The 143,878-nt window shown below is 44.2% G+C and overlaps 2 protein-coding genes across 5 annotated transcripts; both read left to right on the top strand.

The window, feature by feature from the left end:
* Positions 1-25,034: 25,034 nt before the first annotated feature.
* On the top strand, positions 25,035-71,542 carry TARS3 (threonyl-tRNA synthetase 3). Of its 3 annotated transcripts, none has more exons than XM_040257381.1 (19): positions 25,035-25,337; positions 27,139-27,198; positions 28,381-28,577; positions 35,574-35,697; positions 37,211-37,332; positions 38,512-38,629; positions 41,366-41,430; positions 44,374-44,452; positions 45,324-45,470; positions 46,283-46,381; positions 49,937-50,103; positions 51,736-51,898; positions 58,082-58,219; positions 59,972-60,049; positions 60,129-60,229; positions 66,631-66,735; positions 68,900-68,972; positions 69,588-69,702; positions 71,033-71,542. In XM_040257381.1, exons 1-19 carry the CDS (start codon positions 25,035-25,037, stop codon positions 71,179-71,181), a joined length of 2,403 nt encoding a protein of 800 aa, XP_040113315.1. In that variant the 3' UTR covers positions 71,182-71,542. The 3 variants fall into 3 exon arrangements, 1 of the variants encoding a protein (XP_040113315.1); XR_005723981.1 differs by lacking the exon at positions 25,035-25,337 and adding an exon at positions 67,108-67,286 and having other exon boundaries at positions 27,068-27,198; XR_005723982.1 differs by lacking the exons at positions 25,035-25,337; positions 27,139-27,198; positions 28,381-28,577; ... (3 more) ...; positions 41,366-41,430; positions 51,736-51,898 and having other exon boundaries at positions 42,913-44,452.
* Positions 71,543-73,727: 2,185 nt separating this feature from the next.
* TM2D3 (TM2 domain containing 3) lies at positions 73,728-86,034 on the top strand. 2 transcript variants are annotated; one of them, XM_040257379.1, is made up of 6 exons: positions 73,737-73,849; positions 74,194-74,286; positions 76,760-76,917; positions 81,485-81,659; positions 83,099-83,174; positions 85,282-86,034. In XM_040257379.1, exons 1-6 carry the CDS (start codon positions 73,759-73,761, stop codon positions 85,445-85,447), a joined length of 759 nt encoding a protein of 252 aa, XP_040113313.1. In that variant the 5' UTR covers positions 73,737-73,758; the 3' UTR covers positions 85,448-86,034. The 2 variants fall into 2 exon arrangements, with proteins under 2 accessions (XP_040113314.1, XP_040113313.1); XM_040257380.1 differs by lacking the exon at positions 74,194-74,286 and having other exon boundaries at positions 73,728-73,849.
* The last annotated feature ends 57,844 nt before the right edge of the window (positions 86,035-143,878 follow it).

Below are 143,878 nucleotides of genomic sequence, written 5' to 3'. Positions count from 1 at the left end.
ATTTTTTTCTTTTTGTCAGAGTACTCTTTATTTCTATTTTACTGAAGTATCTATTGTGCAGCAAAATGATTCAGTTATACATACATATATATATTTTTTCATTGTGGTGTATCTAGAATATAGAGTATAGCTCCCTGTGCTCTGTAGTAGGTCCTTGTTGTTTATCCATCCTGTATATAATAGTTTGCATCTGCTAATCCCAAACTCCCAGTCCGTCCCTCCCCACACCCTCCCCCTTGGCAACCGCAAGTCTGTTCTCTGTGTCTGGGAGTCTGTTTCTGTTTCATAGATAAGTTCATTTGTGTCGTATTTCAGATTCCACATACAGGTGGTATTTGTATTTCCTTGCCGTCCTTCGCTTAGTATGATAATCTCTGGATCCATCCATGTTGCTGCAGATGGCATTATTTCACTCCTTTTTATGGCTGAGGAGTATTCCATTGAAGATAGGTACCGCATGAGATGGCACATTTTCTGTTACATACATTTTAACCACAATAAAAATCTGAAAACAAAAGAAAACAAAAGCCCTATACTGCTCTGAAGTATTTTTATTTATTTATTTTTTTTTTCCTATTTCTTTATTTTTTTTTTCCACTGAAGCACTATTTATTTATTTATTTTTTTTAAATTTATTTTTATTTTTTTAAATTTATTTATTTATTTTTAATTTTTACTTTACAATTCTGTATTGGTTTTGGCATAGATTGACATGAATCCACCACAGGTGTACATTCTCCTCTTGACTTTCAGAGGAGCCCTTAGAGACTCTTCCTTTCTCCACAGTCACCAGGGCCTAGCGCTCAGGTCCCTCCAGTCACCACCGCAGCTGGGCTCTGGGGACCGTGGGATCCAGGAAGATAGCGCCCTGGGCATGGTGGGCTGGGGCCATGGTGGGGGCTGCCGGTTAGATAAGCCTAGGGCATCCCGCCCCACGTGCCTGCCCTTGGCCTCACTTCCCTGCTCTTCCCACATCAGAAATGTCTGTGGGCTGAATGCCTTCTCCGTACATGAGGTCACATCATAGAACCCTTGTAAGAAAGGCACAGTAAAACAAGGAGCAGGCGACAAACGCTGAGGTTCACTCACTTCCCTTTCAAAGCAGCCCCCACTGCAGATGAGGAAACGGGTGCACAGAGGTGGTGGAGATCCTTGCAGGGGACCATGCTTCACCCCAGCTCTGTCTGACTTGAAACTGTGAATTACATCTTAATAACTTCTGAAAGAAAGGGTTAGAGAACCGCTGATGGAAAACGCCCACCTTGACCGGGCAGAAGGATAACCACTTGCCTGAAGTGTCTCACAATAGGACATCCGGATAAAGAACGCTCGATGCTGCCACGAAAACTAACCTAGAAGAATTTGGGAGGGGCTGAAAGGAGGAGGACACGCTAGCCCAAAATATATCCTACCAACCTCCCAGAATCTTTTGTGCTTGAATTTATCTTGGCGGAGAGAGACGTGCACCACCAGGAAGGACCCTGAGTCACCAAGTACGGACCAAGCAAGATGACTGGCCGAGACAACCCAAAATCTAACCCATCAGCATGAAACCTGAGACTGCAAGCCTCGTGGCAGAGTGGTTGTCCTGGGTTCCCTGACCTGCTGCCCTCCTCCCAGGCGCCCCTTCCCAATAAAGCCTCTTACTCCATCAGCATGTGTGTCTCCTCGGACAATTCATTTCCGAGTATTAGGGGAGAGCCCACTCTTGGGCCCTGGAAGTGGTCCCCCTTCTGCAACAAAAGAGTTGATCCTCAAATTTACAAAAAAATTTAACAAGCCACCCAAAGGACTTGTTTGGGGGATTTAGTGAAATGACTACACAAGAAGCTTTCCATCAAAGGCAGCCTCGTTGAACGCTTAAATTATGTTTTAACGTAAACGGTTATTACATTGCTTAAAGATGTTTTAGGGCTGAATGGATTAATTCTATATGATGCATTCCTAATGAAAGGAAACATGGACTATTATTATTCATTATAAAGTGTAAAATAGGAGATTTCACAAACCAGAGTTTCGAACCGGGTCCTCCTGCACTTTCCCCCCCTACATGTGGGTCACAGGCATCCCCTTCTGCAGGTTTCTGTTGGTCTCTGAGCACCCTGGACCACCAGCTACACGGTGCTGCCTGCCTGATCCAGCCAGGAACACCCCTGGGGGAGAGGCATTATCTTCCATGGAGCTTCCAAAACCCTGAGGCTTGTTGCCATGCCTGGCCTCACTTACTCTAAAGATTTATCAAGTCAACAAAAATACAGTAGAATCTCAGTGCTTGGCTTGGGGTTTGAAGATCAATGGCGACTACTATTGGAATGACCTTTGGGCTTTCCAACTGACTGATGGACTGACTGATTGTGGTATGGATGCCCAAGAGTCCTCAACTTGGCCCAGCTCTCTCTCTCTCTGTTGCTAATTCCACCCCCAGACTCTCGGCTGCCTCCCTGGTCCTTGCTTCTCCATTCACACCATCTGGGACCTGAAGCTTGTCTGTCCCGCAGCCCCAGGACCTTGGCTTGGTAGCCTTCCCATTGTCTCCTAGGAAGGTCTGGCTGCCTTTTCTGGGTCAGGGCTGCACAAGGAACCACACAAAGTTGCCAGTTTTGTTGGCTACTTTTGTCCTACAAAGAGGACAGTGTCACATCCTTCAGTTTCATACTTCTGGAGGAATAAATGACCTGCTTTTGTTGCCCAATTCAGGGAAGGGAATGGCAACCACTCCAGTAGTCTTCCCTGGGAAATCCCATGGAGAGCAGAGCCTGGTGGACTCCAGTCCAAGAGCTCACAGAGTCGGACATGACTGTGTGACTAACACACAATAATCATGGAACAGATAGTTTCTGCCTCAAAGACTTTTTCTGAGCCAAACCACCCTTGTTTGGTGCCTGTTTCCTCTGCAATCCCATGGGTGGCACCATCACAGGAGGCCTGGATTCCCTCCTGCTTCCTAGAGAGCTCATTGCCCTTTGCCTGACAAGTATCCTTCTTAGGATGGCTCCACTGTGATCGTCTTCTGAGGGTGCAGTGACAGGAAGAACATGAAATACTGATCCTGTTCCCTTAAGTAATAAATTACAGTTTCTTCCACGTTCTCTTTGGCTGGAAGCTTTACCCAACTTTAGATGTTTTTCTCTACTATGTAAAGAGCAAAGAGGATGTGACAGATCCATCCAAATTAGCCTGCTTCGAGCTGGAAACATCAGTGACCCCTCTGTTTACCGTCTTAGAAGGCTTAGTAGCTGATAAATGTTTCTTCTTCAAATGAACTGGAACACATGCGATCCCACAAAACCTGGGCCTGAGCTCATCATCTGGGAATGTGGAACTTCTCCATGTGTGGTGCTGGCCTGTCTCATAGAAGCTCAGAGTCAGGGGTGGGGTGGCAGGGAAAGGCCCAGCCAGGGTGGCTGGTTCCAGGAGAGGACCCTTGTCAGCTCCATATGTGACATCTCACTGCCAGAAGGGAGCTGGGGGTGCATTAGAGGAGTGCATACATACAGCAAGATCAAAATACAATGAGCAAAGAAATGGAGACAGAGGAGGATGAAGGTAAAAGTTAAGATGAAGCCACATTTTCCTGTTTGCCTCTTCATATTTTGAGTTTTCTCTTTCCTTATTGGCCTGAAGGAGTTTCTTGTATATTCCAGGTCTGTGCTGCCCAGTGGGGTCGTCACAGGTCCTGTGCTCCTGTTAGAATGACAATTAATTAAAGTACAGCTGCTCAGGCACACTGGCCTCATTTCAAGTGCTCAGTAGCCGTTTGTGGCTCTCAGCCAGAGCAAACCTGGAACATTCTCAATGCATGGAAAATCCTCTCGGATAGAGTCGTTCTGTCTATGAACCCCTTGTCAATCTTATTCATTTCAAATCTTCTTCCAGATTCTTGTTTTCTGCTAACTTTGACTAAGATGCTTTCACAGAGTCACATATAGAGTTTTTATGTGTCTTATCCATCCTGCTTTGCCCTTTACTTTGGTAAATTGAGGATCTTATATGATCAGTCTTCTGATCATACAAGAGGATCAGTCTTCTCCCTGAGATCTCCAAGACATTTCCTTTGACCTTTTCGCATCTACTTAATGGTTTTACTTTTTGCTGTCTTTAACAAAAAATTTATTGGCATATAGTTGACTTATAATGTAGTGGTAGATTCAGGTGTACAGCAAAGTGAATCAGTTATACATATATACATATACATATATAGTGGAGGACAGGGGAGCTTGGTGTGCTGCAGCCCATGGGATTGCAGAGTTGGACATGACTTAGCTCAACTGAACAACAGCATAGGTATATCTATTCTTTTTTTAAAATTCTTTCCCATATAGGTCATTACAGAGTATTGAGTAGAGTTCCATGTGGTATACAGCAGGTCCTTGTTGTTTATCGATTTTAAATGTAATGTTTGTCTGTCAATCCCAATCTCCCAATTTATCCCTCCCTCCCTTCCCCTCTGGTAATCATTAAATTTGTTTTCTACATCTGCAACTCTATTTTTGTTTTATAGATAAGTTCATTTGACCCTTTTTTTAGATTCTACATTTAAGTGATATCATATGATATTTGTCTTTCTCTGTCTGACTTACTTCACTCAGTATGACAATCTCTAGGATAATTCACACTTTTCCTGTTTAGGGATTGGCTCTAACAGGACATTGCCTACTTTGAGAGGGGTGCGTAGGAAGGAATCCATTTACTGAGATGGGTGTCGCAGTCGCTGCTGCTAACACATAGGCTTCTCCCCACTGGTCTGGAGGGCTGCTGCTCTCCCAAGCTCATCCCAAGCCTTTGTGTGGCTTGTGGGTCCATGGCTCTCTCATCGGCTACATTCACCTCTTTGTTTTTCCAGAGCACACTGCCTTCTTGCTACGCCTCTATAGTGTAACTTCATGTGGGGAGTGTGCCCTACAACCCCTAGCTCTTCTTTTGCCAAAGTATCATAGCTATTCAGGGACCCTACCCATCCACCCATGCACTTTAAAATTCATTTTTTAGGTTCCTCAAATATATTTATGTGCATACACACTCAGTTGTGTCTGATTCTTTGTGACCCCATGGACTGTAGCTCACCAGGATCCTCTGTCCATAAGATTCTCCAGGCAAGAGTACTGGAGTGGGTTGCCATTTCCTACTCCAGGGGGATCTTCCCGACTCAGGGATCGAACCAGAGTCTCCTGTAGCACCTGCACTGGCAGGCAGATTCTTTATCACAAGCCACCTGGGAGGCCCTCAAATATATATGTGTATAATATTACATATAAAAAACCAGCATCCACTAGTGAAATGCTCTCCTTTGATTTTCAGAGTGTATGTATGGGGCAAGCTCTGAGATTTCCTTCTGAACCTCAGAACGAAGCTGCAAGTGTCAACAGTGATTCAAAGTCCACCCTTGGAGTCTCGGTAGCCCTGGTGTACCTCGTTTCCAGAGCACTCTGCCTTTGGAGGCTCCTGATGCAGGCAGTGTGTCGCCATGGTAACGGTTACTTTTAGTTAGTACTTTTTATAGATTAAAGGGTTACACCCTGGAGTCTATGCCTGCAAAGGAATAAATCCTAAGGCTGTGTGGTACTTCATCTAATGTAGATATTTACCAGCACAGAGGTGACCTAACTGACCAGCAATGGGAAATTTCAACCTTTGTATTTGATGCGGATATACACCGTTACCAGGACTACAACATGTTCTTCAAACTTTTTTTTTTTAACAAAATACAAGTTAATCTTTTTTTATCCAATGAAATATATCCATATTTAATAAGTTGTGGCAGAAATACATGTGTGTCAGGAGTTTGCCCAGATGGCTGTTTTCTACCTGAGGCAGAATCCCCAGTTACTGGGGGAAATCTGAAGACATGAAGAAGAGTGAATCCTGACCTGATTGGGGGACCTCAGGGTTGCCAGGGGGAGAAGGGAGCACGTGGGCCTGGGTCTGGACACAGCTCAGCCCTTTACTGCCTGTGTAGGGTTGAGCTTCAGAAGACGGGGTTTCCCTATCTACAATGCATAGAGACATAATGCCTCAAAGAAATCCATGTCAAAGTTACATGATATTTATATGAGGAATCTGAAAATACAACAAAGTAGTGAACACAACAACAAAAAAAGAAGAATCACAGACACACAGAACAAACTAATGGTTCCCGGGGTGGTGGGGAAGAGGGAGGGGGGAGGGGCAATTCAAGGGTAGGGCGTTAGCAGGTACAAACTTTCAGATATAAAATAATCTACAAGAATGTATTGTACAACATGGGGAATACGGCCAATATTTTAATAACTATAAGTAGAATGTGATCTTTATAAGAACTCTAAAATTGTGAATGACTATATGATACATCCGGAACATATAATATTGTATAGCTATATGGGCTTCCCTCGTGGCTCAGATGGTAAAGAGTCTGTTTACAATATTGCTTCTGTTGAACGTTTTGGTGTTTTGGCCCCTGGCATTTGGAATCTTAGCTCCCATAAAAGTGACAAAACCCACACTGCTTGCATTGGAAAGTGAAGTCTTAACCACTGGACCACCAGGGAAGTCCCCTCAAAACGAATTTATGAACCTTATCTCACTTGGCTCCCGGAAGAACTTTGTGAGCTAGAATCAGCAGGCATTAGTTACATCCTTGTCTAAAATCAGAAAAGACCCTTTCCAGAAAAGTTACAATCACAGTAAAGGTGAAACAATTTTTAGGCCTTATTCTGTCTCAAAAAAAAAAAAAAAAGAAAAGAAAGAAAAGAAAGTGGCTTCTTTTGGCTCTGTGGTTCCACAACACCGCCAAGGTCAGGCTTATGTTGGTTCTCTGGGAATCAGGAGGAAATCGCTGATAAACACATTCCCAGGAAGGGTCTCTTAGACCTCTCAAGGACAATTGTGATTGTCTAGAATACAGATCAGTTTACTCTGCAATGAGATGAACATGTCCTGGGCATGGTCAAAACAGGGTACTTCCCAATCTATGAGCTCTCCCAGGCCTCAGATGGGCATGGGTTGAGGGACACCTACCATGAATACAGCTCAGCCCATCATCTAGATCTTCCCTGGTGCCTCAGACATTAAAGAATCTGCCTGACAATGCAGGAGACCTGGGTTTGATGCCTGGCTTGGGAAGATACCCTGAAGAAGGGAGTGGCAACCCACTCTAGTATTTTTGCCTGGAAAATCCCATGGACAGAGGAGCCTGGCAGGCTACAGCCCAGGGGGTCACAAAGAGTCAGACACGACTGAGCAACTAAACAACATCATCATCTGGGTCCCCGTGATCTCCATCTCAACTGTCCTATTGTGGCCCATGGTATTTCCACTCTTCGAGTCCCCTAGGGAGGAAGAGCTTCCCAAATGGCCCTCAACAATCCCCACCTCCTGGTATTCATGACTTTGTGTGTATGGGCTGGACCACTGACTTAACTTTAACGAACAAAATACAGCAGAGGGGATGGGTTATCACTTTTGAGAAGAGGCTATAAAAGACTTCCCTCTTTTTCATATACTCTGTCTTTCTGAGTCTCTTCAAGTGTTTGCTCTGATAGAGTAAGAGGAAAATCCACATAGTGAGAAACTCTGGGCTGCTTCCCACTGTGTTGGTCACTTAGTTGTGTCCGACTCTTTGCGACCCTGTGGACTGCAGCCCACCAGGCTCCTCTGTCCATGGGATTCTCCAGGTAAAAATACTGGAGTAATTGCCATTCCCTTCTTCAGGGAAACTTCCTGACCCAGAGATCAAACCCAGGTCTTCTGCATTGCGGGCAGATTCTTTACCATCTGAAGCTTCCAACTTCCTGCCAGTAAAGATTCAAGAGCTTGGTCCTAACATCTCAGAGGGAGCTGAATCCTGCCAACAACCATGGGAGGGAGCCTGGAAGTGGGTCCTTCTCCCACGAAGCCTTCAGATGAGACCCCACCCTAATTGCGATGGCCTGTGAGAACCCCTGAGCTGGGTAAACCAGCTAAATTGTGCTGGGATTCCTGACCCACAGAAATGATAAGATGATAACTGTGGGATTTTCTGCTTTTGTTTTTGTCTTCTTGGCATGTAGGGATCTTAGTTCCCTGACTAGGAATTGAACATGCGCCTCCTACCATGGAAGTGTAGCGTCTTAACCACTGGATCACCAGGAAAGTCCCTCAAAACTGTGTTTTTTAAGCTACACATACTGGGGTGATTTGAGGATAATTTATTATTTAGCAAGCAATAATTAACACACCCAGATTCCAACACCTGGGGCTATCTTTGCTCCTATTGATTATGACAAGGCACCTTGAAGTTCTCTTGCCCTTTTCTCAAGGCCTTTAAATTTACACTTCTTTAGGAAGGAAAGAGGGAGAAGGCAATGGCACCCCACTCCAGTACTATTGCCTGGAAAATCCCATGGATGGAGGAGCCTGGAAGGCTGCAGTCCATGGGGTCACTGAGGGTCAGACACAACTGAGCAACTTCACTTTCACTTTTCACTTTCATGCATTGGAGGAGGAAATGGCAACCCACTCCAGTGTTCTTGCCTGGAGAATCCCAGGGACGGGGGAGCCTGGTGGGCTGCCGTCTCTGGGGTCGCACAGAGTCGGACACGACTAAAGTGACTTAGCAGCAGCAGCAGCAGGAAGGAAAGATCTCCAGTATCAGCCTCCTGGCACCCCTTCTGCTGGACAACACCTCTCCAGCTTCTTGTCAGAAAACAACACCTTCCTCACCTTGGACTCGCTGAGTCCCAATGCTTAGCTTGAGTCCAGACTGTCTTATTCTTCCCTGATGGATTCCAATCCCAGAGGCCGATGCTGGAGTTCTGAGCCTGACCAAGTCAGCAGACCTTTTATCACTGCTGTGTTTGATGGTTGGTCTGCAGCATTCTTGGCCCCATATGACACCCACTCAGATCAAACCGTCTTGCAGCCTTGCCGGGTGGCCCAAGTCCCTCCTTGACCAGTACGCAGCCAGGTTCCCAATTGGATCCTTGTGGCCAGCCCTGGCTGTGGCTCCCCAGCTGCTCTGCTCAGGCTCTTCATGTCACTGACCTTCCCAACACTACCCCTGAGAAGGCACACACCATCTCTCAAAGGCCTGTGCCAGATTCTGAGCTCCTTCTGCTATCTTTCCAGGGGACAGGGTTTGGAGGGGAGGAGGGGACTTGTGGATGGGCCAGTTCTTCAGGGGAGATGTGAGCACAGTGGGTCCAAGAAGAGTTTGGCACCAGAACCCCCCTCAGTGGCTCCACAGTGACTCAAGGCAGTGAGGGATGGAACATGGGTCAGAACCAACTCTCAGGCCCTTTCAGCAAGGATGAAGCAGACTGTTGACTTGGAGCTAGGAAAAAAGAGTAAAAGTCCCTTTCTCTGGCTTCCAGGGAAAGTCACAGACAGACACTAACCCACTCATCCAATCTGTCCTCATCTCAAGCTCTCTGCTCCCACCACTTTCTACTCCAGAATTCTTTACTTTAAAAAATATTTATTGAATGGATGAACCCCTCACATGTTATGTGAAGCAAAAGAATCTGGATGCAAAAGAGTTAATTCTGTGTACCTCCTTTAGATAGCTTTTTAGCATAGACAGAGCTCAGCTAATGTGAAAAAAAGAAAAAATCCTACTAGTCACCTCTGGTTGGTGAGGGATTGCCTGACAAGAGATGAGGAACTTTCTGGACTAATGGAGACATTCTCTGTCCTGAGTGTATATATTTGCTAAAATGATCAGCCAACTCTGTGGTTTTGTCACTATGCCATTTTCACATATGTAAATTTTATCTCCAATAAAACAAAAATAAATAAATAAATAAACCAGGGGGAGGGAGTGGATGAGGTTACAGAAGACGCAGAAATGGCAGAAGATAATGAAGGTGTGCGGATAAGTGTTTTTGAGGGGAGGAACCACCTTTTACTTCTTTGCATTCCTCCCAAAACTTAGCCCTATGGTGCTTAGTAAACATTTGTTCAAAGTATTTATTTTGAAAGTAAGTATCTCCTTATAAAACTTGCCTGTATTATATATGTACTTATAGTCTGAATGCTTGGGTCTACTCCTGTGTTTAGTTGTTCAGTCATGTCTGACTCTGCGACCTCACGGACTGTAGCCTGTCAGGCTCCTCTGTCCATTGGATTCTCCAGGCAAGAATACTGCAGTTGGTTGCCATTTCCTACTCCAGGAGATCTTCCTGACGCAGTGATGGAACTTGAGTCTCTCGTGTCTCCTGCACAGGCAGGTACTCTTTACCGCTAGCACCACCTAGGAAGCCCCCCCGCCTGCCCCCCGCACTCCAAATTCTATGTTTAGATTGTAACCTGCAATATTGAGGGTGTCAGGAGTCGTCTTTGGAAGGTGGTTAGGTCATGGGGTGGAGGGTGGAGCCCTCACAGGTAGGAATAATGCCCTTATAAAAGGGGCCCCAGAGAGCCCCCTTGTTTCTTCTGCCAGGTGAGAAAACAGAGAGAAAGCAGCCATCTATGAATCAAGAAGCTCTCGCCAGACACTGAATCTGCCAGCACCTTGATCTTGGATGTCCCAGGATCCAGAACTGTGAGAAATAAATATTTGTCTTTAAATGCCACCTAGTTGAAGCTATTTTGTTGTAACAACTCAAATGCATAAAGATACATGCAGATTTATAAATATATCAAGAATTCTTTCTCAAAATATTGAACTAAATGATTGTTACTGGGACATACTCTTTTATGAAAGGAAATATTAAAATACGTAAAATTTGAACATAACTTTTCAGTTATTTAATTTTGTGACATGCCAATTCAGTGTATTTCCTGTTTGACAAATTCTGTCTGTATTATTTTTGGTATCTGTCCTCATGCAAACCATCCATATGCTGAGTTGGTTGTAGGGGAAACATTTGTTCTAACAGAGTTCTTGGGACTTGAGCTGAACCTGAACCCACTCAGGCATTTGGAGAACCATCATTTTTAGGAGCTGACCACAAATAAGAGGAACTACATGTATCTATTGGGCTTGTCAGGTGGCTCAGTGGTAAAGAATCCACCTGCCAATGCAGGAGGCATGGGTCCAATCCTTGGGTCAGGGAGAGACCCTGGAAAAGGAAATGGCAACCCACTCTAGTATTCTTACCTGGGAAATTCCACAGACAGAGGAGCCTGGCAGGCTACATTCCAGGAACTTGCAAAGAGCTGGCCACAACTGAGCACACAAAGAAGCATTAGAACACATTTTAGGAGGATCAATACATGATTCTTAACCTCCACTGAGATGTTAGAATTTTACCACTGAAATGCAGAGTTACCTGGGAGGCTCTGAAAGTGCAGAGTTGGGGCTCCAACAAAGAACAAAACCCAATTACAGATGAACTTACTTCCAAGGCATAGAGACACAAATTTAGAGAAAGGACTTGTGGACGCAGGAGGGGAAGGAGAAGGTAGGATGAACTGAGAGAGTAGCACTGACATATATACACCACCACGTGTAAAACAGCACAGGAAGCTCAGCTCAGTGCTCTGTGATGATCTAGAGGGGTGGGATGGGGCAGGGATGGGGAGGAGGCTCAAGAGGGAAGGGATATATTTTATATATACATATATATACACATATATATACATATATATATGATTCACTTTGTTGTACAGCACAAATCGACACAACATTGTAAAGCAGTTATCCTCCAATTTAAAGGAAGAACAAAACTGCAGGAAAGTCGGGAGTGTGCTCCCACAGTATCAAGGGCCTACGATAACTGTGCTTTCCAAGAACTGTTCTTTCTGTACTATGAAACAACCCAAGAAGCCACACAGCGACCTAGGTATGTCCTCAGAAATATGGGCATCAGCATGACAATTTGTAAAGGGCTTCCCCAGGGGCTCAGCAGTAAAGAATCTGTCTACCAGCAGGAGGCACAGGAGACCTAGGTTTGATCCATGGGTTGGGAAGATGCCCTGGAGAAGGGAATGGCAACCCATTCCAGTATTCTTGCCTGAAGAATCCCATGGACAAAGGAACCTGGCAGGCTACAGCCCATGGGGTTGCAAAGAGTCAGACACGACTGAGGACACAAGATGATTTCTAAAGGCCCAGGGGTCAGGGTGGAATCAGATCTACACAGGAGGAAGAAATCTAAAAAGGAAAAGGCAGGACTTTTGAAAGGCTGCAAACACACTGGGAATGTCAACATACTTGTTAAATAATTGAAGACTTTCCAGATTCTCCGGCTCAAGGGCTCTGTGAAGTTTTTCAGGCTGAGCTCCAGCCTTTGCCTTCTGCTCTGCAGCAGCTGAGTCTTGCAGGGCCCCGCGGGTCCTCTCTGAGTCAGAACAGAACCAGGAGTCAAAGTCTGGTGAGACTCTGGCTCACCTGTTGCTGCCCACTTCCCTTCCCTTAAGTCATCTGTCGCTGGAGACGTGGCCATTTAAATGGCACACAAAAGGACAAAAAGGATTCGGGCCAGATTTTGCTGACTAGACACCTGTTAGTTCACTGAAACATGATTCATGCTTAGTCCTTCAAAAGAAACAGTGTCTCACCTGCTGGGGCTGGGAAGAGATGGGTTGGCTTTCAGAGGCGCGTGTTGCTCTCTTTCTGGGTACAGAACTCTGGAGTCAGTATTTACATTCCCTATGATATGGAATGTTTGTTTCGTGGAAACAGGGACAGAAAAAGAAGTGGAAGGAGGAACAGGAATCCCTTTCTCAGGTGGCTTCCTGCGAGCCGCTGACCCAGGACAGGTACCGCCTGGTGGGGTTGGGAGGCACAGTCACGTGAGCTTCACCAGGGAAGCTCGTCTTCTCCCTCTCCAGGGCCTGGTTCAAATCATTACGTCTGATCAAACCATCTGAGACTTTGTTTTTGGCCAGCGTCTTTGTCCCACCTCCCATCTGTCATAACAGGCCACCTTCCCAGGCAAAGAGCTGATGGCACCCAATTAAACCTTCAGGGGGGCCCTTCAGCATCCGAGGCTACTCGCCAACCTCTCTGCCCACCCCTGCTTGCCCTGGCCCTCGCTCACGTGCCCCTCCCCCACCCTCCCAGCACTGGTCTCAAACCTGCCAGGTGCTGATGAGTTATGGTCTGTGCGGCCACAGAGAACCCCATCGTCCTGGAAGAGCTCCCTCAGGAGCTGGGCTGAGGGAGAGGCTGGCTCCGCTCACACTTAAGTGGTCTTTTCAGCTCTAGGGCCTGCCTCTCTGGCCTGTGCACAAGAATGGGAACAGGAGAAATGGGGAGGCCACCTTAAGGGGCCATAGGGATGAGTCTCTAGCCCTATGTGAGGGCTTCTCTCCTTTAATTAAGGGTGTCAGGAACTCTTCATTTCTATGGGCACAAATGACTGCTACAACAAGAAGTCCTTCTGCAAAAAACATTACAATGTGGACATAGGACTTCCCTGGTGGCACAGTGGATAAGAACCTGCCTGCCAATCCAGGGGACATGGGTTTGATCCCTGGTCCAGGAAGGTTCCACATGCCACGGAGCAACTAAGCCCATGCGTCACAGCTACTGAGCCTGTGCTCTGGAGCCTGTGCTCTGCAACAAGGAAAGCCACCACATTGAGACTTCTGCGCACAGCAACAAAGAGTAGCCCCCACTCACTGCAACTAGAGAAAGCCCATGCACAGCAATGAAGATCCAGCACAGCCAAAAATAAATGAATAAAAATTATTTTTTAAATGTGGGCATAAAACACCATCATGCTCTTGGGCCCCACATCGCACTAGCTGCTAATACAGAGCAAAATACAATAACTTCTTGCCTTCACCTTTATACCAATTAAGTCATTTTTCCTTTGCATTTGCTCTGAAGCATAACTACTGATTGGGATGCTTTTTTGCGTGGTCACGTTGGGACATGTCTGTTTATAGTATGTATGTCTAATGATGGTAGCTGGCCCTGTGTATATAAGAAGAATGAAAAGGCCTCCTAGGCGTTTGCACAAGCTCATTCTACTCTCACCTGGGGAGACCAGTTACTTCTGAAGGGAGATGTCATGATGGGCCATCATAAAGCAGCTCCTTCTGGGGACCCACAGAGGGTGAGCCCCACCATTGGGTCACCCCATACTGGAAGAAAGCAAACCTCTGTAAAGAACTTGCAGAAGAGCTTGAAATTGTTACCTAGGGAACAAGCTACAGAGGTTACTTTAAAACTCTTAAATCCTGACCATCCATATGAAATTCAGTTAGCAAAAGACATTGAACATTTTAGAATGTGATTTTTGAAAAATAATCCCTCTTGATAATGTATTGCTTTGTTTATATGTATATATATATACACACACACAGATTTTAATTTTCGAGGAGTTTTGGGCTCATATAGAAGTTGAAAAAATAATACAGACAGCTCCCATGTATCTTTCACTCTACTTCCTCCAATATATTGTTTTGCATAATCCTAGTTATGATATCAAACAGTCAGTCAACCACCTAAACCAGAAAGCTGATATTGGCACTGTGCTAATCCACAGATGTTATTCAGATTGTACTGGTTTTTACATGCACTCTTCTTTGTGTGTTTTTGGTTTTTTGCTTTTTGTGGTTGTTGTGTAGTTCTGTGGCTTCTCTGGTGGCACTAGTGGTAAAGAAGCTGCCTGCCACTGCAGGAGACAGAAGAGATAGCAGTTTGATCCCTGGGTCAGGAAGATCCCATGGAGAAGGAAATGGCCACCCACTCCAGTATTCTTGCCTGGAGATCCCAGGGACAGAGGAGCCTGGTGGGCTAGTGTCCATGGGGTTGCAGTGACTTAGCACACAAACAGGCATATAGTTCTATAAAATGTTATCACTGATACAGATTTGCCTAACCACAGTGACTCCTATTCCCTTTACTTGCAGCCCTGGACAACCACAAATCTATTTTCTGTCTCTATGGATTTATCTCTTTTGGACCTTTCATACGACTGGAATCATACAATATGTGGCATTTTGTAACTGGCTTATTTCTTTTAGCATAAAGTTTTTAAGGTCCATCCATGTTGCAGCATCTTTTAGGCCTTCATTACTTTTTATGTCACAGTAATATTTCATTGTACGAGTATACCATATTTTGCTTATTCACTCATCACTTGATGGTCATTTGGATCATTGCTTCTTGGCTATCATGAATAATGCTGTTGTGAACATTCTCACACAGGTTTTTTTCTGTGGACATATGTTTTTACTTCTCATGGGAATATACCAAGCAGTAGAATCCTGGTCATATGGTAACTCTTACATTTTGAGGAACCATTGCAACTTGTGTGCCTTCACGTGTAGAATGACAGCTCAGGCCAACTTCCATGAACAGAACCTTAATCTACTAATGTTTTGGTGGTAGTTTAGTCACTAAGTCATGTCTGACACGTGATCCTCATGGACTGCAGCCTGCCAGGTTCCTCTGTCCATGGGATTTCCCAGGCAAGAATACTGGAGTGAGTTGCCATTTCCTTCTCCAGAGGATCTTCCCCACCCAGGGATTAAACCCACATCTCCTGCACTGCAGGCGGATTCTTTTCTGATTGAGCCACCAGAGAAGTCCAATGAATATTTTATGCTTTGCAATTAAAAGTCCTCATTAAAATCAGAAAGGCAAAAATCATTCTATCAGACAACCGAAATCAGCCTCTAGGCTGTGTCGTGTAAGGTTTTATGTGATGCCACAGACATTTATTTCTGTGTCATCAGTACTGGAAAGGAGTACTGAAAGAAGTTCTGGATCTTTTTATTAAAATAAAAATCAATACTGTCTTGAAGCTCCTTTTTTTTTTTTTTTTGGCCGTGCAGTAGGGCATGTGGGATCTAGTTCCCTGCCTGACAAGGGATCTAACACACGTCCCTTGCAGTGGAAGCAGAGTGTCTTCAACACTGGAGCACCAGGAAAGTCCCTGAAACTCATTCTTAAAGAAGGTGGTTGTGGTACCAGATATTTTGATTAGACTATCATTCATCCTTCTTACCTTTTCTCAGAGCAAAGCGTGTTCTTACCTTGGAAGTAAAGAAAAAAGCAGATGAGCAGGTAAGGGCAGAATTCCTCCAGATGAGAGCAAAAAGCACAGAACGCCTCCGGCCCTTTGGAGCCCAGCTTCAGGAAGAAAGCGTCCACTCTCTGCTGAGAGCCAGCCCGGGAGAGGATCTGGGTGCCCTCCTGCAGGGAGAACAGGCCATCGTACACCAGATGTGGAAGCACCGAGCCCACGTCCAGGGCCCGCAGCGCCCTCTCTCGGTAACTCCCGGGGATCTCCGCGAGCAGCTGGGCCCGCCTCTCCCTTTCTCTCCGCGCCCTCGGCTCGCAGTGATAGAACCAAGAGTCGACGCCTCTCTCTGCTGCCCTGGCACGCGGAGGGCCCGGGAAACCGCTCCCCCCGGGGCCTGGCGGGTCCTCGGCCTCCGCGGGCACCGTCCACACCGCTCGGGCATCTGCAGGCCCACTCATCCCGCCGTCTGGAGAGACTGCAGGTCTGCGGGGAGGGCTGGGATTAAACCTGCAGTGCTGGCGGTCGTGCCCTAAGAGGATTGCGCTGCACCCCTTGTTGGGGTGAACATGGAAAGATGAGCCAGAGGCAGCCTGACTGAATCCCCTCGCGCTGAAATCCTCCCCCGGTTCCCAGGTGAGCACTCTCACCCCATCCCAGGTGACCCCTACATCATCCTCCCACCCCCACCATAACACATTTACAAGTGACTTGGAAAATACAGAAAGAAGCTGCATACAGTTCCACTATTGTTGTTCATTGCTCAGTCGTTTCAGGCTCTCTGCGACACCACGGACTGCAGTTCACCAGGCTTCCATGTCCTCCACTATCTCCGGGAGTTTACTCCAATTCATGTCCACTGAGTTGGTAATGCTATCTAACCATTTCATCTTCCGCCGCCCCCTTCTCCTGCCCTCAATCTTTCCTAGCATCAGGGTCTTTTCCAATGAGTCAGCTCTTCACATCAGGTGGTGACCAAAGTATTGTAGCTTAAGCTTTAGCATCAGTCCTTCCAATAAATACCCAGGGTTGATTTCCTTTAGGATTGACTTGTTTGATCTCCTTGCTGCCTTCTCCAATACCATAGGTTGAAAGCATCAGTTCTTCAGCACTCAGCCTTCTTTATGGTTCTTGTTTATGGTCTCTCACATCCTCACATGGCTACTGGAAAAGCCATAGCTTTGACTACATACATCTTTGTTGGCAAAGTGATGTCTCTGCTTTTTAGTCTTGTCATAGCTTTTCTTCCAAGGAGCAAGCATCTTTTAATTTCTTTTCATTTCCTGGCTGCAGCCACCAATTTGCCTTGATTCATGGACCTAACATTCCAGGTTCCTATGCAATACTGTTCTTTACAGGATCTATAAAGTTCTTTACAGGACTTTACCTCCATCACCAGTCACATCCACAACTGGGTATTTTTATATTGTCACCCTGCTTATCCAACATATGCAGAGTACATCATGCGAAATGCCAGGCTGGATGAAGCACAAGCTGGAATCAAGATTGCCAGGAGAAATATCAATAACCTCAGATAAGTAGATGACACCACCCTTATGGCAGAAACTGAAGAACTAAAGAGCCTCTTGATGAAAGAGGAGAGTGAAAAAGTTGGCTTAAAACTCAACATTCAGAAAACTAAGATCATGGCATCTGGTCTCATCACTTCATGGCAAATAGATGGGGAAATAATGGAAAGAATGAGAGACTATTTTTTTAGACTCCAAAATCACTGCAGATGACGACTGCAGCCATAAAACTAAAAGATGCTTTCTCCTTGGAAGAAAAGTTATGACCAACCTATACAGCATATTCAAAAGCAGATACGTTACTTTGCCAACAAAAGTCCGTCTAGTCAAAGGTATGGTTTTTCCAGTAGTCATGTATATATGTGAGAGTTGGACTATATAGAAAGCTGAGCACTGAAGAATTGTTGCTTTTGAACTGTGGTGTTGGAGAAGACTCTTGCAAGTCCCTTGGATTGCAAGGAGATCCAACCAGTCCATCCTAAAGGAAATCAGTCCTGAGTATTCATTGGAAGGACTGATGCTGAAGCTGAAACTCCAATACTTTGGCCACCTGATGCAAAGAACTGACTCATTGGAAAAGACCCTGATGCTGGGAATGATTGAAGGTGGGAGGAGAAGGGGGCAACAGAGGATGACATGGTTGGATGGCATCACCGAGCCAATGGACATGAGTTTGAGCAAGCTTCGGGAGTTGGTGATGGAGAGGAAGGCCTGGCATGCTGCAGTCCATGGGGCTGCAAAGACTAGGAAACGACTGAGCAACTGAACTGAACTATAGTCACCATCCACAGTAATTTTGGAGCCCAAGAAAATAAAATCTGCCACTATTTCCATTTTTTCCCGATCTGTTTGTCATGAAGTGATGGGACTTGATGCCATGATCATAATTCCACTATATATTACAACTATTTTTTAGATAGATAAATTAAGATTTTTAGTTGGAGTTTCAATATCAAACCCTCAAAAATTAATATAATGAGTAGACAGAAAAGTAGAAGGATATAGCAGAATTGGAAAGCATTGTGAACCAATTCATCATAATATAGATGTATACAATTTTCACACAACAGTAGGATACAAATTCTATTCAAGTTCCCATATACTATAAACCAGGAGGTACTGGTACATATCCAGGGACATAAAAGAAGGTGCAAAAATTTCATGGTCTAAAGGTATTGAAAGCATACAGAGGCTGTTCTCTTATCACTGTGGAATTATGTTAGAAATTAATATCAAAAGATATCTGAAAATAACCCACACATTTACAACTGCAATGTGACATTTACCAAGAGAGATCTTTGACTTAGCCATTGAAAACCTCAATAACGTTAAAGACTGAAAAAACACAGATGGTTATTGTGAGAAGAAAGAATTTAAATGAGAAACTAATATCAAAGATACTTTAAAAACCCAAGTCCAGATAATTATTTTGAACATCACAAATGTAACAGCCTCACAGTCTGTACTGAAGGGTCTCCCTGTGACACTGGAAGCTGTGTCAGGACCTGGGCACTGATCTCTCTGGCCTTCTCTGTGCCCTTGTGTGGGGTTGGACGCAGCCTGCCAACCAGCCTACCTGCAGACAGTGCGGAACTTGGCTGAAGCCAGATTTTGGACAGAGCAGCATCCCAAACTGTTCGCTGAGTGCTGTTTCTTAGTACATGGTTTCTTTTCTTTCAGAAATTGGGACACCTCATTTGTACCAACATGGATGGACCCAGAGATTGTCATACTGAGTGAAGTAAGACAGAGAAGGAGAAATATCATATGACATCCCTTATATGTGGGATCTAAAAAGAAATGATACAGATAAACTTACTTACAAAACAGAAAGAGACTCGCAGACTTCGAGGACGAACTTATGGCTGCCGAGGGGAAGGGATAGTTAGGGAGTTTAGGATGGACATGTGGTGGTTTAGTCGCTCAGTCGTGTCCGACTCTTTGCGACCCCATGGACGGTAGTCTGCCAGGCTCCTCTGTCCTTGGGATTCTCCAGGCAGGAATACTGGACTGGGTTTCCATTTCCAACTCCAGGGAGGATGGACATGTACACACTGCTATATTTTAAATGGATAACAAACAAGGACCTCCTGTATACCATAGGGAACTCTGCTCAATGTTATGTGGCAGCCTGGATGACAGGGAAGTTTGGGGGAGAATCCCGAAGAAAGGCAATGCCAAAGAATGCTCAAACTACCACACAATTGCACTCATCTCACACACTAGTAAAGTGATGCTTAAAATTCTCCAAGCCAGGCTTCAGCAATACGTGAACCGTGAACTTCCAGATGTTCAAGCTGGTTTTAGAAAAGGCAGAGGAACCAGAGATCAAATTGCCAACATCCGCTGGATCATCGAAAAAGCAAGAGAGTTCCAGAAAAATATCTATTTCTGCTTTATTGACTATGCCAAAGCCTTTGACTACATGGATCACAATAAACTGTGGAAAATTCTGAAAGAACTGGGAATACCAGACCACCTGACCTGCCTCTTGAGTAACCTGTATGCAGGTCAGGAAGCAACAGTTAGAACTGGATATGGAACAACAGACTGGTTCCAAATAGGAAAAGGAGTTCATCAAGGCTGTATATTGTCACTCTGCTTATTTAACTTATATGCAGAGTATATCATGAGAAACACTGGGCTGGAGGAAGCACAAGCTGGAATCAAGATTGCCAGGAGAAATATCAATAACCTCAGATATGCAGATGACACCACCTTTATGGCAGAAAGTGAAGAACTAAAGAGCCTCTCGATAAAAGTGAAAGAGGAGAGTGAAAAAGTTGGCTTAAAGTTCAACATTCAGAAAACTAAAATTGTGGCATCTGGTCCCATCACTTCATGGGAAATAGATGGGGAAACAGTGGAAACAGTGGCTGACTTTATTTTTGTGGGCTCCGAAATCACTGCAGATGTTGATTGCAGCCATGAAACTAAAGGACGCTTACTCCTTAGAAGGGAAGTTATGACCAACCTAGACAGCATATTAAAAAGCAGAGACATTACTTTGCCAAGAAAGGTCCATCTAATCAAGGCTATAGTTTTTCCAGTGGTCATGTATGGATGTGAGAGTTAGACTATAAAGAAAGCTGAGCACCAAAGAACTGATGCTTTTGAACTGTGGTGTTGGAGCAGACTCTTGAGAGTCCCTTGGACTACAAGGAGATCCAATCAGTCCATCCTGAAGGAGCTCAGTCCTGCGTGTTCATTGGAAGGACTGATGTTGAAGCTGAAACTCCAATACTTTGGCCACCTGATGCAAAGAGCTGACTCATTGGAAAGGACCCTGATGCTCGGAGGGATTGAGGGCAGGAGGAGAAGGGGACGACAGAGGATGAGATGGTTAGATGGCATCACGGACTCAATGAACATGGGTTTGGGTGGACTCTGGGAATTGGTGATGGACAGGGAGGTCTGGCGTGGTGCAGTTCGTGGGGTCGCAAAGAGTCAGACAGGACTGAGCGACTGAACTGAACTGAATACGTTGTATATGTATAGCTGATTCCCTTCACCATTCACCTGAAACTATCACAACATTGTTAATCTAGTATAACCCAATACAAAATAAAAAGTTCAAAAGAAAAAGAAATTGGGACACTTCTGTGTGATGACTGGTTAAATGATCCGGTCTCATAGATTATCCCCCCCGCTCTGATCCAGCCCTGGTGTTCAATTAATGGATCAGATTAGAAGGGATTATTGCCGGGTTGGGAGAGTGCATGGCCACAGGCCATGCCTCATTGAGGATCGTATAATATGATTACTCCACCTGCTGGAGCCCCCAGGCCCTAGTGACCTCAGGATGCTCCCTGGTTGCGTCTGAAGGGGACCTGTTCTTCTCTGTCCTATCCCTCTTCCTTTGCCTGTGAGACGAAGTATGGCCTCAGGGCCCTTCTCCAGCTCACATCACCCATCTTTTCTCTAAAAGTCACTCTAAGATCATTCACCCAGGAAGAACCTACTCATAGCACAGGGAACTCTACTCAATACTCTGTAATAACAATACTCTGTAATAACCTGCACAGGAAAAGCATCTGAAAAAGAGTGGATGCACGTATATGCATAACTGAATCGCTTTGCTGCACACCTGAAACTAATGCAACATTGTAAATCAACTATACTCCAATACATTTCTTTTTTTAACAAAGCAGATCATTTCCAGGTGAAGAGAAAAGATTTAAAGAAGCCTGATTTTCTAAAACTTCTTTTTCCGGTTAGGAAATTGATAAAAAAAAAAGTTCTGCTATTCTCTAATATCCCTGCCAGTTCTGTTTATAGAAGCAAATAGATATTTTTCTACAATATCTGTGTGGAAGAGTTACTTTTCATAAATCCAAACACCCTTATGGTTGTCTGGTGATAGTGTCACAGAAAAGATTTCCTGGCTTTGCTTCTGACCTCATGTGTGACCTTGAGAAAATAATTCTGTGTCATCATGTTAACCATGTTTTCCTGATGTTTTGCTATCTTGGGGCCTCCTTCCCCCTGAAGGCTGGCCAGGTCCTAGAGACAGAAGAGGACTTGCCTGCAAGCATGCCTTTCATAGGCAAGTTACCAATCTAGAAGCTACACCCCCACACACCTGCGATCCTGACACCTGGGGCCACACTCCACCTGCCCCAATCACTGCAGGGCCAGAAAACTAGGGACAGACCGTCTGCCGCACAGGCTGCCAATGTATTCAAACTAGCCCATAGTAACCCTGGTTACTCCCCCTCACCCATTCCTCCCTGCAGAAGCCACATTAAGGCTCTTATCCACATCTGCTTCCTGCTCCTCCAGTCTCCTGATGGACCCCATGATTCCCCACGTGGCCCTGCCTGGAACAGAGCACCCTCTCCTCTTGGGAACTGTAGGTGACAGACTATGGCAGGTGTCTCCTGATCTGTTGGCCTCACCCTGCCTGAGTAACAGTAAACTCCATATTTTAAAACATCTATTGAAAGTACAAAGCTGGGTCTGAATTGTGACTACTGTAAAGCATTTTGAGTGTCCTTAGAACAGGACCAGATGACATAGAATGACTACTTTGTTCAGCATCAGCAGCGAAGGTCATGTTCCCCACGCTGAAACGTCTAAGGGAACCAGTGCCATCTTGTGGTATTTGGTAGTCTCTCAGGCGATTTCTTTTCCTTCACACAGCGGTCCCCAATCTTTTTGGCACCAGGAACAGGTTTCATAGGGCTACCCTGGTGGCTCAGATGGTAAAGAATCTGCATGCAATGCAGGTGACCCGGGTTCGATCCCTGGGTCGGGAAGATTCCCTGGAGAAAGGAAAGGCAACTCCTTCCAGGATTCTTGCCTGGAGAATCCCATGGACAGAGGAGCCTGGGGGGCTACAGCCCATGGGGTTGCGAAGAGTTGGATATAACTGAACGACTTTCACCGGTTTCACGGAAGACAATTTTTCCACTGACCAGAGAGTGGGGCTGGTTTTTGGATAATTCAAGTGCATCACATTTATTGTGCACTTTGTTTTTATTATGATTACATTGTGATATAGAATGAAATAATTGTACCACTCACCATAGTGTGGAATCAATGAGAGCCCTGAGCTTGTTTCTTGCAACTGGAGGGTCCCATCTAGGGGTGATGGGAGACAGTGACACCCCGAGTGTGTTGCTTATGTCCAGTCTACTCTGGAATCTCGTGTTGGTTGCTGTCACTGCAGAAAACTGTGCTTCACAAAGATGGGATATTGGAAATGGAAGTGGGCTTTTCAGTACTTTTGTGGTAATCTCAGGATATTCTGCCTTGACTTTAATCTAGAATGTATGAAGATTTGAAGCTATCTCAAACATGTGTGTTGCCTGCTGAGTCGCTTCAGTCATATCCGACTCTTTGTGACCCCATGGACTGTAGCCTGCCAGGCCCTTCTGTCCATGAGATTCTACAGGCAAGAATACTAGAATGTGTTGCCATGCCCTCCACAAGGGGATCTTCCCTGATCCAGGGATTGAACCTATGTCTCCTGTGGCTCCTGCATTGCAGGCGGATACTTTACTGCTGAGTCATCAGGGAAGCCCCATTTCAAACATACCCTGACCTTAACCCTAACTCTGACCTGCTGTGCAGCCTGGTTCCTAACAGGCCACGGGGACCCCTGTCTTAACAGACCTTATTTTTTAGAGCAGTTCTAGGTTCACAGCAAAGTTGAACAGAAAGTACAGAGCATCCCCATGTACCTGCTGCCCCCACCACAGCCTCCCCCTCGCCCATTATCAACATCCCCCACCAGAGGGGTACTTTGGTTACAAGGATGACTCTACATTGACATGTAATTATCACCCAGAGTGCGCATAGTTCACTCTTGGTGTTGCAGATCCTGTGGGTTTGGAAAATGCATAATATCATGTGTCCGTCATTACAGGATCAGATGGAGCTTCATCGCCCTAACATCCTGCTCATTCCTCCCTCCACTCTTGATCATGTAACCTCTCTTTGCTTCAGTTTCTCCACCTATAAATGGCTGTGTCTCTCAATATGAGTATCTATTAAAGGAGTTCATACTTGTGTAAAAGACCTTAGAACAAGGTTTGCCACATCCCAAGCCATAAAAATGTTAACAAAAATCAATTTGTGTTGCTTCTATGGGAGGGTGTGTGCTCATGGTTATGAGGGATACAAAGACCTATGTGGCATTAGTTCTACCCTCAAGGTGCTAGCAATTTTATGCCATCAGATGTAAATCTTTGTAGCGATCTGAGTGCCCTGGTGCCGTGGCCTCTGCACTTGGCCAGCCTTGGCATGAGGCCAAAGAAGGTCAGTTCTCAATGGCCACTTTTTAGAATCTGGGGGTAAGTTAAAAGAATGGTGACTGCCAGCATTTGAGAGGGGAAAGCCAAGAACCATTCTGGGAAGGGAGATGTTCCCAAGGTTTTGGATAATTTGCATTTTGGCAACATACTGGCGTGCTGCAGTCCAAAGAGTCAGACACGACTAAGTGACTGAACCGAACTGAACATACTGGTAGCTCTGAAGGTACCTTCAGGGCCAACGCCGCTGTACAGGCCAGTCTGCCGGTACCTGGTGATCTCCAGTCCAAGAGTGCCCAACCTGGGTCCACCTGGCCCGCCCCTCCCTGGCTCCGGGCCCCTGGCCCCTGGCCCTTCTCCACCGCCTGCCCCTCGCTCCATAGCCCCGCCCCGTAGTTTACAACCGGCCCCACCCCTCCCATTGCCCCGCCTTCCTTACTGTACCTTTCGCTCCACCTCTTCTCTTCGCCCCGCCCCCTACAGGTCTTATGGCACCGCCTCTCCAGCGCCTATCCTCCCACCCCGGCTGTGCACAGTCGGCCCCACCTTTCCACATGGCCCCGCCCCTACAATTCCTAGAGACCCGCCTCATATCTCCGCCCCCCTCAGCTACTATCGCCACGCTCCTGTGCTGCACGGCCGGCCCCACCCTTCCACATCGCCCCGCCCCTACAGGTCCTATAGCCCCGCCCAGTATCTGCCTCCCTGTCAGCTTCTATCGCCCCGCCCCTGCAGTGTACAACCAGCCCCACCCTGCCCTGGCGCCCCGCCCCCCCGTCTATATACCGCCAGCCGCGCCCCGCCCCGCAGTGCGCCCCTCTACTGCCGGCTGTCCACGCGTGGCGTCGGTGCGTGTGGGAGGCGAGCTTGCCGCCATGGCGGCTGAGGCCCTTGCGGCTGAGGCGGTGGCGTCGCGCCTGGCGCGGCAGGAGGAAGACATCCGCTGGCTGTGGGCGGAGGTCCACCGTCTGAGGGACGAGCAGCTGAACGCGCCGGACCGCTGCCAGGCCGAGGGGCCGTGCCTCACGCGCGAGGTGGCGCAGCTGCGGGCAGAGAACCGCGAGCTGCGCCACCGCCTGTACCTTCTGCGGCTGTGCCTTGCGGAGGAACTGAGCCACCAAGCGCGGCTGGAGAGCGCGGCGCGGGCGGAGGCGGGGCGCGCGGCCGCAGGCGCGCAGGTACGGAGGAGGGGGCTATCTGCTAGGCGGGGCGGCAGGTGGGGATGCGCTGAGGACCGATGGGCGGCAGAAAGCTGCTGAGACCGGACCTCCTCCCCGTTCCCCCCACGACCCCGCTCGGGCCCGGAGCCCACCGCAGGCCAGACACCCCAGGGCCGCTGCGTTTGCAGTGAAGTCTCAGCTTTTCTAAATTGTCCGCTACTCATTTTCTTCAGTGGCAGAAATGGGGTTCTTCTTTCTTTGAAAAAAATGTTGCGGTGTTTAAAACTCAGTGTTCGTTGCTTGCGCGGAAGACCAGCAGCTCCCTATAGAAACCCTTCCCTTCGTTCTGATGAATGGCTGGTCTGACCTGTTGACGACAGGTGGCTAGGGGTGTTTGGTCCTTGCCTGGTTTCCGGGGCGGTGTGGGGGGAAGTCTGTTTTGAGATTTGTGTATTTAACCTTGTCACTTAATAGTGTTCTGAAAGATTGAGGGCACGAGGAGAAGGGGGCGACAGAGGATGAGATGATTGGATGACATCATCGACTCAATGGACATAAGATTGAGTGAGCTCCAGGAGATGGTGAAGGACAGGGAAGCTTGGCTTGCTGCAGTCCTTGGGGTCGCAAAGAGTCAGACATGACTGAGCGACTGAGCACGCATGCATGTTATTGTTTTGATTCACTTACCGTCCAGTGATATAGGGTATTTTAAGTTCTTGCTGTGGCTCAGACTGTGGATGCTCCTCACTTTTTTGCCAGGGGACTGTGGTGTTCCTGGGTAACACCTTCCTGAAACAGTGCATTTAAAGTCGCTGGTGACAGCTCTGCAACTGACTTCCAGGGACATTAAGATTTAGGGTGGGGGGATCATTAAAGAGCAAAATATATTAAGTACACAGAAGAAGTTGGCTTAAAGCTCAACATTCAGAAAACGAAGATCGTGGCATCCGGTCCCATCATTCCATGGGAAATAGATGGAGAAACAGTGGAAACAGTGTCAGACTTTATTTTTGGGGGCTCCAAAATCACTGCAGATGGTGATTGCAGCCGTGAAATTAAAAGACGCTTACTCCTTGGAAGAAAAGTTATGACCAACCTAGATAGCATATTCAAAAGCAGAGACATTACTTTGCCGACTAAGGTCTGTCTTGTCAAGGCTATGGTTTTTCCAGTAGTCATGTATGGATGTGAGAGTTGGACTGTGAAGAAAGCTGAGCACCAAAGAATTGATGCTTTTGAACTGTGGTGTTGCAGAAGACTCTTGAGAGTCCCTTCGACTGCAAGGAGATCCAACCAGTCCATTCTGAAGGAGATCAACCCTGGGATTTCTTTGGAAGGAATGATGCCAAAGCTGAAACTCCAGTACTTTGGACACCCCATGCGAAGAGTTGACTGATTGGAAAAGACTCTGATGCTGGGAGGGATTGGGGGCAGGATGAGAAGGGGATGACAGAGGATGAGATGGCTGGATGGCATCACGGACTCGATGGACGTGAGTCTGAGTGAACTCCGGGAGTTGGTGATGGACGGGGGGCTTGGCCTGCTGCGATTCATGGGGTCGCAAAGAGTTGGACACGACTGAGCGACTGAACTGAACTGAACTGAACTGAATACTTAGCAAGAATTTGTGAAAGTGCACAGTCAGGAAGGACTGAACTCCAGAAAACCACTTACCTGTTGCGGGTTGAAGGTGGTGGTCAGGAGAGCCTCTCATATGGGATGCCTGCTGCCTGCCCCTGTCCCTGTTCCTTAGGCTTCAAACCTGTTGCTCTTTGTGGTCATTGGTATGAGTTGTTTATTATTTCCGTTTGTTTGTCAGCCTCCTCCTAGTCAAAGCCCAGAAGAAGACGTTAAAAAGGAGATCGACCCTGACAATGAGGTAAGTCATTGCTGTGGAAATAATATGTAATTTTATTGTGTATATAATAATAATAAATAATACAAATATAAATAAATATAAATAATAAAATATTATGTAATATTATATGTGGAAATAACCTGTAATATTATATGTGGAAATAACCTGTAATTTAAATACGCTTATATAGTTAATTGCCCAGGGGTGTGTGTGTGTGTGTGTATTTGTGCTCAGTCGTGTCCAACTCTTTGTGACTCCATGAACTGTAGCTCTAGAGCCTGGGAGCCACAACTACTGAGGCTGCACAGCTATAGCCCATGCTCCACAACAAGAGAAGCCACTGTAATGAGAAACCCATGCACCTCTAATAGAGAGTAACCCCCACTCACCAAAACTAGAGAAAAGCCTGTGCAGCAAAAAAGAGACAGCACAGCCAAAAATAAAGATTAAAAAAAAAAAAAAACTACCTTGGCTTAGAGATGAGACAGCCACACAGCCATAAAGCACTGCTTTAAGTTGAGACAACAGAGCTTTTCTTTTGTGTTAAGGAAACTGGCTTTGTTGCTTTTTTAATATAAGTCATTACAGCAACTGGAGAGAACTGATAAAGTACATCAACATTTGGTAACAGCAGAGGAGGAGTACTTGGCCTCACAGAGATCCAGGAGTTCAGACAAATAGGAGAAACAACTAGAGAACAAAGTCAGATAGTGTATCAGTTAAGGGCTGAGTTGTGTGGCTCTGTGCACAGGCTTGCTAAGTGTGCAGAGAAGGGTGATGCCAGTTGGAAGAAGAAGGGTTTGCATGGCTCAGTAAGACCTGGGCTTCCCTGGTGGCTCAGTGGTAAAGAACCTGCCTGCCAATGCAGCAGCCTCAGCTTCAATCCCTGGATTGGGAAGATCCCCTGGAAAAGGAAATCCAGTATTCTTGCCCAGAGAATCCCAGGGGCAGAGGAGCCTGGTGGGCTACAGGCCATGGAGTCGCAGAGTCAGACAGGAGCATGCAGGCACTTAGTTGGGAAGGGGTCAGCCCTGTAGAGGGGAGTCTCTAGAAAGTGGGAGTTAAAGCAGAGCCTAGGGGCTGGTTCAGGGGGATGCCCTGGGCCTGCTGAGGAGGGTGGGGCTTATTTAGAGCTGAGCAGTTAGGAAAAAAGTGAGCTGTGTGTGTTAACCTTACCATATTCTGCATTCTGATGGCTTTCAGGTGAAGAATCCACCAAATTTTATGAAGGAAAGATTGAAGTTTTTTGAAATATTGAAGAAAGATCATCAGCTCTTACTTGCCATTTCTGAAAAGAAGGGAGATTCAAGCGATGTGATCACAGTAAGAGTGGCCGATGGGAGAATAGTGAAAGGGGAAGCCTGGAAAACAACGCCTTACCAGGTGGCTGCCGAAATAAGGTAAACTGTAGTGTGGAGCTTATAGTGTTAAGTGCTGCACCAGAGCTTGGTGACAGTGTGTTCTTGGGGCTGCTGAAGTATTTTTTCCTTAGTTTAATAAATTAAATGTAATCAGTTTATTTATTCCCTCTTGGCTTCTAAAGAGGCCATTTAATAAGTAATTGAATATCAGAACACAGTCTCTTCCGCTTTAAAGTGTCCAACTTTTAGAGTTCTAATAAAAGTACATAGTAGAGAAAAGTGCCTATAATCCTTGACAGGCGACATGATATTGACTTGGTTTATCATCAAGATACTTCTATGAGACTTTACAGGTCTTTTGTCGGACTTGACTCCAAGCTATTCTTCTGCCGGTAGATAAACATGGGTGAGTCTTTGGACCAGTGTGGGCAGATCCCTCCAGCTGTCCAAGCCTGTTTTCTTATACCTTAAGTGGAAATGATAATACTTTCATCATTTACCTTATAAGGTTGTAAATATTAAATGAAATAATGTATATGGAAGATACTCTGAAAATTAAAACCTCTCTACTGCTGCTGCTAAGTCGCTTCAGTTGTGTCTGACTCTGTGCAACCCCAGAGACCGCAGCCCACCAGGCTCCCCCGTCCCTGGGATTCTTCAGGCAAGAACACTGGAGTGGGTTGCCATTTCCTTCTCCAATGCATGAAAGTGAAAAGTGAAAGTGAAGTTGCCCAGTTGTGTCTGACTCCTAGCGACCTCATGGACTTCAGCCTACCAGGCTTCTCCATCCATGGGATTTTCCAGGCAAGAGTACTGGAGTGGGTTGCCATTAGCTTCTCTGTAAAACCTCTCTAGAAATGTACAAAGACGGCTTACTAATTATAAATTGAAGATGTATGTGTTAGAGCTATGATCAGCCCTAGAATAGGTGCTTTGATCTTCCTAGAATTTAGACACTTCAGTGAAGTTTTGTTGTTCTGACTAATGTTAATTCCTGGCATTAAAGAAAATTCTGTGGAAGCTGTAGCTCAGAACTGCCATGTAAATAAACTTATTATATAAAAAGCAAACTTTTCAACAATTCAAATCCTCAGATTCCTTTGAAAACTGTGGTTAAGATTGTTTTTTTATCCTATTACATCATATACTCTAGAGGGCCCTCCCATCTGTTCCTGTGCTTTCCAGGAGAGATGGATAGATGCACTGGGAAAATGGGCTTTGAGGCAAAAGTAAACTTCTGTCTCTTCGTGGAGAGTCACATGCATGTTGGTGGATTGAAGCCTGAGCTGCCCTGCACTGAAGAGATGGTCCAAGCTCGGGAAACAAGGTCATTTTATCCTAGGCCGTGTTCTTCGTTGCCGTCAGTGACATTCATTTCCACAGGCACCAGGTTAAAACCACCCTCAAGTTTGATGACAGAAGGGTTGCAGGAGTTATCTACAAAGTAAAATTGTCCAGCGCTAAAGGATGAGTTGGTGATGGACAGGGAGGCCTGGCGTGCTGCAATTCATGGGGTCGCAAAGAGACACGACTGAGCGACTGGACTGACTGACTGACTGAAAGGATGGGCCTAACCACATCAGACATACGTGATGAAAGCAAAGGTCATGATATTACCTTCAGGTGGCAGAACTCAGGGATACAGTCATCGAGTGGGAGACTGGGGCTTATTTTTAAAATAGAAGAACAGTGTAATCCTCAACTTTTCACACCCCTTTATGAGTTATATAATGTAGCATCACACCAGAAATGCAAAATTATAAGAACTGAAGAGTAGCAGGCTTTAATATACCTGTCTCAGTTCTTGATCAAATAGGCCAAAGTTAAGATGACATGGTCTGAATGGTAACATTTAAGGTGGGCTTCATGGCTACTCCCCGGTCTCCGCGCTGTGGCCCACATGGTGCCTTCTTTCTTGGGACGTGTGGTTGTGCTTTCGGCTCCTCAGAATAAGATACAGAAACACACAGTTAGCATTCTGTGAATGAAATGAAATCCATTGTGAACTCAGTAAACATTAAATGGCAACAAGACAGAACAAAACTAGGAAATTAAAAACTTCAAGATACTCAGGTGAAGGGAAATAAAAACAAGTATTCTTAGTAATAGAAAGGAATATTCTTAGAAAATACTTGTTTTTAAAAAACTATTTATTTATTTGACTGTGACGTGTCTTGGTGGCAAACGAACTCTCAGTTGCAGCATGTGGGATCTAGCTTCCTGACCAGAGATCAAACCCTCTGCACTGGGAACTCAGAGTCTTAACCACTGGACCACCAAGGAAGTCTCAGAAAATTTATAGGAGAATACATGTCAACATCTGTGGAATAAATCTGAAGTGGTGATCAGAAACAGATTTGTATTGCTTGAAGGCTTTTATTATTAAATAAGAAAAAATGAAATGACTGAGAATTCAACTCAGGCAGTTAGGGCAATTAAACAAGGAGGACACTCTAAAAATGTGACTTAGAGAAGTAACTGAAAAACTCTTGGTAAGGGTGCAGTGAGGTGGCTGGATACATAAATAAAGTTAAAAATAATAGTTTTATTAAGTTGTTCTGCCTGTTGCCTTGGTTTCCTGAGAGTAGATTGCATAGATGATTCTTCCTGCTCTGAAGGAGTGTAGTAGGCCTCCAAAGTGCAGTGCATAAGGTCCAGATCATTCAGGCAAGGATGGGAAGATTTGAAATCATTTTGAAGAAATAGTTGTGCATAACAATGACACCACAGAAAGGGAAATGACAGATGTGAGAAAAATGCACCATATAAAACAAATGATTGCTCCTTAAATAGTTTTTCACATTAATAGGAAAAAGATGAAAACTTCAGAAGAAAAAAATAGTCTTAAGAATGCAAAATAATTGTGTATTATAATATCTATTGGTCTATCAAAGGTTTATTAATATCAGTTAATATTGATAGTGTTTGAGGGGAGTGGCCTTGCTAGAGGGGGGGGACGCAGAGATGCTGTGTCTTTCTTAAATGTTTGAACCCCAGCCCTGACCCAGTCATCCTTTACATAGCCAATTATCCTCAGAAAACACCCCCACAGAAAAAAATGGGCAAAGGACACTTGACAGCTCAGTGATGAGTAGCTCTTGGCTTGTGGTCCCCAGACCAGCATCACTGGCGTCACCTGGGAGCTCGATAGAAGAGCAGCGCTCCGGGCCCCTCGGGAGTCAGTCAGTCACCTGTGCTCCCAGTGCCCTTGGGGCTCCTAACTAAACTGCTGCCAGAAGAAGCCCCTCAGAGACCGCAGCTTAGAGAAGACAGATGCCACATTCTCCCCTTACAGTGTGGCAGAGGCCTGCTGGCGGGTGTCTCTGGGCCAGGCCGTTATTCATGGACCCTGGTCCCCCCTTCACCATCTTGTCACTCAGCTGTCCCTTAGGTGGGGTTTGTCTGCGTCTGGGGCGCAGGCTGGGTGTCACCCATGGACCAGCTCTCAGGCCAGGGGAGGACAGCTGAAGAATGAGGGTGCTTTGAGTCCAAGACCCCAGAATGGTACACTTTAATCCCCTATGGGTTGTGAGCTCATATGGAGTCACAGGCCCTGCCAAGCTGTGGGAGAATGGAGACACAGCTCCTACTGACCCAACGCATTTCCAATCCAGGTACTCTTGCCATGGGAGAGAAGACTCTTGGCATTAGTGACAGTGTCTCCCAGCCGTGTCCCTAGATGTCTAGACCCCTGTCACTAGCCCCCTGCCTCATGCCCCACCGTCCCTCCTCTCTCCCCTGTGAGTCAACTCCAGGCACCCCCAGCGGCAGCAGAAAGCCCTGGACTGACTTTAGGTGAACCACACAACCGTCCTCCCACCTCCACCCATCAGCCAGCTGCAAGCAAACTAACAGATAATGGGTTACAGTGAGGGATCAATGCAGTCACGGTCATTTGGGACAGAGAGGAGCAGTGTGGCTGGCACCGAGGCAGTGTTCAGGAGCCCTCGGGTCCTGTTGGCTTGGGTTGGCCTGTCTGGCCACCCTTTGTTCTCCAAGAGTAGCCTCAGTCGCCCACTGTCCTCTGTTGGGCCTGGTTTTGCAGTTTGGAAGGTCCGTCGTCATCCCTTGCCCTCACCTGCCACGACTCAAGTGCGGACAGCCACTGGGTGTGGAGGCTGCGTGTTTGGTGCTGCTCCCCTGGTGTACATGGTGAAGCTGGGGGTGGGGGTCTCAGGGCTCCTCTGAGGGTCAGTCACAGGTGTCTGTGAGTGGGGCTTATGGTTTATTCTCCAAAACAGTTCCCTCAAGCAATTAACTGAAATAGGCCTCTCACCAGATGCTTCTAATCAGTCTCACACAAGAGTAATCTTCCTAAAGAGTTCTCCTAGACCGGGACTTCTCACCCTCTTATTCCCTGGCTTTGTGCTTGACTCGTTTGTCTCTTCCTCTATTTAATGGACCAAGATTAGACATACTGTAGGCCGGGGGAGAGTGGCTCCCTTACTCTGACCTGTGCAGTTGGACGGGCCCATCTTGTCTGTCCCTGCATGGACTCTGAGAAGGGCTGTCAATGCCTGTCCCCTTGCCACCTCTGCTTGCAAGCAGAACAGGTCTCACCTGAGTATCCCTTGGTCTGGTGTGTGCATACTCAGTTGCTTCAGTCATGTCTGACTCTTTGTGACGCCATGGACTCCCACCAGGCTCCTCTGTCCATGGGATTCTCCAGGCAGGAATACTGGAGTGGGCTGCCATGCCCTCCTTCGGGGATTTTTCTGACCCAGGGATCAAACTCACATCTCTTAAGTCTCCCGCATTGGCAGGCGGGTTCTTTACCATTAGCACCACCTGGGAAGCCCTCTTGGTCTGGTTGTCGTTGTTGTTTAGTCGCTCAGTTGTATCCCTCTCTTTGTGTCCCCATGGACTGCAGCACTCCAGGCTTCCCTGTCCTTACTTATCTTCCGGAGTATTACTCAAACTCATGTCCATTGAGTTGATGATGCCATCCAGCCATCTCATCCTCTGTAGTTTTTTGCTCAAAGTCACAGGAGTTCCCTGGCATATCCCAATATTCTGCCTTTTCATACCTGTTTGCTCATGTGCTACAGGCGTTGTGAGCAGATCTTTTGCCTGCAAGTCTTACAAGATACTTTATTGTGCTGTAACGAGGGTTGTTAGCTCTGTGCACCGTAGTGTCTCCTGTAACCGCTGCCCATCTGCTAAGCCAGTGCCATATAATTTGCCTTGTTACTTCCAGGTCCTTGTTTCTGTGTTAGTTAAGACACAGGCTAAACTGCTGCAGTGGAGGCCACAGAAAACTCCATGGCTTGAATGTGGTCAGCATCTCTCTGAGAGCAATCGGGGGGTGTAAGGTCCAGGCTGGGAGGCAGTGCTTCTCCATACCCTCATTTGGGGACCTGAAGTCCTTCCGTGTGGCTGTTGGGTGGTCTTGTACAGTGCTGCCTTGTCTGTGTGGTCCAAAGGTGGTAGCTCACTTGTGTTCCATCCACAGAGGGCCGGGAGGGGGTGGCTTGGTGCCCTGCATAGTCTAAAGGCAGAGATGCAATAGTGTTTCTGCCCATCTCCTCCACCGTAGCCACATAGCCCCCTCCTGCTGCAGGGCCAGCCACACGCTGACTGTAGACGATGGAGATGATGGACTGGAGGGGCCTGAGCTGCCTGGCCTGGCCAACAGAGAGGAAAATGAGATTCTACTTCTTTGACAGTAATACTGAACATTTATTAAGTTCTGATGATGAGTACACCTTATTTTTGTTGTTGTGTAGTTGCTCAGTTGCGTCTGAATCTTTGCGACCCTGTGGACTCTAGTCCTCCGGGGCCCCTCTGTCCATGGAATTCTCCAGGCAACAATATTGGAGTGGGTTGCCATTTCTTTCTCTAGGGGATCTTTCCAATCCTGGGATCAAACCCCTGTCTCCTTCCATCTCCTGCATTGTAGGCAGTCTTGACCACTGAGCCTTCTGGGAAGCCCACACCTTATTTTATCCTCAGAATACATATATGAAGAAGGTCCTATAATTCCCATATTACTGATAAAGAAAGCAAAGCTTAGAAAAACTGAGTAAATTGCTCAGGGTTCAGCCTGAGGTTGGCCTGACTCCAGAGTATGTGCTCTTAACCATAGGGCTGTGCCCAGCTCAGGGTATTCACAGAAATATAAATGAAAACATTACATTGCCAAGAAGACATAATTTTGTACTCCCTGAGAGCACAGAGAAAGGTATTCTTGGCCCTCTCCTGGTAGGAAAATTTGGCAATGTAGTCCAGTTAAGCTGTTAAAAGTTTAAATCCCAGGTTTACTTCTAGAATCTTCCTGAGAAAATAGGAACTAAGATATTCAATATTCAATGAATATTCAAGTATATTCACTGCAGCATTATTTGTCACTGCCAAAATAAAACAAGAAAAGCAAACCCCTCAGATTATAACCGAGATGCCCAGCAATAGTGGGTGCATTCGGCAGATCGTAGTTCCACTGCGGCTGTCAGGGAGCATGTTTTACATGTCTGTCTGCTGTTGGAGAAAATGTCGTGGTTTACTGTCAAGTTTAAAAAGTGAGTGCAATCACTCAGTCGTGTCCAACTCTCTTGCGACTGTATGGTCCATGGAACTCTCCAGGCCAGAATACTGGAGTGGGTAGCCTTTCCCTTCTCCAGGAGATCTTCCCAACCCATGGATTGAACCCAGGTCTCCCACATTGCAGGTGGATTCTTAATCAGCTGAGCTACCAGGGAAGCCAAAGTTTAAAAGTAGGTTATCAGATAACATAAGCAGAGTAATATTTTCAAAGTTTTTATGTTGATGTATAAATGTTGTGAGTACTTATCTCTGGGTAGTAAGATGTATGTGATTTTGTTTCTGTGCATTCTGTTTTCTGAATTTTTACAGCGAACAAATTATATTCCTTTTGTATTTAAATGTCACAAAAATTAAAAAAAAATCTATCCTATTAGTTTACATTTGTACTTTCCACTTAAGAAAGAAACAAACCCTGGAAGTTAATTTCATGTTTTGTTTTAAGGAATAGCTTTAGTCTGTGATGGGTTAACCCCCACATGACTGTCCTTTCCCCAGTCAGGAGCTAGCAGAAACCACCGTGGTGGCCAAAGTGAATGGGGAGCTGTGGGACCTGGACCGCCCGCTGGAAGGGGATGCCACTGTGGAGCTCCTCACCTTCGAGGATGAGGAGGCCCAGGCCGTAAGTGTCTGAAAACCAGCCAACCACACTTTGGGTGTTTATGTTGTCAGATATACCATGTACAAAGTCACACACTAAAGGGTAGAACAGTAGGTTTTGTGATCTTCTAAGTTTGGTGTTTAATAAATCTAACATTCATGACACTGTATTTAAAAGTGATTCATAAAGAGCATGAACAAAATATGTAATGAAATACATAGCTTGCATATGTGTGTTAGTTTTTCTCACTTAAGGACTAACCCTAAGAACAGACACCTAGCTTCATACCAGATGCCACCCTGAAACTTGTAAACCTGTGTTGATTTCTTCAGTCAGCTGACCAGCATCCAAGGTGCTGGGTGCATGTGCTGATCCTATGGGTGGCAGAGTTCATGACAGGTGGAAGGGATAGTTAGTAAGCAAATCAAACAGCTAGATACTTTCAGGTTGTGTTAGCCTCTGGAGAAGGTCAAGTAGGAGCCAGTCCAGAGCAGCTGTGGTGGCTGGCCTGGCAGGTGGTTTTAACCTTTTCCTGAGGTCAGAATCCTGCTGAGACCTGAGCACTTTCCCACACGGGTGGGCTCTTGGTTGACCTGCAGACATGGTTCTTTAACAGTGGGCTGCTATGTGCCTTCAGTCTGTCAGGAATATGGGTGGTGGGGACAGGGGACCACCACACTTAATGTTCCACAGAGGGGTCAGCCTCCTTGACGTTCTTTCCCCCTGTGTTCAGTGACATCATGAAAAATAAAGCATTTATCATATTATCACGGGAAGTCTTCCTAGAGTGCCTGATCAGTCCACCCCTGGCACCTGGTGTCATGTTGTAGGGCTTCCAGAATAGTTGTGGTTGCTCGTGAAAATGAGTTACCTTCCAGGCTCCAGCCCTGGTGTACATTATCTAGGTGAGACCCAGTGACATTGTCACAAAGGTACCATGTTAATAGTATGCAGAGCTCAGATGATTCAGTAAACTTTTTCTTCCAAGAGACTCCTCTGCCTTCCTGAGTCCTCTTTCAAACTTCCACAGCCATGTGCTGTTTAGCGTGTGAAGACTGCTGTGTAGACGCAAAATCTTATTAATGTGACTGATGTCAGGAACAGCCACTGTGGCTGCATCTCTGACTCAGAAAGGCTAGCCAGAGGAGGAGGACGGGGGCCAGTGCTCACACTCACAGGCGGCCCTCTGCACTGGGCCTGAACCAGCTCTGGGTGGCTGCTCTGCTCATGGTCCAGCTCTCTTCTGCTCATGGTTGAGGCCCAGAAGGAAATGGTTTAGGAGCTGGGCTTAGCGCTGCTCAGAGTAAAGCTGCAGGAGAAGCACACAGCTGGCTTGTGGGGCATGGGTGGAGTGGGGGCACAGTGGGCTTGAAGGAGGGCTCAGAAACAGGTGGGTCTCAGCAGTCTGCAGAGACAACACTGCCTGTGTCCTGGGGTCTGTCACCTAGTGCTGTACCCACATGCTCACTTATCCCTGCGTCCACCTGATGACTTCCCATGATGTAGCTGTTACCTGGCCTCTGTCCCACTGCAGGTATACTGGCACTCCAGTGCCCACATACTCGGGGAAGCCCTGGAGCTCCACTACGGGGGTCTCCTGTGCTGCAGCCCGCCCAGCGACGGCGGCTTTCACTACGATGTGTACCTGGAAGACAGGTAACCCTGAGAGCCTACTTGTCAGTGCATTGAGTATCTGATACAGGACATGATTACAGATGGGGTAACCATTTTTGAAAATTATTATTTATGAGTGTAGATTTGAGGGTAACTTCTCAAGTGGTGTTCTTTCTTTCCACAAGAAAGACATGACACACTATTTATCTAATCTGAGGCTTGTTAGGGCAGACTACTGATTCGGACCAGAGTGGTCAGGTTAATCCCCAGAGAGCAGGTAGTCCTCGTCGTGATGGTCAAGGGTGATGTGCCCCCCAGCCACGTATCTCGTGGCTGGTGCCAGAAGGGCCACTCTCTGGAGGTTTCACATTCCCTAGGTCTGTGCATGAACTCCCGAGCCATAGGCCCTACCTCAGCCCTCCTTACCTCTCACGACTCTATATGGAAACCTTCCCAGCTGTCAAACTGAAACCCAAGGGTCCTCTCTACCCCACCCTGGCCCTCATCCCCAGCCCTGTCACTCCATCCAGTTCTGCCCGTTTTGTCCCCTCAGTAGTTCTACTTGACCCCCCTTCTTGCTCCTTCTGCCTTAGTGTAGACCCCTGGCGCCTGTAGCCTGGTTGCCTGTGGTTCATTCTACCTCCAGCTGTTACCTCCACGCTGCCCGAACACCCAGTGCTCTGTAGCCCCTAGCCCAGCCAGCTCGTCCCCTGTGAGCACCCCTCCCCACCAGAGTCATCTCAGCATGTGTAGGTGCCTCCTGTGTGCTGGGCTTGGTGCTGCTGACTCCCCGGTAGAGACCAGCCTGTCCTCATAGGCTCAGCCATCCAGTCGGGGGAGACAGACAGAAACAGACACAGCACCGTTTGCTGTGGGAGGTGACAGAGCTGTGGGACAAGCAGGTGGGCACTCAGCTGAGAGCTCAGTGACCTGGAAGTAGGGTGGGATGGGGGATGGTAGGGAGCTGTCCCAGAGCATCCCAGGCCTCTGTGGGGAAGCCTTGGGCCTGGCGGTTGGGGGGTGCGGCCCATGAGACTGGAGGGACCTGAGCACAGATGGTGGAGGAGGGAAGGAGTGGGGTTTGGGGGACATGTTGAGTCTCTGAAGTCCTGGACCGTAGAGGACCACGTTTCTCTGGGGAGAAAGTTGATCTGCTGATGACTAGGGCATCAGGTCACAGGTTCCGTCCCAGTAGTCTGTGGCGACTGTTCTTCCCTGCAGGGCCGTGTCCAGTGCAGAGCTGCTGGTGCTGGAGAGCATGTGCCAGGCCATCATCAAAGAGCAGCAGCCATTTGAGAGACTGGAAGTCAGCACGGAGGTCCTCCTAGACCTATTCAAGGTGATTACGGGGGGACTTGAGCAGTGATAGCATACCACTGCTTTAAACAAATGGTCAGTCCCTGGTCACCACATTGTTCCTAACACTTGGTTCAAATTTGTAATGCAGATATAAGTAGGTAAAGGGCCGGGAGAATAGTGTTCATTTGTGTGTTTTATAAATCTGATTAATCCTGAGTGTTGTTAGTACTCCAGCTATTGAATTCAACAATGTTAATAATACCGTATAAAATTCTGTCTTTTCCTCTTTTCGTTGGGGTTTTCTGCTAATTTTTAAAATAGGTTCTAGCCTGGAGTAACCCGTGTAAAACTTCAACTTTCTCTTTTTTTGTTCAAAATAATTTACTTAAATATCTTCTAAATTTTATTTTTAAAATCATAAATATCAAAGAAAACATAATTTGAGAGTACGTGCAATATTGTTAGTTTTGTGGGCTTGAATTAAAAAGTAGATTTGGATTTGGTAAAAGTTGCAGCTGCTTTTTTTCTGTGTGTGGTTCAGTTCAGTTCAGTTCAGTCGCTCAGTCGTGTCCGACTCTTTGCAACCCCATGAATCGCAGCACGCCAGGCCTCCCTGTCCATCACCAACTCTCGGAGTTCACTCAGACTCACGTCCATCGAGTCCGTGATGCCATCCAGCCATCTCATCCTGGGTCATCCCCTTTTCCTCCTGCCCCCAATCTCTCCCAGCATCAGAGTGTTTTCCAATGAGTCAAGTCTTCGCATGAGGTGTCCAAAGTACTGGAGCTTCAGCTTTAGCATCATTCCTTCCAAACAAATCCCAGGGTTGATCTCGTTCAGAATGGACTGGTTGGATCTCCTTGCAGTCCAAGGGACTCTCAAGAGTCTCCTCCAACACCACAGTTCAAACGCATCAATTCTTTGGCGCTCAGCCTTCTTCACAGTCCAACTCTCACATCCACACATGACCACAGGAAAAACCATAGCCTTGACTAGACAGACCTTAGTCGGTAAAGTAATGTCTCTGCTGTGTGTGGTAAACTATCCAAAATATGAAAATTACTGTTTGAATCACGTTCTAAGTGAACAGTTCTGTGGCGTTAATACTCGCACACTGTTGTGCAGCCACTGTCAGCGCCCATCTCCAGAGCTCTGCACCTCCCAGCAGTTACGCCGAATCCCCTTTGCCCCACCCCTTCTGTCTCCTTGAGAGTGATGCTCTAGGGCCTCATCAGGTGGAATCCCACGGTAATTGTCCTTCTGAGTGGCCTGTCTCAGTGTTGTTTGCTCAAGGTTCATCCATGTTGTAGCAAGTGTCAGAATTGCCTTCCTCTTTTGAGGCTGAATAATATTCATTCCCCTGTATGGATGGACTGACTACCTTTTATTTATTCACTCTTTGCCAACAGACATCTCTTGACTACTAAGAAAAATGTTACTACATGGGCGTACTCGTATCTGTTCAGGTCCCCACTTTCAGTTCTTCAGTGTATACCCGGAAGTGGAGTTGCTGAATTATATGGAAATCTTACATTTAATTTTTTGAGCAACTGTCATGCTGTTTGCCACAGTGGTTGTACTGTTTTACATTCCTACCAGCATGAGCATTCCAGCTTCTCTGTATTCTTGACTATTTGACTTTTTCGTTCTCTCCCTTCCTTTTCCTTCAAAAAAAATAAAATAACCATTCCAGTGGGTGTGAGGGAGGTACCCCGTTCTGGTCTTTATTTGTATTCTCTAATGGCTGGTGAGAGCATCTTTCCACATGCCTGTTGCTATTTGTAGATCTTTGGAGAAATGTCTGTTCAGTCCTTTGCCCACTTTTGAATTGGGTTGTTTGTTTTTTGGTGTTGAACTGTAGGAGTTCTTGATATATTCTAGATATTAATCTCAGATATGTGATTTGCAGTTATTTTCTCACATTTTTTGGGTTGAGAACTAAATTCCATCAAAACTTTGTGAAGAAAAATGACTTAATTTTAGTAAGTACACAACAGTTAAATCATACAAATCTATTTTTTTCTCCCAATAATTACCTCCTTTAAGTAGTTATTTAATACAAAGTATCTGGCACACTAGTAATAATGATGAAAGCAGAAAAGTGTCTGCTAAGTTTTTTAATGTAATAATATCATTTACTATAGACTTTGTTTTAATTTTCTGTACAAATTCATAATGTAGCTGTGTCTTCAGAATTTTATTTATTTCGTGTAGTTAAAGCTGAAGTCTTCTAGAACAGTCCAGTCTAATAACACCATTCCCAAAGCTGAGCCATGTATGTCATCTGAAATTTTCTGGTAACCACATTTAAAAAGTAAAAGGTGAAATTAATCTTTATAACATTTTATTTAACCCAGTAAATCAAAAAATATTACTTCAACATGTAACCAACATAAAAAGTGATTTTATATTCTTTTTTTTCCACATTGTGCTTCTGGAATCCAGTGTGTTTTGGCCTGGTGGTGCCCCTCAGTTCAGATCAGTTACGTGTCAAATGCTCAGGGCCTACACAGGCTCTGGGCACCCATCCTGGATGGCACAGAACCAGGCGCTGAGCTCCGTGTGTCCCCAGTTACGTGTCAAATGCTCAGGGCCCACACAGGCTCTGGGCACCCATCCTGGATGGCACAGAACCAGGCGCTGAGCTCCGTGTGTCCCCAGGGTCTCAGCACCTAGAACATAGCAGATGCCCATTCAGTGTTTGTTGGAAAAAGGGAACATTTTTTCCCACTTAAACGTTTTATGTGATACTATTTGGATGTATTTTTCTTTGTAGTACAATAAATTTAAATGCCGCATCCTGAAGGAGAAGGTGGCCACGCCAACGACCACAGTTTACAGGTAACGTGTGTGTGTAAATTGTAAACTCTGCTCAATGATGCATCTGAAGGCGTTAGCAGATGCAAGTGTGTCTTTGAGTGGGAGGCCTGATTGTAAGTTTGCATGGTTGACAGAGTACTCCTTTGTGTGGGGACTCTGAAATGTCACCACAAAGGGAGGTAATGATTTTCTCATTTATATTTATCAGGATGGTACTAAAAAACCACAGGATGCCCTGGTGGCTCAGGGGTAAAGAACCCTCCTCCCAAAGCAGGACACATGGGTTTGATCCTGCTTTGGAAAGATGCCCTGGAGGAGGAAATAGCAACCCACTCCAGTATTCTTGCCTGGAGAATTCCATGGACAGAGGAGCCTGGTGGGCTACAGGTCTATGGGTCAGACACAAAGAGTCAGATACAACTTAGCAACTAAACAATAACAAACCCACATTCTGTTTTGGGGATGTTAGCTGTAGAGTGCCTCTCTCCCTGCAAGTGAGACTGTGTTCTCAGGGCCTCATGTTTTCGGGGGCTGTTCAGGAAAGGAATTCTGTTTATCTTCCCATGTTCGTATTGGGGGGCAATGGAGCTGTAGTGGGCCATCTCCTCGGGTATGATTCTCTGCCTCTCACCACACTCTCCACTGTGTGGGGGCCAAGAGCATCACCCTCTATGCATCAGTAAGGCAGAATAGAAGTGGTGGATAGCAATGACCATGGGAGCCCAGACCCAAAGCCTTAGTTCTGCTACATGTCAGGCTCCCAGCCCCCTTACTGTCCACTTGTTCAACTGCCTTATGGGTACTGCTTGTCCCCACTCCTGGTGTCCCCTTCTTTGGCTGCCTGTGACCTTCTCAGTCCCATCAGAGAAGACTTGTCCCTGTAATAAGTATGACCACAGATGTCCTGCACAGGGCACTTCCTTTCCACACTCAAGTGCTGTGGTTCTGTGACTTAGCTGTACTGTGAGTAAAGTCACACCCCCTTCACGCACAGCTGTGCACAGTGCATTTCCTGAAGGGTCATGTGAACATGTGGCCACTTTATGCTGCAGGTGGATACCATGCTTGTTTTTACCAGTCTCCAGTGATCTGATAAGATTTTATTATTTATTACCTGTAATACAAAGAAATGTTAGCATACCATTTCAGAGTTTAAAAACAAATGAGGAAATTAACAATATATGGTGAGTTTTAAATTTCTGACTTTTAATACTTGATCTTCTGCAGTTTTTAAATATAATTTTATTTATTTATGGCTGTGCTGGGTTGTCATTGATGTGTGAGGGCTTTGTCTAGTTGTGGAGAGTGGGGGCTACTCTTTGTTGCAGGCCCTAGAGCACCCAGATTTCAGTAGTTGTGGCACACGGACTTGGTTGCTCTGCAGCATGTGGAATCTTCCCTGACCAGGGCTTGAACCCATGTCCTCTGCATTGGCAGGGGGATTCTTATCCACTGCACCACCTGGTGACTCCCTTTTGCTTTTTTTTAAAAACATTTCTTAGGTCAGCATTAACAATTATTTTATCAATTGGAATGGCTTGTGTTTAATTTTTTGAACATAAAGGACTTTTTTCCCTATGGGGTTATTTAAAGATTGGCTTATTTAAGTCTTTCTTACTAATCAGGTATTTCTTTTCCATTTCTCTTGAGCATTAACTTACAATCTCCTTTTTGGACAGAGAACAGTACGTAAATCCTGGTAATTCAAAGAAATGGTGTTTTCATGTTCAAAACTTCATTCTACTTGGAATAATCCAGTCCCTTTATGTGTTCATTATAATTTTTAACTTTTTAACTAGTGAACTTTAAAAATATTTAAAATTGGTTGGAATAGTTAAGGAACAACTTTCCTTCTTTACTAAATTTCTCTTGAATTGGTTGATGTTAAATCACCTTTTCTCTGACCTGCATTTTTGCTATCTTAGCTTTGTTCATGTTTCTGTACTTGGAGAAGAGTCTACTCTCATTAGGGTTTTTATGACCCCTTGTTCATTACAGGTGCAGGCAAATGCTTTATAGTGGTTTCATCTCTGATCTAAACTTTTGCATCATCTAATAAACCAAAATACAAGTAGGCATTTTGTTATAAAACCAAAGGGCCTGAAAACAAGCAAAGAAAACCCTTGAATTTATATATTTATTTAATAGAGTTTATTTTTTAGAGCAGTTTTAGGTTTGCCACATAATTTAGAGGGCAGACAGCAAGTTGCTATACACCCCTGCCCCTGTGTGCATGTGGCTTCCCCATGGTCAAGATCCCCCCCATCCAGAATGTGACATGAGTTATAGTCCATCTACACTGCCATATCTCTGTCACCTGAATCCAGCATTTACATAGGCTTCAAGCTTGGTGTGTGCATTCTGTATGTCTGGTAAGTTTATTTTTGACTTAAATTATCAAGTGAATGTGTTTTTTATATCTTTCATGTAATTTTGGTTTTGAAAATTAGTGTAGAGCGGGAAAGTGGATTTTTGATTTTCCAGTAGTGAAGATTTAAGTGCCTTGTGTGTGTCCAACTGTTTGTGACTCTGTGGACTAAAGCCCTCCAGTCACCTCTGTTCCTGGAATTTCCCAGGTAAGAATACTGGAATGGGTTGCCATGTTCTCCTCCAGCGGATCTTCTAATCCAGGGATTGAACCCAAGTCTCTTGCATCTCCTGCATTAGCAGGCAGGTTCTCTACTGCTGAGCAATCTGGGAAGCCCTTTAAAAGAGCCTCGGGATGTGTGTCTGTCTGCAAAGTTTCTTTTCCAAAGATTCTGTGGCTTCTGTATGCGACCTGAAGGGGGAAGATTGGGATCTAAGACTGGGTGACTCACCTCTTCCTGCACCCTAAATTAAAGATGGATTCACACTAAGTTGTTCCTGAATTATACATTGCCCCAGAACATAGAATATGGTTTCCAACCAATAGTCCCCAAAGCTGTAACTATGTCTGGACATGTTTTAAATATTTCACCACAGGTGCGGTCCACTAGTTGAACTTTGTAAAGGCCCTCACATAAGACACACTGGAAATATTAAGGTCATAAAAATTTTCAAGGTAAGGATTGATTTTTTTTTCTGATATAGTAAACTTTAAGTGAACTAGATAAGAGTAGTTCAATAATATCTTGTATAATATGAACACTGTGCCATTTTCAAACACCACATGTGTATTTGACTTTTGTATAGGCCTCTAAAAATAATACAGTGTTTTAGGATTGATAATTAGAACATTTTACATAGCCTTTGATTGTCTGTCATTTAACCTTACTGTAAGTTTCACAGTACATTTCATTTCTATTTGTGAAAATATTCTGCATACTCTTGTTTTCTTGAGTTTTTTAATGTGAACAAGAGTGTTTATCTGCCATGAGAATAATATAATGTAGGAAAAGGAGGGAAAACAGAGATGGAGTGGTATGATGCCGAAAACACGATGTGGAAGCAAGAGGCCTGGGACTGATGGAGCTGTCCTGACCTGCCTTGGTTTTCTCAAGGCGGGAGGAGGCGGGTGGAGGAGGGGGCCGGCTACCACACCCCTTTCTCCTTTACTCCCCTCTTCTGGGTAATGCACGTGGTGCTTGCCTTCCCTCATTTTCACGCTTTCTCACTTTTCACTCCTAGAACCCACAGCAGACTGACTATGTAATTTACTGATTAATGATGTAATTTGGAGTGGGAAGGTTTAGTTAGAAACAATCTAAGATTCTAAGTCTACAAGAAGTCCCCTGTGAGTCAGCTGTGCTGATGTTTGGGTAGGAAGTTGTGTATAGTCCCTCATCCCTTGGTGTCCAAGATGCCTGGCTTATATCCAAGTCCACGGCAGTTCAGGCCCCTGGTATGAACCACTTGCACATATTAGTATTTCACAGCGGTTTACTGCTCACCAAGAGTTTGACATGTTTACCTGAATCTTGTCTGATGTCTAGAATTCCTTGGCATACTGGGCAGACAACCCTGAGATGGAAATGCTGCAGAGGGTCTACGGGGTGTCCTTTCCTGATGAGCAGCAGATGGCTGCCTGGGAGGAGCTCCAGGAGGAAGCCAGGGCCCGGGACCACAGGATGATCGGGAAGGTGCGCCCGCCAAGCGCTGCTGCGCTGCTCTGTGACCAAGGCTCAGAACCTGGCTGTCTTAATGCTGACATTTCTTCTCCCCTCCTGTCTTCTGTTTCCCTGGCACTCATGGTTTGCTGCTGAGTTCTTTCACACTCCTACCCCCAGTGTCTGCTAACTTTTTTCCTTCTTGTATTTCCATTAGATTTTAAAAATTGCACTTCTATCTTGTTTTTATAATGATACAAAAATTTTTAAAGAAAAAAGAGTGTATACCTGATAGTATACTTTATATCTGGGAAGCGGAGCAAGAACAAGGCTTGCAGGCAGGTGGACCTGGTTTAACTCTCAGTCCTCCACGTGGGAGCTGTGATGTGAGGGGCCGGCTCTCACTGTGGAGCTCCATGTCCTTGGCTCTGCTGGGTGGTGTGTGGGGTGGCAGGAGGACAGACACTGGAGGGTGGTGGCCACCTGGGCAGGCTCTCAGCATGACGGCTATGCAGAGGTCACTGCCACTCCGAGCCCACCTCCAGCAGTGAACTTTCCTGACCTTTTTGCTGTGTCATCTCCTCATGAGATCCATACCCCAAGGTGCCAAGTAAGAAATCAGCAGTAAATCCCAGGTGAATAAGAGTTAAGTTCAGAGCTGAGTAATCATAAATATGAGTTGTAACTTCACATGCACTGTTTCATAAGTCAGATTCAAGTATTTGGAACGTCAGCTATTAGAACTTGGAAATAACTGAGTGTATGTTTTATTCTAGCATATCATATGTGTACAGTAAATATGCAACAGCAGTGGAATTTGAGACGCAATTACTTTTTCAACCTAGGAACAGGAACTTTTCTTTTTCCATGATCTGAGCCCAGGAAGCTGTTTCTTTCTTCCTAGAGGAGCCTTCATTTATAACACACTGATAGACTTCATACGAGTAAGTAATTTTTAAACTAGTCTATGCTTATTCAACTCTACTTTGTGTTTTACCATTTTCTCTCATCATAACATAGCCAAGCATTTCCATTGATTTAATTTAATAATACTCAGAATTTTGAACCTCAAAGAGAAATGCTGCATTATGCCTTCAACTAAAAATATTGAGACAATTTGTATTTTCCTTGGATTTCATTAAATGTGCTTCTTGTCCGTTTGAGTTTCTAGAGCACATATGATACAAAGATAAACCTTAGACCAACTGTGGAACTCCCTGTGAGAGAAGAAGGAGGAAATGTTCTGTGTGACACATTACCATCTGAGATTGCAAATGATGGTGGCCTTAAGAGTATGTTTGACACAACTCCAGATCTCCATACGTTTCAGATTAAGGTTGAGGTGGAATATCCTGAGATTGCCACAAAAGCACTGAAAAGCCTGCTTCCATTTCCAGTATCCCATCTTTGTGAAGCAGGGTTTTTCGCAGTGAAAGTGAAAGGCATTCAGTCATGTCCAACTCTTTGCAACCCCATGGACACTACAGTCCATGGAAATCTCCAGGCCAGAATACTGGAGTGGGTAGCCTTTCCCTTCTCCAAGGGATCTTCCCAACCCAGGGATGATCAAACCCGGGTCTCCTGCATTGCAGGCAGATTCTTTACCAGCTAAGCCACAAAAGAAGCCCAAGAATGCTGGAGTGGGTAGCCTATCCCTTCTCCAGTGGATCCTCCTGAACCAGAAATCAAACGAGGATCTCCTACATTGCAGGTGGCTTCTGCAGTGACGGCAGCCAAAACGGGATTATGGAGTAAGCTGGCCATATGCAACACACTCCAGGTGTCACTGTTTTCCAGCGCCTCTAGATGGAACCATCCAGGTGCAGGAAAACAGGCTCAGGGCTCCCACTGATTCTGCATTATGGTCAGTTGTATAATCATTTCATTATATCTGACAGTGTAATAGCAATGGAAACAAAGTGCACAATAAATGTGGGCTTCCCAGGTGGGACTATTGGTGAAGAACCCACCTGCCAATGTAGGAGACCTGAGTTTGATCCCTGGGTTGGGAACATCCCCTGGAGGAGGGCATGGCAACCCACTCTAGTATTCTTGCCTGGAGAATCCCATGGGCAGAGGAGCCTGGTGGGCTAGAGTCCATCCGTGGGGTCCCAAAGAGTTGGACACGACTGAAGCAACTTCACACACATGGACACAGACAATAAATGTAATACACTTCAATCATCCCAACCTCCCCCACTGTTGGGGTCCAGCCCTGGTGGATCCAGGGTAATTTGAAGCAGGGATGGTGTGGCGAGGAAAAACTTATTTATTTAGAAATATAAAGAGAGATTAGGAAGAAATAGTGTAGTAGGAAAATTTAGTGGAGAAAAGAGGCTGAATAACTTGGTCTAAGTGGAAAACCAATAAAGTTCCAGACAAGGAACTTGCACCATCTACGTTAGGTCACCAGCGCCCACTTGAATAGCGGAGGGTGCCCCGCCTTGGTCTCCCTCTCACGTGGGTCTTAGAAGCCAGGGCAAGTAAGTAGACTCGGAGAGCCTCCATGCCCCAGATGGGAATTCAGCCTGAAAAGGAGAGGGAGAAAAGACCACATGGGGGAAACCAGTCTTTCCAGTGACTGCCCCATCCTCTATTGTCCGGAAAGGCCTTTTATACTTTTGATTGTACATAGAGATCAATGGATAATACAAAATTATGCAGTGTCAGCAGCCCTGACTCTTATCGAGACCAGGCTTTCTCTCTGCATACCTAGTTGTATACACAAGTCTTAGGTGATTTACATCATCTTCTGGCCAGAAGGCCAGTTAACATTTTACGACCCTTTTCTGATAAGGGTCTGTCAACCAGAGAACTTATTTGTGGTGTTCTTCCCAAAGTCTGGTGCCACTCTCAGAAAGCACTAAATAAAGTTACATTCTTACATAGCAAGGACACAACAATTTATAACAAACAAAGAAAGAGGAGTACAGTGATTTATAATAAAGAGAAAATTCACTAACTCAAAAGTCTAGTGTTGCTAACATCAAAACTACTATATTCCTATTTCTGCATCCTGATTACATTGATTAATATCCTCCCAGGTGCCTAAAAAATAAAGGATATGGAGGCCTGGCGGCAAACATTAACTCAACAAACTCTTCAGTTCGGTTCAGTTCAGTCGCTCAGTCGTGTCCGACTCTTTGTGACCCCATGAATCGCAGCACGCCAGGCCTCCCTGTCCATCACCAACTCCCGGAGTTCTCTCAGACTCACGTCCATCGAGTCCGTGATGCCATCCAACCATCTCATCCTCAGTCGTCCCCTTCTCCTCCTGCCCCCAATCCCTCCCAGCATCAGAGTCTTTTCCAATGAGTCAACTCTTCTCATTAGGTGGCCAAAGTACTGGAGTTTCAGCTTTGGCATCATTCCTTCCAAAGAAATCCCAGGGCTGATCTCCTTCAGAGTGGACTGGTTGGATCTCCTTGCAGTCCAAGGGACTCTCAAGAGTCTTCTCCAACACCACAGTTCAAAAGCATCAATTCTTTGGCGCTCAGCCTTTTTCACAGTCCAACTCTCACATCCATACATGACCACAGGAAAAACTATAGCCTTGACGAGACGGACCTTAGTCGGCAAAGTAATGTCTCTGCTTTTGAATATGCTATCTAGGTTGGTCATAACTTTTCTTCCAAAGAGTAAGCATCTTTTAATTTCATGGCTGCACCAAACTAATTTTTAACTCTATATCTTTAAGAAGTTTTAAGCTTTGTGTCTCTCGCGGCTGGGGTCCTGTGAACAATTCACAAGTTGTAAAAGTCTGAGCAGACCGGTCAGGTAAGTTAGAAAGCCATCAAAGGGGTTTAAACCGAGACATTCTTTTTATATGCAGGAGACTGTTAACTGGAGCTTTGAGTTAACTCTTTTCAGAGAAAGGTGGTAATGTCAGAAGAGTATAGTATAGCAGACAGTAAACATACAGATTTTGGTTTCGGGGTAGATTGACTCAGGCAGAGGACCCCTTGAGACCTGACTTGCCTTGCTCATTAGGTCTCTCCGCATGACCTTGTCATGGGTGGGATCTCCTGTGCTGGCTCCTGGCATCCCACCCCTGCTGCCAGTCAGTGGAAAAGTTGTCTGCCCCCAGACTGGTTCTGGTGCCAAAAATGTTGGGGACTCCTGTTATATACTATGTACCATTATATTATGAAATGAATATGTGTGTGTATGCTTGCATGCTAAGTCGCTTCAGTTGTGCCCAACTCTTTGCGGCTATGGACTGCAGCCTACCAGGTTCCTCTCTCCATGGGATTCTCCAGGCAAGGATACTGGAGTGGGTTGCTATATAAAATGAATATATTTAATGTGAAAAGTATATTGAGCATATATGAATCTTTCTTTTATGATCCATAAGGTACCATGCTTAAAACCAAGGGCTTATTAGCTGTGAACTGATGTAAGGCATGATCCTGAATTTAGCAGTCCTTGTCTGGGTGTCTCTTGCCTGCAGTTATGCCCTGCCCCAGCAGATTTCAGCTCTGCACACCTGTCTCCTTTAGGAGCAGCACCACCAGCGCAACTTCACAGAGGTCCTGTCCCCCAACATGTACAGCTGCAAGCTCTGGGAGGCTTCTGGACACTGGCAGCATTACAGTGAGAACATGTTCACCTTTGACATCGACAAGGACACTTTTGCCCTTAAGCCCATGAATTGCCCAGGACACTGGTGAGTATGAAAAATGAAGCAGATCTGTACCTAGCAGGTACTTCACTACAGTTAGTTTTTAATGTTATTTTGCTTTTTGGAGTTAAGAGGATCCTTTAACATGAAGAGCGGTGTTTCGAAATCATCTTTACCAAGTTGTTTCATTCTGAAGGATGAATTTACTTTTAAAATATGTTTGCTCTTTGCCAGATGTGGGCTGTTGGCTGGAAAACATTTAGTATTTTGTGCTTCTCAGAGGATAATATTACCCATCAATTTTATAAATTATTACATTTCTCTTCCCAGTGGTAATATACTTCAGATATACATATTTGCAGAACATTTAGTTCTTACATGCTATTTGGGTTGATTATAACAAGACCAGTGAGCTCACAATCAGTGACTGGATTTCACTGATTCTAAGATGCATTCCCCCTCGTATTTCAACATCCCTGAAATTGAGACGTGTCTTATAGTTGGTATCTTAGCATTATGCCATAATTTAATTCACGGTTGTTTTCTTTCTTGGTTGTACATAATGTAATGGTCCATCTTAAAGTCAAGGTTGTCTTAGAGTCTATGAAAGAATGTAATTATCATAAAGCTGCATAGGATGTGAATGCAACCTTGTCAGAGAAGTAGATTTTACAACTAGAAGTGAGCAAAAAATTTTTCCACCAAAAAATATTTTCCACCAAAAAATATCTCACCTATTGTAGCTTCATATCAACATACACATTTTCAGTAAATTGACTTTAGAAGGTAACTACTTGAAAGAAACCTCTGAATACTGAAGAAAATTTTTTGCCCTTTTCAGTAAAGACTAAAGGAAGTTCAACTCTGTGGGAACTGCATACAAAAGATATGTATTTATCTTTAATTTTATGAAAACTGATATGTAAATATTATATAGCCTCTTTTTTTTAAACAAAGGTGGAGGCTAAAACCTAGTGCTTTGCATTCTCCAAAACACCTGTATTAACTACTTCTTAACTCAGTTTCCCATTGGGTACCAGCTGAAGCTGTGATTTCAGTATTATTACAAGAAAGCTGAACACAGCAGAGAGTGTAATTTTGTATTTTCTTATATCAGAACAAGGAATCAGGACCACAGTGGCTTAGTGGTGATGGGGTGTGTGAGCAAGGGTTGCTTCCTGCAGAAGAGAGGCCTTTCATGCAGAGAGAATATTAGCAGGGTGCTTTAGACACAACCATTTCCTCCTGGAGCTCATGAGCAGAGTGGAGAAGGAACAAATACACAGCCAGTCAGTTATTGAAGAAGTAAGACCAGTGTCAAAACTGCGGCAATTCTGGTTGTTCTTGGAGCCTGAGGCTCGACTGACCAGCCCTTCTGGAGAGTGCCCAGGGCTGCCTCACTTAGGAAGTAGCCCTTGAAATGGATTGTAGGTGGTTGAGAATAGGGAGCAGTATTTCTGGAGGAGATGATTGGGTTCTTCCTCAGAGTGTGCAGTTATGTAAATACAGCATTCAGTAATTCATGGGAGAAGAAACTTCTTTTAATTGGTGATCTAAGAACCAGAATCAGGTGTTTACAAATCCTGAGTCATTTAACTGGTAACTTACTAACATTCAGATGGTTACTGCATCTCTTCTGCAGTAAGGAAACATTGTGTGCCCCTGTGTCTTTTCTAGTCTGATGTTTGCCCATCGTCCACGATCTTGGAGGGAAATGCCGATCAGACTTGCTGACTTCGGGGTTCTTCACAGGAATGAGCCATCAGGAGCTCTGGGTGGCTTGACCTGCGTCAGGCGCTTCCAGCAGGATGACGCTCACATCTTCTGCACAGTGGGGCAGGTAGATGGGAACTCAGGGAGGCATGGTCAGCACAGGTCCACGGTGGAGTAGGTAAACGGGGACTAAGGGAGGCATGGTCAGCATGGGTCCATGTTAGGGCAGGTAAGCAGGGACTCGGAGGCGTGGTCAGCATGGGTCCAGTGTGGCTGCCTTAGACGCATTGCTGGGTCTTTCAGAGTTGCTGTGAACTGAGTTGTTCAGTCTAGTCTCTGAGGTCCCATCAGTTCCAACACATTCTTTTGTATTGTTTTTTTAGATTCCACATATAAATGATCTCATATGAATTTTGTCTTTTTCTGTCTGACTTACTGCACTTAGTATGATGATCTCTAGGTTTATCCACGATTGCTACAAATGGCATCATTTCTTTCTTTTTATGGCTGAGTAATATTCCATTGTAGATATGTACCATATCTTCTTTATCTGTTCCTCTGTCAGTGGTCATTTAGTTTGCCTCCATGCATTGGCTATTGTGAATAGTGCTGCGGTGAACATTGGGGTGCATGTTTCTTTTCAAATTAGAGTTTTCATCTGGATATATGTCTAGGAGTGGAATCGCCGGACCATATGACAACTCTTACTTTTAGCTTTTTAAGGATGTTCCATACTGTTCTTCATAGTGACTGTATCAATTTATATTCCAGCAACAGTATAGGAGGGTTCCCTTTTCTCCACACCCTCTCCAGCACTTATTATTTTATAGACATTTTGATGATGGCCATTCTGACTAGTATGAGGTGATACTTCATTGTAGTTTTCATTTGCATTTCTCTAATAATTATTGATGTTGAGCATTTTTTCATGTGCCTATTGGCCATTTTTACATCTTCTTTGGAGAAATGTCTGTTTAGGTCTTCTGCCCATTTTTTGATTGGGTTGGTTGTTTTTCTTGACATGAAGTCTATTTTTTTTTCTTTTAAGCTTCTTCCAACTTTATTAACATTAATTATTAAGTAACATTATTTTAAGGGTATTGGTGAAATTTTGGATGTGTTTGTTTTTCAGTTTTACCTGGAAGTTACAATTTACTTTTTCAGGTTTTTATCTTAATTCAAATTCAAATTGCCAGGCAAAGGGCCACTATTAAATGGTTTGACCTAATAGACAGTTATAGACCCCTCCAGTCAATAACAATGGAGTACACATTTTTTGAAAGTGCCCACGGGACATTTCCCAAAATAGACCATATTCTGGGCCATAAAATGAGTCTCAGTAAATTTAAAGGGATTCAGTTCATGCAGAATATGTTCTCTGGGGCTTCCCTGGTGGCTCAGTGGTAAAGAACCTGCATGCCAATGCAGGAGACATGGGTTTGATCCCTGGTCTGAGAACTAAGATCCCACATGCTGTAGGCATCTAACCTTTTGTGCCACAGCTAGAGCTTGTGCTCTGAAGCCTGTAAGCCCCAACTACTGAGTCCATACACCATAGAGCCCATGCTCCACAAAAGAAGTGACCGCAATGAGAAGCCCGTGCACTGCAACTAGAGAGTGGGCCCTGCTCACCACTAGGGAAAAAGCCTGTGCAGTGATGAAGACCCAGCACAGGCAAAAAAAAAATTTTAATAAACGAATAGTTTTTTAAAAGTTCTCTGGCTGCTTTGAAATTGAGGTAGAATTCAATAACAGAAAACTATCTGGAAAATCCCCAAGTATTTGGAAAGTGAGTCATACACTTCTAAATAACCATGTGTCAAATAGAAAATCAAAAGGAAATTAGAAAATATTGTACACTAGCTTGTGCACAACATGAGTTTGAACTGCCCCTGTCTATTTCTACGCAGCAGTTTTTATGAATACATACAACACTGCTCCGTGAGTCACAGTTAGCTAAATCTGCAGGTGTACAACTGCAAACTGAGGGCCAACTGTACAGTAGTTATGCATGGGTTTTTCATTGTGTGAGGGGCCAGTACTCCGTGTTCAAGGGTTAGCTCTATACCAAATGAAATGTAAAAGAAACACAATTTATCAGGATTTGTGGGATGCCATTAAAATGGTACTTTAGAGGAACACCCATATTAGAAAAGAAGAATGTTTTCAAAGAGGTAGCCTCAACTTCTACTTAATAGACTAGAAAAAGGAGAGCAAATTACATTAGAGATGAGCAGAAAAAAGAAAATAATAGCAGAAAAGAAATCAGTGAAATAGAAAAAAGAAAAACAATATGCAATTTCAACCCAGAGGCTGGGTCTTCTGGATCAATAAAGTTCATAAACCTTTAGTTTTGTCAGAGAGAAAACTAATTAAAAATACCAAGACTGGAAAATTCCCTGGCAGTCTAGTGGTTAGATCTCCATGCTCTTACTGCCTGGGGCCTGGGTTTGATCCCTGGTTGGGGAACCAAGATCCCCCAATCAACAATGTACAGCAAAAAAAGAAACAAAAACTTAGGACTCAGAGATGTGACATTCCTGCAGATTCCACAGATATTGAAAAGATAGTAAGGTAATAGTATGAACGTGCGTACACCAGTAAATTTGACAAATTAAATTAAATGAACAAATTCTTTGAAAAACACAAGCTACCAAATTTTACTCAAGAAGAGATAGATAATCTGAGTAGTCCTTTGTTTATGAAAGAAGTTGAGTTGGTAGTCAGCAACCCTTCCACAAAGGAAACTCCAGGCCCAGAAGGAATCACTTCTGGATCTTGCTAAATAGGAATCTAGTAGGGTGGAAGTGAAGAAGTACTCAAAAGAGGTAATGGCTGAAAACTGGCCAAATTTAGCAAAAGCCATAAGCTTACAGATTCAAGTAGCTGAGAAAGTCCAAGGAGGATAAACCCAGACCAGGTGGTGCAGTGGTAAAGAACCCACCTGCCAATGCAGTAGACATGGATTCGATCCCTGGGTCAGGAAGATCCCCTGGAGAAGACAATGGCTATGCACTCCAGTATTCTTGCCTGGGAAATCCCATGGACAGAGGAGGAGCCTGGCAGGCTACAGTCCGTGTGGTCACCAAAGGTCAGACATGACTTAGTGACTAAACAACAACAAAGAAACATTAGACACATTAGAGCCAAACTTACAAAAACTGTAAAGAAAAAAATGAAAACAGAAGTGATACCTTCAAGAAAAAAATTAAAAATGAAATAACAGCAGATTTCTCATCAAAATGAAGTATAACCTATTGTACAGCATGGGGCACTCAACGCTGTGTGGTGGCAAAGAGGGGATATATACACGCATGTTACTGAATCACTTTGCTGTAGATCAGAAACTAACACAACACTGTAAAGCAGCTATATTCCAATAAAAATTTAAAAAAATTCAGAGGCCAGAAGGAAGAGTCACAGCATTTTCCAAGTGCTGATATAACTGTTAAACCAGAATTCTATACCCCCCCCCAAAAAATCTTGCAGTGATGAAGGTAAAATCAAGGCATTAGATCTACCTTAAAAGATTGCTATAGGAATTTCTCTAAAGAGAAAGAAAATTATAAAAGAAAGTCTCAACGTTTAGAACGAAGAAAGAACTGTAAAAATAAAACATGGTAAGTACAATTTGTTGCTGTTGTTCAGTTGCTTAGTTGTGTCCGACTCTTGCAGCTGCATGGACTGTAGCCCACCAGGCTCCTCTGTCCATGGGATTTCCCAGGCAAGAATATTGGAGTGGGTTTCTTCTCTAGAGGATCTTTCTGGACCAGGAATTGAACTCACGTCTCCTGCATTGGCAGGCAGAGTTCTTTACTGCTGAGCCACCAGGGAAGCTCAGTTAACTACAATAAATATTGCTTTTCCTTTTTCTTTTGAGTTTTCTGTGTTATATCTGATGATTAAAGCAAAAATTATATCATCATTGGGGACACTGAGTAAATGGCTCAAGGATCCCTGTCTTATTTCTTGCAACTGCATGTGAACCTCAAAATAAAAAGTTTAACTTTAAAAAATGGGCAAAAAGATGTGACCTTTCAGTTTACCTAAGAATATGTACAAGAGAAGGTACACATCTAAGGAACTAAGCAGATGGCAAAGAAGCACGTGAAGGAAGTGTTAAGGATCATTGGTTATTGAGGAAATGGAGACTGATGCCCTATGAGCTGCCTCTGCACCTACAGAATGGCTGACATTTCAGAGACAGACTCTGACATGTATTGAGTGTGAGGAGGCACTAGATCTCCCTCTCACCAGTTGTGGAGGTTGAAGATGGTACAGTTCTGAGAAATAGTTTGGCAGTTTCTTAAAGTGAAACATGCTCCTACCGTATGTCCCAGCCATCTTACTCCTTTTCTTTTCCCAAGAGAAAAACAAAGCACATGTCCATACAAAGACCTGTACACACGTGTTCAGAGCAGCTTTATTTGAAGTCGTCGAAATGTAGAAACAGCCCAATGACTGCTGAGTGGTGCATCCACAGAGTGGACGGCTGCTCAGCAGGAAAAAGAGTGATCTGCTGCTGACGCTGCAGGATGGATGGATCTCGAAATAATCGTTTACTATTAGTTTCAGTCGCTCAGTCGTGTCCGACTCTTTGCTACCCCATGGACTATAGCACACCAGGCTCCTCTGTCCATGGAATTTCTCCAGGCAAGAACACTGCAGTGAGTTGCCATTTCCTTCTCCAGGGGATCTTCCTGAGGATCAAACCATGTCTCTTTTGTCTGCTGCATTGGCAGGTGGATTCTTTACCACTAGTGCCACCTAGGAAGCCCTTGAAATAAATGCTATGTGTGCGAAGTCACTTCAGTCATGTCTGACTCTGTGACCCCATGGACTGTGGCCCACCAGGCTCCTCTGTCCATGGGATTCTCCAGGCAAGAATACTGGAGTGGGTTGTCATTTCCTTCTCCAGGGGATCTTCCAAACCCAGAGATCATACCACATCTCTTCTGTATCCTGCATTGGCAGGCAGCTTCTTTACCACTAGCATCACCTGGGAAGCACTGAGTGTAAAAACTGAAAGAAAATAGCATGGTTCCACATGTGGTTCCACTGATGAAAATCTGCAAACCTAATCCACAGTGACAGGACAGAAGCAGACCCTTGCTGGTACCCTTTGTCTGCGTCTATGTTTTTGCTGCCCCATTTCACTTACACCTAGTGCTCGTCTTCCTCCTCTTTGGCCTCTCAGCTCACCCCTGCTCTCCTCACCTTGCACTCACTCTCTCTCTTCAGTCCCTCCGCTAACCTCAGCTACGTGTCTCAGCTCTCCCTGTGAGCTCCAGACCCCAGCCCTCCAGGGGACGTGTCTGCTTGGCCATCACACGCACCCTCACGTAGGCCAGGTCCAGTGCCGGCCCTTCTTCTGCCTCTCTCCCCACGTCCTCTCCTTTCAGTGACACACCAGCACCCTCTCCACAGCCCTGGCCAGGAACCCAGGCCGGGTTTTCAAGTCTCATGTCCAGTTTATCACAAGCCCTGTCGATTGCTCTTCTTAAGCATGTTATTCCTGAATAATTTCATTCATTCCTCATTTCTCTGCATCCAGCACAGTGCTGACTCTGCAGGCAATCACTGTCTCTTAGTGAACAAGGACAGGTGTCCTGCAGATGCAGCCCACCCCTGTTTCAGCCACTTGTTTCCAGCACCAGCCTTCTGCTCCAGAAGGATCCCAGCAACTCCCAGATGGGCTGCTCTTCTCATCTTGCTGGTCAGTCTCCCAGAGTCAAGCAATCATGGTGAGCTGTGTTGTTCCTCTGCACCACTTCTCACTGCTCGCTGGCTCAAAAGTGCAGCCTTCAGCCTGGCTCTGGAAGTGCTGGGTTTCCTCCAGCCCTGGCCTGCCTCCATCCTGTGTACTCCCTCTCTGCCTTCTGCCTGGTCACAGGCAGCTCCCACGGCTGGCCCACCCTCACCCACTCCTCCGTCTTCTGGGCCTTCATCCTCCGTGTTTCCTATGCTCAAGGGGGTTCCCACCCTGGCCGCATTGGAGGGCTCTCACCTCTCCTCTGGGCGCAGCTTGGCCATCACATCCTCTGGCCAGCTGCTCATGGGTGGCATGTGCACGGAGAGGCACCCTCGCCTGTGTCTTTGCCCAGTCCTATGCTGGACCAGCAGCCTGGAGGTGCATATGGGCATCTGGCAGGAGTCCTGTGAATGTTCCAGTGAGAAAAAGACAACAAGGCAACAAAGACAACAGTGCCATGGACTGTCCTCCACAGTAAAAGCGCACTTTATTTCTGGCTGACAGGAAGAAATTTTAATGCTGTAAATGGATTTAATTTCTCATTTGCTCTAATTTCAGATTGAAGAGGAGATAAAAGGGTGTTTGCAGTTTTTGCAGTCTGTTTATTCAACGTTTGGCTTCTCCTTTCAATTAAATTTGTCAACAAGACCTGAAAACTTCCTGGGAGAGATTGAGTTATGGGATGAAGCTGAAAAGGTAGGGAGAAGCAAAGTGTTACCTTTCATTTTACCTTTCATGAAGTTGTGATGCTTTGCAGTGGAAATTAAAGACTGGGAAGTTTGGGATAAATGTGCTAATTGTAGAACACAGTTAATCCAGTTTTCTTCAAACACCGATAAGAACAATACCTAACATTTGTTTCACATGTTAGTTTATATCAGGTTTTTGTTTGTAGTCTTTTCAGTGCTGCTTCCTAATAACCAATTTCATAAGTTTTTCAAGAAATCCTCCTGCTCATTTTTCAGCAGCTCTGGTCAGACCTCTGCCCGTGGGACCAATGTAGGTCCCTCAGCTCCTCAGAGCCAGATTAACCCCAGGCTTTCTCTGTCCTACTTTCAGAGTTATAATGAGTCATTAAGAGCACTCCAGCCACACATGCACACCACAAGCAGACAACTGTGTCCGGAGCCCAGCAAGTACTGCAGTGTAGACCCCAGCGCCCCCAGCGCTCCTGGGAGCCAGAGACGTGGTGGATGTGGGACAGGACAGATAGACGGCAGGGAGAAGGGGTGCAGGGCAGTGTATACAGCCAGGCCTAGGAGCAGTGGTTTCAGCCCTGGCCTGACCTTGCATAAACCTGAAGCTTTCTGACCCTCAGCTTCTCCAGCTGGCCCTCCCAATCCCTGTGTCCTCAGAGGCTTCTGCCTTATCTTCTTCCCCCAAACCTGGCTTAAACATTTAATTCCCTGAAACTCCTCCCCTCCCTCAGCTGCTGTAGCTGGGCCTCACTTTGTCTGAGAACACGTATCAGAGTCCCTTCAGAAACGCTTCACCCCCAGGGTCACCCCCTCATGGCGCTCCACCTCCAGGGTCACCTCCTTGGGGCCCTCCACCCGCAGGGTCACCCCCTCAGGGCATTCCACCCCCAGCTTCACCCTCTCCAGGCCCTCCACCCCCGGGGTCACCCCCTCGGGGCCCTCCACCCCGGGTTCACCCCCTCTGGTTGCTCCACCCCCAGCATCACCGCCTCGGGGCCCTCCACCCCCGGGGTCACCCTCTTGGGTCCCTCCACCCCGGGGTCACCCCCTCAGGGCACTCCACCCCAGCGTCACTGTTCGGGTCCCAGTGCATGGGGACAGTGACAGAAGCCTGGCTGCCATCCAGAGTGCCCTGAGCCTGCTGGCATGTGCACACCGGGCCCCGCCAGCAGCACGGGCGTCTCCACTGCCCGCTGGTTGGAAGGACTGTGCACGGCTGAGTCTGCAGACCATGGAGGGCCTCCCGCTTCCACACCCCAGGGGCCACCAGGGGTGCTGCCCACCAGCCGCAGGCACAGAGATGGGGGAGAACAAAAGAGGGTGCACAGCCTGCCCCCACCCCAGAGTGCCTTACACCTGCACATGGAGTGCACTGGGGCAGGGCAGAGCCTGCTTGCCCTTTACCGTGCAGGGTCCCTCCTGAGGGGCTGGGAGTGTGAGGTGCGGGGGCTGAAGAGGCAGATGAGCCCGAGTTCCCCCGCCAGCTCTCACTGGGATTCACTGGACATGTCAGTGAGTGATCCTTTTGCCTCCAGTTAAGTGTCTGTTTCCTGAGAGCAGGCACCATCTTAGTCAACTTCCTGTGTCCTCACCCAGACTTTACTGATTGTGAGAGGCTCAGTAAGAACAAGTGGAAGTAACATGGAATGTAGTGAAGATTGACAGTGACTTACTATTTTGAGCTATAGGACAAAAAGAAAATGTACAATGAAGTGGAAGTTATTAATGTTCTCTTCTTATTAAAAAATAGCAACTAAAGAATAGCTTGATGAAATTTGGGAAACCATGGAAGATAAACGCTGGAGATGGAGCATTTTATGGTCCTAAAGTAAGTAGGCAATATACCTTGAAAAGAGTAAAACTGGAAAGTAAAAACTGTGTCTAAGCAAACGTCTTTGAATTTACAGATTGATGTAGAAATCGAGGATGCTCTTGGCAGATACCATCAATGTGCTACAATCCAGCTGGACTTTCAACTGCCTATAAGATTTAACCTTACATATGTGAAGTAAGTGACTGTGATGAATAACACAGGACTGAGGTCTTAAATACTGTCACTCACACCTTAGCAACATAAGAACGAGCATCAGTGAATGTCTGTCCGTGTACAGTGCACTCAGCATTTATTCACCTGCTTCTTATCTTGTTGGAGGTCAGCCTTCGTTTCCTCAGGCCCTGGTCAGTGGGATGGTGAAGATTAGAACAGTGAACAGATAGAGAAACACACCCCAGACAGTGACATCTCCCTGAGGTGGAGGAGGGGGCTTTGTACAGGCTGATCCTGGGTCTGTGTCTCCAGGACAAGGCAGTTGCCCAGGAGAGCAGACAGAAAAGGCTGTTTCATTACTGCAAACAAGCAGTTAAAATTTTTTTTTTCTCAATACACAGTAAAGTCGACTTTGTGTATATGTGTGTATGTGTGTCTGTGTGTCTCTGTGTGTTTGTGTGTATGTGTATAGTTGTGTACTTTTTATCATTGTGTGGAGCAGTGCCCATCATCCCGATTGTGATCCATCAGACCAGCGCACTCCTGTTCCTCTGTGGTCACACCCTCCCCTCCAGCCCCCAGCAGCCACCGGCCTGCTCTCCTTCACTTGCACAGAAGGTCACACACGTGGGGTCATGCTGTATGTCACCTTTGAGGGTGGCATCCCCTGTCAAGGGCATGCGTGGCAGCAAGGTGACTTGTCACCAGTGATGTTAACCTCTATTGCTCAGGTAAAATAGAATTTTCCAGGTTTCCCCACTATGGAGTTACTCTTACTCCCTTTCCATAATCTGTTCAGAATTGTGACTTTCCCAGTGAGGCATATGCTGAGTGGTTTTGGACTGCATCCTAGATACTGTTAATATTATACTATGAGATGCTGAGTTTTGTTTCTTTTTTCTATAGCAATTTTTTATTGATTTATTTTAGCTGTTCTGGGTCTTCATTGCTGTGCCAGCTTTTGTCTAGTTGCAGCAAGCAAAGGCTACTCTCGGTCATGGTGCATGTGCTTCTCATTGTGACGGCTTCTCTTGTTGTGGAGCACAGGCTCTAGGGTGTGGGGGCTTCAGTACTTGCTGCTCCCCAGGCTCTAGAGCACAGGCTCAGTAGTTGCGGTGCACGGGCTTAGTTGCTTTGTGGCATGTGGGATCTTCCAGGACCAGGAATCAAACCCATGTCTCCTGCATTGGCAGGCAGATTCTTCACCACTGAGCCACCAGGGAAGCCCTGGGTTTTGTTTCAGTCCTAAGCAGATTATTGATTTTTTAGCAGTCATTGTGCCTGGGCAGGTTCAGGCTGTAATTTCCAGCCCGCCTTCTGTGGCTATGATGTCAGCTTAGTTCGCCAGGCCTATGTACTATGTACTCAGCCCTCTCTATCCATATCCAACGCCTGTGGGGGCCCATGGTACCCATTGCTGCATAGGAAGGACTCGAGCATTCCTGGATCTCGGCATTGGTAGGGCCTCCTGTCCTGTGTGCGCCACCCCAAGTCCAGGTCCCACAGCTCGGTTCTCGAGGCTTCTGTGTGCTATTGGGTCAGGTCCTTATACACGCGGTGAGTGGTGAGGCCGGGCAGCTCTCCCATGACCCCTGCTGTCTGATTTTCCTGAAGTCCTTTCTGCAATCTGTGGCCAGGAGGCTGGGCTTTAGCTTCCCTGCCCCACATGCTCTTCCCAGACTCTGTGTCACATACCACGCATCAGGGGGCCAGAATGAGCACAGGGACTCACCCCGTGCACCTAGGCTCAAGGCTGTCTGGTCAGACAGAAGGGTCCCTGCCTCAGAGCTTTAGGTGCCTGTTTACTCTCTGTGCACGGGGAGAATACTGGGGGCTGGAGGAAGAGAACAGGAAAAAGAAACAGAAGGAAACCCCAGGACCACTCCCTCTGCTCTTTCTGAGACTTAGTGGCTTTTTTTCTGGCTCCTTGCCAGAAAGCAAGGATTTCTCCCAAAGCTTTTCCAGTCTGCAAGTGGTGTGTATTCTTGGTTGTGGACTGTCTTTATGCCCAGGCCTTACAAAAGGGAAGACAAAATTACAAGGACCTAATCCAGAAAAACATCTGTTTCTGCTTATTGACTATGCCAAAGCCTTTGACTACATGGATCACAATAAACTGTGGAAAATTCTGAGAGAGATGGGAATACCAGACCACCTGACCTGCCTCTTGAGAAATCTGTATGCAGGTGGGGAAGCAACAGTTAGAACTGGACATGGAACAACAGACTGGTTCCAAATAGGAAAAGGAGTACATCAAGGCTGTATATTGTCACCCTGCTTATTTAACTTATGTGCAGGGTACATCATGAGAAACGCTGGGCTGGAAGAAGCACAAGCTGGAATCAAGATTGCCGGGAGAAATATCAATAATCTCAGATATGCAGATGACACCACCCTTATGGCAGAAAGTGAAGAGGAGCTAAAAAGCCTCTTGATGAAAGTGAAAGTGGAGAGCGAAAAAGTTGGCTTAAAGCTCAACATTCAGAAAACGAAGATCATGGCATCCGGTCCCATCACTTCATAGAAAATAGATGGGGAAACAGTGTCAGACTTTATTTTTGGAGGCTCCAAAATCACTGGAGATGGTGACTGCAGCCATGAAACTAAAAGACACTTGCTCCTTGGAAGAAAAGTTATGACCAACCTAGATGGCATATTCAAAAGCAGGGACATTACTTTGCCGACTAAGGTCCGTCTACTCAAGGCTATGGTTTTTCCTGTGGTCATGTATGGATGTGAGAGTTGGACTGTGAAGAAAGCTGAGCACTGAAGAATTGATGCTTTTGAACTGTGGTGTTGGAGAAGACTCTTGAGAGTCCCTTGGACTGCAAGGAGATCCAACCAGTCCATTCTAAAGGAGATCAGCCCTGGGATTTCTTTGGAAGGAATGATGCTAAAGCTGAAACTCCAGTACTTTGGCCACCTAATGAGAAGAGTTGACTCATTGGAAAAGATTTTGATGCTGGGAGGGATTGGGGGCAGGAAGAGAAGGGGACGACAGAGGATGAGATGGCTGGATGGCATCACTGACTTGACGGATGTGAATCTGAGTGAACTCCGGGAGTTGGTGATGGACAGGGAGGCCTGGCGTGCTGTGATTCATGGGGTTGCAAAGAGTCGGACGTGACTGAGTGACTGAACTGAACTGAAGTGCTGGTTTGGTGGCCCTTGAGAGTTGGGTCTTCCTGGGCATAACTCAGTTCTCCCAGCCCTTTCATTCTCTCCTGGGTTCACGTCTGTGTCCAGTGAGAGTGCTGGGTGTGGCATGCTTACTTCATTCCACCTGGAGCCAGCTTCTTTTCAAAGACATTCCCCTGACTTAAATTAGACAAAATCACAACATCCTTCCTTTAAATGCTCCTCTTCTAACCATGTCCAATTTTAGATGCAGTGTTGATTAGACAATGTGTTGAGATCTCTTTCATTCAAAAGTTACTAAGGCAAGAAAGGAAAAATTATTGGCATATTTTAAATCTAATAATTTTTATTAGACTATTTTCCTGATAAGATTCTTATAATAAATGAACAACCACCAGTTCCCCAGAGCATATGATATTATGGGTTGATCTCAAGTTTGTGTTTAACCAACAGTAATTTCATTTTGGATTCCCTGTGTTGTGTTTTAATTAATAGTTATAGAACTACACTCACAGTTAGGTCCTGGGAGAAAGTAAAGAGCTGAAGGAATGCTTGCAGTGTTCATATGGACATGAGAAGAATAAAAATTATTGGAATATAAAGGGGAAAGCACAGAACTGTCAGGAATAAATTTGAGCCTTTTGGAAAAGATTGTGTCTGGAGTTTATATTTTCAAAACCATCTTTCCCCAAAAACCTACCATTAATAAAATTAGGAGTAAGGAGACTTTATTTATGCAGAAATGGCCCAACTAGTTTAACAAAAGTTGAATACTACTGGCCATCTAAAGGGGATGTGGAGAAGAAGCAGATCAAGCAAGCCAGCATCTATCCATCCATCCACCCATCTACCCATCCATCTATCCTCATCCATCCATCCGCCCACCCACCCACCCTTCTATCTATCCACCCACCCACCCACCCACCCTTCTATCCATCCACCTATCCATCCACCCATCTATCCATCCATCTGTCCATCATCCTAGGTGTGTGGATGACAGGGACTGGAGAGTGTAAGTGGAAGCAGTGGTCTACAGACCAGGTAAGAGATGACAGTTATAACAAGGAGGCTGTAATAGTAGAAATGAGAAAAGTAGAGGTATACAGGATTTATTTTGGAGGCCCAACCAGTGTGATCTGTTGTGGCTTAAATATGAGGAGAGAAGGATGGAGGAGCAGTGAGGTCATTATTTTCATCAAGTTTTCTACCCAAGAAAGCAAGGTTTAAGTGGCATATTGCCACCCATTACCTTCAATAGTGCTGAAAGGCATTGGGTAAAATGTAATTCATTCCAGTGAGAGGAAAGGAAATAAATTTTCCTATTACTATAAAAAAATCTATTTAGAAAACAATGATAACATATTTACTTATTTGAGAATAAGACAAATAGCCTGTTTGTACTTTTACTCACAGTTGTGCTGGGATATGTAGACACATTGAAAAAAGACAAAATCATCACTATATGTAGATGCTAAGATGTCAAGAAATCCAACAGGATCAGATGGAGGGAAAATTAAAACTGATAATAGAGTTAAGTAGGGTACTTAGCAATAAGGTCAATGCAAACATCAGTTTGCTTTCATATATGTATTAAAAACAACTCACTGGGAAATGCATTGGAAAACAAATTTCAGAAACAACAACAAAAACCAAGCAAATATCTGGGAATAAACTTAACTATACATATATAATATATATATATGAAGTATATACTGTAAAAATTAAAGGCCAAAAAGTTACTTAAATGAAGATTCATACATATTATTGGAATGGGAAGAATAATATTGTGAAGATATTGATTCTCTTCAAGGGTGTCTTTGAATCTAATGTAATTTCAGCTGAATCCACTGGGATTATTTGGGGGAACTTGACATTGATTTTAATGTTTACCTGAAAGTGTGCCCATGTAAGCATAGTTTAGGTCATTATTTGCCCTTCTTAAGGCTAGAGCCGGTTTTAGTTCTTTTAAAATAAATGACAGGACAGCAATTTCTGGTACCCAGAGGCCTGTGAAAGGATTGTGTGGCTTCTCTTTCATTCTCTCCACAAAACAACATTATATGACATCCAGGAACATCCACACTGATTCCAGGTTGTGGGGTGAATCATTTCTTCATGTATCTGAGCAGGACTGACCCGGGCCCGCACCCTACCGGGAAATCCTCTTGGCTCTGACAGAGGACGTGGCCTGCAGTCAGTCTGCCCTGACCCTCAGCAGAGGTGACTGGCAGGGGTGAGATCCAGACTCACCTGAAGTGAGTTCAGTGAATGACTCTGTTTTTGTTTGCTTGTGCGTACATGAGTTTTAGTAGTAACTAGCTGGTACAACCCTATAAATAAAAATTCCTCCTAAGAACTTTGTAAGCATTGTGAAGACATTAATCTTCCTGGGAAAAGTGTACACAGATCTTGGAGTGAGTTACAGTTAACAGTCATAGTTTGCCTTTTACATCTTTTTTGAAAGAGGGGAGAGAATCGTCCAATGTAAGGAGCATGTCATGAAGGTTTCAGGTCTGTAAGGGAATTAGACCAGGAACATTTTGAAATGTAAAGTGGGGGCATAGCATTTACAAGGTGGCATGGCAGTGTGTTTATAGCGGGTGGTGTCAGGAGTGGACGCATTTGGACCATACAAGGTGGATTGTGAACTGATGTTTGCCAATGCTGAGAAAGGGTTATATGTGAGTTCATTATACAATGCTCTCTAGTTTTGTATATGTTCTCAATATTCTGTAATAACTAATGACTATGTTACACTAATTAGACAAAGTTGGTAAATTTTTTGCCAGCCACAGTGGTCATACCATTAACCCAAATTAATAGAATACCAATGTATTCTAACAGAATACAGAAACATATTTTATTTTTTCAATGTCTTTGGTAATTGTTCAATAAATTACTGGTAGAGTAAGCCATAATTCAAAATAACATTAATTTTAAAATGTAATTTATTAGATTGCCTCTTGATATGAGGTAAACTGGTAACTTAGATTAAAGCTGGTAGTTTAAAATAATCATAGACTTGTGATAGAAATAGTGATCTAATATTACCTTGCTTTTTCCTAGATGATATATTTCATTTCCCTTTGGTTTATTAAAGATACTATAATTTGAAAGAAAAAACCCTTTATTTCTAATTAACGCATGGCACATTTATGTTTAAAGATAATTCATGAGGAATCTTTTACCTAGTTTGGGAAAATAACTTTTAAATATAAGGTAAGAAGATAAAAGTTATTCCTGAGTCTGAAGAGAACGTTACATGTGCAATTTTAATTTTTCAGTAAGGATGGGGACGATAAGAAGAACCCTGTGATCATTCACCAAGCCATTTTGGGGTCAGTGGAAAGAATGATAGCCATTCTCTCGGAAAACTATGGGGGAAAATGGTGAGTGATGTGGGAAAACTACATGTTTCCTGTTCTTTAAAGTCATGTCTAAAGATAAAATTAATATGAAAAAAAAAATGATGGCTCCTTCCTTATAATTAGCAAGTGTCCAAACAGCAAATAAAAAATTCTTGTGGCATCTGCCAAACCAGGAAACAAAGAAAACAAAGGAAGAGTGGCATAACCCTGTCATTTACCTTTTTGGGAACTTGGTGAAATGAAAAAGTAGCCTTTTCACGTGTGTGTCTAACCTTCAAAGATATGGTTTTTGGAATGCATGTGTGCCACACTCCAGAGCATACCCCCACCCCCAACCTCACTCCCCCACCCCTGCCCTGCTGGCTGTCCTGCTCTCCTTTCTTCCACTCACAGCCCTGTGACCACTGACTTGGGAGGAGATACATGGAGCTGGGTCACACGTGGCCCCAAAGCCAGAGGCCGTCTGCAGTGGCAGTCCCACCTGGGGATGGAGGGGCAGGTGAACTCCCTGAGGGCAGCTTTGAGTGGTGCATCTGGTCACCTTCTGTGCCCCCAGGGAAGAATGGCTAGAGGTATGAGTTAGACTGATGTGTAGGTTCTAGTTATTGCTTTGGCTGCAAGGTCAGACTTAGAGAGGTAATTAGGCTAGAAAATGTAAGATTTGATCACTCAAAATGGTCCACAAGGATGGTGTTGCCTGAGTCTGTGTCTGTCTCCGAGATTTTATTTGTGATCTTAGAGAAACATACTGAGGTGTCACAGGGTGTCCAAGCTATTACAGGTACAGATACAGATATGAATGTGTGTGCCTCCTTAGCATGAGTTAACTTGTTTGTATTTCTCTTCAGTTGATTCCATTGTAAGTAGTTAGCACAGTGAGAGATGGTGGGTCTTTCACAAGAGCGGTAGAGCTAGGGGATCTGGAGATGGGGTGGTGCACTTCCCCATGGAGCTGCCGTGCACACCCTCCACAGTTTATGCTGCAAGGCTTTGGGCACCTGCTGAGAGCTGGGAGAAGACCCTGAGATGGGAAGTAGAAGTATGTAGAGTGTGGCTTTCTGGGGCTGGTGGCTGGGTCTGGGGCGAGGGCAGAGCTCAGAAGGAAGCATTTACTATATTTCTCTGTTTCATCATGTATATAATTAGATTTGCCACGTATTGTTTTGGTTTGTAATTTAAGAATAAGTATATAAAAATGTGCATTCACAGAATGCCATCCACAATAATCTCCATGCATTTCCCTACACCTTCAAACTAAATCCATGTGATGAAGAAAAAAGCAGCCATTTCCCACATCAAACATTTCTTATCCCCACCTTTCCATCTCGAAAAACATGTTCATTCTGAAAATAACTGTAGAATCATATACACAGAGGTCTAGCACACCTGTTAGCAGTTTCCCCAGTGGTGACATCCTGTAGAACTACATACAGCATGACCAGGAAGTGACTCTGATACACTTACCAGCCTCGTTCAGATCTCGCACTTGGGCACACGAGTGAATTTGTGTACCCACTGGTCAGGGTATAGGACAGGTCCGTTACTTACAAGGATCCCACATACCTGCTCTACTCTGTTCCTGTACCTAGCAGCCACTAATCTGGTCTCCACCTTCATAATCCTGTCATTTCCAGAGTCATACAGGCTTGGAATGTCAGTGCACAGCTGTCGAGACTGGCTATTCCACTCCTTGGATGGAATTGCCTTGGGATCCGTCTGAGGTGTCTCAAGCCCTGGTCCTCGGCCCCCTATCACTTCTGTCAGTGTGTTTGTATGCGGTGACAGTTGAGCACTCCCTCGCTGAAGGGCAATGGGGCGTTTGGTGCTCTGATATGGAACACTGCTATAAATTTTAGCATGCAGGGCTAAACACGTTCAAGCAAACACGTTGCACTTCCCTGGGGTGGATGCTCAGGAGAGCAGTTGCTGGGTCAGATGGCCAGTGATGTTTTTAGCTCTTTCACCTGGCTGCCAGCCTGTCTTCCCCTCCCCTTCCAATCAGAAGGCCTCATCTCCCGTTTTGTCTCCTCGACTGCTTTTCCATATAGTTTGCTTGACTTACACCCCTCTCTTCTGAACCTGCTCTCATGTGAAGTCTTATTTTTTTAAAAAAATGTCTTAGGTTAGTTTTTAATCTTGTAATAAATGGTCATTTTGAAACATACATATTACTTACATTTTTCAGGCCTTTCTGGCTGTCTCCTCGTCAGGTGATGGTCATCCCTGTGGGGCCAACTTGTGAAAAATATGCTCTTCAGGTAACATCAAAGATGTTTAAAGTATATAATCTTGGCATGTGGTCAGTGAATGTCATTGACTTGGAATGTTATTCACGCCTTAAAACATTGCATAACTAATAAATTTATTTATCATCCCATGTTTTCAGAAACACCTGAGTCAAGTCTGTGTAGCTGTATAAGAGCTACTTTATATCTTGTTTTTGAGAAATTGGTGTTTTAAAACATCTCTTGGTTATTCTTTTCCTTGCGGCTCTGTTAGGGAAGAATACTTACATTATCTGTTGCTGTGTAACTGGCACCTTAGAGCAAAAAACAGGCATGTATTACCTCACAGTTTCTGTGGGGCAGGATCTGAGCCATTATGGCTGGTGGGCTCTGGCCCAGGACTCTGGTGAGGCCACAGCCCTTAGGAGCTCAAAGGTCCCAGCTAGGGAAGTAGTCTCAGCCCTTTAAGCTCATCTCAGAACTTATATGCCATCACTCCCTCTCCACTGTGGTCAAATGGGCCAACCTGGGACCACACTAGGGTGTGGATACTGGGCGGAGGGGATGCTGCGGCTCATCTTGGAGGCGGGCTACCACACTACCCTACCCTACACAGAGTACTAATGAAAGTATCTCGTTGTCTTGTAGATATCCAGTGACTTCTTTGAGGAAGGATTCATGGCTGATGTTGACTTAGATCGTGGTTGTACACTAAATAACAAAATACGAAATGCACAGCTGGCTCAGTATAATTTTATTTTCGGTAATCTAAATCTATATATATTTTCCCAAATGCTTATTCTTTCCACTTTAATTCCAAAAAAAAAAAAAACCCTCACCAAAAAGAAAGAATAAGGTGAAACTGCTTGATTATGACAAATAACTGTTGAATACTTAAACACAGAGAAAAGCCTGCGGTGTTCCTGGCTAGATGCTCTGTAATTTTCTGGAAGAAGACTTAGGAAATTTCATGTGCATCCTGTGGTGTAGTATTACCAGCAATAATTAATATCTCAAACCAACAGTGGAAAAACTATGTAAATGATCTTATCAGTAGAATTATACTCCTCATGTTTCAGCCATGTGACAGGCCTGAAATAATATCCTTTGCTTTTCTGGTTTATTAGAACTCTTTAGGATTCAAGTAATGAGTAGGGGAAGTTCCAAATTTAAGATGATCAAAAGAAAAGAATTAAATGAAAAAATAAAATGTCCCTGAAGAACAGGAGCAATTAGATATCTAATCTAAAATTTTGACTGTAAGAGTAATTTAAAACCAAGGGAGATGGATATTGACATGCCTGTGGGCACAATGTAGTTATCGCCTGTTAAGCTGAAAGTTTCTGTAGAAGGCAAAATAAATATGCAGGGGGCGGTCCTGTGGGCAGTTTGTCATCAAAAGTGTTTATAATGGGTATTGGTGATGGTTTAGTCAGACTTCTTGTGGTGACAGAGATTTCACATTAGCTTAGACATGATGAAATGTATTGGGAGTTGGAGTGTCTCACGCCATGGAAGGTAGAATTCAATAGCCGAACCATTAGCGAAGTAACTGGGACAGGAGGGAACTCCATCCTGAACAGGACCATTTCTCCCCATTTCTGTTCCCATTTGCTCTAGTTCTTTATGCTTCCTCGATCTGCTTTATTCCCCTCTCCTTGATGGCCAGTCTTCCTTCCAGGTGGCAAGACACATGACTGCAGAATTCTGCATCATCTCATAGTATGGGTTGTGAGAACAGACCTTTTACTTATATTCTAGAACATTCTGTCAGCTGGTTGACCTGTGTCTGGTGCCCACCCTGATTCATCAAGTGTGCCAGGTGGAGTTGGGGACTCTGTAAGAGCTCTCTGTTCCTATTGGTACCCCACAAACACCACAGGTGTTCTCCAAAATGGACAAGAGACCAATGGGATTAGAAGTCATTCCTTGTCTCCAGAAACTCTCAGTGGATGACTCAATGGACATTAGATTGATACTTGGTGATTAGTGCTAAGAAGGAAACTCAATGTGACACAGGCCATGTGACTGCTGACTTAATATTTAGTAAAGTGTTGATTTAAAATAGATTTATTTCCCTTTGTCTTCTACAGTGGTTGGAGAAAAGGAAGAGACAAATCGTGCTGTAAATGTTCGAACAAGAGACAACAAAATTCACGGGGAGATCTCAGTAACTTCCACCATTGGTAAACTGAAGAATCTCAAGCAGTCACGTACCCTGAATGCTGAGGAAGAATTCTGAAGTCCTGTCCCTGTGCTCAGTCTGTGTAACCTCATTTTGACCCCAGAGCTTGCATTTTCCCTAATTACTATTAGTACTTCTAAGAACTTGGGACCCACTGTCAGCCCTGCTGCTGGGCACAGTAAAAAGTGAAACAGGAACTGAGTGGTTGATACCCACAAAATCTGATTCACTCATGTGTCTACAGACAAAGGACAAGGGTGGAAAGTTTTCAGTTTCCTAAATGTTTTGAGAAACTTAAATGGGAAAATGTTCATCAAAAGAGGGAAATACTATGAAATGAACAATATGAGATGTTACTGTTAAGAACTGTGATTTTTCAAAAGATAAATCTCAAATAAAATTCTGCAAACTTTTTGAATGGGGGAAAATCTTATTTTCTAGTAACATTATGTCTCAGGTATTTTTTAAACTAAAGTTTTACTAAAGTTCACACTGAAACTTTATTTTCAAAATCAGAATCAATTTATTTTAGCTAACCTACAATCACAACAGAAGCCAGTACTAAATATTGAATTACTAAAAAAGGATTCTAAACTCAAAGAAATTCAGTGTTGTATAATCTTTTATAGTTTCCACTGTAGGATGAGTTGCCATTTTAATGCTTCTAAATGACAACTGAACCTTACTTATCTTTAGGAAAAAAAATCAAAATGTATTACATAGTGCTTCCAGGGTTACACCTATGGGTTTTTACCATAATAATTTGCTCCCCTACAATTAAATTGCTCTTTTGATGGGATCACATTCCACTGACTTACAGACTCAAATGGCTTTCTGATTTTAACTGAGAGGAATACCTTGCTTCCCAGAACCGTATTAAAATGGCTTTATGTCAATAGTGAATTTAGCTTGCATTCCATCAGTCTTTGTTTGCTATGTGCTCTGGAATTCGAAATAGAGTTAAAACCTGCTCTCTTCTGTACACACTGGTCATTTAGCTTCCTGAAGAGGTGGTGGACAGAACATTCGACCATGAATGACAGCAAATTGAACTGTATGGGTCCACAATCCCTTGGATTTTTTTCAATAGTAGGCTTCCCTGGTGGCTCAGCGGTAAAGAACCCACCTGGGACGCAGGAGACGTGTGTTGGATCCCTGGGTTGGGAAGATCCCCTGGAGAAGGGCATGGCAACCCGCTCCAGTATTCTTGCTTGGGAAATCCCACGGACAGAGGAGCCTGGCAGCTACCGTTCCACTCTTCTTCAATAGTAGTGAAGTCGCTCAGTCATGTCCGACTCTTTGCTACCCCATGGAGTATAGCCCACCAGGCTCCTCTGTCCATGGGATTTTCCAGGCAAGAATACTGCAGTGGGTTGCCATTTCCTTCTCCAGGGATCTTTCCCAACTCGGGGATCGAACCCAGGTCTCCCACATTGCGGGTAGATGCTTTAACCTCTGGGCCACCAGGGAAGCCCTTTTCAATAGTAAATACTAGAGTATACAGGATCCTACCGGCGACAGGTGGAAGAGCCGGACTTGGAGGGCCTGCTCTAAGTTATATGTGGGTTTCCCCCTGCACCCCTCTCCCCGAGGCGGTTCAAGGGTCACACCTGTGCGATGCTAGAAGCTGCAGGTTGTGTAATGTAACTTTTTAAGTCAACTTTAATTGAAGCCAAGAACTATTAGGTTTCTTTATTCGCCAAATGTCCTCATGAGGGAAGCGGTGTGAGAGGACTATCCACCCGGATGGTCTTGTGGAGGGTGGACACGAAGAGGGAGGCCTATGCGCGGCCCAGGACAAAGGATGCTGCGGCAGGAACATGTGTGGGTCGCCGTGCGGGCCTCAGGGGGCCGCGGCCTGCGAGGCGCTCTCTTCCCGAGCCCGGCCTCCTCCGGACGGTCTGGGGGCCTGAGACCTGCGCCACCAATTCTCTCTGTCCTCGAGAAGTGTCTCTAGGGACTGGCTAGACTTCGGGGCGGGACGCTGGCCGGGCCCCGGGGTGTCGCGGAGTGGGGCCTTGGGTCCCCCCGGCACACCTGGAGTACTTCCCGAGCAGTCTGGGCCGCATCTGTACACAAGCGCCTTTTCAGTCGGACTAACCGTAACTTCGTCAGATCTCTGCATGGGGCCGAGCGCACAGCAGGAGTGTTTGTCACTAAACGTACACATCCAGTCACAGGTAAACAGTGTCCAACTTCCCAAACTTGCCCGCCTCTGCCCTCAATCCCTAAGGAAAGAGAAAGTGAAGTCAAAGTCGCTCAGTCTTGTCCGACTCTTTGCGACCCCACGGACAATACAGTCCATGGAATTCTCCAGGCTAGAATACTGGAGTGGGTTGCCTTTCCCTTACTCCAGGGCATCTTCCTAACTCAGGGATCGAACCCAGGTCTCCTGCATTGCGGGCAGATTCTTTACCAGCTGAGCCACAAGGGAGAAAGGTGAGCCTCTTATTCCAGGGGCAGGCAACGCCCGGGGATACCTAGCAGCCTTAGCCGGCGGAGCGTGCGGGAGACCAGCAGGGCTGCCGCGCCTGCGCCTGCGCTGTGGCCCCATCCAGACCGGCTCCCTCGGCGCGCGCCGGCGCCCCGCCCCTCGCGCGTCCCCGCGCGGTCGGAACTGAGTGCGCCGGCAAGATGGCGCCTGCGGTGGTGCTGCTGCGGCCTCTTTGCCGACTGTGTCGTGTGGTGCTGTTCCTCTCACAGTTCTACATCCTGTCGGGCGGCGGTGAGTTGAGGGCTGGGGGCCCCGGGACCGCAGGCGGAGGCAGAGTGCGGGAGGAGGGCGCGAGTCGCTGCGGCCGAGTCCGGCGCGGTTTGCCGCCGCCCCTCGGCTCGCTCAGGGACCCGAAGCCGCGAGCCTGGAACTGGGAGGGCCCGGGGGCTCGGCCGGTGCCGTGGAGCTGTGTCGAGTCCCCGCGCTTGGTCCCAGGTGCTCGCAGACCGGGACGAATGTCGACCTCGTTGGGTTTCCCCTTCAGTTCGTGGGCGATCAGGCCTCAAGGTTTGCCCAGGCAGCTGAAGCCTGGAGCGCAGCCGCACCGCCTGAGGTCTCCGTCTCTCCGGTCGCAGGGTCCTTCAGCGAGGAGCCCTCGCAGCCGCTGCCGCAGGCCATCAAGGACCCGGGCCCCACACGGACCTTCACAGCGGTGCCCAGGGCGGAAGGTACCGGGCGTTTTCCGTGCTCGTAAATGTGTGTGTTTATATCTAGTGGTCTTTCCCTTTTGGGTGAACATTTCCTGTAGAATATGAAATCATTTCCCTGGTGGCTCAGATGATAAAGAGTCTGCCTGCAATGCAGGAGACCCGGGATCAATCCTTGGGGCGGGAAGATTCCCTGGAGAAGGGAATGGCAACCCACACCAGTATTCTTGCCCGGAGAGTCCCATGGACGGAGCTTTGCGGGCTGCAGTCCGTGGGGTCGCGAAACAGACGGACACGACTGAGCGAGTTTCACTTTCCATGTTTTGAACATTTTATTGATTGCATTTTAGGTTATGTGAACTAAAGACAGATGCACAGACCTTTTCTGTAGACAGTCTCGGTATTTCAATACCTTTTTACATTTCTGCCTCATCTCTTTCCAGTCCCAGGCTCCTCATTCACATCTCTTTTATTTCTAGTATTTTTTCACCTCACCTATCAAGATTACCTTCAACCAATTTTCCTTTCTCTTCAGAAAATTTCTTGTGCCTCTTAAACCCTGATCCTGATGTTGGGTATTAAAAGGCGCTCCCTTAAAAGGGCTGTGTGAAATGGTGCGGGGAGGGGAGGAGAGGGTTGGGGTGCGGGGAAATTCCAGAGGGACTGGTTGAGACTTGGCTTTAAGTTTGGTGATGCCGCTGGAAGCTGGAGCAAATTACTAACCTTTCAGGCTTCTGAGACATTTTGGTTTTGTGATTCTAAGTGTCCATCCTCCAGCCTCAGTAGTAATAGGAACAAAACAATAAAGGAAAAAGTGATATTTTGCATCAGTTCAGTTCAGTCGCTCAGTCTTGTCCAACTCTGACCCCATGGACTGCAGCATGCCAGGCTTCCCTGTCCATCAGCACCTCCCAGAGCTTGCTCAAACTCATGTCCCTCGAGTCAGTGATGCCATCCTCTGTCGTCCTCTTCTCCTCCTGCGTTCAATCTTTCCCAGCATCAGGATCTTTTCCAGTGAGTCAGTTCTTCGCATCAGGTGGCCAAAGTATTGGAGTTTCAGCTTCAGCATCAGTCCTTCCAATGAATATTAAGCATTGATTTCCTTTGATAGACTGGTTGGATCTCCTTGCAGTCCAAGGGACTCTCAAGAGTCTTATCCAGCACCACAGTTCAAAAGCAACAGTTCTTTGGCGCTCATCTTTCTTTATAGTCCGACTCTCAACATCCATACATGACTACTGGAAAAACCATAGCTTTGGCTAGACGGACCTTTGTTGGCAAAGTAATGTCTCTGCTTTTTGATATGCTGTCTAGGTTGGTCATAGCTTTTCTTCTAAGGAGCAAGCATCTTTTAATTTCATGGCTGCAGTCACCACCTGTAGTGATTTTGGAGCCCCCCAAAATAAAGTCTTTCACTGTTTCCATTGTTTCCCCATCTGTTTGCCATGAAGTGACCCAGATGCCACGACCTTCGTTTTTTGAATGTTGAGTTTTAAGCTGGGTTTTTCACTCTCCTCTTTGACTTTCAACAAGAGGCTCTTTAGTTCCTCTTTGCTTTCTGCCATAAGGGTGGTGTCATCTGCGTTTCTGAGGTTATTGATATTTCTCCCGGCAATCTTGATTCTAGCTTATGCTTCATCCAGCCCGGCATTTTGCATGATGTACTCTGATATTTTGCATAATTTCCCACTTAATAGTGACTTTAAGTAGGACCAGTTTTAAATGAGTGTCAGTGTGCTTTGCCGAACGAAACCTTGTTCTCTGTAGTTTCATCCCTGTAGAGTTCCATTATTTCAGTGAACTGAAATTAGCAGCCATATATTATTCCTTCTGTTAAAGTCTGCTAGAAGACATCAGCATACTTGAGTTTAAAACATAGATTATTTTATAGAGAGAGCACAAGAATTTTTGACTCTTTCGGACAGTTTTTGAGAGCTTTTCTTCCTTCCTGAGAATAGTGTTTACAATTTTGGTCATCTCTTAATTCATAGTAATATATTATACTCCTGGGTAGGCTGGCTGGAAAAAAAGAACTGTAACCCACTGAATAAGTTGCTAACATTAAGAACTGTTTGTACTTTGGTAGTGTAAAACTGCATATTCCTTGCGGACTGTGCCTTGTGGAAGTACTTTTGTGTAACAATGACAGTATATCTTCTGGGGGTGGTTCCTTGTACTGATTCTGTTAGAGGGTCAGTGGCTTCACTTAAAAATTAGTGAATTCAAGTGAAAAGCACAGTGGATTGGAAACGGAGAGATGTGGATTCTGATTCCAGTTCTACTCGCCCTCTTTGATCTTGAACAAACTTTACCATCTATAAGCCTTTGTTTTTTCATCTTGTAGCACAATAAACTTTTTGCAGTCCTGATTTATTACTAGCACCATATATGTATGTTATGCTCATGATTGTGTTCCTTAACCTTGGAAAATTGCTTTTATCTGTTATTCTAGTCCGTATTCTAAGAGAATAAGCTTCTCTCTCGCCCCTTGCAGAAAGTACCGATATCCCACCTTATGTGATGAAGTGTCCGAGCAATGGCCTGTGTAGCAGACTTCCTGCAGACTGTATAGATTGCAAGACCAATTTTTCCTGTGTCTATGGGAAGCCTGTCACTTTTGACTGCACAGTCAAACCTTCTGTTACCTGTGTTGTAAGTACTGCAACTTATGAATTCTTAATAAACTCACTGTAAAGCTTGAGTTATAAATAGAGTTTAGATGTGAACATGGGGAAAATTGAGAAAGTGCTCTACATTTTAAAAGTAAGATTTGAGGAGTAAAGTCCACTTTATCAGATGAAACTTCTGTCTCCCAGCAAGTTTTGGTGTAAGGATTCAGATAGCAGTTTTCTGACATAAGACTATACTGAAGTAATTGTCAGACTGCTTATAACAAGTAGGGCATAGAACAGGCTCAAGGGTGCCCACTGTTGTGCATCAGCAATGACCCTGTTAGAGTTGTCACACTGCAGCCTGTCTCTAATATGTTTACAGCTCTCAGGACACCTGCTTCAGAGCTCGGTTCCTGGAGGCAGCCCTACACCTGCTGAGTGTGACCAGGTCAGGGAGATTCACATATGTACATTCTTGAATGGTTGGACCAGGTAAATTACTGCACACTTCGTTGTAGTCCCAGCCTCTGGGCGAGACAGAGAGTAGAAATGAATAACAAAGCAGTGTCTACTCTTGGCCTTGCCAGGACCAGCTCTGAGATTTATTCATCTGTCTCCTGTTTAATTAGGAGATGGACCTAGAGCAGCTTTTCCTGAAGTGTTTCTGTGGAGCCCTTGTTGTGGGAGGTGGTCAAGAAAACACAGATTCTAGGTCATGTTCTCTTTAGCGGATTTCCATTGACCCAGTGATTCTCACTTAGACAAGATACCTTTCCCCATCTGTCCTTTGGAGCCTGGTCTGCAGAGGACTAGATTAGAAAGTTTCTCCCCTCCCCCCAACCCAGGCTCTTTCTGTTTCTCCTGAAGTCCAGTATCAGGAGAGGGCCTGAGGGAGGCGTCACTCCAAGGGGGCATGAAATTTATGTGGCCTCAGCATCTGGATGTAGTGTTGGTAAACTTCAGTATTTGTCATTTTCGTATATCAGTGTTGCTCTTGAAATCACTCTGGAAAACTGAGGTAGCTGGCGGGGAGTCTTCACGACTGCCCTTGGATTATCAGTTAGTCTTTGTTGCTTCATCTTAAATAGAATTTTCTCCTTACTCACCTAATAACAAAACCTGTTTGATGGCTTTTGAAATCACATGCTTTGTAAGTCTGGCACATAGTAGGTACCTTGTGGAAAATGAGAAAAGCCTGATGGCTGAGGGGAGCTTTTCTCAGAATGAGCCTACTTTGTTTGCCTTAGTGTCTTGGACATTCATCTCTCACAACTGGTTCCTGAGTGAAACTTAGTTTTTAATTTCTTCCTCCTTTAGGTGTTCACAAAAAACAGGAGGTTTCATTTTTCAGAAAATAGCAGAGGACAGGAGAAATGACAAAGGTGAAGAAATGACAAAACTTAGGGAGGGACTTTTCCTAGCTGATCCTGTCCCTGGTCTGTCCTCAACCCTTGGCTGAGACACGCCCTGGAAGCACTCTTTCCCTCCTCACACCTCAAGTGTTTCATCTTACCTGCTTTGTTACTAGCCAGTCATCACTAATCCTGTACAGTAGCAGGTGCCCAGCCCCCAGAGGTGGCTTTTGAAGGTAATCTCAAGAGCATCTGGTGGTCTGTTTCTTCTCAGAAACGAAGAGCAGTCGAACAGTTGGCTGTCAGGAGCTGCAGGTCCCAGGAGTGCTGTGGCTGTGATTTGGGGCCAGCCTCGTGTTCTTCCCTTGGTGTTTAAGATCATTGCAGGTGTATATACAAGTATTCTTCCTCTCACCTGTTGCATTCACCCCCTTCCCTCCCCTCACCTTATGTTGAACTTCAGATTAATAGAAGGAAATAAACTCTTCTCATCCTTCTAATGTGCACTCGTAGGGACTCAAGCCAAGGGAATCTCACCTGGATTACACTAGTCAAAGAAATTGTTTTATAGTGTATATAAATAGAAGTAAGTGCAGAAATCCAGCCGTAATGGAAACTGCCAGGCCAGCTGACATCAGCTGGAGATGTGCTTGACAGAAATGGTTTTTGTTTCTGTTACTTGGAGGAGATTTCAGTCTGCTAGTGTAAGTGAGGCAAGTTTAATTCCTTTAGGTAGGTTCTATATTCTCAATAATGACAGTTGTGTCACAGAGGGAAAGGTATTTACCACATATGAGCTCTTGTTGGGGCCTGTACTTTTTTGTGGTGTGAAAGTGGACTTAGTGAATGCTAGTGTGCCCAGGTGCCCATGGGAAAAAAGTAGAATCCCTATTTTGTCCAAAGTAAGTTCCAGATAGATGCCAGACTTTATGTGAGAAGATGAAACCTCAAAGTACCAGAGAAAGTGTGAGAGTTTTGTTATCCTCTCAAAGTGGGGAATATTTTTCTAAGTATGAAATAGTTTAGAAGTTATACAAGAAAGAATTTATACATTTAACTACTAAAGATGAGAGGTTTCTGCATGACCTTAAAAAGCATAAAGGCCAGAGATAAATGACAAATGATGAAAAAGTTTTTTGAACACATGTGACAAATAATATACTAATACCCATAATATATCAATACATCCAAAAAGCCAATGAGAAAAAGACGACATTCCTGTAGAAAAATGGTGCTAGAGCATGAGCACATGGTTCATAGCAAAGGAAATACAGGTGGACTTTCAACTTGTATTTGAAAGGTGCTTAATTTTCTCGTAGTTTAATACAAATTAATGCATTTTTTTAACCTGTCAGATTGGCAAAACAGTCAGAATTTGATAATACTTTTCTTGAAGGTGTAAGAGACAAACATTACTGTGTCTTGTCAGTAGATGTGTGGATTAGTCAGCCTGTGGTAGACAGTTTGTCTCATCTCTGAAAGCTGTGGGCTTCCCTGGTGCCTCAGAAGGTAAAGCATCTGCCTGCAATGTGGGAGATCCGGGTTCTGTCCCTGAGTCAGGAAGATCCCCTGGAGAAGGAAATGACAACCCCCTCCAGTACTCTTGCCTTGAAAATTCCATGGATGGAGGAGCCTGGTAGGCTACAGTCTATGGGGTTGCAAAGAGTTGGACACGACTGAGTGACCTCACTTTCTTTCTTTCTGAAACGTACAGATGCATGTAAGCTTTAACCTGGCAGTTCCATATCTAGGCATTCATCTAACAGGTGTTACTTATTGCACATTGATACACATAAGTATGCCTAAGAATATTCTTACCTGCATTGTTCACCCAGCAAGGTTGGAAGAGAGCTGAGTGTCCAAGAAAGAGCAGTTCACTTTGCAGCTCACTGTGTAGTGAAATAAATACATTGCAGCTGTTGAGAAGAACTAGGCAGCTCCAGAGATGTTTACTGATACCTCAGAATTAAGTGAAAGTAATTATCAGCGGGAACATTAAATTAGAAAAAGAAGAAGCGTATCTGACGTAAGCGTGCCCATGCATAGAACAGACTCCCTGGAAGACCAGCATGGATGATCTGTGCTCATTGCTGAGGGCCTGGCAGGGCCAGCCATATCTTTATTCTCCTCTTGTCTCCCAGAGTTTGTACCATGTACACTGTCTGCCCAGTGTTGAAAAAAAACAGGTTGATAAGAAACATGTGTTACAGATGCATCACTAGAAATATGCAGACATTTACAATAATAATGCTTAAATCAAGCAGTGCCTTACTCATGAATACTGCCTTTATAAGTGGTTTTTGCATTAATCAAAAAAAAAATTAGTAAATATGATACTTCCAGAGGTGATTGTGTTACCATTTAAATACAATTTTGAAAAGTATGTTTTATAGCATAATATCAGGTGGTGGTGAAAGGGTACAAAATGTTTTCAGTATAATTCCATGTGTGTAAAACTGTATCACAGGAAGCAAAAATGAAAGGTTAGACAGTGCTTCTCTCTGGAGAAGTTACCAGTTTTCCTATAATTTCCAAATGTGCAACATATAAGCACATGGGGTGCTCTTACAGGCAGAAAACAAATTTAAAGTTGAAATGGAAAACTCTTGTTTCAAGGCTCAGGGCCACAATAGCACTGGCTGAACCTCTCCAAGGGGTTCTTTCTAAGTTGGGGATGGTCTTCTGTGGGTGCCTCTGGGTGGGTCCTGTTGGGTACTCCTGGGAGTGTAACAGCAGTGACTGCCCTGGGTCTCAGGACCTCAGGGACTCCTAGAAAGAGTTGAGACCCGGTAGGCAGGCTGTTCCTCCAGGAGCGTCCAGCTGGGCCCAGACTCCCGCGTACTGCACAGTACTTTGAGGAGAGGGACTCATCTGCCCTGTCAGCTCTCTTGTGTCTCTGGGGCTTCATAAAGTGCCTTTTCCTTTCTTCTGTGTTATATAAGTACGCGTGTGTGTTATTAAAAATTTAGCCAAAGTAACAGTGATGAAGTAATCTTACCCTGATAACCTTTGATAATTTGATGTGCATTTATCTAGGTATTTTTTCTTAGGTATATATTTTGGGTTATATACTTATGATCCTAGATCATGGCGTACGCATTTGTTTTGTATACATATTGGCTTGGTACCCGTTTGTCTGCCACTTCCTCCTAGATCTTAAATAGAAGTGTTTTTGACACTTGTACCTTGTAACTATGTAGTTTTATTGACATATTGACAAGCTGGATTATGATTGAATAGCTTTGTCCTTTGTAGGATCCAGACTTCAAATCCCAGAAGAGTTTCGTCCTCAACATGACCTGCAGGTTCTGCTGGCAGCTCCCGGAGGCTGACTATGAGTGCGTCAGCTCCAGCAACTGCAGGGCAGTATCCTGCCCTCGGCAGCGCTATGCAACCAACTGCACTGTGCGGGACCACATCCACTGCCTGGGTGAGTCGGCTGAGGGAGGCTTCTGGGCAGAGTGCTCTTCTTCAGGCGTACTTGCAGAACCATCGCAGAAGTTTGAGAATTAGGTTTCAACTGTGTAGTCAAAAATGTTTACCAGCACCTTTTAGTTACGCCAGTTCTCTTATCTTTTAAAACGTAGTGTTTCATAAAATAAAAATGTATAAGGTGAAGAGCATAATGTGTGATTGAGTCTCCCCCAGGTTAACAGCCAAAACATCTGATGCTGTCGAAACTGCCAGAGTGTTTCCTGCTTCTTCTTTAGGGCTGACCCCCTTTTGAGGTTTCTATGATCCCAATCCCTTCCTTTAAGTTTTTTATGGTTGTCCCATGTATGTGCTAGAATACAGTGTGGTATATTATTCAGTAATGCATGCCTCAGAAATGTGTGAAGTAGTAACAGGCTGCTTATGGTCTCCTGGGACTTGTTTCTTTTCATCATTATGGCTCTAAGATTTTTCGGCTTATCCTCTTCTTTTTTCACTTCTTTATAATAACCTGTTGTAAGATTGTATCATAGTTTATCTGCTCTCTGATGTATCTGGACTATTTACCTTTTTTTTTTTAAACAAACTGTGCTGCTCTTCAAGCTTCTGTCTGTGTCTCTTGTCACAGGGGTGTGTCTGGCATGCACTCTCTGGCATGTGTTCTTTTCCATGTGGTTGTGTTTGTTCACACTCCTGCCAGTGGTGCACAGCTGTTAGTGAGGATCCACATCCTCTCCAATACTCGTCCCTAAGTTTTGTTTTTTCTTATAGACTTCTATGAATTCTTTTATATTTTGGATAGTAACCTTTGATGGCCTTAAAATCCTCTCCTGAATTTTAACTTTTTCTCCTACCTTCTTTTGGTCTCTTTTGAACACAACTTTAAAATTTTAGTTAGTTGGTTTTTCATCTTTCATAGTTAGCCCTTTTTTGTTGCAAAAAGCCTTTCTCTGCTCCAGATTCACAGAGATAATTTTCTGTACTTTCTTTTAAAAGTTGTAACTGTGGCCTTTCACATTTAGGTCTAGTTTCCCAGGATTGGTTTGGTGTATGGTGTGAGGTGGAGTCAGACTCACTTTCTCCAGTTTGAACAGCCAGATGTCCCAGGACCCCTGAACCATCTGTGTCCTGTGTCCGCGGGATGTGTCGGTCCGGTGTGGCCTCCTCCGCTCCTGGTGCCTGGTCATCCACACCTTGACATCACATGGGGTGGCTCACCTTCTTCCAGCTGTGGTCCTCGTGAATCTGTGCTCCTCACAAGCCTGTGCTCGTGGACAGTTAGGGCTTTCTGTTTAGCATTCAAGGTAGTGAACACTTATTTTTGTGAAGAGAGTTGTCTTTTTAGATTATAAATCATAAGACCACCACCTATAATTTAGTCTCTTGCCAGAGTGTTTTTATACCCATGTTTCATTGTGGAGTGTTTCCCTTTCTTAGGTAACCGCACTTTTCTGAAGATGGTCTACTGCAACTGGACCGGGGGATACAAGTGGTCCACAGCCCTGGCTCTGAGGTAAGTGCTGTTGCCGGTGAGCAGAGACACCACTGGGCGTTTGCTGTGGCTGCTAGGCTCTTCCGTGCTCCTCTTTTGCTCCCTCAGGCCCTGCCACGGGCTGGGTAAACCACGGGGACTGTGCTACTGGGGGCCGTTGAGGTGTCCAGACTGCTGTCTTTGTGGAACTTAGTGGCCTGTTGCTGGCTTTCCTCCCAAGATGCCTGCGCATTCTGGAGGTGACTCGAGTCAATATTGGAGCTCATTAAAACCAGTCAGTCTTCCCACTCTGAGCGTACTGTGAGTCAGTGAAGTGCTGCCTACTATTTAAAGTAGCTAGGCTTATAACTGTCTTTAATTTTCAGTAATTTCCTTCTAAACATAAAAAAAAAATACATGCTCAGTATTGAAAACTAGAAAAAACAAAAATGACAAAAGATAAATGTTGAAAATCACCTGTAATTCCACTATTCAAGCATAATTATAGACTTAATTTTTACATAAAAATATACTTGCATTTGTTAAACTTTTCAGCAGTTTGAAAAGGAAATTGTAGCAGTTCTCCTCACCCCCGCCAGAGGGAAGGGCAGGTGGGCTGCTGGCTAAATGGTCCCTGATTCAGAAGTTGTGTGGCCACTGTTGGAGGTTTACGTTGAGAGCCCAGGGACTGTATGGTGGGATGTAGGCAGGGCTTCCCAGCCTTGTCGTTGTGGATGTTTAAGCCAAGAATTCTTGGTTGTAGGGCATCCTGTGCAGAGTAGGGTGTGTAGCATCCTCTCTGGACTCCATTTATTGGGTGTTGTTTACAAGTCTCCCTACCCCAGTGGTGACAGTCAGTAGCGCCTCCAGGTATTGCCTCTGTCTGGGGACCACTGCTTGAGGGTCTGGCTAGGAAAGTGGAGGGTCCTCTCTGGCAGGAAGGCTCCCCTGGAAAATGAAAAGAGGGGGCCACGACGGAAAGTCAGACACAGCAAAGGTGAGATTGCCCAGCGTCTTTGACACAGTAGTTCACACTGAAAATAACACCTGACTTTCTGCTTTCCAACAGACTTTTTATTTTGGATTCATTTTAGATTTACAGAAAAGTAAAAGCAAAGCTAGAGCGTTCTGTACACCCCTCAACCAGTCTCACCTCATTGTGAACATCTTAAATTACTATGACATGTTTCACAGCTGGCTTTTAAACAGTAAGAATAGAGTTCTTCTCTGGGCTCAACATGGTTTCTTGCCGAATATTGAATGTGATGATGCCTGGCAGTTGCTTCATGGTTCTCAGGTTGGGGTGGGAAGGAAAGGGTGTGATGAACTGGGGGTGTGTACATGGTGATAATTATTGGGGCTGGGTTGTGGGCTTCCCAGGTGACTCAGTGGTAGAGAAACCACCTGCCAATGCAGGAGATATAGGCTTGATCCCTGGGTTGGGAAGATCCTCTGGAGAAGGAAATGGCAACCCCCTCCAGTATTCTTGCCTGGAGAATCCCATGGACAGAGGAGCCTGGTGGGCTACAGTCTGGGGTCGCAAAGTGCCAGACACGACTGAGCGACTAAAAACAACAATAAACATGGGTGCTGTTGGCTTTCTTTTAACTTCTGTATGTTTTAGAATTTTCCATAATAAAAATTTTAAAAGAAAAGCAATGAGAAGTTGTCTGAATATTGTAAGATGTTAGAATTTGAAGGAACCTTACAAGTCATTTTTTCCTAACACAGAGCTTTTTTACATGGGTTGATTGACAAAGGTCAAGATTGGATGAGGTGGCCAGCTGGCTGGCTGCCTTGAGATGCTCCTGCAGCCTCCACATTGCTGATCTGTCTGTTAGACTAGCCCTGCTTTGCCCTCCCAGATGTACTGTTTTTTTGCTACTTAAAAAAGTAGCAACCTAGATTTTCTTCAAAAGAGAAGGATTAGATTTCATTACAGCTCATGTGTGTTCATTGTTGACATGTGAGCAGTCTTCTTGCCTGTGATTGTTTGGTGGTGTGCATTTGTGAGATGATCGCTGTGTCCTCGTCCAGGGTCTGCTGATCTGAGGCCCTTTCACACATGTGAGTCAGCATGGTTAACTGAGCCCCAGCTGGTGCAGTTGGGAGGGCCATTGATGCATTGCAGACCTGTTTGCTGTTGCAGCATCACCCTCGGTGGGTTTGGAGCAGATCGCTTCTACCTGGGCCAGTGGCGAGAAGGCCTCGGCAAGCTCTTCAGCTTCGGGGGCCTGGGAATATGGACACTGATCGACGTCCTGCTCATTGGAGTTGGCTACGTGGGACCAGCGGACGGCTCTTTGTACATTTAGCTGCAGTTACATGCTTCAGAGAGGAGCGGAGCTTAGCAAATGTGCTTTGCCGGTGGGAATCCACGTGGTTTGAGAGACTTGTACGTGTGTTTAATGTACAGCATCTGTACTTTGCCTGCCTTGATGAAGGTAAAATAAAAAACGGTGAACCATGCTTATATGGAATTTGGTTTTTTTTGCCTGCAATCTGTTTTTTTTTCTGTGAAAAAATTTAAACTGGAAGAACAACCTGTGCAACTGAAAATCTGTTTAGTTCCTAGACTTGAGTTTTATATTACTTACTTCAGAGTGTATCATTTGTATCTCCAACTTGAATGTCATCTGCCGTAAAAAACATTTGAGCTATAATTGCAGAGAGTGGAAAATCTTTTCATTCTTCAGCTAAATAAAGTTATTTATCTAAACTTCAGTCATCTCTTGAGTTTTACAGTGTAATAATGTCTGTGTAGTATGGTCTTTCTGTATGATTGTTTGAAATAAATGCAGAAATTTTGTGTCTGGTTCCTGTGATTGCAATTTTGTTAGTAATACAAAAGGTTGCAAGAGTACTGGAAAATAAATAAAACTACAAGTTACTTTAAAATTTTTGCAGGCTTCTGTTATGTTTTTTATTTTTATTTATTTATTTTTATTTTAAATTTTTATTTTTACTTTATTTTGCTTTACAATACCGTATTGGTTTTGCCATACATTGACATGAATCCGCCACGGGTGTGTTATGTTTTTTATATTAAAACATAATCTTGAATAATCATAGCAACTTTCTTTTATTATTAAGAAGTAAAATGTTTCTTTTTCAGGGTATTAGTCCGTTTTAATAGATTTATTCATAATTGGCTGGTTCATTAACACACAGTGGAAATGTTTAAAAATGTGTCAGTGTGATAAATGCTTTTGAGTCTTCATGAGATCTGTTGTAGACCCTTTCTTGGAAAGAAAAACATTTATTAATCCAAAAACTCTTTTTTGCAAAAACATTTTTAGTTAACTTCTTAAAATTCAAGTATAGTCAATATACAGTGTTTCAAGTGTACAGCAGAGTGATTCAGTTATGTATGTTGTTGAGTCACTAAGTTGTTTCTGTCTCTTTGTGACCCCCAGACTGTAGCCCACCAGGCTTCTCTGTTCATGGAATTTTCCAGATAAGGATACTGTAGGGAGTTGCCACTTCCTTATAGTTGTGTATGTGTGTGTATATGTGTGTGTGTGTGCGTGTGTTTTTTTCAGATTCTTTTCCATTATAGGTTATTACAAATATTGACTGTCATTCCTGTGCTATACAGTAGGACCTTGTTGGTTATCTGTTTTATTTAAAGTACTGTGTGTATGTTAATCCCCAGTTCCCAATTTATCTATCCCAGCCTTTCTGCTCTGGTAACCATAAATTTCTTTTCTGTGTCTGCAAGTCTATTTCTGTTTTTTAAATAAGTTCATTTGTATAATTTTTATGATTCCACATACAAGTGATATATGGTATTTGTCTTACTCTGTCTGACTTGCTTCACTTAGTGTTATCATCTCTAGGTTCATCCATGTTGCTTCAGATGGCATTATTTCATTCTTTTCTATGGCTGAGTAACTATTTGTTGTTCAGTTGCTCCATTGTGTCTGACTCTGCAACCCCGTGGACTGCAGCACACCAGGCTTCCCTGTCCTTCAGCATCTCCTGGAGCTTGCTCAAACTCATGACTGTTGAGTTGGTGATGCCATCCAACCATCACATCCACTGTGGTCCCCTTCTTCTGCCTTTAGTCTTACCCAGCATCGAGGTCTTTTCCGATGAGTCAGTTCTTTGTATCAGGTGGCCAAAGTTTTGGAGCTACAGTTTCAGCATCAGTCCTTCCAGTGAAGGACTGAGTAATTTTCCATTGTATATATGTACCACATCTTTATCCATTCCTCTGTGGATGGACATTTAGGTTGTTCCACACCTTGGCTGTTGTAAATAGTGCTGCTATGAACGTTAGGGTGTTTGTATCTTTCCGAGTTAAGAATTTTCATCTTTTCTGGATATATGCCAGAGAAGTAAGTTTGCTGAATCATATGGTAGTTCTATTTTTGGTTTTTGAAAGCGTGTCCGTACTTTTCTCCATAGTGGCTGAACCAATTTACATTTCTGTCAAGAGTGTGGAAGGGTTCCTTTTTTTCCACACCTTCTCCAGCATTTATTGTTGATAACTTAGACTTTTTGGTAATAGCCATTTTGACTTGTGTGAGGTGATACCTCATGATAGTTTTCATTTGCATTTCTGTAATAATTAATGATTTGAGAGTCTTTTTATATGCCTGTTGGCCATCTGTATGTCTTCCTTGGAGAAATGTCTATTTAGAACGTCTGCTCATTATTTGATATTTTTTTTTTTTTTTGAGCTATACAAGCTGTTTGTATATTTTGGAGATTAAGCCTTGTTGGTTGCCTCTTTTACAAATATTTTCTCCTAGTTTGTATGTTGTCTTTTTGTTTTGTTTGTGGTTTCCTTTCCTTTGCAAAAGCTTTTTAGTTCAATTAGGTCTTTTTGTTTGTTTTTGCTTTGCTTCTGTTAGACTCTAGAAGTAATTCCAAAAAAATGCTGCTTTTTTTGTCAAAGAGTATTCTGCTTATGTTTTCCTCTAGGAATTTCATAGTATCTGATCTTTAATCCATTTTGAGTTTATTTTATATATAGTGTTAGAGAATATTATAGTTTCATTCTTTTACATGTAGCTGTCCAGTTTTCCCGGGACCACTTACTGAAGAGACTCTTTTCTTCTCTTGTTATGTTTTTGCCTCCTGTGTCATAAATTAATTGACCCGTTGAACTTTATGTCTGCTTTTGTGTCAGTACCATACTGTTTTAATAACTGTAGCTTTTAGTATAGCCTGAAGCCAGGGAGTATGGTTCCTCTAGCTCCATTCTTCTTTCTCAAGATTGTTTTGGCTACTTGTTCAAGTTCTGTGAAAAATGCCATTGGTATTTTTGTTAGGGATTGCATTGAATCAACAGACTGCCTTGGGTAGTATAGTCATTTTGACATTATTGATTCTTCCAGTCTAAGAATGTGGCATATCTTTTCATTTGTGTTTGTGGTTTTTAGTTTCTTTCATCAGCATCTTACAGTCCTTGGAGTATGGGCATTCTGCCTCCTTAGGTAGGTTTATTTCAATGTATTTTTTTTGATGCAGTGGTAAATGGGATTGTTTCCTTAATTTCTCTCTGATATTTCACTGATAGTTTATAGAGATGCAAGAGATTTTTGTATGTTAATTTTGTATCCTTCAAATTTACCAAATTCATTGATGAGCCCTAGTAGTTTTATGGTAGTGCCTTTACAATTTTCTGCTTATAGTATCACATCTACAAACAGTGAAAGTTTTACTTCTTTTCCAGTTTGGAAGTAGAAGTGAAGTTGCTCAGTCGTGTCCTATTCTTTGCAACCCCATGGACTGTATAGTCCACCAGGCTCCTCCGTCCATGGAATTTTCCAGGCAAGAATAGTGGAGTGGATTGCAATTTCCTTTTCTAGGGCATCTTCCTGACCCAGGGATCAAAACCAGGTCTCCCGCATTGCAGGCAGACGCTTTACCATCTGAGCCACCTGGGAAGCCCTTATTATTTCTTTATTTTTTTTCTCTAACTACTGTGACAAGAACTTCCAAAACTGTTGAATGAAAGTGGTGAGAGAGGGCATCTTTGTCTTGTTCCTGATCTTGGAGGCAATGCTTTCAGCTTTTCACTGTTAAGTATGATGTTGGCTCTGGGCTTGTTATGTATGGCCTTTATTATGTTGAGGTAGGTTCCCTCTATAACCACTTTCTGGAGAGTTATTATCAGAAATGTTAGATTTTATCAAACACTTTTCTGCATCTAGTGTGATAATCATGTTTTTTCCTGCAGTCTCTTTATTTGGTGCATCACACTGATTTGTGGATATTAAAAAATCCTTGCGTCCCTAGGATGAATCCCACTTGATCATGCATGGTGTGGGATCCTTTTACTGTACTGTTGGATTCGGTTTACCACTATTTTGCTGAGGATTTTTGCTTCTTTGGTCATCAGTGATAATCGGCCTTTAATTTTCTATTTTTTGTGAAATCTCTGGTTTTGAGATAAGGGTGTTGCTGGCCTCATAAGAGTTTTGGAGTGTTCCTTTCTCTCCAGTTTTTGGGAAAGAGTTTCAGAAGGATAAGTATTATTTCTTTTGTAAATGTTAGACTCCACCTGTGAAGGCATTTGGTCCTGGACTTTGGTTTGTTGGAAGTTTTTAAATCACAGATTCAATTTGATTACTTGTGCTTGATCTGTCTATATTTTCTGTTTCTTTCTGGTTCTGTTTTGGAAGGTTGTGTTTTCCTAAGAATTTGTCCATTTCTTCCAGGTTGTCCATTTTTTTGGCATATAGTTGTATGTAATAGTCTCACGCGATTGTTTGTATTTCTCTGGTGTCAGTTGTAGTTTTCTCCTTTTTCACTTTTGATTTTATTGATTGGGGCCCCTTACCTCATTTTCTTTATGAGTCAAGCTAAAGGTTCATCAATCTTGTTTATCTTTTCAAAGAACCAGCTTTTAGTTTTGTTGATCTTTTCTGTTTTTAAAATTTGTATTTCACTTAATTATGCTCTGATCTTTATGATTTCTTTTCTTCTACTAAGTTTGTTGTGGTTTTTTTTTTGTCTGTTTGTTTTTTGTTTTTGTATTTTATTGCTTTAGGTGTAAGTTTAGGTTGTTTGTCTGAGATTTTTCTTGTTTGCTGAGGGAAGCTTGTGTCGCTGTATACTTCCCTGTTAGAAATGCTTTGGTTGCATCCCACAGATTTTGGATTGTTGTGGTTTTGTTTTCATTTGTCTCTAGGTAGTTTTGATTTCCTGTTAGATTTCTTCAGTGATCCATTGGTTGTTTAGTAGCATATTGTTTGGTCTCCACTTGTGGTGTTTGTGGGTTTTTCCTGGTAGTTGAGTTCTAGCCTCTTGATATTGTGGTCAGAAAATATGCTTGATATTCAGTTTTCTTGAATTTATTGAGGCTTGCTTTGTGACAGCATGTGGTCAGTCGTGGAGGGTGTTCTGAGTGCACTTGAAAAGAATGTGTATTCTGCTGCTTTTGGGTGGAATTTTTAATTAAGTCCATCTCACCTAATGTGTCATTTAAGGCCTGTGTTTCCTTAACTGATTTTCTGTCTGGATGATCTGTCCATTGATGTAAATAGGGTGTTAAAAGTTCCCCACTATTTCTATGTTACTGTTGATTTCTTCTGTCATTGCTGTTAGCGTCTGCCTTATATGTTGAAGTGCTACTGTGTTGGTTGGATCTGTATATGCAGTCATTAATCACTGTCTTAGACTGATCCCTTGATCATTATGTAGTGTCCTTCTTTGTTTCTTGTAGCAGTCTTTATTTTAAATTCTGTTTTATGTGATAAAGACTCTAACTATTTCTTGATTTCCATTTGCATGGAATATCTTTTTCCATCTACTCACTTTCAGTCTTTATGTGTCCCTAAGTCTGAAGTGGGTGTCCTGCAGACAGCATATACACAGGTCTTGTTTCTGTATCCATTCAGTCTGTTTCTTTTGGTTGGAGCATTTAATTCCTTTATTTTGGGGGTTATTATTGATATGTATATTTTTATTTCCATTTTATGAATTGTTTCACGTTTGTTTTTGTAGGTCTTTTTGGGTTTTAATAACTTTCTTTAAAAACATTTACAGGCTTTTTTGCATATTTCTCTTTAAATTGGATTCATTTTAGTTCAGCCACTCAGTCGTGTCCAATTCTTTGCAACCCCATGAATTGCACGCCAGGCCTCCCTGTCCATCACCAACCCCCCAAGTTCACTCAAACTCACATCCATCAAGTCGGTGATGCCATCCAGCCATCTCATCCTTTGTCATCCCCTTCTCCTCCTGCCCCCAATCCCTCCCAGCATCAGGGTCTTTTCCAATGAGTCAACTCTTTGCATGAAGTAGCCAAAGTATTAGAGTTTCAGCTTCAGCATCAGTCCTTCCAATGAACACCCAGGACTGATCTTTAGGATGGACTGGTTGGATCTCCTTGCAGTCCAATGGACTCTCTCAAGAGTCTTCTCCAATACCACAGTTCAAAAGCATCAATTCTTTGGTGCTCAGCTTTCTTCACAGTCCAACTCTCACATCCATACATGACCACTGGACAAACCATAACCTTGACTAGATGGACCTTTGTTGGCAAGGTAATATCTCTGCTTTTCAATGTGCTATCTAGGTTGGTCATAACTTTTCTTCCAAGGAGTAAGCGTCTTTTGATTTCATGGCTGCAGTCACCATCTGCAGTGATTTTGGAGCCCCAGAAAATAAAGTCTGACACTATTTCCACTGTTTCCCCATCTATTTCCCATCATTTCATGGGACCAGATGCCATGATCTTAGTTTTCTGAATGTTGAGCTTTAAATTGGGTATGTGTTGCTATTTTCCTGATATAACAGTATTTATTTACATCAGTTTCCCATCAACACACAAGTCATTTAACCATATTTATGTTGACCATTTCCATTGGTTGACAGGAGGCTCTTCCACTAAAGACTCCTGTGATTTCCACCGAACCATTTTTCTTCCCAGACTTAGTTTATTTTCAGCCTGAAGAATCACCTCTTCTATTTGGCCTCCCTGAAGTTGCTCTTCTAGTGTCTTAACATCTGGTTCGGCTTTGACCATACTCAGCTTCTCATTTGTAATCTGTTCTGTATGCTTTTCTAAATTTAAAAAAATGATAATTTAATTTTTTTGGCTGTGCCATGTCCTCATTTTTGCATGAGCTTTTCTCTAGTTGCAGAGAGCAGGGGCTAGTGCAGTGGCTTCTCTTATTGCAGAGCACAGGCTGTAGGGCTCTTGGTTTTAAGTAGTTGTGGCTCCCAGGCTCTAGAGCACAGGCTCAGTGATTATGGTGATGGGCTAAGTTGTCCCACGTCATGTGGGATCCTCCAAGACGAGGAATTGAACCCTTGTCCACTACATTGGCAGATGACTCTTCACCACTGAGTCACCAGGGAAGCCCTGTATACTTTCTGTATGCTTCATTTTTAGGGATTTGTGGAAGAACATCAAGAATCTGTGAATAGTATTTTTAGCCTCTCATGTAGACAAGGCCAGTGATCTTTAGCAAGCCCACCATGACAGCAGAGTGTTACTTTTTAAACATCTGTGTCAGTAGCCAGATGTAATTAACCAGGTTGTCAAATATTTAGCTATAAAATATTTTTGAGGATATCTCCATAAACCTCAGGTGACAAAAACATGTTTCTTTGCCAGAATAAATTATAGTTTACCTGAAAGGGGAACTGAATCATTTGGTGCTATAACACTCTTTTGTGGTGGTGGTTTAGTTGCTTAGTAATGTCCAACTCTGCCTGCCAGGCTCCTCTGTCCATGGGATTTCCCAGGCAAGAATACTGGAGTGGGTTGCCATTTCCTCCTCCAGGGGATACTCCTGACCTAGTGGTCGAACCCACTCTGCTGCATTGCAGGTGGATTCTTTACCACTGAAACCACCAAGGAAGGTCCTACTTGCCCTTTAGGAACCAGGAGTTGTGTATGGGCAGGTGTGTATTGGTCTGGTCAAGTAGCAGTTCCAGCCCTGGACACTAGGTGGGGCTTCCCCATTACAGTTGCTTTCCTGTCATATTCCCAGAAGCAGCCAGTTTTGACTTGTTTTTTCCTGGGACCATGAGCCTGGGCATGGAACAGGCAGCACTTCAGGTGAGCAGCTTGGGTTGCATGAGACTTTCTTTTCTAGAGACAGGACACTTTCTTACCCGACCTGGGTACTTGAGACTGGGCTGAGCAGGTATTTCCAGGAGGACCTGTCCTGCCAGGAAGCAGGGCCTTTGTTAATTATGGTAAAGATTTCCCAAGAATCCGCTCCATATTCAGCTCTGCATAGAAGAGAATCTCCACTGCTGTTACCCCCACATGAGGAGGAGCGGGGAAGTGACAGGAACTGCTGGCGGTGTGCAGTGTGTATCCTGACTGCTGGCCATCTGTATGGCTTTGGGGTCTTGAGTTAAATGACCAGTGTCCAGTGTTTGAAAGGTGAAAACTGAAAAGACTCTGAATGCACAAGAGACAATGGATGAACTTCTTCCTAAGCCATTTTACATGCAGACCTCAGCTTCCTTGGTCAACCAGTGGTAAAGAGTCTGCCTGACAATGTAGGAGATGTGGGTTTGATCCCTGGGTTGGAAAGACCCCCTGGAGAAAGGAATGGCTGCCCACTCCAGAATCCTTGCTGGAGAATCCCATGGACAGAGGAGCCAGGTAGGTTAGACCATGGGGTCTCAAAAGTGTTGGATGTGACTTAGTGACTAAAAACAACACCTAAAGGAACCTAAAGAATATAAGCAAATTGGGGATAGTTCCTATCAAGGATTTGATGGAGCCAATGGCCTCAGAGAACTAGTGGGAAGATGAAGAGGTTCTCAAAAGTTATGAATGAGGAACTCATGTGAAAGAGAGTTGCTCAGTTGTGTTTGACTCTGCGACCCCATGGACTATACCATGGAATTCATACATGGGCCTTATTTTGCCAGTAGTTCTAATTGTGAAGGATTAATTTCGAACCTAAGTTTGAAGGGTTTGTTAGCAAAACAAACCACTCGTTACACACATAAATAATTTCAATTTTTTATAGATTTTTTTAACAATTTCAGTGTACAGTCATTAAAAATATAAATAGAAACAATAGAAGTAACAGCATACTCATCACTAGATTGGGCTGACCTACAGCCAGACTTAACAGTTGTGGGAAATTCCTTGTTACAGCAGTCTGGAGTCCCAGGTGGGAGAGGGTCTTGGGCAGCGTGTCCATTCCATGGGTGAGACAGTTCCAGGGCTGTCACATGTGATCCCAGGCTGCAAAGTGATTTCATCAGTTTGTGCGCAAAAATGCAGCTCTGGTTAACTTCAACCTTTTTACAATGCTGTTCTTTTCACATTGTGAATCATAGGACTTTGTTAGATTCTGGAGCGGGGGGTAGGGAGGTGGGAGGTGGTTGACCAGATCCTCAGGGACTCAAAAATTCAAGACCTACTCCCTTCCTAATCTAAAGTGCTGCCTGACTTGCCACACATGCCGGCAGGCACAGAATCCAGGTGTTAGCAGAACCCCAAGTCCGTGTGCGCAGTGCTCAGTGAGATCAAACAATACCAAAACACTGGAGTTTGGAACAGAGAAAGGTTTATTACAGATTCATGCAAGGAGACGGGTGGCTTATGCCCTAAGAACCCCAAAGTTACTGAAAACTTAGCAGAGCCCTTTATAAAGCAAAAGGCAGGGAGGGGCGTGGTTAGCTGTGAAGATTTCTTGGTTTCAGATCCTTTGTTCTTGAGGTCCAGTGATGGTCAGGTAATGATATTCCTGTAAATCTCCACCAAACGAATGTTACTGTCTGTCCCGACAAGAAAGAGCGAGATCCCAAGGCACAGCTGTCACCCTCCAGGGTCTCTATCCTGGCTAAGAGGCACTGACCAATAGCTGAGCAGGGCCCATTGCCTGGTAACAGGGTGCAGAATAATGATGCACAGCAGTGGCTGCTAAGCTCTGTGCTTGCTGCGCTCTGTCACAGAGGCAGAATCCAGGCAGCTTAGAGGTCTGCTCTCCTGCTTCTAAAGCCTGAACAAGACTTCCTCCATTTTGGTCTGCCTAACTTGAAGGAAGTCTAATAGAACGGCATGTTCAAAGGGCAGCAGAGAGGGTGGGGGTGATCTCTAGTCAGTTGCAGGGGCCTCAGCTGACAGCCAACTGTCTTGTTTGGGTCTGACCTTTAGACTCTGTTCCCCTGTTGTGGGAACTCTGATCAGAGGCTGTTACATGGGGAAGCTCATCACAGGCTGGGCACCATGTTGGTCACCACCTTCAGATGACGGTACTCTAGAAATTCAGAATTTATCGCTGCAGCACACCGTGTGTCGTTACTTTGAAGAACGTCTATCTTGCTTTGTCAGCATTCTTGCACTCACCTCAGTAACTTCTGGTGGGCAGGTGGTGTGTTATTTATTGCTCTCGCCACATCGCTCTCCCCAGCGCAGCAGCATGCAGACAGTGGCCCTCATATTCGCTGCTGAATGAATGCCATAGGAGTCTTGCAGGTACTGAAGCACCTGAGTGGGATTCTGGACTCTGGCGGGTGAGACGGTTGCAGGGTGGCGACATACAGAAGTTGGCTCTAAATAAATATTGGCCACAGCACCATGTGAATCTGATTCCTGCAAATTGCTGAGGAGCATTGGTTTATGGTGCCTATAAAAATTTTTAGAGGATTTTATGTTTCAAGGGACTTTTCTGGCAGTCCAGTTGTTAAGATTCCATGCTTCCACCACAGGGGGCGTGGGTTTGATCCCTGGTTGGGGAACTAAGATCCCACATGCTTCACTGTGCAGCCAAAAAGGAAAAGAATAGATTTTTACACTTCAGATTTAAAATGTAAAGATGTCTTCTGTATGCCACACAACTTTGCTTTCTTCACTTTTAAAGTACTTTGTGCCAGAATTGCATTTATTTTTGGCACATGATCAGGTAAGAAATTTGCAGATAGTTCTGATTCATTCCGTTAGCAGTGAATGCAAAGCACGCTGTAACTGATGCTGCTTTTCAGATATGTCAGGAGAGCTTGAAAAAGCAGGCAGGTTCCTTCACGTGTGCTCAAGTTTCCCTCTGTCCAAGCCAAAGTGTGTGAACTCTCATAAGAAGGTTAGAGGGTATGCGGTTCGATATAAATTCTTGGATTTGAAGTATGGAAATTGTCCTTTAAAAGCATGCTTTTACACAGGAGGAGGCAGCTTTGATTAAGACACTGGACGTGGTTTACTGAGACTGCAGGAGAGCAGGGCTCAGGGTCTCTCTTGTGGCCCAGCATCTCAGGACTAAGCTAAAGAGTAAGCTAGAGACCTAAACGCATTGCTAAGACCTTCTGGAGAGAGCAGCAGGATCAGAGCATCTCCCTTTGCAAATACTAAGTGAGACAAAAGGTGGTTAAACTGGCGCCTCCTTGCCACAAAGAACAAGCCAACAAATAAACCTGGCAGGAGACGAGGAAAAAGACAACCCCCACCTACCCCCGCCGCAAAAAAATTCCAGAAACGGTAAGAGAAGAAAAAGTTATTGCTCGTGTGTGCCGGGTTACTCCTGCAAGTGGTAGTGGTGGTGAATCATCACGGTCTGGGGACTCTGCCTCAGGACAGCGGCTAGCTGGGAGTGGGTTGAGTGTCCTTATCGTTCCCTGTCCGCGGGGGAGGGGTGTGGTGAACAGGGCAGCTGGAGAGCAACCAGGATGGACTCTGATGGAGCTGGGGGTTCCACGTTGAGCCAGAGAATGGATCCAGAGCCTGGTATGTTCACCAGAGGTTATGGCATCACCTCCTACACAGGGGCCAGGAAACGCTGCCAGGGACATTTAGAAAACCTTGGTGAAGAGACGAGAGATCAGATACTACAGGAAAAACAGTCTCAGCTGAGCTCTTCCCACATCGCCTCTGGCAGTCAGGCTCCAGAGCATTACGTGGAACACAAAATATGGCTTTCACACTGCTCAGAGAGGAAACAAGCAGGCTGATCTGTTCACTCAATACCATGAGGTTGCCCACATCATGCAACAACACGATAAAAAGGAACAACAGCTTCATATCCACTAGAATAACTGCAATAGGAAGGACAGTGAAACAAGAATTAGGATGGGGAGAAATTGGAACTGTCATATATTGCTGGTGGGAATGGAAAACGATTGCAGCCACTTTGTAAAACAGTCTGGCAGTTCTTAAAAAATTTCAAACATGGAGTTAACTGTTTTTGACTCGTGAATTCTAAATACATCCCCCCCCCAAAAAAAGAAAATATAGGTATATGCAAAAACTTGCTCATAGCAGCAATATCCATAATAGTCAAAAGTAGAAACAAGCCAAATGTCCACCAAGTGATCACATGGTGTGGTTAGTCGTTCAGTCGTGCCCAACTCTCTGTGACACCATGGACTGCAGCCCACCAGGCTCCTCTGTTCATGGGATTTCCCAGACATGAATGCTGGAGTGGGTTGCTATTACCTACTCCAGGAGATCTTCCCTACCCAGGAATTGAACCCCTATCTCTTGTATCTCCTGAATCGGCAGGTGGATTCTTTACCACTGATGCCACTTGGGGAGCCCCCAGTGATGGGTAACATGTTAAGAAAATGTGGTCTATCCGAACAATACAATACTGTTCAGTCATGGAAAGGAATAAGGTACTGATATATGCTAAAACATGTTTTGGAGGTGGGAAAGGCAATGCCAAAGAATGCCCAAACTACCGCACAATTGCACTCATCTCCCACGCTAATAAAGTAATGCTCAAAATTCTCCAAGCCAGGCTTCAGCAATACATGAACTGTGAACTTCCAGATGTTCAAGCTGGTTTTAGAAAAGGCAGAGGAACCAGAGATCAAATTGCCAACATCCACTGGATCATGGAAAAAGCAAGAGAGTTCCAGAAAAATATCTGTTTCTGCTTTATTGACAATACCAAAGCCTTTGACTGTGTGGATCACAATAAACTGTGGACAATTCTGAAAGAGACGGGAATACCAGACCACCTGACCTGCCTCTTGAGAAACCTGTATGCAGATCAGGAAGCAACAGTTAGAACTGGACATGGACCAACAGACTGGTTCCAAATAGGAAAAGGAGTACATGAAGACTGTATATTGTCACCCTGCTTATTTAACTTATATGCAGAGTACATCATGAGAAACGCTGGGCTGGAGGAAGCACAAGCTGGAATCAAGATTGCCGGGAGAAATATCAATAACCTCAGATATGCAGATGACACCACCCTTATGGCAGAAAGTGAAGAAGAACTAAAAAGCCTCTTGATGAAAGTGAAAAAGGAGAGTGAAAAAGTTGGCTTAAAGCTCAACATTAACGAAGATCATGGCATCAGGTCCTATCACTTCATGAGAAATAGATGGGGAAACAGTGGAAACAGTGTCAGACTTTATTTTTTTGGGCTCCAAAATCACTGCAGATGGTAACTGCAGCCATGAAATTAAAAGACACTTACTCCTTGGAAGAAAAGTTATGACCAACCTAGATAGCATATTGAAAAGCAGAGACATTACTTTGCTAACAAAGGTCCGTCTAGTCAAGGTTATGGTTTTTCCAGTGGTCATGTATGGATGTAAGAGTTGGACTGTGAAGAAAGCTGAGCACCAAAGAATTGATGCTGTTGAACTGTGGTGTTGGAGAAGACTCTTGAGGGTCCCTTGGACTGCAAGGAGATCCAACCAGTCCATTCTGAAGATCAGCCCTGGGATTTCTTTAGAAGGAATGATGCTAAAGCTGAAACTCCAGTACTTTGGCCACCTCATGCGAAGAGTTGACTCATTGGAAAAGACTCTGATGCTGGGAGGGATTGTGGGCAGGAGGAAAAGGGGACGACAGAGGATGAGATGGTTGGATGGCATCACGAACTCGATGGACGTGAGTCTGAGTGAACTCTGGAAGTTGGTGATGGACAGGGAGGCCTGGCGTGCTGCGATTCATGGGGTCGCAAAGAGTCAGACATGACTGAGCAACTGAACTGAACTGAACTGAACTGAACTGAAACCTGCAAAACATGATACCGAATGAAAGACTCAGGTATATTTTAGGCTGATTAACTTTATGTCTTATTATCTCAGTAAAGCTAGAAAATGGTACAGCAACTGTATATACTATAGCAGAGGGAACAGGAGAACTCAGAAGAAAGAAAAAGGAGAAAGGAACATCTTGGAAAGAAAGAGGAAGAGCTCATCTTGCAGAAAACGTGACTCAGGAAATAGAAGACAAACTGCTTTTGTGTGTGTGTGTGTGCTGTAAGGCGCATGAGTGTATTCATTCAGCTAATAGATACTGAGGCCCTGATATGTGTCAGGCACCCTTCTGGGCACTAGAGATAGAGCAGAGGGCAAGTGCTTCCTGTCCTAGAGCTTCTATTCTTGTGTACAGATAGGAGAAAGTAAAAGTGTTCATTGCTCAGTCATGTTACATTCTTTGCAACCCCATGGACTATAGCCCGCCAGGCTCCTCTGCCTGTGGGATTTCCCAGGCAGAATACTGGGGTGGGTTGCCATTTCCTACTTGAGGAGAATCTTCCTGACCCAAGGATTAAACGTGCGTCTCCCACACTGCAGGTGGATTCTTTACCTCTGAGCCACCAGGGAAGAACAGATCTGTGAGCACAAGGTTGTTGATTCCATTGGACCACTCCTTCCAATTGACTTATTGGACTTGTTGGACAGGGGTATTGATTTATCCTTGTGGAATAGACACACTCTGCGTGTGGATTTGTCTTCCTAGCCTTCTTAGCTGATTCACACAAGATGGCTTTTGCTTAAAGAACTAATTTCACAGCAAACTACCTGTAGCTCCAAGAGTGAGGTGTTGCTCAGAAAGGGGAAAATGGCGCCAGGTTTTGATTTTTAACCTCTGAATATTTTTTTTAAAAATGCTCAAAATACTGCTCTAGTTGTAGTGAGCAGGGGCTCCTCTGTTTCTGTTCGCTAAGTTGTGGTACACAGGCTTCTCATTGCAGTGGCTTCCCTAGTTGAGGAGCACAGGCTCTAGAGTGCATGGGTTTCAGTTGTGGCACATAAGCTCAGTAATTGCAGCTCCCAAGCTCTATAGTTGTAGCTCACGGACCTAGTTCCTCCTTGGAATGTGGGATCTTCCTGGATTCGATCGAACCTGTGTCTCCTGCATTGGCAGGTGGATTCTTCACCACTGAGCCACCAGGGCAGCCCCAGAATTCAGTCCTTTTAAAGGTTGTATAACATTCCACTGTTTGTCCATTCATCTGTTGATGGAAATTTGGGTTGTTTAAAAGAACCCACTCCAGGATTCTTGCCTGGAAAATCCCATGGACAGAGGAACCTGGTAAGCTACAGTCCATGGGGTTGCAAAGAGTTGGACAGGACTGAGACTTCACTTCACATGCCTTTTGGCTACAGTGAATAATGCTGCTATGAACACTGGTGTACAGATAGCTGTTTGAATCCCTGTTTGAATTATTTGGGGTATATGCCCAGAAGTGGAATTCCTGGATCATATAGTAATTCTTTATAACTTTTTGAGGGATATATGATGTTTTCTTGATGAATTGACCCGTTCATTATCCTGTAATGTTCATCTTTATCACTCGTAATATTCCTTCTTCTGAAGTCTACTTTTCTGAGATTAATATAACCACTATTATACTAATGTTATACTATTTATTAGTGTTTGCCTGGTGGTGTATCTTCTTCCATCCTTTTACTTTTATAAAAGTTTTCTAATTTAATTTTTATGTTTATATTGAATTTATATGTCTTCATATTTAATTGAGTTTCTTTTAGATGCATGTGTTCGGTTTTGATTTTTTTATCTAATTTGACAATCTCTGCCTTTTTAATTGAGTATTTTAGATTATTTACATTTAACATCACTAGTGATAGAATTGGATTTAAGTCTACCAGGTTATTTATTTTCTGTTTGTTCCATCTGTTCCTTGTCTTCTTTTTCATCTTTTCCTGCCTACTTTTGGATTAGTTGAATTTAAAAAAATTATTTTCAGTCATTTTTATTCAAATATTTTTTTCAGCTTTATACTCTTTCTCCTTTTTTCTCAAGACTCCAATGATACAGTTGTTAGATTTTTTGGTAATCGTCTCACAAGTTCCTGAGGCGCTATTTTTCTTCTTCTTTTTTAAAGTCTATATTCTCTCTGTTGTTCAGATTGGAAATTTCTAGTGTCTTTGCACTCACTGCTTCTTTCCTCTACTATCTCCAATTTACTTCTGAACAATTGTCCAGAGAGTTTTAATTTTAATTATCATGTTTTTTTAGTTCTATAATTTCCCTTCTGTTCTGTTTTTATGTCTTCTGTTTATTTGCTGACGTTTTCCTGTTTTTTATTTAAGTGTGTACATAATTGCTCACTGAAGCATCTTTATCATGACTGCTTTAAATCCTTGTCAGATTAATTCCAACCTCCAAGTAATCTCAGCGCTGGTGCCTTTTGTTTATCTTTTTTCATTCAAGCTGTTGGTTTGTGGTGTGGCAAGTAGCTTTGTGCCCTGGCCACCTCTCTGGCATTGTGTTGCAAGACCTGTTTGATATTACTCCCATTTAAGTCCTTTTTCTGTTTGAGTATAGTGTGCAAGTCCAGCTTGGGGTGCATGCAGCGCTCCTGTGGGGCTTCACTGACTCCACTGAGCAAGGGACTCATGCCTTGCTTCAGGTGGTATAACCTGGTCACAGGAGCCCTGGTAGGACCGGCTACTGTGATGTGAGCTGTCCGTAGAGGGCCAGGGGGCAAGGAGCATGTGGCTGACTGCAGGAGCTGAGGGCTGCAGTCCTACAGCTTTGAGGAATCCAGTTCTTTCCACAACCATGTGAGTTTGGAGGAAGACCTCAAGATCCCAAAAGGAGCACAGCCCCATGGCACTTGAGTGCAGCCTGGGGTGAGATGCTGAGACAGAGAGCCTGCTATGCCACTCAGACTCTAGATCCACAAGAGTCCTTCTGAACCATCCACATTTTACAACTGTGGAAGACTGACGTGCCCTTTCTGCTGCTCCTCCCTCCTCAGGTTCCAGGCTTCCTTCCTTTCCATCTGAAGAACTTCCTATAGCATTTGTTTTGTTTGTTTTTACTAGAGCAGGTCTGCTAACAACAAATTCCTTAGATTCCCTTCTGAGAATACCTTTATTTCACCTTTGTCCTTGAAACATAGTTTTGCTAAATATAGAATTCTTGATGACAGCTTTTTTTCTCTCAGCACTTGAAAAATGCTTCTTTCTGGAGTTCGTGATTTTTAATGAGATACATGCTGTCACAGTAATAGTTTTACTGTTCACACCAAGTAACACATCATTTGTTTCTGGTGGCTTTCAAGATTTTTCTTTGTGTTTCTTTTTCAGGAATTTGATTATGATGTATCCAGGCATAAGTTTCTTTCGGCTTATCCTGTTTAGGGTTTGCTTAGCTTCTTGAATGTGTAAGTTTCTTTTTCAAATTTGCTAAGTTTTCAGTCATTATTTCTTTATTTTTTCAGCATTACACTCATTCTCTCCTGCTGGGTCTCCGATGACAAGAATATTAGATCATTTTCTTGTCCCACATATTGTTACTGAGATTCTGTTCATTTTCAAAATCTATTCTCTCCCTGTTGAAATTGGATAATTTCTGTTTTTCTGTCTTCCGGTTCACGGATTCTTTCAAATGTCACCTCCACCTGCTGTTCAGCCCATTCAGTGAGTTTTACATTTTCATTTTTTTTTTTCAGTTCTCAAGTTGTTTTTGAGTTCTTCTTAAGTCTTCATTTTCTTCACAAAATTTCTATTTTTTCCTCTTTTCCCAGATTTAGTGTATGTGCCTTGGAACATTTTTATGATAGTGCCTGTAAAATTCTTGTCAGGTAATTACAGCCTCTGTATCATCTTGGTGTTGGCTCTGCTAATAGCTTTTTCCCATTCGAGTTGAGATTTTCCGGATCTTACTATGATGAGTAATTGTAGGATGTGCCAGGACAAATTGAGTGTTAGTTTATGAGGTCCCAGTTTCCATTTCAGGCTGTTTAGCAGGCACTCAGCCAGCTGGGGTCAGAATGCGTGTTCTGGCACACTTCTGTGGGCTGCAGTGCAGAGGCCAGTCGGATCACAACGCTGTCCTGCTCATCTGTGTGCTCCCCAGAGGCCGGCATTTGACGTGGAGTGCAGTTCTTCAGTCCTTTGATGTGCTCGTTCTGGCTCGTCATGTCTGGGCTGTTTGGGGGTCTGCCCAGGACTCCATGCACAGATCTACTGTCCCTGTCTCGAGCTCTTTCCCCTCCGTCATCCTGAACCCTCCCCCCAACGGGGAGGGAGCGGGTGCTGCCTCCTTGTTCCTGTTTGCCGAGTGAGGGTGAGTCTGCCAGTCTCTGCAGTAGTGCTGCCTGCTGATGGGAGACAGAAATGGTAGCCGGGGACCCTCCATAGTTTGTGTGGGGTGAGATGTGGAGCAAGTCTGTGCCTCTGCTCACATTAGTGTAGGATAGAACAGTTGACAGGTCACCTCTGCCTGCAGGCAGGGGTGGTCACAGAGCTTTCCCCAGTCTCCACGGCCCTGCTCCAGTATGGAGAGACCCTTGTCAGCATAGGGCACCAAAGCTCTGCCTGCTGTCCATCCCTCTGGCTGCAGTGTTGGGTGGGGTGGGGGTGGAGTGGCTGTTTTGAGGTTTCCTCTGCAGTGAGTGGGTTCTGTCCTGCAGGACTGCCCTTTGTCAAGGCTTTGGGGCAGAGAGAAGAGGCTCCTCTTGGAGGCTGTTGGCCTGTACAGGGCATGCTGGCATTTGTGGGTTGTGGCCCCTGTGACTCCCAGGCAAGGATCTGTCAGAAGAACACGCTGCCTGGCTGTCCTCCAGTCAAGATCCCCATGCCTACCTCCTCTTCTCTGCCCCTGAGTATCCTGCCAGCTTCTCTGTGTGTTTGTGAAGAGCTTTATTTGTACACAGTGAAGAGCGGGGTGAAATGTGTACTTTGTCTGGAACCAGAAGCTGTGGATTATCTTCCATTGTGATTTACAGTAAGAAAAATCTTCTCTAGTCACCTCCATCTTTGCCATGTCCAGTGCCCCTCATCTCTCTGTCAGTTGAGTTTCTGTCTGCTGTCCTATCCATGTAGTAAAGGGTGAGTCTCCACTTTTGATGTTGGACCATACACAACTTTCTCTCCTCCCTCCCTTTTGGCTCCACACCTGAGGCAAAAGCCAATAAGAAAGTAGTAAGAAAACCTGCGCTCTCCCTCCAGGGTTGGGGCCAGCAGGAAGCTCACAAGAGCTCAGCCAGATGCCAGAGCCCCTTCCATCACCACTGGCCCTGCGCTGCTCAAGCCAGCTGGCCTGGCTGGCAGCCCCTGCCCCTCTCTCCTCAGGAAACCCCCTGGGTGGTAAATCTTCTGCATCTTCTTGGTGCCTGTGACCTTACGAGTCTCAACATCCCAGTCTTCCCCTAGGAGGGGGTCCCTCCCATCCTCCTTCTGCCTCATGAACTCAAAGTCTGCTTTCTTTAAAGAAGTGTCCTGAACCTCTTGTATGTGCTCTTCTGTGTATAAAGTACTCGTTCCTCTGGCTGCCTTAAAGCTTTTTTCTTCAAAAAAGTTTTTTTTCCCTCTAGTTTTACTGAAATATAATAGACACAAAGCACTGTGTAAGTTTAAGGTATATGGAATGATTGGACTTAAATCATGACTTGATTGTCACAGTAAGTGTAGTAAATAGGCATCATATCATATATATATATATATGCACAGAATTAAAGAAAAGGAAAAATTTTCCTTGTCATTGATGATTCTTAGGTTGTGCTCTCTCAGCAGCTTTCATAGTTAACACGAGTGCAGGGCTGCTCAGCCACTCAGTCGTGTCCGACTCTGTGACCTCATGGACTGTAACCCACCAGGCTTCTCTGTCCATGGGATTCTCCAGGCGAGAATGCTGGAGTGGGTAGCCATTCCCTCCTCCAGCAGATCTTCCTGACCCAGGGATGGAACCCAAGTCTCCTGTGACTCCCGCATTGCAAGCGGGTTCTTTCCTGCTGAGTCACCAGGAAGCCCCATATGTAACATAAGCAGTGTGAGTTCTCTTCATCACATTGTACAGCTTTTCATCTCTCAGCAGTTGAACTATGGTGTCTATAGGTGTATGTGGGCTTCTTTTTGTGGTAGTGTCTGTTTTTTGGTATTTATTCTTTTTAATGTTCTCTGAATTCTTGGATCTGTGGATTGGGGGCAGGAGGAGAAGGGGACGACAGAGGATGAGATGGCTGGATGGCATCACTGACTCGATGGACACGAGTCTGAATGAACTCCGGGAGTTGGTGATGGACAGGGAGGCCTGGCGTGCTGCGATTCATGGGGTCGCAAAGAGTCGGACACGACTGAGCGACTGAACTGAACTGAACTGAACTGAACTGAACTGTGGTTTAATGTTTATTCTTATTTTTGGAAAATTCTTCTTTTTAAAACCTTATTTCTTCGGCCACTCCAGGTCTCAGTTGTGGCACCCAGGATCCTCAATCTTTGTTGTGGCATGCAGGATCTTTTAATTGCAGCATGCAAACTCTTAGTTGCGGGATCTAGTTCCCTGACCAGGGATTGAACCCAGGCCCCTGCGTTGGGATCCCAGATCCCTTAGTCCACTAGACCACCAGGGAAGTCCCTGAAAAATTCTCGACTAAAGTTATCTTCCTCAAAGATAGTTCTCTTCCAGTTCTCAGTTTTCTTCTACCATTCCAAGTACGTGTATGTCAGACTGTCTGGTCGTTCCTGTAGCCCTGGATGCTCTGACTCGCTTTTGCCACTTTGTTATCCTTGTGTTTGAAGTCACATGATTTCCACTGACCCATCCTCAGGCTTGTTGAATTTCCGAAGCTATATTCATTCTATTCATACTGGTCTGGCACAAGAATTTTCCATTTGTGACATCATATAGTTTATTTCCAGCATTTCTCTTTTACTCCTTCTCATGGTTTTCATCTCACTGGTGAAATTTCCTACCTATTCAGGCTTGTTGCCTCCTTTTCCACTAGATGCACCAACATATTAATTACAGTTATGTTAAAATTCCTGTTTGACAGTTTCAACTGTCTGGGCCAGCAAATCTATTTCCATTGATTGCTTTATCTCTAGATTGCTTTCTCTTAGTTCTTTTTGGAAATTATAATTCTTTTATTGTATGCCAAACATTGTGTATACAAGGACAGTACAGAAGACTGAGGTGAACTATTTTCACCTGCTCATTATCACGCCTCTTCTGTCTGGTGTTTAATGTGCGATGCTGAGTCCGTATAGCTAGGGGTTGAGCAGCATTTGGGCCTTATCGTTTCACTGCTGCTGTCTGTGTAGCTAAGGCATCTGCTCTCTCTGAATGTGGGTGTCTCCCTTGTGCTTACGGGGGTGGGGGTGCCAGGTGGTTTCATCAGTGATTCTGGCGCTCCCTTCACCTGCAGCTGCCCCTGCATTTCTGTATGGCCGAGGCGCTTCTTCTAGACTCTTGCCCCTGCAGCAGGGGTGGAGGCTACTGTCTGGTCCTCAGCATGGGACTTATGGTGACATGAGGGTTCCTGTGCTGACCTGCTCCTGAATCTCAGTGAGGGACTCCCCGCTCCTCCTTCCCGCGCAGCGAACATCTGCCTTGTGTCTGTGTTTATTCTGGACAAGGACCCCCGCCCCCCTTCCTCTGCCTGGTGTAGGTCTTGGGTCCCAGGCCCCACGTGGTTTCCCGTTTTTCCGCGGTAGTAGACCCTTTTACTCCTACAGCAGTGATGGGTCTTCCCCTTTTCTCCCCGAGGCAGATGGGTTTTGCGTTTCTTTCTTTAAACGCGATGGATTTTCACCTGTGCCCATGGGTGGGAGGACCTGGGGCCCTTCCCTCAGCCCATAGGACAGATGATTCTGGGTGGGGGCATCATGGCAGTCCCTCCTGGCTCCTGACTTGCTCTGTATTTCCCTCGAGAGCACGCTCACTAGGTTCCTCCTCAGCTGTTCCCAGTGTATCTGCAGGCCCACACTTGGCCTTTGAAGACTTCTTTTTCTTTTTAACTTTATTTTTTTTGAGACATGATTGACATAAAACAGTATTAGTTTCAGGCATGCAACATAATGATTCTTTATATATATATATAATGCAAACTAGCGAAATTTATCACCATAGTAAGTCTAGTTAACACCACCTATAGATACAATATTTTATCTTGGAATGAGAACTTTTTTTTTTAAGAGTGCTGTCTTTTTTTTAATTTCTTTTAATTGGAGGCTAATTACTTTTCAATATTGTGGTAGTTTTTGCCATACACTGACATGAATCAGCCACAGGTGTACATGTGTCCCCCCATCCCAAACTCCGCTCCTCCCTCCCTCCCCATCCCATCCCTCTGGATTGTCCCAGTGCACTGGCTTTGAGTGCCCTATTTCATGCATTGAACTTGGACTGGTCATCTATTTCACATATGGTAATATACATATTTTAATGCTATTTTCTCAAATCATCCAGTCCAAAATTCTCTTTACATCTGTGTCTCTTTTGCTGTCTTGCATATAGGGTTGTCATTACTATTTTTCTAAATTCCATATATATGCATTAATATACTGTATTGGTGTTTTTCTTTCTGACGTACTTCACTCTGTATAATAGGCTCCAGCTTCATCCATCTCATTAGAACTGAATCGAACATGTTCTTTTTTATAGCTGAGTAATATTCCATTGTGTATATGTACCACAGCTTTCTTATCCATTTGTCTGCCAGTGGACATCTAGGTTGCTTACATGTCCTAGCTATTGTAAACAGTGCTGCATTGAACATTGGGATAAATGTGTCTCTTTCAATTCTGGTTTCCTAGGTATGTATGCCCAGCAGTGGAATTGCTGGGTCGTATGGCAGTTCTGTTTCCAGTTTTGTAAGGAATCTCCACACTGTTCTTCATAGTTGCTGTACTAGTTTGAATTCCCACCAACAGTGTAAGAGGGTTCCCTTTTCTCCACACCCTCTCCAGCATTTATTGTTTGTAGACTTTTTGATAAGAGCCATTCTGACCATTGTGAGATGGTACCTCATTGTGGTTTTGATTTGCATTTCTCTGATAATGAGTGATGTTGAGCATCTTTTCATGTGTTTGTTAGCCATCTGTATGTCTTCTTTGGAGAAATGTCTGTTTAGTTCTTTGGCCCATTTTTTGATTGTGTTGTTTATTTTTATGGTATTGAGCTGCATGAGCTGCCAGTATATTTTGGAGATTAATTCTTTGTCGGTTGTTTTGGTTGTTATTATTTTCTCCCATTCTGAAGGCTGCCTTTTCACCTTGCTTATAGTTTCCTTCATTTCTTAAAAGCAAAAGCTTTTAAGTTTAATTAGGTCCCATTTATTTATTTTTTCTTTTATTTCCATTACTCTGGGAGGTGGATCATAGAGGATCTTGCTGTGATTTTTGTCAGAGAGTGTTCTGCCTATGTTTTCCTCTAGAAGTTTTATAGTTTTGGGTCTTACATTTAGATCTTTAATCCATTTTGAGTTTATTTTTATGTATGGTGTTAGAAAGTGTTCTAGTTTCATTCTTTTACAAGTGGTTGACCAGTTTTCCCAGAACCACTTGTTAAAGAGATTGTTTTTTCTCCATTGGACATTTTTGTCTCCTTTTCAAAGATAAGGTGTCTGTAGGTGCATGGATTCATCTCTGGGCTTTCTGTTTTGTTCCATTGATCTATATTTCTTAAAGTCCTTTTAAAAATATGTATTTATTTATTTTTATTTATTTGACTGTGCTGGGTCTTAGTTGTGCCATATGGGATCTAGTTCCCTGACCTGGGATTGAACCTGGGCCCCCTGCATTGGGAGCCACTGGACCACCAGGGACATCCCTCAGCCTCTTATGGTTTCCTAACATGTTATCTGAGGTCTCCAGCCACCATTAGGGGCAGCCCCTTGTTTCTCTTGGCTTGACCCTAAAGGAACGAACTGAAGCCAAGTTTCTCCAGGAGGTTCTGCCCCTCCTTTGGAAATCAGCTTATTTGGTAGCTGTGGAGTCTCCCACCTCTAAATCAGTCAGTTCAGTTCAGTCGCTCAGTTGTGTCCAACTCTTTGCGACCCCATGGACTGCAGCACGCCAGGCTTCCCTCTAATAGACTCAACAAAAATGACAATTTGTGTAGACTATCCAGATTTTTCTCATTGTTCTTTGCAGCATTCTGCTTCCTATGTGGAAGCAGAAATTATGTTTTAAATCAAAATTACAAACTTACTTTCATTTATCTGCATTTATCAAGAAAATTGCATGGAATTTTTTTCCAATTATAAAATGACTTTCAGAGAGTTTCCCAGCCATATATAAAAGCTAAGATCTGTGTATGGTCTGCTTTTCTTCTTATTTTGTAACTTGGTAACCAAGGTTATTAATGAACATCAAAGTTAATTTTTTTCCCTTTGAAACAGTTTGAGTCAACATATGATCAGAAAGTTAACTTTTTTCTTTGGAAGTTATTGAATTACAGGTAGACCTCATTTTATTGGGCTTTGCTTTAGTGCACTTTGCAGATATCACTTTTTGTTGTTGTTAATAAATTGAAGGTTTTTGGCAACTCTGCATCATCAGATGATGGTGAGCATTTTTTAGCAATAAGGTATATTTAGTTAAGGTGTGTACATTGTGTTTTCAGGCATAATGCTATTGCATACTTAGACTACAGTAGAGTGTGAACATAAATTCTGTGTGCACTGGAAATCCAAAATATTCTCATAACTCACCTTATTGTGATATTTGCTTGATTGCAGTGGCCTGGAAACAAACCCAGGATGTCTCTTAGGTCATATGCAAGCATCTTTCTTGTAAGTTTATGTAAAGTTTCTGTAAACACTTTGGACAGTATCTCCTGTGGACTGCAGTGGACCTTACGATCTGATTTATTTTTCCTTTGTGTCAGGTCTTTTTATCTGGGATTGTTAGCTCTGCAGTGTGGACATAATGGCATGCATGGACCTGGGTTCCATATTCTGACATGGCTCCAGAGCCATCAGCATCCTGTCCACCACAGTCCACTCACCAAGTCAGCGACAGGCTCCTCAGGACCTGAAGGACAGACACATAAACACAGCTCTTACTGGGGAGTGGGAAGATTCAGAAGAAAAGCATGTGAAGCTAGAAGAATGGAGCTGGAAGAATCACACTCCCTGACTTCAGACTATACTAAAGCTACAGTTATCAAAACAGTACAGTACTGGGCACTGCCAGCCTCAGTGGAGCTGTTCCCTCAGGGCACATCACCTGTTCACTTCTGTGCCCCAGCCCTGGATCACTACGATTAGTCTAGTTATCACTTGTCACTGAATAAACTTAGCAACTTTTCTTTCTTCTGATGAGAACGTTTAGAATTTGCTCTCTTGGCAGATGTCAAGTGTGCTCGGCAACGTTATGCCTGTAGTCGCTGTTCTGTACACTATATCCCTATGACTGACTTATTTTATAAGTGGAAGTGTGTATCTCTTGACACCCTTCACCCGTTTCCCCCCACACCCCTGCAACCCTTCTTCCGCTGTAGCAACTGTTATGTTCTTTGTATCAATGACTTTCGTTTTGTTTGTTCATTTGTTTTCTAAATTACACATATAAGTGAAACCATATAGTATTTTATTTTTCAGCCTTACTTTTTTCACTTAGTGTGATTCCTTTGAGATCCATCCATGTTATTGCAAATGGCGAGATTTCTTTTTTCTTTCTTTCTTTCTTTCTCCATTTTTCTGGCTAGGTAGTTTTCCATTCACTTTGCTGACAAAGGTCTTTATAGTCAAAGCTGTGGTTTTTCCAGTAGTCATGTATGGATGTGAGAGTTGGCCCATAAAGACGGCTGAGTGCCAAAGAAGTGATGCTTTCAAACTATGGTGCTGGAGAAGACTCTTGAGAGTCCCTTGGGCGGCAAGGAGATCAAACCAGTCTATCCTAAAGGAAATCAACCCTGAATATTCATTGGAAGGACTGATGCTGAAGCTGAAGCTCCAATACTTTGGCCACCTGATGCAAAGAGCTGACTCATTGGAAAAGACCCTGATGCTGGGAAAGATTGAGGGCAAAAGAGAAGGGGATGACAGAGGATGAGATGGTTGGATGGTATCAGTGACTCAGTAGACATGAGTTTGAGCAAACTCGGAGATAGTGAAGGATAGGGAAGCCTGGCGTGCTGCAGTTGATGGAGTTGAAAAGAGTTGGACATGACTTAGCAGCTGAACAGCAACAGCATTTATTTCATTACATATATATACCACATCTTTATTCATTCATCCATCAATGAATAGTTAGATTTCCATATCTTGGTTATTATAAAAAAATGCTGCAATAAATGTAAGGGTGAGTGTATCTTTTTGAACTAGTATTTTCATTTTCTTCAGATAAATACCTAGTAGTGGGATTTCTGGATTATATAGTAGTTCTGTTTTTAATAATTTGAGAAACCTCCAAACTGTTTTCCATAGTGGCTGTACCAATTTACATTCCCACCAATGGTGCACAAGGGTTCCCTTTTATCCACATCCTCACCAGCACTTGTTATTTCTTGTCTTTTGGATGGCAGCCATTCTGACAGTTGGTGATACTGATTGTGATTTTAATGTGCATTTCCCTATTGATTAGTGATGTTGAGCACCTTTTCATGTGCCTGTTGCCATCTGTATGTCTTCTCTGGAAAAATATCTATTCAGATCCTCTGCCCATTTTAAAAATGGACTGTTTGCTTTTTGGCTATTGAGATGTTGCAGTTGATTTCTAGTTTCATACCATTACTTGATATGATTTCAGTGTTCTTAAATATATTTAGATTTGTTTTGTGGCCTAATATGAAATCTATCCTGAAGAATGTTTCATATGTACTTAAGAATATATATTCTACTGTTTTGGGATGAAATATTCTATGTTTATCTGTTAAGTCCATTTGGTCTACTGTGTCATTTAAGACCAATGTTTCCTTGTCTGGATGATATACCATTGTTATAAGTGGGGAATACTAAAGTCTCTTACTATTATTGTGTTACTGTCAGTTTCTCTCTTTAGTTCTGTTCATATTTGCTCTATATTTACATGCTCCTATGTTGAGTGCATAAACATTTACAAGTTTTGTATCATCTTATTGGATTGAACACAGTATCATTATGTAATGCCTTTATTTGTCTTTTTGTACAGTCTTTGTTTTAAAGTGTATTTTGTCAGATATAAGTATATATATTTATAAGTATTTATAAATGTATATATTTATTTGGCATTCTATTTCAAGTTGGTAGCAACTTAAATTTGAACATGTTATAAAACTCCTCTACATTTTATCAGTATGTTTTTGAGGTCACATTTTACATTTTTTAATTTTGTATATTCCTTAACTAATTGTGTGGTTATGATAATTTTTATTACTTTGTCTTTTCACCATCCTGCTAGCTTTGTAAGTGATCAAATCACTGCATTTTCTCTATACTGAATATTTACCTTTACCAATGATATTTATGCTTTCAAGTTTTTGTTACTACTCAGTGCTCCTTTTTTAAGCTTAAAAAAGTCCCTTTATCATTTCTTGTAGGGCTGGTTTAGGTGATGAACTTCTTTAGATTTTGCTTGTTTGGAAATTGTTTCTTTCTCTTAATTCTGAGTAATAACCTTGCTGGGTGGAATCTTCTTAGTTGGAAGTTTCAACAGTTTAAATGTATCATGCTCTCCCTCTGGCCTGCAAAGTTTCTGCTGAAACATATGCTGATAGTCTTATTCAGTTTGCCTTGTATGTAGCAAGTTGTTTTCCTGTTTAACTTTTGACATTTTAATTATGTGTCCTAGTGTGGATCTCTTTGGTTTCATCTTCTCTAGAACTCTCTGGGTTTCTGGACCTGGATGTCTGTTTCCTTTCTTTCTAAGTCAGATGAGTTTTCAGCCATTATTTCTTAAAGTAAGTTTTCTGCTCCTTTCTCCTTCCCTTCTTCAGGACCCCTGTAATGTGAGTATTAGTGTGTTTGATGTTGTCCTGTAGATTCCTTAAGCTGTCTTCCCTTTCAAAAGTTTTTCTCTTTGCTTCTCTGTCTGGGTGAGTTCTGCCCTGTCCTCTGCTCACAGATCCTTTCTTTGCTTCATCTAGTCTGCTTTTGAACCCCTTGAGGGTACTTTTCAGGTAAGTAATTGTTAGAACTGGACATGGAACAACAGACTGGTTCCAAATAGGAAAAGGAGTACATCAAGGCTGTATATTGTCACCCTGCTTATTTAACTTATATGCAGAGTACATCATGAGAAACACTGGACTGGAAGAAGCACAAGCTGGAATCAAGATTGCCGGGAGAAATATCAATAACCTCAGATATGCAGATGATACCACCCTTATGGCAGAAAGTGAAGAGGAGCTAAAAAGCCTCTTGATGAAAGTGAAAGAGGAGAGCAAAAAAGTTGGCTTAAAGCTCAACATTCAGAAAACGAAGATCATGGCATCCGGTCCCATCACTTCATGGGAAATAGATGGGGAAACAGTGGAAACAGTGTCAGACTTTATTTTGGGGGGCTCCAAAATCACTGCAGATGGTGATTGCAGCCATGAAATTAAAAGATGCTTACTCCTTGGAAGAAAAGTTATTACCAACCTAGATAGTATATTCCAAAGCAGAGACATTATTTTGCCAACTAATGTCCGTCTAGTCAAGGCTATGGTTTTTCCAGTGGTCATGTATGGATGTGAGAGTTGGACTGTGAAGAAGGCTGAGCGCCAAAGAATTGATGCTTTTGAACTGTGGTGTTGGAGAAGACTCTTGAGAGTCCCTTGGACTGCAAGGAGATCCAACCAGTCCATTCTGAAGGAGATCAACCCTGGGATTTCTTTAGAAGGAATGATGCTAAAGCTGAAACTCCAGTACTTTGGCCACCTCATGCGAAGAGTTGACTCATTGGAAAAGACTCTGATGCTGGGAGGGATTGGAGGCAGGAGGAGAAGGGGACGACAGAGGATGAGATGGCTGGATGGCATCACGAACTCAATGGATGTGAGTCTGAGTGAACTCCGGGAGTTGGTGATGGACAGGGAGGCCTGCCGTGCTGCGATTCACGGGGTTGCAAAGAGTCGGACACGACTGAGCGACTGAACTGAACTGAACTGAATTGTGTTCTTCAGTGTTATGACTTCTGCTTGGTAGTTTCTTACATTCTCTGTCTCTGTTGAAGTTCTCACTGTGATCATCCATTGTTTTCCTAAGTTTGGTGAGACTGTTTATGACCATGGCTTTGAATCTTTATCAAGTAAATTATTTAATCTCTGTTTCATTAAAGTTTTTCCCTGAGGTTTTGTCTTGCTCTTTTATTTGGAACATAGTCCTCTGTTTGCTCATTTTGCTTGAATCTCAGTGTTTATGTGTTTCCTGAAGCAGCCACTCTGTCCCAGTTTTGAAGGACTGGCCTCTGTAGGAGATGAACAGCTCAGTCTGTAAAGAATCTGCCTGCAATGTAGGAGATGCCAGTTCAATTCCTGGGTTGTGAAGATCCCCCGAAGGAAATACCAACTCCACTCCAGTCTTGCCTGGAGAATCCAGTGGACAGAGAAGCCTGGCAGGCTATGGTCCATGGGGTAGCAAGAGTCAGACACGCGTTAGCGACTAAACCATCACCACAGCAGCCTGATCCATCCATGACAGGTCCCAGTCTCTGGGGGAGTGCTGAAACCTGCACTTCCAGAAGGAAGGATCTCGGTCAGCACCAGGTTTCAGGCTGACTGGAAGCCAGACTCCCAGGCTGTAGTTTGTTTTTTTTCTCTGTTTATTTATTTATTTATTTTACTTTACAATATTGTATTGGTTTTGCCATACATTGACTTGAATCCACCATGGGTGTACATGTGTTCCCCATCCTGAACCCCCCTCCCACCTCCCACCCTATCCCATCCCTCTGGATCATCCCAGTGCACCAGCCCCGAGCACCCTGTATCATGCATTGAACCCGGGCTGGCAATTCTTTTCACATATGATAATATACATGTTTCAATGCCATTCTTCCAAATCATCCTACCCTCACCCTCTCCCACAGAATCCAAAAGATTGTTCTATACATCTGTGTCTCTTTTGCTGTCTCGTATACAGGGTTATCGTTACCATCTTTCTAAATTCCATATATATGTGTTAGTATACTATATTGGTGTTTTTCTTTCTGGCTTACGTCACTCTGTATAATTGGCTCCAGTTTCATCCACCTCATTAGAACTGATTCAAATGTATTCTTGTTAATGGCTGAGTAATATTCCATTGTGTATATGTACCACAGCTTTCTTATCCATTCGTCTGCTGATGGACATCTAGGTTGCTTCCATGTCCTGGCTATTATAAATAGTGCTGCAGCGAACACAGGGGTACACGTGTCTCTTTCAGTTTGGTTTCCTCGATGTGTATGCCCAGCAGTGGAATTGCTGGGTCATATGGTAGTTCCTGGTGGCTCAGATGGTAAAGCATCTGCCTGCAATATGGGAGACCCAGGTTCAATCCCTGGGTTGGGAAGATCTCCTGGAGAAGGAAATGGCAACCCACTCCAGTATTCCTGCCTGGAGAATCCCAGGGATGGAGGAGCCTGGCAGGCTACAGTCCATGGGGTCTCAAAAAGTTGGACATGACTGAGTGACTTCACTTCTTCACTTCTACTTCATGGCAGCTCTATTTCCAGTTTTCTAAGGAATGCACATGTGTACAGTCCTGTGGGACAGCAGCTGTAGACCCAGAAATCTGCAGGACAGGTTATCTGGAGCTGTCCTCTGGGTGACAGTGCAAAAACTGGGGCTCCAGCCGAGTGAGCATTGGGCGGCACCCCACACCCCTACAAGGCCTGCACTTGCCCAGCTACAAGGCTGAAGAAAGAGCCTGGAGCCAGCAAGAGAGACATCAGTGGTTTAATGGACGAGGGAGTGTACATGTCTGAAGCGGGTCCTGGAGTGACACGACAAGCCAGCATGATGTGGTGTTAGTCTTCACTCCAGGGAGGAGGGTGTGTTGCAGTTTTAGAGGAATCCATGTTGTTAGATTGGCTCATTAGTTACTGGTGAAACCAGAGCATGAAGATGGGGCCCTTGCCTGTTTGGGACCCTGCCCTCAGGCTGAGGTTCCAGAACAAGTGCACAGGCCTTTTCCGCAGGAAGATGGGGTATGTCTTAGTCTGCCGTCCATGTGCTGCTCTGGGGAGGAAGCCTGCAGTGAAGCATCTTGATTTTTACAGTCCCACGGGACCCAGGGGCGCAAGTGCCCTGCCACCAGAGACAGACAGTCTGGAGTCACCTGCGTTGTCTGTGCGTGGTTGCCAGCTTTAGTGGGGCTGCTGGAAGGTCCAGGGTGGGTGTTTGGCTCTTTTTCAAAGGACACTGCCCCACTCCTGGCTGTATAGTGTCTGTGTCTCTGGGAGGAGGTGGGTTCAGGATCTTCCTGTGCTGTCCTTGTGGGCCTCCTTGTGGTCTTTATATATGAAATAATTGTTACTGTTGTCTATCCTCAGGACACCTTTCCCCATACTGGATTACAGAAGCAGTGTTCCTAACAAATAATTTACATTTCATCTACTAGAGGATTAGGTTTTGAAATAGTAGTTACCCCCCCTTTTTTTTTTATCCTGTTGATATATACAGATTTAGAAACTAAACATCTTAATTTACATTCTGTGACTATGTGGGTGAGTGAAGAAGAAACTGTTCGGCATATACTATATTTTTAGGTTGTTAAACTCCCCTTTTCTTTTTTGCTAATGTGGTGAGATTAACACTTACCCAGAGACTAAGAATTCCTGAGGCAGCAGCAGGGCATTGTCCCTCCCAGGGCCTCGGAGTCAGCCTTGGCACTGCTTCCTATGAACAAGCCAGTTAAGGGGGTCAGGGCCCCTCCCGTATCAGGAGACTCAGTCCCAGAACTGTCCAGGGCACCTGTGAGCAGAGCCTTACTTACACTCTCCTTTTGGTGTTTAGACACAAGTCAGGGAGTCCTGGGACTTGGGGCCTGGTGTTAATTACCTGTCTGCACCTGGAGCCTCAAGGATCCTTGTCCTGCAGCAGGTGTAGTGGACTTTGGTCACTGTGGGTGCCCACAGTCTTTTCAGCACCTCCTGACACTCTCACCATCCCCTGCATCATGAATCCTACCTTCCACACTGACTTTCTCTCCCACAAGACACGACATGTGTGTGACTGAGGCAAGGAGGTGCCTGCGTGGGGTGTGTCTGGGGCAGGGCAAGGCAGTGGAGGCACCTCCTCCCCAGCACTGTGGAGGCAGGGCAGTGTTGGGTCACCAAGTCCAGTTCTCAGGTTCTGGGAGCTCAGCCAGAGCGGAATTCTTCACTTTTCTTGAAGGATCTGTGAGACTTAGATCCACCAGTAAGCCCTGGCCCACCTGAGCCAAATGTCATGGTTCTGTGGGAGTTCATGGATCAGAAGCATGACTCATTTATCTAATTGGGAGTCCCCTTTATGAAAAAGAACATAGAATTATCTGAACAAAACTAAGTACTCAGGTTGAATGTTTAATGAGAAAAAATAGAAGAAATAAAATACAAAATTTAAGCCTCAAACATATTCTGAAAAATAATTTAAAAAATGATTTTATATCCTAACATACCTCTGGGCTTCCCTGCTGGCTCAGATGGTAAAGAACCTGCCTACCAATGCAGCAGATATAAGAGACTGGGTTCAATCCCTGGGTCAGGAAGATCCCCTGGAAGAAGAAATGGCAACCCACTCCAGTATTCTTGCCTGAGAAATTCCCTAGACAGAGGAGCCTGGCACGCCACAGTCCATGGGGTCACAAAGAGCTGTACACAACTAAGCAATTAACACTTTCATTTTCAACATACCTCTAGAATTCTTCTTTCTTATAAATGTTTTTTACAGTAACTTTGCAATGGCATTTTCTATAGAGAGAATTGAAAGATAAATGAAGCTTTCCTTTAGCACTGTTGATTAAAATTTTATTTTCTTATTGAGAGTTTAGAAAAGTTATTTTTCAACTTTACAGCTTGTCATTAATGAAATCGCAGGTAAAATTCTGGGTTATTTCCAATTTGAGAAAATCTTTATCAAGTACCAGTCATGTGAACTGTGCGATTACAAGGCATTTTAAGTTTTCTTGTGCAGTGGATAATCTGAAGTATTCTTTCAATTGATGATATTCATTATTCAGATAGTATTTTCTTGTCACTTGTCAGGTGAGTTGACACAGTGGGCAGTAAGCCAATTTTTGGAAGACATTACTATACCAGATGACTTCCAATAACTTAATTATACACTGAAGTCATGAGGAATCACATAAATATTTCTCACAGGACTCAATGTATCCTCAGCTCACTTTCTCTTCAGATCTGTAGCTACCCCAAAATGTCTACAGCTACTGCCAAACCACCCAGTAGTGGAGGGGAAATCAGAGTGGAAAAAGAGACTGCTCAAAGCAATTCCAATTAAAATCCCTTACTCTTGAAAATTTTATAAAACGTGAAACCATGTGACCATGGCTAGGATCCCTTCTAGGGGCTCAGAAGGACCCATGCTAGTGGGGATCCTGATATGCAGGGTGACTGACATTGCTTCAGTCTAGAATAATAATAATAGTAATAGTAATAAAGTGAAACTATTTAGCCTCAGATTTGTGTAAGGACCAAGTCACCAAGTCACAAAAAGCTAATTAATATCCTGAAATCCTCAGTAAATTGTCTTAACATTTCCGTGGGCTTTATGCCACCGTGTTGCATCCGAACTCCACGATAGAATTAGGATAGTTTCTGTCTTGCACATTTGGCTTGGAATGTCACATTCACCTTGGAAGCAGAACAGTAATATGTGCTGTTGGAGATTGCAACATATGTAAAGAGTAGCCCCCTCCCTTTTTAAATTGAAGTGCAGTTGATTTGCAGTCTCCTGTTAGTTTCATGTGTAGAGCTTAGTGATTCACATGTATATATATATATATATATATATATGTATTCTTTGTAGATTCTTTTCTGTATTAATTTATTACAAGATATTGAATGCAGTTTCCTATATTGTACAGTAGGTTCTTGTTGGTTATCTGTTTTTTTAAATGTATTTATCTATCTGGCTATACCAGAGCATAGTGATTCAATTATATATATATATTCTTTTTAGATTCTTTTCTGTATTAGTTTATTATAAGATATTGAATGCAGTTTCCTGTATTGTACAGTAGGTTCTTGTTGGTTATCTGTTTTTTTTAAATGTATTTATCTGTCTGGCTATACCAGGTCTTACTTGCGGCAAGTGGAATCTAGTTCCCTGGACAGGGATCGAACCTGGACCCCTTGCATTTTGAGGACAGAGTCTTAGCCACTGGATCACCAGGGAAGTCCTGGTTATCTGTTTTATATATGGTAGTGCATGTCTGCTAATCCTAAACTCCTAACTTATCCCTCCTTATTAGCAAAACAAAAATAGATTCACAGACATAGAAAACAAACTTATGGTTACTAGAGGGAAAGGGGCAGGGTATCGTCTTTCTACGGTGATAAATAACCTCAGTTCCCGATCATAAGTTGGAGCACAGAGAACTTTTAGGGCAGTGAGACTACTCTGTATGGTATTGTAATGAGGATACATGTCATGATACATTTGTCCAAACCCATGGAATGTACTAGCCAAGAGTGAACCTTAATGTGAATGATGGACTTTGGATGATAATAATGCATCAGTGTAGGTTCATCATAACAAATGTGCCACTCTGGTGAGAGATGTTCATGGTGGGGAAACTGAGTGTGTGTGAGAAGGTCCTGTATGGAAACTCTGTACTTTGTGCTCAAGTTTGCAATGGATCTAAAACTGATCTAAAGATAAAAGTATATTTTTAAAAAGCGTAGTTTTGCCTTTTCCAAAATATCAGACAGTTGGAATCATATAGTATGTAGCCTTTTCAGATTGGCTTCTTTCACTTAGTGCAGTGTGCATTTACATTTCCTCCATGTCTTTTCATTCTTGATAGCTCATTTGTTTTTAGTGGTGAGTAATATTAAGTGGGGTGCCATCGCCTTCTTCGAATATTTCATCATATGGATGTACCACAATTGATATATCCATTGACGTACTACTGAAGGAAACTTAGTTGTTTCTAAGTCTTGGCAATTATGAATGAAGCTTCCAAAGACACCTGTATGCAGGTTTTCATGTGGAAAGAAAGTAGTGTTAGTCACTTGGTCATGTCTGACTCTTTGTGACCCCATGGACTGTAGCCCATCAGGCTCCTCTGTTCATGGGATTCTCCAGGCAAGAATACTGCAGTGGGTTGCCATTTCCTTCTCCATGAAATTTTATAAGAGATTTAAAATAAAATACTCATCTTTGTTGCAGCTGTTCCACAATTCCTGCTGTTGTTGTTTAGTCACTAAATTGTGTCCCCATGGACTGTAGCCCACCAGGCTCCTCTGCCCATAGGATTTCCCAGGCCAGAATACTGGAGTGGGTTGCCATTTCTGTCTCCAGGGGATCTTTCCAACCCAGGGATTGAACTCCTGCATTGCAGGCAGATTCTTAACCATCTGAGCCACCAGGGAAGCCCATTTCATGTGGAGATCCCTTCAGTTTATTTGGGTAAATACCAAAAGGTGTAACTGCTGGATTGAATGATAAGACTGTTTAGCTTCCTAAGAAATTGCCAACTTGCCTTACAAAGTGCCTGTGCCAGTTTGCATACCACCAGCAATGAATGAGACTTTCTGTGTTCCACATCCCCATCAGCATTTGATATTGTCAGTGTTTTGGAGTTGGGCCATTCTTACAGGTGTGTAGTCGTACTTCACTGTCATTTTAATTTGAAATCAATTAATCATATGTGATGGTGAGCATCTTTACATATGCTTATTTGCTGTAAGTTTACCTTCTTTTGTGAGGTGCTTATTCTGATTTGTTTTTTGCCCACTTTTTGGCAAACAATTTGGTTGTTTTCTTTTTGTTGAGTTTGAAGAATGCTTTGTATATTTTAGATACAATTCTCTTATCAGTTATGTTTTACAAATATTTTCTCTTAGTCTCCAGCCTCTCTTAATAATGCCATTCACAGACATTTTCTCTCATGTTATAGCATAGAAGTTTTATGTTGTGTTGCTGTGCTTAGTCATTCAGTCATGTCTGACTCTTTGCAACCCCATGGACTGTTGCCCACCAGAAATTTCATAGTTTTGTGTTTTACACTTAAGTCTGAGATTATTTTGAGTTAATTTTTATTAAGGATATAAGGTCTGTATCTAGATTCTTTTATTTATTTGCATGTATCTAGTTTACCTAACACTATTTGTTGAAAAGACTTTCCCTTCTTCATTGAATTGCCTTTACTACTCTTTGTCAAGAACAGTTGGACTGTATTTGTGTGTATTTGTTTCTGAGTTCTTTATTCTGTTCCATTGATTTATTTGCCTGTTCTTTCACCAGTACCATACTTCGTTGACAATGTAGCCTGAGAGTAAATCTTGAAATTGGATAGTGGCCGTCCTTTGACTCTGTTCGTTTTCTTCAGTATTGTACTAGCTATTCTGAACCCTTTCCTTTCTGTATAAGTTTACAAAATACCTCGCTAGGATTTTGATTGGGATTGTGTTGTATCTACACATCAGCTATAATCGAAAAGAATTAACATCTTAACAACATTTGTTGTTGAGTCACTCAGTCGTGTCCAGCTCTGTGACCCCGTGGACTGTAGCACGCCAGACTTTCTTCCCTGTACTTCATTGTCTCCTGAAATTTGCTCAAACTCATGTGCATTGAGTTGGTGATGCTATTTAACCACTCGTCCTCTGCCACCCTCTTTTCCTCCTGCCTTCAATCTTTCCCAGCATGAAGGTCTTTTCCAGTGAGTCAGCTGTTTACATCAGATGGCCAAAGTATTGGAGCTTCAGCTCCAGCATCAGTCCTTCCAATGAATATTCAGGACTGATTTCCTTTAAGATTGACTAGTTTGATCTCCTTGCTATCCAAGGGACTCTCACAGTCTTCTCCAACACCACAATTCAAAAGCATCGATTCTCTGGCATAGAGCCTTCTATTGGTCCAGCGCTCACATGTGTATGTGACTACTGGGAAAACCATAGCTTTGACTGTATGAAACTTTGTTGGCAAAGTGATGTCTGCTTTTTAATATGCTGTCTAGTTTTGTCATAGCTTTTCTTCACAAGGAGAGCATCTTCTAATATGGCCACAGTCACTGTCCAGTGATTTTGGAGCCCAGGAAAATAAAATCTGTCACTGTTTCCATTTTTTCCCATCTATTTGCCATGAAGTGATGGAACTGGATGCCATGATCTTAGGTTTTTGAATGTTTTGAGTTTTAAGCCAGCTTTTTCACTCTACTCTTTAGTTCCTCTTCACTTTCTGCCATTAGAGTGGTGTCATCTGTGTATCTGAGGTTATTGATATTTCCCCCAGCAATCTTGATTCCAGCTTGTGCTTCATCCAGCCCAGCATTTCTCATGATGCACTCTGCATATAAGTTAAATAAGCAGGGTGACAATATACAGCCTTGACATACTCCTTTCCCAATTTTGAACCAGTCCTTGTTCCATGTTCAGTTCTAATTGTTGCTTCTTGACCTAGATACAGGTTTCTAAGGAGGCAGATAAGGTGGTCTGATAGTCTAAGAATTTTCCACAATTTGTTGTGTCCACACAGTCAAAGGCTTTAGCATAGTCAATGGAGCAGAAGTAGATATTTTTCTGGAATTCCCTTGCTTTCTCTATGATCCAGTAGAGATGTTGGCAATTTGATCTGTGGTTCCTCCTCCTTTTCTAAACTCAGCTTGTACACCTGGAATTTCTCAGTTCACGTACTGCTGAAGCCTAGCTTTCTAAGTTTTTTGAGCATAACCTTGCTAGAATGTGAATTGAGTGCAGTTGTACGGTAGTTTGAACATTCTTTGGCATTACCTTTCTTTGGGATTGGAAAGAAAATTGACCATTTCCAGTCCTGTGGCCTCTACTGAGTTTTCCAAATTTGCTGACATATTGCGTGCAGTACTAGAACAATGTCATCTTTTAGGATTTTGAATAGCTCAGCTGGAATTCTATCACCTCCATTTCATTTTCCCTTGGTATCTCCACAATTTTCTCCATTCTATGGTTTTCCTCCTTTTCTTTATATTAAAAAGGCCTTCTCACAACTCTCTGCTATTCTTTGGAACTCTGCATTTAGTTGGGTATATTTTTGCCTTTCTCCCTTACCTTTCACTTCTCTTCTTTTCTCAGCTATTTGTGAGGCTTCCTCAGAGAACCGCTTTGCCTTCTTGAATTTCTTTTTCTTTGGGATGGTTTTGGTCACCACCTCCTGTATAGTTCTTCCTTCAAGTTAAGTCTTCGTATACATGAACATGGAATACCCCTCCCTTTATTGAGTCTTCTTTGATTTCTCTCATTGTACGTGTGTGCTAAGTTGCTTCAGTCATGTCTCACTCTTTGCTACCTCATGGGCTGTAGCCCACCAGGCAACTCTGTCCATGGGATTCTCCAGGCAAGACTACTGGAGTGGGTTGCCATGCCCTCCTCCAGGGGATCTTCCCAATGCAGGGACTGAACCTGGGTCTCTTATGTCTCCTGCCTTGGCAGGTGGGCTCTTTAATTACCACTAGTGCCATCTGGGAAGCCCCTCTTACATTAAAGAGGTGTAATTTTCCACTTATATATCTTGTACATATTTTGTTAGATATGTGTCTGAGTACAAAAATGATCATATCAATTGATGCAGAAAAGCATTTGACACAATGCAACACACATTTGTGATTTTAAAACTCTCAGAAAACAAAGAGTAGAGGAGAACATTCTCTGCTGGGTAAAGACCATGTACAAAACCATGCAACTAATACCATTCATTTTTTGGTGCTAATGTATTTCATTTATGGTGCTATTTTAAATTCTAATTTCAATGGTTTGTCACTTGTATATAAAAAAGCAATTGATTTTTTTGTATATTAATATTGTATCTTGAACCTTGCTCTAATTGCTTTTCAGTTCCAGGCATTTTTGTTTCTTTATTTAAAAATTTCCAAGAAAGAAATGACAGGAATAGATGGTTTCATTATAAGACTCTACCAAGTGTTTAAAGAATAAACATTCTACATAAATCTTTCCAAATATAGAAGCAGAGGGAACACATCCCAACTCATTGTATGAAGCCAATATTACCCTAATAGCAAAAGCAGACTAAGATACTACAAAAACGGGGAAATTGCAGACTCATATCCCTTTTTAATATAGATACAAAAATTCTTAACAAAGTATTTGCAAATAGAATTCAGCAGTATATAAAAAGGCAACTGTAAATTGTGACCAAATAGTGTTTAGTCCAAGGATGGAAGACTGGTTCAGTATTAAAAATTCAATCAATGTAATGCCCAATATGGGCTTCCCTTGTGGTTCAGCTGGTAAAGAATCTGCCTGCAGTGTGGGAGACCTGGGTTTGATCCCTGGGTTGGGAAGATCCCCTGGAGAAGGGAAAGGCTACCCACTCCAGAATTCTGGCCTGAGAATTCCATGGACTATATATATAGTCCATGGTGTCACAAAGAATCAGAAATAACTGAGTGACTTTCACTTTAAATGCCCAATATAAACAGGGTGAGAGAGAAAAATGATCATATCTATTGATGCAGAAAAGCATTTGACACAATGCAATACACATTTGTGATTTTAAAACTCTCAGTAAACAAAGAGTAGAGGAGAACATTCTCTGCTGGGTAAAGACCATGTACAAAACCATGCAACTAATACCATACACAATACTTAATTGAAACCCTTGATACTGTCCCTCAAAGGAAATTAACCTATAATTCCTCCTGTAATAAGGCAAGAATGCCCATTTCACCACTCATTCAGCACAGTAATGAAGTTCTAGCCAGTGCAATGGAAGGAAGTAAAAATTATACACATCTAAAAGGAAGAACTGGAAATTTCCCTATTTGTAGATGCTATGCTTATCTGTGTTAAAAAATCCAAAGAAACGTACTCTTCAAATGATAGAATAAATGCATCCTTCAAACCCACAAGAAGATCAGCATACAAAAATCAATTGCATTTCTTTATAATATTAATAAACACATGGATGCCAACATTGAAAATACAATATCATTTACCATACTGAAAAACTTAAGTGTATATTTAACAAAACATGTTCAGGACCTGTATGTGGAAAACTACAAAACACCAATAATAGATTCTAGAGAAGCTCTGCATAAATGGTGAGATATACCATACTCATGGATTGGAAGATGCAATATGGTAAAGATACCATTTCTCTCCAAATTGATGTATTGGTTAAATGTAATTCCTATCCAAATTTTTGGAGGGTTTTGTAGTTACAGATATTCTAAGATTTATGGAAAGATGACAGAACTAGGAGAGCTGAAACAATTTTGAGAAGTAAATAAATTGGAGGGAATCAGTCTATCCCGTGTCAAGACTTTATACAGCTAAAGTAGTCAAGACCCTGTGGTATTGGTGGTGGGATAGACAAACGCCTCAGTGGAACAAAAGAGAACCTAGAAATAGACCCACACAGATATGCCAAACTGATTTTTTTCAAAGGTGCTGAGGAATTCAATGGAGGGAGAATCAGGTCAGTTCAGTCGCTCAGTCGTGTCCAACTCTTTGTGACCCCATGAATCGCAGCACACCAGGCCTCCCTGTCCATCACCAACTCCCGGAGTTCACTCAGACTCACATCCATCGAGTCAGTGATGCCATCCAGCCATCTCCTCCTCTGTCATCCCCTTCTCCTCCTGCCCCCAATCCCTCCCATCAGAATTTTTTCCAGTGAGTCAACTCTTTGCATGAGGTGGCCAAAGTACTGGAGTTTCAGCTTTAGCATCATTCCTTCCAAAGAAATCCCAGAGCTGATCTCCTTCAGAATGGACTGGTTGGATCTCCTTGCAGACCAAGACACTCTCAAGAGTCTTCTCCAACACTACAGTTCAAAAGCATCAATTCTTCGGCGCTCAGCTTTCTTCACAGTCCAACTCTCACATCCATACATGACTTCTGGAAAAACCATAGCCTTGACTAGACGGACCTTAGTCGACAAAGTAATGTCTCTGCTTTTCAATATACTATCTAGGTTGGTAATAACTTTTCTTCCACGGAGTAAGTGTCTTTTAATTTCATGGCTGCAGTCACCATCTGCAGTGATTTTGGAGCCCAAAGAAATAAAGTCTGACACTGTTTCCACTGTTTCCCCATCTATTTCCCATGAAGTGATAGGACCGGATGCCATGATCTTCATTTTCTGAATGATGAGCTTTAAGCCAACTTTTTCACTCTCCTCTTTCACTTTCATCAAGAGGCTTTTTAGTTCCTCTTCACTTTCTGCCATAAAGGTGGTGTCATCTGCATATCTGAGGTTATTGATATTTCTCCCGGCAATCTTGATTCCAGCTTGTGTTTCTTCCAGTCCAGCGTTTCTCATGATGTACTCTGCATATAAGTTAAATAAGCAGGGTGACGATATACAGCCTTGACGTACTCCTTTTCCTATTTGGAACTAGTCTATTGTTCCATGTTCAGTTCTAACTGCTGCTTCCTGACCTGCATACAGATTTCTCAAGAGGCAGGTCAAGTGGTCTGGTATTCCCATCTCTTTCAGAATTGTCCACAGTTTATTGTGATCCACACAGTCAAAGGCTTTGGCATAGTCAATAAAGCAGAAATAGATGTTTTTCTGGAACTCTCTTGCTTTTTCCATGATCCAGCGGATGTTGGCAATTTGATCTCTGGTTCCTCTGCCTTTTCTAAAACCAGCTTGAACATCAGGGAGTTCACGGTTCACGTATTGCTGAAGCCTGGCTTGGAGAATTTTGAGCATTACTTTACTAACGTGAGATGAGTGCAATTGTGCGGTAGTTTGAGCATTCTTTGGCATTGCCTTTCTTTGGAATTGGAATGAAAACTGAACTTTTCCAGTCCTGTGGCCACTGCTGAGTTTTCCAAATTTGCTGGCATATTGAGTGCAGTACTTTCACAGCATCATCTTTCAGGATTTGAAATAGCTCAACTGGAATTCCATCACCTCCACTAGCTTTGTTTGTAGTGATGCTTTCCAAGGCCCACTTGACTTCACATTCCAGGATGTCTGGCTCTAGATGAGTGATCACACCATCATGATTATCTGGGTCATGAAGATCTTTTTTGTACAGTTCCTCTGTGTATTCTTGCCAACTCTTCTTAATATCTTCGGCTTCTGTTAGATCCATACCATTTCTGTCCTTTATGGAGCCCATCTTTGCATGAAATGTTCCCTTGGTATCTCTAATTTTCTTGAAGAGATCTCTAGTCTTTCCCATTCTGTTGTTTACCTCTATTTCTTTGCATTGATCGCTGAGGAAGGCTTTCTTATCTCTTCTTGCTATTCTATGGAACTCTGCATTCAGATGCTTATATATTTCCTTTTCTCCTTTGCTTTTCGCCTCTCTTCTTTTCACAGCTATTTGTAAGGCCTCCCCTGACAGCCATTTTGCTTTTTTGCATTTCTTTTCCATGGGGATGGTCTTGATCCCTGTCTCCTGTACAATGTCACAAACCTCATTCCATAGTTCATCAGGCACTCTATCAGATCTAGGCCCTTAAATTTATTTCTCACTTCCACTGTATAATCATAAGGGATTTGATTTAGGTCATACCAGAATGGTCTAGCAGTTTTCCCTACTTTCTTCAATTTGAGTCTGAATTTGGTAATAATGAGTTCATGATCTGAGCCACAGTCAGCTCCTGGTCTTGTTTTTGCTTACTGTATAGAGCTTCTCCATCTTTGGCTGCAAAGAATATAATCAATCTGATTTTGATATTGACCATCTGGTGATGTCCAAGTGTAGAGTCTTCTCTTGTGTTGTTGGAAGAGGGTGTTTGCTATGACCAGTGCATTTTCTTGGCAAAACTCTATTAGTCTTTGCCCTGCTTCATTCCGCATTCCAAGGTCAAATTTGCCTGTTACTCCAGGTGTTTCTTGACTTCCTACTTTTTCATTCCAGTCCCCTATAATGAAAAGGACATCTTTTTGGGGTGTTAGTTCTAAAAGGTCTTGTAGGTCTTCACAGAACCGTTCAGCGTCAGTTACTTCAGTGTTACTGGTTAGGGCATAGATTTGGATAACTGTGATATTGAATGGTTTGCCTTGGAGACGAACAGAGATCATTCTGTTGTTTTTGAGATTGCATCCAAGTCCTGCATTTCAGACTCTTTTGTTGACTATGATGGCTACTCCATTTCTTCTGAGGGATTCCTGCCCGCGGTTGTAGATATAATGGTCATCTGAGTTAAATTCACCCATTCCAGTCCATTTAAGTTCGCTGATTCCTAGAATGTCGACATTCACCCTTGCCATCTCTTGTTTGACCACTTCCAATTTGCCTTGATTCATGGACCTGACATTCCAGGTTCCTATGCAGTACTGCTCTTTACAGCATCGGACCTTGCTTCTATCACCAGTCACATCCACAGCTGGGTATTGTTTTTGCTTTACCTCCATCCCTTCATTCTTTCTGGAGTTACTTCTCCATTGATCTCCAGTAGCATATTGGGCACCTACTGACCTGGGGAGTTCCTCTTTCAGTATCCTATCATTTTGCCTTTTCATACTGTTCACCCTCCCAATACAAGTTCTAGAGGAACTAGACATCTGTCAGGGAAAAAATATGCACTGGACCTAAACTTTATATGAAAGAAAGAAAGTGAAAGTCTCTCAGTCGTGTTCGACTCTTTGTGACACCGTAGACTGCGTGAATTCTCCAGGCCAGAATACTGGAGTGGGTAGCTGTTCCCTTCTCCAGGAGTCCCAACCCAGGAAGTGAACCCAGGTCTCCTGCATTGTAGGTGGGTTTTTTACCAGCTAAGCCACCAGGGAAGCCCGTATATACATACATATGTATAAATCAAAATAGCTCATCTATAAATGTAAACTATATTTTTAAAAAATATAAAGTGTAAAACTAAATTTTTAAGAAAAAATTATAAGAGAAAGTCTTCAGGATTTAGAACTAGTCAGAGAGAGCTTGAACTTACTACCAAAAGCACAATCCATAAAGGAAAAACCAATAAATTTGACTTCATCAAAATTTAAGCCTTTTGTTCTATGAAAGACCTTGTTAAGAGATGAAAGCTTCTGCAGAGTGGAGGAAAACACTGCAAACCACATAATTGGCAAAGAATTAGTATCTACAATATATAAACAACTTTTGAAACTTAACAGTGAAAAATAAACAATTAGACAGTAGGCTAAAGGCATGAACAGACATTCCACCAAAGGAGGTATACAGGTGGCAAATAAATATATCAAAAGATGTTCAGTATCATTAGCCACCAAGGAAATGCAGGTTGAAACTACAATGAGATACTACTGCACACCTATCAGAACGACCGAAATGGAAAACAGTGACCACACTGGATGTTATTAGGAAGGATGCAGAGAAATTGGATCATTTATATATTGCTGACCAAAATGTCGACGGAACAGCCACTCTGAAACATTTGGTAGTTTCTTAAGGAGATAAACAGGCAGCTGCCATACAACTCAGTAATTGTGTTCCTAGGCAATTATCCTGGAGAAATCAAGACTTAGGTTCACACAGTAACTTGCACAAGAATGTTCACAGCAGCTTTATTCATAGTAGCCAAAAGTGAAAAACACCCAGATGTTCCTGAGCGGCAGGTAAACAGAGCATGCACACTGTGAAATTTCCTTGGCAACAGAATGAATAAACGACCAATCCATGTGCCACTAGGATGAATCTCCAGGGAATCTCCAGGGAATCATGCCGAGTGGGAAAAAGCTCTGGTTACCTACCTACTATATGAGTTCATTTACATGACATTCTTGACAGCAACATTATAGGAATGGAGAATATTCAGTGGATTAGCAATTGCCCCAGGTGAAGGACTGGGCGTGGGAGGTGCGCTAGGCGGTGGGTTTATGAAAGGGTCATGGAAGCAGCCTTGCAGTGATGGAGAGGCTCTGAGTCTTAATTGGATCGATGTCCGTTTACTGGGTGTGATATTATACTGTTTGGGGGAACCATGTAAAGGGTACTTTGTTTCTCCATATTATTATTATTATTTTGGAGGATGGTTGACAGGATCTCAGTATTTATTAACTCAGTGTTTATTTTTTTGATTGTAGTATAGTTGGTTTACAATGTTGTGTTAGTTCTGATGTACAGCAAAGTTACTCACTTATATACATACTCTTTTTCATATTTATGATTTATTACAGGGTAGAGTTGGACACGACTGAAGCAACTTAGCAGCAGCAACAGGTTATTGAATGTAGTTCTCTGTGCATTACAGTACACAAGGCTGGTGTCCATGTGATCAGTGTGGTTAGTTTTCTGTGACTGCAGTTTTCATTCTGTCTCCCCTCTGATGGACGAGGATCATTGGGGCTTGTGGAAGCTTCCTGATGGGAGGGACTTGCGGTGGGGTAAACTGGGTCTTGCTCTGGTGGGCAGGGCCATGCTCAGTAAATCTTTAATCCGATTTTCTGCTGATGGGTGGGGCTGTGTTCCTTCCCTGTAGTTTGCCTGAGGTCAAACTATAGTAGGGGTAATGGCAACCTCCTTCAAAAGGATTTATGCCAGCACACTGAGGCTCCCAAGACTGTTGTATTCAGTGCCCCTGACTGTTGACCCACACCTCCACCGGAGACTTGTGGACACTCACAGGCAAGCCTGGCTCAGTCTTCTGTAGGGTCACTGCCCCTTTCTCCTGGGTCCTGGTGCGCACAAGGTTTTGTTTGTGCTGTCCAAGAGTCATTTCCCCAGTACTGTGGAAGTTCTGTAATCAAATCCCACTTGTCTTCCAAGTCAAATTCCCTGGGGGTTCTCAGTCCCTTTGCCAGATCTGCAGGTTGGGAAGTCTATTGTGGGCCCTAGAACTTTTGTAAAAGTGCTAGAACTTGTTCGGTATAATTGTTCTTCAATTTGTGGTTCGTTTGCTTGGCAGCTCTATAGTGGCACTAATGGAGACCCCTCCAAGAGGACTTAAGCCACATGCTGCACCTCCCAGGTCTGCTCCAGCCAGAGCCCCTGTCCCCATGGCAGGCCACTGCTGACCCATGCCTCAAACACCCAAAGGCAGGTCTGGCCCAGTCTCTTGTGGGTGTCACTGCTCATTTCCCTGGGTCCTGGTGTGCACAAGGGTTTTGTTTGTGCACACATACTCTCTGAGTGTCTCTGGCAGGTATGAGGTTTGCTTCGAAACACGATTTTGCCCCTCCTACTGTCTTGTTGGGGCCTCTCCTTTACCTTTGGATGCGGGATATCATTTTTTGGTGGGATCCAACATTCTCCTGTTGTTCAGCAGCTAGTTGTGATTTTGGTGTTCTCGCGGAAGATGAGTGCACGTCCTTCTACTCTGACATCTTGCCTACAGTAGGATCTTGTTGTTTATCTATTTTATATATAATAGTTTGCATCTGCTGGTCCCAAAGTCCTGATTTATGCCTCTCCCACCCCATTTCCTCATTGGTAATCATAAGTTTGTTTTCTATTTCTGAGTCTATCTTTTCTTTTTTTTCAGATTTCACATATAAGCAATATCATATGATACTTGTTTTTCTCTGTCTGGCTTACTTAACTTAGTCTGATCATCTCTAGGTCCAGCCACGTTGTTGCAGATGGCATTGTTTCATTCTTTTCATGGCTGAGTAGTAGTCCACGGTATATGTACCACACCTTCTTTGTCCATTCCTCTGTCAGGGGACACTTGGTTTGTTTCCACGTCTTGGCTGTTGTGAATAGTGCTGCAGTGAACACTGGGGCACAGGTATCTTTTCACACTGTGCTTTTCTCCTTTCTTCTTTCTTGTGCTGTGGCAACATTCAGGGAGGAGGAGTATTTTTAAGGGTGAAGACAGCAAGTGGATGTTGCTGCAGCTCTTTAATAGGCAGCTGGGGAGAGAGAACCTGCCCAGTTTGGACTCTATGGCTTCAAGTCTGAAAGGACACCCTGCCCCCGACCTTTGCCAGAACTAAAGCTTTCCCTGTGTAGTTGAAGACCTGGCATCCATTTGTCAGCCCAGTGACCACTGAGACAGAGAGAAGATGATGCCCCTGAAAGAGGCATCCACTCAGAAACCAGATGGCAGGGCTGGGCACGTGAATGGACCTCCTGCATCTTAGGAAATAACAAAGGCTTTTCCTCAGGAAGACCTTTTTGAATTATAGATTTGTCCAGATGCACACCCAAGAGTGGGACTGCTGGATCATACAGTAAATCTGCTTTTACTCCTTTAAGAAAAACCTCCATACTGTTCTCCATAGTGGCTATACCAATTTACATTCCCACCATCTCCCTATATTATTCTTAAAGCTGCAACTGAACCTGGCATTATTAATATCTAAAAAAGTTTAATTTTTAAAAATCAAGTAAAATGCTATAATTAGTAGGGCTCAACCATGTTCGTCATGAGGCTCCAGCAGCTGACAGTAGGAATTCTCCGTGAGAGTTCCAGAGGTGAGCAGAGGTGGAACCCAGTGTGTGTGTTAGTTACATGGTGCCTGCTCTAGACAGGTGTGGGGAACCTTGAAAAGTGGGATTTCAAGTCAGTAGGAGAGTCACTGGCCTCGCGTCATACCCGATTCTGACTCTAGTATGCTGACGACTGTGGAATGCAGTAGTTGGTTGCTTTGAGCAGCAAATGGCAGAAGGTGACACTTTCACACAGGTATCACCTAACCCAGCAGGAAGCAGCAGGTGAGCAGCTGCAGGGCAGGTCAGCGGCTCTCAGTTGACTTTTCTGGAATTCCCTAAGTCAGTCCAGCAACCCAAGGCAGCACTGCCCAAAAGCACGTGTGCAGAGTAGAAAAGGGAACCCCAGGAAAGGGTCTTCTCTGGTTGTGAAGGAAAATGGTCGCACAATTTCCTAGTGGATTTGTTTCACTGCCAAAACTGCCAGTCACGTGCCCGCCTCTACTATAGATGACCAGCAGCCAGAGTCATGATTCATTCCTCTGGTTCCTGGACCCATCACCACCCAGAATAACTGGAGCTCTTGTAGCAAGGAATGGTGACCCAACTATGGGGTAGGCCAGCAGCAGGCAGCCGTGGGGAACCAGTTGGCCCCTGCCCCGAGGAATGTTCTGGCTCTAGTACTGCTCAAGTCTTGGCTCTGCGGTCTGGGAGAGGCTCTCCATGGGGTGAGGGGTGGGGTCCTGGGCCTTGCGGGCAGTCCCAACTCCAGCCCTTTATCCATCTAGACACTTAGAGCATTCACTGAGTCCAGGGCATCCTTGGTCCTGCATCTGGCTGGATATTTGCCCACAGCCTACATCTCTCAGCCGGGGAAACATGCTCTCCAGCTCCTCAGAATGACCGTGCAGCAAAAAGGGGCCTGTGAGGTGACCCGAGGACCAGGAGACAGATGAGCATCTGCAAGATGAGCGGAATGAGGCGGGCGTGAGCGGACTGCTGCCAAGTCTGCCCTGTCTCTCCATCCTTCATCTGTCCCCTGAGGAGCTAGAAGGCGGCCAGGTTCACCCCGTGCCTGTGCAGTTTAATGTAAATGCCCGTTAGATGTCTTCTGCAATCCAGGGCCCATGACTGGTTGGCTGTCTCAGTCAGCTGTAGGATATTGGCTTGAAAAAGGGTCATAAATTGTATTTTCATTTTGTTTCTGTGGCATGTATACTGTAATGTGCCCCCACGGACTTGCTGGGCCTGATGGTCAGGTCACAGAGAGGGGCCCTCCACCCTTTGGGGGGATCTGCAGCCTCAGAGAGAGCTCTTCCCATGTGGTGTCGCCTAGTGGGGGTCTCAGCTGGTGTGTGGGCTGTGGTGCAGGTGCTGTGTGATCCTCCTCAGAGGTGGAGTGGACCCAAGGTGGAGCTGCGGAAGCCACCCTGTCACCCACATCCAGCCAATCAGAGGGCTCAGTCCTGTGTACAAGTTGGGGCCGAGTCCAGGCCTTGGCAGGAGCCTGGGGGCTGCAAGCTGCCCACCCCTGGTTCAGTTGTGCCCGAAGCCAGATGCCCCACAGAAGCCCCGTTACACAGTCAAGTGAGCGCCCCACCTACGCGCCCCTCCTCTAAACTTATCAAGTATTTAAATCTGGTATTGTCTCTTGCAAAGGCAGAAACATTACTTTGCTGACAAAGGTCTGTCTAGTCAAAGCTATGGTTTTTCCAGTAGTCATGTACTGATGTGAGAATTGGACAGTAAAAAAAAACTAAGTGCCAAAAAGTTGATGCTTTTGAACTGTAGTATTGGAGAAGACTCTTGAGAGTCCCTTGCACAGCAAGGAAATCAAACCAGTCAATCCTAAAAGAAATCAAACCTGAATATTCATTGGAAGGACTGATGCTGAAGCTGAAACTCCAGTACTTTGTCTACCTGATTAAAGAGATGACTCATTGGAAAAGACCTTGATGCTGGGAAAGATTGAAGGAAGGAGGAGAACTGGATGGTAGAGAATGAGACGGTTGGAAGGCATCACGAAGTCAATGAATGTGAGTTTGAGCAAACTCCAGGAGATAGTGAAGGACAGGGAAGCTTGGCATGCTACAGTCCGTGGGGTCTCAAAGAGCTGGACACGACTGAGCAACGAACAACAACAATTTGCTATCATATTAAGGGGAAGATACATATTTATCTTGGTATATTTCTTAAAAACCCTGACACACAGCCTTATTGAGGATCAAAATCCTCAATAAGCTAATAATATAAGGAAACTTTCTCAACCTAAAAAAAACAAGCCACCCCAATTGTCACAGGTATTCCCCACAATAATGCAAGATGTTAAAAACAGGGAAGTTAGTGGGAGGTGAGGCTCTGTGGGAACTTTCGGAAGTTCCACTCAATTTTTTTCCTGAAAACATAAATCCACTTAAAAATCTTAAAACATACAAAATTGAAAAATGACCCACAAGAAACATATTTCGGAGAAGGCAGTGGCACCCCACTCCAGTACTCTTGCTTGGAAAATCCCGTGGACAGAGGAGCCTGGTAGGAGCCTGGTCCATGGGTCGCAAAGAGTCGGACAGGACTGAGTGACTTCACTTTCACTTCTCACTTTCATTCATTGGAGAAGGAAATGGCAACCCACTCCAGTATTCTTGCCTGGAGAATCCCAGGGACGGGGGAGCCTGGTGGGCTGCCGTCTATGGGGTCACACACAGTCGGACACAACTGAAGCAACTTAGCAGCAGCAGCAGCAGCAAACATATTTAATGGTGAAACTCTGTAAGCACTGTGATTAAAATAAGAATGAAAACTGTAAATGTTATCAAGATGTTCAGTTGCTCAGCTATGTCCGACTCTGCGACCCCATGGACTATAGCCTGCCAGGCTCCTCTGTCTATGGGATTCTCTAGACAAGAATACTGCAGTGGGTTGCCATGCCCTTCTCTGGGGGATCTTCCTGATCCAAGGACAGAACCCGTGTCTCTTACATTGCAGGCAGGTTCTTTACCATCTGAGCAACCAGGGAAGCCCTAAATGCTACCAATACTTGTCTGTATTACTGCTCTCTCTAGCAAATGTCATCCATTTCTAGATCCCTTTGTCCGTGACTTGAGGCACCTTTGCTCACTCCCAGTTCTGCTTCCCAGCCTCTGTCAGCTCATCTCCCCTCATCCCCTACCTTACACTGTTGAGATGGATACAGATTATCACTGCTTTGTTTGTGGATGGATTCTCAGAGGTAGAAAACAACAGACAACAGAACAACTAAGTCCAGTCAAGTGCCAGAATTACACTTCCTTCTTTATGAGTCCATGGTCTGCATCCTCAGGTCCCTGAAAGGAAGATTTCACATGGACTGTGTTTCCTGCTCCCAGCTACTTGAAACTGTGACAGACTGTTTGGTCTATTTCATATTCAGGTCACATTTTTTATGTCCAGTTTGATTTTCTTTTGGAGAGACGAGACATCTGGTCTTATTCTACAAATGCTTGCAGCTTCTGGCTTCCTATACCTCTGTGTGACCCTACACCTCGGTGTGACTCAAGGTCTGTGTCATCCTTACTGTTGAGTCCTGCCTGAATCCTCTACTAGTCTGAATCAGGTGCTTTGGCCTTCTGTGGAGCTCCTGGGTGCCCTGCTGCCCGTGTCTCACACACTCTGTCCTTGACATGGCTCCAGGGTCTGGGCATGCAGTGCTCAGAAGCCCATTCTTCCGGGCCCTTGCTCCCAGAGCCTCTGACCTGCCCCAGCCTAGAGCTCTCTGCTCAGGTGTGGTCCTGTGGCTCTCCTGACTGCAGTTCTGGGTTTGGACCCACTGTTTCCTGGAGTCTCTGTTTTCCCTTTTCTTGGTTCCTTCTCTTATTTTGCTGGAGGATTCTCTGTTTCCTAAGAAAATACTCATGAGAGGTTAACTTTCTGAATTCATGGGTATCCAGAAATTTCTTTGGTGTACCTCCTGCTGGAGGTCTCTGTGGCTGGGCCTTTAGCCAGAAGTCTTTTCTCTCGGGGGCAGGAGGCTCTGCGCTGTGGTGCCCAGCGTCCTGCAGGTTGCTGTCTGCCGCTTGTCAGACTTTCATTCCACTGAAAACCATCTCTCTCTTTGGCCTCTGGAAATTTTGGGGGATTTTCTCTTGATTCTGGCTATTCTGAAAATTCATCAAGCGTGGTTAGATATGGATCTTTGCATCTTTCAGGATGCTTTCAGCTGCAGTAGAGCTCCCAACATATGACAACATGAAGGTGAGGAGCTTGGTGGCTTGTACAATAAGGAGTCCCAGAGTAGGGCCGTTCCAGAGTAGGCTCACTGGGGCCCCGCTTCTCCCCGTCTTCTCTCTCTACCGACCTTGACATGTCACAGGGCAGCAGGGACCCCAGGCCTCCCCTTGCCCTGCAGTGTTTAGAGTAGGAGAGGAACACTCTTGTCCTTGTGTCTTATCTTAGGAACTAAGAAATCTGTCATGGACTTCCTCCTGGGAGACTTTTTCTGTGTCTCCCTGGCTCAAACCAGATCACAGGCCTCTCCCAGTCACTGTGATGAGAATTACTAGGATTGCACCAGACCAGTATAGAGCCAGTCTCCGGGTCCGCCCAGAGGAACATGAAGACAAAAAAAAAAAAAGGAATCATGATTCAGTTATAAAGAAGAAAGAGGGAGGAATGGCTGTTGAGTAGTGGTCCAATCCTTTATTTTTCTATTTTTATTTCAGACTTTCAAGTACAAAAATTTAAAATTCTGACACTTGTCATCTCAGAACAATGCAAAGCAACCCAAAATGTTTTACTCAAGAATTTCCATTGAGTTTTTCTTTTTTATACAGTATTTACACAAGCTTCTTCTTTACACAAACCATGTAATTCATGTAACATGGTTTTCCTGGGTGGGGAGAATGTATAGACAGACAGATAATAGAGGGCCAGACCAGTTCAGTGGTAAGCGGATCACTGTCAATTCACGGCACCCTTATAGGAGAAGGGAGTGGCACTGCCCAGCAGGAAGAGTTTCTCTCCTCAGACTATGCAGAGACAAAGGCCCGCCCATTGTGCTGTGACCAGGACGCTGGTCTCACAGTGTCCCTGCCCACCTATGTCTTCTCTTGTTCTGAAAGCTCCACCCAGCTCCTCCACCCCTTCCACCCAGGAGGGGACATTGAATTTGACCTCCATACAGCACATCTGCGCCTGCCACTGCCCTGGGGCAGAGAAAAGCCCTGCCGTGCACACATCCTTGAGGGTGAAGGGACACCCTTTTCCTTGTTGTTGTTCAGTCATTAAGTCACATCCAACTCTTTGTGACCCCATGGACTGCAGCATGCCAGGCCTTCCCTGTCCCTCACCATCTCCCGGAGTTTGCCCAAGTTCATGTTCATTGCATGTATTACCTGTATACTAACACGAAAGCGATTATGAAATTCTTTTGAGTATGTTCAGACCACCAGCACCAGCTCCACTCTTGAACTGGTAACATCTTTCTTAGAGGTCCTGTCTGCTCTGATCTGGCCTCGTTACCTCCCCGCCACCCCACCCCCCCCAGCAGCTGCACAGCTGTTGTCCTGGGACTTTAATATCATCCTTGCAGTTCCCATCACCCCTCTCTTATGTTGAAGCCCCTGTTTTCTGAATCTCCAGAAGTCTATGTTCTCAGTTTACATATTCATTTTAAATTGGAATATAGTTCATACACCATAAAATTCACCCATTTGAAATATACAGTTCAGTGGTTGTATTATATTCACAGCACTGTGCCACTGTCTAATTTAAGAAGATTTTCATCACCGCTACAAAAAACCCCAAGCCCATCAGCAGTCTCTCCCTTTCTTTTCTCCTCCAGACCTGGAAACTGCTAACCTACTCTCTTCTGTAGATTTGCCTATTCTGGGCCTTGCAAATAAACAGAGCCGCACAATAGGTAGCCTTTTGTGTCTGGCTTCTTCCACTTAGCTTGTTTTTGAGGTTCCTCCATGCTGTATGCTCTATGGGTGTCAGTGTCTCATTCCTCACATACTGAGCTGAATGATACCCACTGAATGGATGTAATACATCCATTTAATCCGTTCATCAGTGGAAAAGTGTGAGTCGCTCAGTCGTGTCTGACTCTTTGTGACCCCATGGACTATAGCCAGCCAGGCTCCACTGTCCACAGGATTCTCCAGGCAAGAATACTGGAATGGGTTGCCATGCCCTTCTCCAAGGGATCTTCCTGACCCAGGGATCGAACCTGTGTCTCCTGCATTGCAGATAGATTCTTTACTGTCTGAGCCACCAGGGAAACCCCCATCAGTGGATAGGCCTGGGGTTGTTCCAGTTTTTTGAGTGTTATGAATAACATTGCTAAGGAGGTTTGTATGCAGGTTTTTGTGTGTCTATGTGTTTTTTATTCTTTTGGACAAGTGTAAGTATACCACCCCAAAGTGTACTTGAGCTGTAGGAAGCATAAATACTCACTCATTCTGATAAGGTGCATCCTTTAGCAGCTTCCTGAGATAGGACGCCTGGCCGCACACCACTGGACCTTGAATGTTTCCAGATATCTTATTTCACCCTCACCCTCACCCTGGGCTGACAGTCTGAGTACCTCAGAATCCTGAAGGCATTTTCTCCTCTGCCTTCTGGCTCCCAGTGCTGCCGCTGAGAAGTCCAATGTCATGTTTATTCCAGATTCTTGTTTTATAATATTTTTAAAATATTCATTTTTGGCTCCTCCCTATAGCTGCTGCATTGGTATTGGTGGGAGCCCCAGCTCGAGCTTGGTAATAAAAACTCTCTTGCTTTTGCATCCGAAAAAAAAAAATAAAATAAAATAAAATATTCATTTTTATGTATTTTGTTTGTTTGTTTGTTTGACTGCACTGGGCTCAGTTGTGGCACACAGGATCTTCTGTCTTAGTTGCAGCATGCAGATTCTAGTTCCCTTACCAGGGATCAAACCTGGGCCCCTGCATTGGGAGCCCAGAGTTTTAGCCACTGGACTACCACAGAAGGCCCCAAGATTCTTTTTAAATGACTTTTGTTTCATCTTTGAAAGTTTATAGAAACTTTGCTTTTCCCCTAGTATTCTGATATTTCCCCATGATGTCCTTCATGTAGGATTTTTCCCATTTATTATAGTGGAGATGAAGTGGAACCTTTTCATCTGGAAAGAAAGCGAAAGTGAAGTCGCTCAGCTTTGCGATCCCATGGACTGTAGCCTACCAGGCTCCTCAGTCCATGGAGTACTCCAGGCAACAGTACTGGAGTGGGTTGCCATTTCCTTCTCTTTCCATTTCCTTCTCTTCTTTCTCATTTCCATTTCCTTTCTTCTCTTCTTTTCATCTGGAAACTCATCTTTTAAGTCTGGGAAGTTTTTTTGTACTGTGTCTTTGGCAATGTCCTTCTCTTTCTCTTCTTTGCTCTTTTTTCTTAATGTGTTAACTACTGAGATTGTGTACTTTCTGCATTGGTGCTCTGTGTCAGTTAACTGTGCAGTAAACCACCCCCAAATGGAGTGACTTGAAGCAGCCACCACTTGTTTAGCTGAAGACTCTGGAGGTCAGCGGTCAGGTGTGGGCCTGGTCAGGCTCATTCACATATCCGTGATCTGCTGCTGGGCTTGCGGGTGGCTGACTGGTGTCAGACGATCTCAGCTAGGACAGCCCCTCCCTCTCCACAAATTCCCTGACCTTCCAGCTGGTGAATATGGGGTCAGTTCTCATGGTTGCCACATGTGTGCTCCCATGGCAGGAGTCCAGGGAGACACGCAGGAGTGTTCCAGGTTCAGAGCTGTGGCTTGTATGTCACTTCCTCCACATTCTGTTGACTGAAGCAAACCCCCAGGGCAGCCCGGCTCAAGAAAAGGGGAGGAGACGCTGCCTTCTCTCACAGGACCTGCAGAGTCACATCCACAAAGGGCGTGCGCTACTCCCTGAGTTCATATGTGGAAACCCTAATCCCCTAATCCCCAAAGTAATGGTGTTTAAAAATGGAACTTTGAGGAGGAGATTAGGTCATGAGGGTGGAGGTCTCATGGAGGGGTCAGGGCCCTTATGAAAGAAGACAGGAGGAATCTTGATTCAGCGCCATCTCTGCCACATGACGATACAAGAAGACTTGGGTCTAGGACCCCGGAAGCAGCCCTGCCTAGACACCAGATCTGCTGGGCCCTTGGTGCTGGGCATCCAGCCTTTGTAACTGTGGAAAGCAGGCGTTAGTCATCCGGCTCCCTGATCTCAGCTTCATGGCTATGGTGGCCACGCTGACCGGGCAGCGGGGGCATGGGAAGGGAGGGCTCTTTGCCATCTTTGCGATCAGCCCCACGTTTTTGTGAGCCACTTCTCTACTTTTAATATCTTCATCTTTTATTTGACTCCTCAAGCCTCTTATTTTTAATTTCTACTACTGTATTTGTAATTTCCAAGAGTTTTTCTCATTTTTTAATCATTAAAAAAAAGCAATAGTATGATGATTCCAGCTTAGAACAGACCCATCCCTCTGTCATTTGGAAGGAGCCCACCCTACTGGCACTTGGATGTCCAGCCCAGCCTGCAGACTGTGAGAAAGTCCACTTCTGCTGTTGAAGCCACCCTACGCGGAGTATTTTGTTCTGGCAGCAACCCCCCCAATTACCTGAGGCACGCAGTGGCCTGCCTCCTCCAAGACTGCCTGGCAGCCTCTCTGCACTTCTCTGCTGAGCACCGCCATCCCCCTCCAAGGACTGGTCCCCACCCACTCCATCAGCAGGAGGCCTAGGCACAGGGAGAACCCAAGTCCCTGGGATGCTGCACACCCCCTTCCACCCCTCCACCTCCATCTGAGGTTGTCACTCTCCCTTGTGTTTCCCCTGGCTCCTCTCTGTGTGCTTTAAATTGGTTCAGCACCAGAAGGATTTGAGAAACACTGCTGTGCCTTTCTGCTCCGAGTTGGCTGTGCTGCTCCCCTGCGGGGAGCCTGCAGCCCCAGCCCTCTCGCCTTGACCTCCCCCACTCTCCCACCCCCTCCCCCACCCTCTCCCACCCTCCCCACCCGGCTCCTGCCCAGTCTTGTTTTTCTGCCACCGCTGCTTTCCTCCCATTCTCCTGGCTTCAGACACCAAATCCTGCTGCTCTTGTTCTGTGTTGTTACTAACCCCAGGCTCCCTCTGCCTTCTGAAGCAGTATTGACCCTGCAGAGGCCTAGGGACTGTTTGCTGGTGACCTGTGATGGCTCTCCCAATGCCCCCGCTTTCCTGCCCAACATGCTGCACCTTCTCTCTCTGCTGGGGTAGGGATCCAGTCCCAGGGGAAGTCCCTCCATCCTCTGGGCCAGGGACCAGTGAATCCCATCCTCTCATGAAGGAGAAGTGGTCCGACCGGGCTGCTGGCATCCAGTTGAGGACTTCCCAGGCAAAGCCTTTAGTCTCTGCAACCCTGGGTCTTTCTGACAAAGAGGAAAGAGTGGTGGTGGCTTTCATTCAGCTGTGAGATCCACTGCTGTTAAAGGATCCCGTCCCATGGCCCCACCGCAGGCTGTCGAACTTGGTGTGATTCCTCACACAGCCAAGAGCTTCCGTCTCCCGGATGCTGACGTTGTTACTGTCCTCCGTGTGGAGAGAAGGAAGAAGAATGCTTCTACACACGACTTCATTTCCTGTTTGGTTGACTCTATGAAGTACTGTCTCCAGAAGACTGCTCTTCTCGTTTCCCAATGGTTTACCCACGACAAAATCCTTGTATCTTTTATTCCTTTTTCTCTGAGGAAGGCGCTTACCTCTCTTCCAAGTGAATTTTCAGTGGCGTTTGTACCAGAAATGGTCACTCTTCCTGACTGGTGGGTGACCTCCTTATACTGAAGTTCCTGGAAGTGCCTGGCAGGTGCCCAGGGCAGGCGTCTCCTTTCTGTCTGCACTGTTTCCCAGAGGCTGCACGGTGAGGCAGGGGTCACTTCAGTCTGCCCCTCCATTTCAGCAGCTGCTTTACTGCCATGAAAAAGGGCTAGATTTATGACAGTAACTGCAGACCGTCCCTGTGCTTTGTGAGAGAAGGGGTCAGGGAGAAGGAAAGAGAGAAGCCTCTCTTGGAATGAGTGTCTTTGGGAGAAGCAAAACTTCTTTTGGCAGAAACTTACTGAGTCCATTAGACACTTTAGTCCAATCCATGTGGAGGCTGCTTGAAATATCAGGGAGGGCATTGTGGGCAGTGGGCCACGGTTTGTGGGGAGGGTGGGGAGGGGGGATGGGATGAGCATTAACATGAACTAAATTAAGTTATTAATGTAAATTAAGTTATTAATGGTGATCTTCAGTGTGGCCACTTAGAAAGTAGCTCAAAGTATGTAGTAAATAACACAAAAATTAAAATGGCACATTATAAGACTTACATTTAACACAAAAGAAGGCAGTAACACTTCCCAGGTGGCTCAGGCATAAAGAATCCTTCTTTACGTAGCAGGAGATTCAGGTTCAATCCCTGGGTCGGGAGGATACCCTGGAGAAGGAAATGGCAACCCACTCCAGTATTCTTGCCTGGAAAATCCCATGGGCAGAGGAGCCTAGTGGGCGACAGTCCATGGGGATACAGTTTAGCAACTAAACAACAATAACAAAAGGAACTGTGGAACAGCTGCAACAAAGATGAGTATTTTATTTTAAATCTCTTATAAGATAAAATTTCAGCTATACAGTATTCTCCACATTTCCCATTCCATAAAAATGAAATTTCATGTCTTGATGTCTCATTCTTGAGGATACTGTCAGAACTGCCTGAAAATGGAAACAGATATTATTTGGATAAAAGAGAGTTTTAAAAATCCATTTCAAAGTTGTATTTTTTTAAACAGACAATTTAGATGATCAGTTTGGCTATTATATTGATTAAGACTATTTTGCTTGCAAGTGACAGACACCCAGGTGAAACTTTCCACAAAAGGAATGTATTATCATTTGCATAAACTGAATTTATCATCATGTGTATAAATTAGGATTCTTAGTTGCAGACTACAGAATCCACTCCAGTTTGTTTCAGAGAAAGGAGTTTATTACAGCATATTATGTGGTTAATAGAATTGCTGGGCAGGTCAAGAGCACACGCTTAGATTCTACAGCCAGAGAGATTCCTGTCCAGACCCTAGGACTCATCTTCTGAAAACCCCACAGTGACATCTGCCCCTGCCCATGGCTTGGGGCTGGGATAACGGACGCTGCCTCTCAGCTCCCTCTCAGCTGCACAGGTGGGAGAGCTAAGCACCAGGTCCACCCTGCCTGGAGAAGGTCTGACCTCCATCCTATGGGCTTGCTTCCACCTCCCAGTGTCCTGAGGTGTGTGGCTGTGGGCCACCCCTGGTGTGGGCCTCAGTCACAGGTGAAGACTTTGCTACAAGGTTTCTGGGAGACGTAGACTTTAGCTTCCCATCATTACTGGACTGGAGTAGGTGCCAGTCTATAGGCATTCCTGGGCAGGAGAGAGCTGGCCTTGGGAAAAGGGCTGGGCGCTAGGCACTGGAGAAGTGAGACAATTCCATCTCCATGTTTCCTCTGCCTCTCTGCCCAGCCGCTACCTGCAGGTAACACACCCTCCAGAAGGT

The sequence above is a fragment of the Oryx dammah genome, unplaced genomic scaffold (genome assembly GCF_014754425.2).
Source record: "Oryx dammah isolate SB20612 unplaced genomic scaffold, SCBI_Odam_1.1 HiC_scaffold_16, whole genome shotgun sequence".
Taxonomy (NCBI): Eukaryota; Metazoa; Chordata; class Mammalia; order Artiodactyla; family Bovidae; genus Oryx; species Oryx dammah.
This window is presented reverse-complemented; position numbering and strand designations above follow the sequence as displayed.

Bases quoted from the DNA above. Each gene is read 5' to 3' on its own strand.
- TARS3 (XM_040257381.1), top strand. From the start codon at position 25,035: ATGGCGGCTGAGGCCCTTGCGGCTGAGGCGGTGGCGTCGCGCCTGGCG. The intron at 44,453-45,323 runs GTAAGGATTGAT...TCTGATGTCTAG, and splicing joins AGGTCATAAAAATTTTCAAG to AATTCCTTGGCATACTGGGC. The intron at 51,899-58,081 runs GTAGATGGGAAC...CTCTAATTTCAG, and splicing joins TCTTCTGCACAGTGGGGCAG to ATTGAAGAGGAGATAAAAGG.
- TM2D3 (XM_040257379.1), top strand. From the start codon at position 73,759: ATGGCGCCTGCGGTGGTGCTGCTGCGGCCTCTTTGCCGACTGTGTCGT. The intron at 76,918-81,484 runs GTAAGTACTGCA...TGTCCTTTGTAG, and splicing joins AACCTTCTGTTACCTGTGTT to GATCCAGACTTCAAATCCCA. The intron at 83,175-85,281 runs GTAAGTGCTGTT...TTGCTGTTGCAG, and splicing joins TCCACAGCCCTGGCTCTGAG to CATCACCCTCGGTGGGTTTG.